Source organism: Xiphophorus hellerii, chromosome 23 (assembly GCF_003331165.1).
Source record: "Xiphophorus hellerii strain 12219 chromosome 23, Xiphophorus_hellerii-4.1, whole genome shotgun sequence".
Classification (NCBI taxonomy): Eukaryota; Metazoa; Chordata; class Actinopteri; order Cyprinodontiformes; family Poeciliidae; genus Xiphophorus; species Xiphophorus hellerii.
In genome coordinates this window covers 20,820,096-20,964,274 of record NC_045694.1, presented here as the reverse complement: position 1 = coordinate 20,964,274, position 144,179 = coordinate 20,820,096, and the positions used below count along the sequence as shown (strand labels likewise).

Below are 144,179 nucleotides of genomic sequence, written 5' to 3'. Positions count from 1 at the left end.
CCTGACCCTTTTATGCATCCAGACAAGGCCTCCCAGACACTCGGAGTGTGTGCTGCCCCGGGGGGCTCCTGTTAGCTCTGATAGATGATGATGATGATGCACTTGGCTTACTACTCGCCCCACAAATGATTCTGCACAGTTACCTCTTATCAACAGCACCTGACTCTTGAGTAGGGCCGTGTAAAAAGAATATTACGAATCTACATTTGCCAAAAGGTCAGTGGTGAAAAGGATTTGGAAAAAAAAGTATTTTTCTTTTTTTAGAAATTATGAGATCATTATGGGTATTTCCAAAACAAATTTTCGTTATCCAGTTTAGTAAAATACAGCTGTTTGTTTTGTTCTAAATTTAATTGATTGAATTCAGTATGAAGACAACTTGACATGAAAACGGAACTTTCAGAAATGGATTAACGTTTCCGCTCTTCGGATATTAAAAACTTTAGCCAAGAAGAGAGAAACGTAGTTGTTGTTGTTTTTTTTTTTTCATTGTATCAAACCCATTTGACTCTGTGGTCCAGCTTTAATGGGATTAATGTTTGACACAACTAACTCGATGTCTGTTGCACTTCTTCAGCTCCATAGTCATATGTTAATAGATTGTAAAGGTAAAGAAAAATAATACATGGTTTTCAATTATTCATTTTGCAAATAAATCCTATTATTGTGTCATGCATTTGCATTTAGTCCCTTTTACTGCACCGACACTAAATAAGTGCATCATGAAGACCAAGGAACATATCAGACTGAAACTGATTAACATTAAGTACATAAGTACATAAGTAAGAGAAGCTCACTATAACTATGGAGGAGCCGCAGAGATCAATAGCTCAGGTGGGAGAATCTTTGGACAGGACAACACAGGAAACATATTGTTTCTAGTGAAACCAAAATCAGACTTTTTAGCCAAGATCCAAATGTTATTTTTTGGCATTAAAGTAACACTACTTGCAGCCGAACATACCATCTCACAAACAGACACAAACACACATAATCTTTGTGTAAAAAATGATTTTGAAATGGATCATTTGCCTTCCACATCATAAATGTGCATTTTATTTCACAAAGACAAAGCCTGTTTGTAATTTAATTTTGATTAACCAGAACAAAAACTTTGTGCATCTAAGCTGAGTCTATACAGATGCAACAAAGAATTGCAAAAGTTTTGGTGCTGATTAAAAACAAGCAACTGCCTGGTGAAACATCCTTCTAATCCTAATTGGTCCATAAAAATGGTACTGAAGGGGCACCCAAGAGAAACAGAGTGGTTTAAAAGGAAAACTGTGGAAGGGTTCACTAAACTGAGAAAAAACACACATTGACAAATTTATTTCTTTAAAGCATTCGCACCGTGAAAAAAACGAGAGGTAGCCTGAATTTGAAAAAAAAAACAAAAACAAAGCAGCGGAGAATGTTACACCTTGTTAGAGCTTCATGCATGATTGACTTTTAAAGCAAACACAATTTAATAGGATGCAACACACTCAAAATCACTTCTGATGGTCACAGTCAGTGGAAACAAGTCATTTCTCTTTTGAACCAAAGTTCAAACAGAGCTGAAAACATACATACATAGCATGCAGTTGAAAATCTGCTTGCTTCTCTGGGTGTAAGCTTATTTGGACCAACAATATAATTGCCTTTAAACTAATCTGCATAAATAGGCACCCAGCGCTGCTTTCAGCATGATTGTATTTACTAGGTGATATTTATGATTGCAAAACTGAGGTGGTCTCGTGCTGTGTTCCAGCTGTGTCAAAAGCTGGAACTTGGATCAAGGAGGGACGTTATTGTCTGTGTTCCAGTGACAGAAAAAAACAGAAAGGAAGTAGCGATTATAGCTAACTAATCATGACTTCCTACCATTACTCTTCCAAGCTAACCAGATTTTTCACTGTTTCATTTAGCATGCAACACTGTTGTGACTTACAGCCTGTGAAAAGTCTTTTATGAAATGCTTGGCAGAGTAACCTAGGCCCAAAAAATATTTATCACCTAAGCAAACACCACCTTCAATGTTCAGTGCAGCCATGTTGGATTTTATGAATCCTCCAACTGTCCAACTTGTAATCCAGAATTAGCGGAAATTCAATTATTCCACATAAGAACTCCAAATTACACCAAGACAGGGATTTAAAACATCTTGTACCAAAAACATTAGCTATAGTACATAGTACTATACTGAATGGCATACTGAACAGGTTCTTGAGTCACTTGTTTTTATTTCTGTGCTATATTGTGTGTGTGAAACATCTGCCTGGTTCTGTAGTAAAAATGTCATTGTGCCTAACATCAATCAAGGTCTCCAAGCAAGTCAATTAGCATGACACCAAGTGTCGTGTGTCAAGTCTAGAGCTGTGCTTATTAAATGAATAAACAAAGAGTCACTGGCAGATTACCAGGCATAGATCATTGCAACTGACAGCTCACTCTCAGCTTTGACTCACGATCTGATAAAAGCTTTCTAAAAACTTCCACCTCGGACAGTTTTACTTCGATCTGAAGAGGAGACGGCGTCAGTTAGCCGATTAGCAGCAACACACAAAAAAGTTCAAACCAATCTTTGTGTCCACTTGCATGGGAAATCTCTTCTTTTCTCACGACTCTCGCTTTCTCTCCCACCTATTTACCCCCTCCCACTCTCACTCTACTCTCCAGCTTTCTTCTCCCCCTCTCTCTCATCTCCCAACGCGGAGCCAGATCTCTTCTGTATTCCTTTTGCTCAGGTCTGCGTGCTGAGACAGACTTATTTAACAAGCTCCTGGTGGGCTGGGCGGTGGATGTGGCAGCTGTGCAGTCGAGGCTGATGTGGCCCTTCCTACTGCAGGAGAGCAAATCCCTTGGAGGGGGTCTCCAGATGGGCTCGGTTTGAGGCAGTTCACCCCTGGTTCTCCTAGATGAACGACATAAGGGATAATACTGCATATCTGAATGCCTAATGAGGACTGAGTGTAATTAATTATGTGGATGCATTTTGATCCGTACTTGCATACCGCACCTGATGCCTTTCCATCTTCAGCCAGTAGATCAAAATTATACTGTGGTCGGCGATAATAGTGCTGGGAGAAACTGCTATAGCATCTCAATTGGAAAAATCTGGACTTGAACTTAGTCTCTCCAAAAGTCTAATTTTTATTTATTTTTTTGGTCATTCAGAGATAAACATGTTGGCGTGTGGAATGGTGTGTGCTTGACCTCAAGGTCACAAACTGTAGTGCCGGTGACGATTCTTTTACAGGATTTTCTGATAGAGAGCAAGTCACATAAAAAAATACTGCCACCACCACACGTTATTATCGATATGTCGTTCTTTTACTGAAATCCTGTGTTCACTCAATACCAAATGTAACCCAGCCTGGCCATTGCCTTCCTGTGCAATTCCACTCAAAAAAATTCTCGCTTCCAGTACAGTCTGGACTTTCTCCTCTTGACTTGGATTGTCTCCTGTAGATTTTTGACCGGACCAAACAGCGAACAGAAGTAGACGTAGTTGTGAACGATTATGTCAATCATCTCTGTGCTGTTTTAGAATTGTAGTCTGCCTGTAGTTTTAGCATTGGCAGTGAAGGAAGTGAACAAAGTCGTTCAGTCCGTGTTGGCCAAGCTTTTGAATATTGAATTAACGTTACTAAGTTGGTGCTTCCCTCTTCACAGTGGAGGATGGTTGCAACTTCCAGTAAGTTTCTAAGCATTGAAATGGTGCAATACATTCTTTATGGGCAAAAGTTAGTGGCTTGGTAAATTTAAAACCTCATCACAGTCCATGCCTCCCAGAAGCAATCATTTCTCAAAAACCTAGGGCCCAGATCATCTGTATGAAGCAAAGTGTAGGTCAAGGGACTGCTTTTTTTTTTCTGTTTTTTTTTACCAGGGTAGGTGTAACAACATATTTCTGGCAAATGTGAGATGGTTCTTTAAGTTCTGTTTGGTCAGGCGTGGCATTGGTATTGCTGCCCTCTCTCTTCCTATTTGTTAAATTGTGAACACTGACCCTAACTGAAGTGAGCAAGGTGGCGAAATAGAAGTCAGCTATCCAGAAAAAAGAGGTTGATTACAGTCGTTTCATGATAGGTTACTTTTTCCAGACAGAGCCAGTTTGGTTGATTTGATTAGCTTTTTCCCTTATTAAACAAAAAAACATTTAAAAAATGTGATTTTACTCAGATTATCTGATTCACAATTCTTTGATGATCTGTTGCAGAAGAAACCTCAAATGGGGATAAATGTATTTTTATGGCACTGTAGATAAAAAAAAAGAGTCCATATTATCTATACAAGTGTCTGACCGTTAACATTGGCCATGAAAGACATTTTGATATATTCTTGCTTCTTCTCTCCTTGTACAAGCTTCTGGTATTCTCCCCACGTGCTGTGTGCTGACACTGCTTTCTTCTGCATCCCATTGATTCAGGAGCCCTGAGTGATAGATTGGTTTAATAAAGCAAGGTGCAGTCCTCCCCAAATAAATGAGCAAATGCAGGATTTATTACCAACATCTGCATTTTAAATGGAAGTAAACAGTTCTTGAGCTGAGAAACATGATCCTTCCCAGAAACATGAAATCTGGGCCAGAGCATTTGGGGATGGACTGAATTGTGCAAGGGGACACTCATTCATGATTATTTTACATGAGCATTCCTCTCATTCCCTTCTCTTTTCTTCTATCATTGTCTCAGATTCTCACGTCTTTCGCTGCTCATCTTTGTCCTTCAGGAAGAACAGACCCGACGTTGGCGTCTCTCGTCTTCAGAGCTCCTTATTCGTCTCACCCTGTTATTCTGATGGAAGTTCTCTCTTTTGAAGTTGCAGAGCAGTCTTGCTTTGAACCAAAGTGCTCATCACTGGTTTGTCATTACACATATTGTCCTTTTTGTAGCAAACAGCAGCACATTAATTTGTCCTTTCCTTTTCTTGCCATGCCAGTGCCACAGGCTGCTTAGTGCTGTTGATTTATCCGTGCACAGTGCCAGCAGAGCTAAATCTCTACTCCCGCTTGGCTGAGAAACAGTGGTGCGCACGGTTTAATTTCAGCTTTGAAAGACTGTCGCGCTGCCGTGATAATGCAGGCCTGTTTGCCAGTGATTGGACTAATTAATAGGCTCACAGATGATCCGCGCCCATCTCTAGCAGTCGCAGCAGTAGAAGGTGGGAAAATAGGCGAGGGGTGAGGGAAGAAACAGAAAGAGAGAGCAAAACCAAAGCTGCTTGACCTGTGAATTTTGGAAGGCCTTTTCTAAAATGATCGCCTTACACGTTTAACATTTCCACATGCATAGATGGATGATGGAGAAAGTACAAGCACAGATGACTTGCATATTCCCCAAGCCTGGGTATTTTAACAGTGGCATCTTGGTTGGTAATTACAAGCACATTTAGCAGGGCACATGTAGATTTTTACTGTTTGCTACTCACTCTTCTCTGGAAATCTGATATCCTGCATTGTTTGCAAAGAACTACAGCAGCGCTCTGTCTCCATCTCTTTGTCTGTGCAGATGACCCACTAAAGCAAGGAATGTTAGGATGATAGCCATCCCTTTGAGCAATTACTAACTGAGCAGCGACTAAATGAAAAAAAAATTGTGTTTGCCACAAATCCATTAGTCAACTATGTGCCTCACAATGGGGGGAGTGCTGTTTGTCTGCAGACTGTTGACAATGATTTATGGCTATATAGTACAGCAACTGGGCAATTTGTCCCTAAACCTTAACTGTGTAATCTGGACTGAGTCTCAAGCCAGATTGTAAACTTATGGGCCTGAGCTTAATTGTCGCAAGTGTTGTTTTCACATTCCGGTTCAAACAGCAACTGGGATGTTGGAATTGATTTAAATGAGTCATATAGATATGATTTCCTTTTATCTATCTGTCTATCTATCTAGAGAGAAAGAGAGAGACTTCAACCTGCTCTTCGAAGCTCCTCCAAATTAAATTCTTGACTGGATTTTCATGAATCCTTAAAAAGTTCATGTAAGGGAGGCTCTTGGCTTGGAATATTTTCCTCTATGTAAGATGGATCTGTATAATGTATGAGTTTCACTTTCTGAAATGAGTGACAAAAACAGTGAACTTTTTAACAACATGAGATGAGAATTATTTGGAGTGTCTTTGTATGCCAAATTCTGACCCTACCATCTGAATATCCCATCGGAAATCGATGCTCATAGGACCAGGCACAAATTTCCTTATCTGGTCATTTTTGGTGACCAGAGGTTGAGGTTGTGAACATTGCCACCGCAGATTCTTCTTATTTGACAAGAGTGACACCAGGTGGTCTACTACTGCGGTAGCCCACTGCGGATTCTTCAGATGGAAGCATTTTGTGGATTCTGAGATTGTATTCTGCGAATGACCATTAAGAGATTATGTTGGCTGTCCACTAATTCAAACCAATCTGACTATTCTCTGGACCTATGTTATCAGCAAGACATTTTATTTAAACAACTACCGCTCACTGCACTTGATATTTTACTTACATTCTTCGTAAAATTGAGAGATGACTGGTTAATGAATTTCTAGTTTGAATTTCGCAGACCAATTCCTAGCACCAGCCACCATGTAATGTTCAAGGCCACTAAAATTCCCTTTTCTTCCTTACTTGTTGTGAATTGGCACTATATAAATAAGTTTTTTTTTCAAACAGGCATGTTCAGACTTCAGTGCTAATAAATTATCCTTGTTCTCTGTTCACTGTTGTTTGCTTCAGATGAAACATGAAGTTCTTGAAATATTTTTCATTGCATTTCTGTAGTTTCTGTTTAAGATTACTTTTTGATTGAACATGCCATCTGATTTGATGTGGTTTATAAGCTGTAGCTCAAGGGCATGCATCTTTTTTGTTTACTTCATAAATAGTTTGGAAACAATTTCTGAGATATTGTCCAGGTGACCCAATTGGCACCAGCGGTATTTGTAGATTTAAGACCTTTGTTCTGGACTATCCTTGTCTGACGTGTCTCTCTTTGTCTCTGTTTGTATATGTGGAGCTTTGACTATTTATAAAGTGACTTTTAAAAATTATTTCTGTGCTTGCTGCGTTTCTTTTATCGTAATTACAAAAACACATAAGTGTTTTACATAAAATACTCCTCAGCTTGGTAAGTCTAACAACTGTTTTCATGTTTGCAGATCCTAAATGAAAGACTATGTGTGACAGTCTGTGAATGCAAAGCATGTTGATTTCATCAGCTTTGGAAATTATTTTCAGGTGTTGGGAGGGAGGAGACTCTCCAGAACATTAATTTTGGGTGAGCAATTATTTTGGACTGTTTCTTTTTTTTCCCTTCCCATAATTTAGAAACAAAAATTTCCATAAGATGTAAAATTAAAATATCAGATTTTTTGGGGATTATTGATTACTTTTTTTCCAGAGATTGTTTAGATTTACAAATAGGTCGCAAGAAACTGCATTATTTATTTTCTCCCCAAATCCCAATATTTATGCAAACCAATGTTTCACAATATATAATTTAGATTTTCAACACATTACAGAATCAATTGTTGTGCTCAAAGAGGTTCAAAGCAGGTTCCAACATTCCATGGAGACGTATGGTATGAGTAAGTTATTTAAGTCAATATTGTATAAGTATAGATTTAAGTAGAGGAAGAAGTCTACCAAAACAGTTATTGGTCCATTTAGAAGCAAACACATTATGTGTCCAATCTTTCCTCATTGATTGCTATGGCAACCGAGCTAAGCAGCATAAACTTTCTCTGTGTGTTTACTGCATTAAAAGAACCCACAAGACGTTTCCCATTTAAAGAAACTACTCAACCTTTGTTCTGTAATAGCAAGCTGCTGAATATAACTTCTGAGCTTTACCTAAAAATGTATGCTGGCAAACAAGGCGCTAAAACAAACAGCCCACTTCTTTTTGTTCATTATCTTTCTAATGTCGTTTTAAAAATAAAACCGACCACATAGGGAACAAATATCTAACTATGTGCCTAGTGCCTGAAGCCAAATATCACACTTTATTAGCTGTGAAAAAAAAAACAAAAAAACATTGTAATTTAAAGTACAGGGACATTGTCCAGATGATGAAATTATCACTTTAAATGGTGCCAGAAATATCACTGACATTTTGCAAGAAAAAAAGGTACTTAAATGTAATCCAAATAATCTCTGTGGGAAGAAGTGCCAGGTCCATGTTACTGTCAAGGGGAGTATATTTTATTGCTTTTCATGTGAGATTAATGGGTCATATTTGGTTTTGGGGACCCAATTGCAGAGACCAGGACGTGGTGAATAAAGTTAATAGCAGAAGACAGGAAACGTCTGGTGTAGCTGTAGCTGAACCAGTGAGTATTTATACGGTGGAGTTTGATTACTAAATGCTACACAGGTTTGTAAACTGCAGAGGAACAACAAGAGAAACTAGGAAGCTGATTCACTGAAGGAAAGAAGCAATACTAGTTAGCCACTGGACCATAAGATGCTACAAACAGACCAGCATTACCAAACCAAACTCAAAATCCTTCAGATCTCGAAAAAAATAAATAAATATACAACACTGCCTGAAGTTCATTCCCATCATTACTTCTCTGGTGTATCTGGGATCAACATCATTGTGTATTCCAGAGCTGCTGGTTTCGAGTTGCTTGGGGGAGTTTGAGAGCACAGCGCAAGTTAGCAAGCTGTTGGAGCACTGCTGTAAATGATTCATGTTGTACAAGCCGGCACGTTCGTGTCAGCATGGATTTTAAAGCAGCAGCTGAATGATGTCCTTTAGCTCAAGGTCTGGAGTCCCTGAGTGGATATTACACCTCAGGTTGGTCTTATTAATGAGGAGGAAGTGATTTTCCTCAGCCTCTGGAATGTTGTTCACATATGTTTCAGGAGAGTTTAGATGAAATGTGTCATTAGAGGGCCATTAGTCCAGGGTTGATCAAGCCACTGCAAAGCTGATGGTAATTTGCTCAGGGACAATCTGTGCTGGCCCCGTTCCACCCACTGGGACTGTGTAGGTGCATTGGCAGTTAAAAAAAAACAAACAAACACACCTCTTGTTCAACTTCATGCTCTTACTCCTCGCTTCGCCGGCTTATTCCATCACCTTCCTATTTGTTTATCCTTTTTTTCTCACCACGCGTCTCCCTGCGCGAGCTCGTATTTTAACCCAGTCAAATCTCGAGCAGATGAAGTGGCAGGATAAGGTCGCAGCGTATGTACAGATTCTCATCGAGGCTTAATGAATACCATTAATTCAGCCGGGGGAATTGTTGGGATGGTCATGGCCTTTGTCCAGTCATGATTAAGCGATGCTATCAGTTATCAATCGTAAAGAGCTTTTGAAGCTGTGGGAGGGGAAGTGCTGGCTTTTGAAATAATAGCATCTTGGTCTCATGATTGAGGGAAGGCCAGACACCTATCTGTCTCAGCCCATTTATATGTGATAGGCTGGAAGTGGGAGGGAGCAGAGGTCTGTCTCAGTACCTCACTGCTTCCCATTGTTTTGGTGAAAATATCGACACCCAGGCATGTTTGTTTTGAGAATATCATGCCGATATTTGAGAATATTTTATGCAAGATGTCACACTGTGTATCTACTGTATATCAACAATGCATGCATAATATAGTTAAGTCCAAAGCTATTCATATCGCCGGCAGATTCAGATTTAAAATCATTCTCATTCAGCCATGAAGTTTGTTTTTGATAGCAAATGAGACAAGTATCTCTCATAAGATAATAACAAAAACAAAAGACTAAATCAGTTCTGAAAAACAAGTATTTTCACTCAAATGTTGTTATGACTAGCATGTCAAACATTATTTACATCCTCATTTATCGATGGAAATAAATCCTTACTTGTATAGCAGAACTCAAACTCTCCTTAAAGTTGCTGGTCAGCTATTTGTATGTTTCACCGGGTATTTTGATAAGCTTTGTACTTAAAAGAATCAAACACACGCATGTCTGAATTGTCTGTTCATCTTCCTTCTCCCAAGTACCAAAACTTGACTGACTTTCCACTCATGATTTTCTCTTTCTTGTCACCTCAGCAGTGTCGTCCATTCCCTGATGCACTTATTGCGAATGCGGCATCTGTTGGGTCGTTGCCCTGCGGATTTAAATAATTCACACAAAGCACAGTATCCATTCAGTTTTTATGAGCCCCCCGTGGCAGTTCAAGGCAGTTCAGTCTGTTTATATCCCCATCTCCCTTGTGTGCCATCATCTCGGTCTTTCTTAATTCGGCATTTGGTTGCAGTCCGACAAAATCCATCTCTACATTGATCTCTCTTTTTTTTTTTAAATTAACAAGCATCGATACTGATACAAGGTTGAGCCTTTTAAGAGCTGCTGTCTTTTTATCAGCTTTATGCACATTACTACTGGCACCTTTTTTTCTGCATGTGGTTCAAGATTAGAATAACAAAGGCATATTCATGGCTGGCTCATGTAATCAGGGACACACAATTCATCAGACAACCAACAGAAACAGGACAGCTGAGCAGCACTGCAACGAGCCTGGAGTAATGCACCCATCTCATCTCTCTCATAACGTTATTAAAAGTTTAGGCCTGGAGGCCATGAAGGTTTAGCAGAGGATTATTATTTCAAGCTCTCTGGAAAATAAATCAATCTTTTATCAAAGTCCACAGTCCCCACGAACTGCCTAATCAAATTGAACAGTGTTCTAGGCAAGTATCCTGCTACTCCTCTATTAAACCGAGCTGTAGCTGAGGGAGATGGCTCAAAAATAGCCTCCCTCATAAGACACGGTTGTTATGTGCAGACAATTGAAAAATCCTATAAATCTGTAAAACACTTTTCCTGAAGCGCTCCGCCTTTGAAGTTTCTCTTCTCGTAATAACGAGAAGAGAAGCCTGAGTGAAAAAAATGCCTTGCGTTGAGGGAAACGTCCGCACCGTGTAAGGTATTTAAGCATTTTACCCCACGTAGCACCTAAGCCTCCGTGTTTCATATTTTGATGCAAATTTGTTGGGCAAACCCATTTCTTTTGTTCATGAATTCGTGCGATGTAATTTCTCTCCTCCTGCAGTTGCGCCTCTCGCTCAGACTGGTGCCGCTGTCCACTACCTGTGATTGGATGTGGCTGTCTTGCAGCCTTGGCACTTTTATTGAACTGATCCCTGTTGAATAGCCTCCCTGTCAGCGGGAGAAGCCGATGAAGTGTCTTTGCCTTTATGGTCAATGCTGGAAACGACAGTCAGTTTGGAAATAAGCTGATGAGTTCACTTGAAACAGCAATTTCCCTGAATTTAGATGAGACAGCGTTTACATGACATGCACCCTTCTTTCATTTTTTCCTCTTGATGTTGCCAGTAGTTTCACTTTAAATGATGTGAAAGGTTTCGCTTTAGGACAATGAATGCGAAGTGGAACTCTTGGACTGTTTTCGATTTTACTTTTGTTTCAGAAGGGTATCACGACTTTGGGAGAATACATTATCCTAAAAAATAGATTTTACATCACGTGCTTCGTTCAGCGACATGAAATGCATAGATCTAAGCACTTTTTAGACAAAATTTTTGCATTGAGGTATGCAACTAAGTAAGTTTCCATGCATGATTGTATTTGCAATCATACTTCCAAGCTGATTACATGGGATGTTAGAGGGAAGGTAGGAAAACTAGAGATTTGTCTGTAGTGAAAAAGATTTTTCACTAAAGGAAAACTTTTAAAACTTTTACTCAATGCAAAAACAACTTAAGACTCTACTGACCTTACATACCACATTAACTGCTAAAGTTTCTGACAAGACATTCAGAAAATGACTGAGCCATTATGGCTTGTTTGAAAGAGTTGACAGTACAAAAAAAAAGAAAAAAAACTATTGTCTCTGCAACAAATATGAGAGCATGATTTAGGTTTGCAAAGCTGCAGCTAAATGAACAACATGATCTACACAACAATAGACAGATGTGATCAAAGTAGAGATGATTGGCTATAATGCAAAGTGACATGTTGGTTCAAATTTAATCATAGCGTAATCAAGAATACTTCATTCCAGCTGTCAGGTACGTTGGATCAGGGTTGATCATTTGGTCTTGTTGTGCCTTCTAAGTAAGCAGTTAATTCTTCTGTTCACCTCCAGTATCCCAATAATGGATTATGAACAGGACAATGATCCTGAACACAGAAACAAAACGGACTAGATCACAACTCAACTTGACTGAAAGTGTTGCAGCAGAGAAAAAGCCCCACAAATATCTATGAAATGAAGTAAAAACTCTAAATTCATCCAAAACAACAAAATAAACTCTTAAAGTTATGCAAAAAAAATTATTCAACTTATTGTCACAATATTTGTTTAGTAGTCATAAATCTGTTTCTTTAAGATTAGGACTCAGCAATACTTGAGCAAAAATGTTGGGAGAAAATACAAATAAAAAGCATTACTCTTTGTTGATGTGGAATTATTTTAATAGTAATTAGCATCAGTGTTTATTTAGAGGATAATATTTATTCAAAAGGCTACTGAAATTCATACAAACTTCAACTTTCAACGTTGAAGTCATCGAAATCTATGTGCATTTCTGATCTGTGCGCTCAATTAAGGTGGCTACTGTGCTCACAACTTTGGTTTGCACACACAAAGCATGACTACACCTCATATATGTCTTGTCACTGTAACTTTGCACGTGTAATTAAAAAGATTTGTAGAGAAACAGCCAGGCTTGTAAATAAGTCTGAATGAATAACGTGCATTTTGTGATGCGTCCTAACCACATATGTGGACTACACACATGAAGTGTTCTGGAGGAGCAGCAGTGGCAGGAACATCACTTCCTGTTCAAAGACCCAGACTGTGTCACTCATCGACTGTACCCTTGCTTCTACTTCTACCGTAATGAGTATGCTGCATCCACTGTCTGTCTCATATAGGTTTGTTTTCTTTTTTTTCACCCATCCTTTTGTTTAGAAGGTACATTTTATTTATCAGCTCAAGGGCTTGTCAAATTTAAAAAGCCGTGCTTTTATGCTACTGTCATTTGTGAATAGAGACTTCAAACAAGCAACGCATTACATCCTCTCTTCTTCTACCTTTCATATTTGCTTACAAATGTGCAAGTGAGGTGGTTTTCTCTTTAGATGTCTCTGTGAATGAAGAAAATTACGTCTCCCACTCTCTCTCTCTCTCTCTCCCTTGTACTGTCTTGGCCTGCCCCTCTTTTGATTTCATTGCCAGAGTAGCACCAGCGTAGCATTTTAAAACAGGGATGAGAAGGAGTCTCAGAAACGTAGAGCTGTGAATGAGCGATTTACAAACAAGCATAACTCTGATACACAGCCTACACAAAATCAGAAAAAATAAAGTAGTTACCTTCAACAATGATACATTTAGTTCATTGCTTAGACACAGAAGTTTAAGATTTTAACATTTTTAAAGAATCACTCTTCAAATGCCGAGTAATTAATTTTTTTCAAATACATATGTTTTTCAGGGAGTTAAAACTGTGTCCACTATACATGTATCTGAGCTCTTAAAATAGAACAGTATGAACTTTAAATAAAGGTTTATTTAATTATATTGTATGGTGAAGACATGCACAGTTAAGATTGGTATGGCTCATTGTTAAGGCCTGATTTAAAAAAAAAAATCCACACACACAATGTTCACAACTTACACATACGCGTTCACGCTGCGTTTCAAATATCTCTCCGCTTTGAAGAACTACATTTTGAGTCTTAATACTTCTCCTTGGGTGCAGGATAGACATAACTAAGTAATTACATTAGTGAAACAAGTTTTCATCAACAATATCAGATTTATTTGTCTGCATCTGTTCACAGTCATGGTGTTTGCAATTAATACAAGATGAATGCCATCCTCACTTGACTATCATGACCACATCCCAGGCTAACAAATGTGCCCCACCACAACCATGTTGATCCCTAAAATATTAGCATTTCCTTTCTGTCACAACCAGATTTTCTTTCCCTTTCTGAAGAGCAAACAAATTTGTGTTGTGAAACTACGTCATCGGTGAGACTTTCGGGAAAATGGTCTTCTAGATCTCTTCCCTCAACATTTACTTTCCAGTCTCTAAGAAAATGAGCCAAGTTTCCATCAAGGTCATTGTCTTGGAATTTCCAAACATTTCTGCTTGCCTGAGTGTGGCCTGGTACAATCTGCACATCTTCCATAGCTTTATGAAGGAGTTTTGGAGAATGTGGACAATATCCACATCTTCCACACCTTGACTATTGCTCAATAAAAACTTAAATATTACAAAGCTTGAAGAATTAAGTCAAGCATGAACTGAATTATCCTACACTTATTGAATAAAAGACAACGTGTGTGATTTCTGAAAACTGTATCCTAGGAAGACAATGGAGAGACGCAGTTTTCCTCCTCGTCTTGCTCCTGTGAACCCAATTTCATTTATTACAATTACCAATATAAAGTGAACCTGTGGATTGCCATTTAAAGGCTCCTAAACATTCTGATAAACCAAACTTAGCTACGAAAAAGCTTCAGTTTGTTTATACAAAATAATTATCTATGGACGCCAATAACTGTAGTACCAGAGATTTTTTTTTAAAACATTTCTTAGCATGATATTTTTACACACATACTTACTAGGAGTACCAATAATTATGGAGGGTGCTGTAAATGACTCTTATATGCTTGATAACTGTACTGTGTTTGTGTTTGCTTTAGTGATGCAATTTTTCTCATGTAAAATAACATTTACATTATTAGGCAATTTTATTACTGTAATGTCACGGTAGTGGTGCTTCCATTCACCTGTCACTTTGCTGCTGGAACAACTAAATATGTCCCCTAAGGAACAAGAAAGGAGATCACTATTATGTTCTGATATTAAAGCATATGCAGCATCACTGCAAAGCATTTCGACCATCTTGTTTATTTTTTTATGTCAACTGTTGAACAAGAAAGTTTCATGAAATGGTACAAGGATTTAACAGCCACATGCTGATACCTGAATATCTGAGTTATTGTGTTAAAGAACATTAGTCTGTTATCAGTCGATCCTGAAAACTAGACGGGAAAAGAGCTGAAATGACCTTAACACATTCCTACAGTATGTTCTGGAGATTTAGTGTATACTAGAGAGACAAGGACTGTGTTTTATAGAGTCATAATATTTCAATCTCATTTTCATCTCTTTACCTTCACCAGTCAGTCTTCTATCGATGTAGATCTACAGATCTATAGATATAGATTCTGCAAGCATGCTAAAGACTTGATTCGTGCACCAAATGTGTTGCGAGAATTAAGTTATGACTCTGTAGTTCATGTTGGTGAAATAATAGTGTTCTTTTTCTTAGACTCCAAAAGTTAGAGGTCCAAAGTTTACCTAAAGACTGCGTGGAGTTAGCATAATCTGCCTTCGTCTGCCTTTGTTTGCGCTTCTTACACCACATATGTGTAAATGTATGTTTTGGTTTTTTTTTTTCATCTCTGTCTGTGATCCTCTGGTGATCTCCCCAAGCTGTTCCTTACATCTCTCTCCTCGACAGCTGGGACTGGCTGTGTCCTCTGTGTCCCTGAACAGAATGAATTCGGTATGAGGAAAAGGATTCATTTAAAGTGATGATGTTTGATCAGTGCTTTAGCCTCGGCTTGGCTGGAAAAAAAGAAAAAAAAAATCATTCAAAGTACTGAGCAATTACTTTGTCGCAGCAGGAAAAGTGCTAAAAATACATACATTTTTAAAAAGGTCTGTTTTTTTTTTTTTTTACTTGCTTTCCGAAACTATGTGATATGCCTGGATTATTTTTAAAATTACACTTTCTTCATTTTTTAAAAGTAAAACTCCGTGAAACTGAAAATTGCCCCGGGGCGAGTGAATGTGACTTGGAAAGTTTTACCCTGAAATGATGCTGACAGTGAAATGCATGACATCAGTTTAACGAACGGTGTTAAAGTCCCCAGAGACCGAGGCCCAGCTGTTCAAGTTTTTAAGGTTCTAAATTGTTAACTTGCTTTCACTCACACAGAGGAGACTTGCAGTGCAAAGGCCACATACCTCATGGAAGATAAAAGCTGCCTAGCATCATTTTAGTCTCCATACATCATACCACCATCTTAGCTCTGCCCAGTGAGGGCAAGGACACCAGGGGGAAATTGACATATTCAGCACAAAAGCAAAATGATGCACAATAATCCAACAAGAACCTTATAGCTGTGTTGTAAAAAATCTCTAATTAGAGAAGATCTGTGGTTCTTAAAATGAAGACCACCTCTTCAGTAAATACTACATTTTCCAAGAACCAGCATATGGTGAAATATTTTATAACATTGCAACGACACTTTTTCAGTTTGTGAAGTGATAAAAACAGAACAAAATCTGGTAAATCCTTGGCAGCACACAATTACTATGCAATTCTATTATGAACAAAATTAGCAGTGAACTTCAAAGAAATGTATTCTGGAAAGCTTTAGGTTTCTCTCCAACCTCGATCTCAAAATCCTAGATGGCTACCTTGTATATTCTATTTAAAACATTTACCCACATTATACAGTCTTCACTACTGTAGACAGCAGCAGTGTCTAATATGAGTAACATTGGCAGCACAAATTGTTTCTGTTTTCTGCGTTGAACCAAAAGCTGCTACCACACAAATTATTTGAAAGTTGTTGGAGCTTTGAATGCTGTTGGCCAAACTTCAACGCTATCAGCACAGTAGAAAAACTCAGGAACAGCTTCCTTTTAAAAATACAAACCTTAAACAACATTGGAAGCTACTGAACTTAAAGCACAAATTTTTCTTTCTAGGGTTATAATAATTTATAATCCTGGAATATAACCGATGACAGATGATCATTTCACTTGTAAATAATTACCAAAGTCTGCAATAAGACATTTTTCAGACAAAGCTACACACTGGCCAAAATTGGAAGAAGTTTTATGATATAGATTTTCATTTTTTAGGATATTTTCAAAACTTCTGCCACAAGATCTTATTGTACTTCTTTTTGGATACATGTTCTAAAGTGTGTAATGTTGAGTTATAGGCTGCATTGGTCTGATATCTTCTGCTGTCTATTGCAGATGGCAAAATCCTTAGGCTCACTGTGGCAGCCATGTTGTGTCATTGCCTTTGTCTACCAGAGTTCAGTTTAGTTTGGAGAGATGAACCCAAGATTTCCCAAAATAAAATTCTACTGTCCTGATATAATCATTGATATAATCATGAGCTCATTTCAGCTGTCATAGAATATTTATTTTATTTCTAAGATATTGTTTTTCCAGAAAAGGAAACGTGGTTTTCATTACTATACACCCACTTCACCACCAAATCTGCATCAATGCCCCACTGGTATGTAACTGTGGTCCTAGAGAGCTAAGATCTGGCAACTTTTAGGTGTAACCCTGCTCCAACAAACCTGAATCAAAGAGCTTAATTCCCTCATCAGCATGTCATTCAGTTCTGCAGAGAGAAGCTGAATCATCTAAATGCCGCAGCATGCAGCGCGCCACCGCCAAGTACCCCAATAAGCTGGATTGATTTGTCATTTGTGCTTCCTTTGTTGAGTAAACCCAACGATTGACGCTCATTAAAGTGAACTAACCTAGATTATTCTAATTTCTCAACAGAAGTAGACCGTGTTTGGTTTGTATGCAAACGCTCTAATTTAACATTTTTCATAATGTTTAAATGTATTTTGTATGCATTTCATTGTATGCTTTTTCTCTTGTCGGTTAGTAAGTGAGATTTGCTTGTTTGGTTCGGAAAAGGACAATCTGTTTGTAATGTTCTAGATCTTGTACAGTACATCATCTTGCACTAAAATCTGAATAAACAAAATTAAAAGAAAAGAAAAAGCCACAGGATGCAGCTCTGGGGAGCTGGACTTCGGCACGCCTCTGTCAGCTGTCTATTGAGCTCTGATGTGTTGTGGTGCCTTTTTGTGTTCTATTTGAATGTTGTTTACCATTTTAGCTAAAAGCATATTCTGCTAGGAAAGGCTTCAATATATCAAACTAATTCTTCAGGGTAAGATTATCATAATATTTAAGACATTTTGGGGAAGCTTATGGATATTACATCGTGTGACTCACAGATGAAACAAGTTAGGAAGTGTCATTTCAAAGGGATCATCTGTTTATTGATGTAAAAAATGAGAATGTTATTTTCTCACTGTTTAGTAACACTCGAGTAGAGAAAAACAAGAGACGTAGAAAATACTTCAGTTGAGTCTATATACAGAGTTGAACTTTCATCGCCGGCCAATTAGTGTTTTGTTAAAAGAAGAACCGCAGTGGACTCATGTTTCCTTCTGTTATGATCATAATAACATACAAAAAATATTATATTATGATGATAGGATTACACATTGGACTTTAAATGCTAACACTGGAGAAAAATGACCAGCAGTATTTAAACAAGTAGACATTAAGACAATAGATTACTTTTCAGAAATGCAACAACTCACTGCAGCGCGGGAGCCGATGACTGATGATCATTTCACTTGTAAATAATAACCGAAGTCTGCAATATATCTGGGTCAGTTTGAAATCTTGTTGAAAGCTTGTGTTTGTGCCGTCAGCTGTTTGCCAAAAAATGTTTCTGTAAAAGCAGCCCTAAGCTGTAATGAACAAGTGCAATGTCCAGATGTGCTGTCACACCAAGCTACTTGTCAGCTCTACTGGAGCTATTAACAAGGCTCTGCAGGCCACAGGCCACTCCCTGTTTTTTTTTTTTGTTTTGTTTTTTTTATCTCTCTTATCCAACACTGCAAATCTTCTCAATGCCTCTCTCTCTTTCTGCCCCCCACATGCACAGTGAAAGTAGAAAACTACACACATGAACAATCAAAGCTGGAGTAAATCAATTCAATGCGCTCCAAAGCTCACACACATTTGTCCAGAAGTTACACTTACCCCCAGAACAGAGAAATTCATCAAAGGAGGGATTTAGCATGATGCTAACAGCGCGCTGCAGGACTATGCGCTTGCAGCTTTCCTGTAGTACCTGCAGATTTTTCATCCATGTTACCTGATCCATGCTGCGACCTCCACGGTGTGTTTGAGGAAAGATTCACCTGGCTGAACCCCTGAGGAGAAGATTGATACTCTGCCTCATTTCTTTTTGAACAACCAGCCCGGTGGTGTTCTGCCGCTGCTTTTTTTTTTTCCTGAAAATGTGAAGCAAACCATGTGAAACTTGTATTGGTTCCTAAATTGTAGGCTTAAGAGGTGCCGTTTTGCAGCCTTAATTTCGCTAGAGAAGAGATTAGGAAGCTATTTTATACTAATATGTTAGATACCGTGAACTACAAAACAACAACAACAACAACAAAAACATCGGCAGCAAGAATTAAGGTAATGATTCACCAAAATAAGGCCAATTGCACAGAAAATTTCACCATGACTACTATAATTGTGACATCATCTTCAGAAAGCTTTTCAACACCATTAATCTTTTATTATGCTGGTGTTTGCATCAAGAAAGGTCTATATTTTATTCTGGATAGTAGCAAATACTGGCAACTGGACGTGTCAACATGATCCTGTCCTAAAGAAAGACAAAAAAAAAAACAGTCAAAACTTGACAAAACCAAAAACATTAACAATTTATCAGGTGCATCGCTGAGTCGAGGACTTAAATAATACAGAGACAGTTCTCCAAATGTGGTTCTGAACAAAACAATGAATCTTTTCAAGTCTAAAACAAGACTTGATGCCTGAGAGCCATTGGAGATTGGCGGACTGAGTCAGCAACCTTTCATCTAAGTAATATAGCACTCCTTATCTTCATCATCCACTGTACCACAGACCGTAAATGCCTGTCCATCAGTTGCAACTAACTGAACTATTGCTGGCTTTGATAATGTCTTATTAAATAACATTTTACGTAGATTTTCCAAGCACCAACACAAGAGTAAACGTCGGTTGTACATGAATAGATGAGGAGGATACTGTTTCTCCACAGAGCTTCACCAATCAATAATGCACCACAGCTGCAGGTTATTTTATGGTTTGTGCAATGGATCCAACATCTGTTGTAAAATCTCCCTTTATGTAACTTTTGATTCTGATACTTAATGTAAGTTATGGACTATGACTTCAGGTATCATCCTGATGAAAACAATGCCCAGGGCATGTTGTGAGATTATGGAAAACTCAGAAGGAAGAACGTTTTGTCATGGGTCCCTACTCTCCTGATTCCATGGGAGACTTTTGAAGCCTAGATGTGAACAAAGGGTTTCAACCAACTTTGTTTTTACCCAGTCAACATGACTTTCAACACGCTTAAGAATAAAAGAAAATGCAAAGAAATTATAAAGAAGTAGAAATGGTTCAAGTGTAAATGGTACAGCTATTGATCGTTTTCTTTTTGGACAGTAAAAAAAAATTTAATCCAAGTAGCTTAGCCTAATTATGCTTTATTCATGTCTTTATTGGGACCAGAAGCAGATATATTTGTCAAACTTTCTGTGCAGAAGAATACGCAGAGATATTAAATTAACAATTAGACACGTACTTCATATGCAATTAATTTTCTACTGTGGTATAAATATAAGTGATCCTGGACACACCGGTGAGTAAATTAGCAATTGTGCATCCTACACACAGATACACAGAGATGAATGAAAATTGAGACTTTTGTGCTGTGACAAAACAGTGTTCACTTTGTCATCAGTTTGTTGCCCTGAGTGATTTGAGATTAAAATATGATAAAATTTTGATTGGACCATAATTGTGTTTGTGAAGTAATCACTCTGACTAGTGTAATCAGTTGGCACCCGTTCTCTGAGGATTAATTGTTACTATTTTAGTGTACAAATGGGTTAATTTACATGGCTGCAATTTCTGCTTTAAGTTGGTGATCTGGTTAATATGGAACTTGATTGTTAAGGTGCTTTCTGTTTTTCCTTTTGCTTCATTTCCCCCCCCTTGTATTTCATAGTTACTTTGCCTTTTAGCCATGCTCGGCTAAAAGGCCGAGTTAATATGTACCTAATATTTTTTGTTTTGTGTTTTGCCATTTCTCCACTCGACTCGCTCAGTTTTTGCTCCCCTTCAGCTGTAACACATTCAGTTAATTAGTCTCACCTGTTCCCACCCTGGTAATCATTGTTCTAGTATTAACACTCTCTGTCTCCTTGCTGAGTTCTCCTGTTCCCCTCCATGTCTCTCACTGGGTTTTCCCCAGTTGTCTTCTCCTCTCTGATGCTGTTAGGTTTTTTTTTTGTGTGTATTTTGCTTTCACTTCTCATTAAGTCACTTCTAATATATTTCTGCCTGCCTCTTTGTGCATGGCTTCTTTTTAAAACACAGCTCATGGCAAACAGATGTAAAAACCAGAATATCGTCAAAAGGCTCAATGTTTTTTCTTACTTCAAGCCTTTACTTCTTTCTCTCTTGATGAATATTTGCCTAAAACATAATGAAAACACAAAATTCAGTGACTCGAAAATTGAGAATATTGCAAAAGATCAATAATAATAAAAAGATATTTTAAAGAGCAACATGAGACTTTTCTAAAATATAATTTCTATCAGCATCTTTACAAAAAATTGTCAGCAGAAGGAAGCATGAAGTGCTGAAGATGTGTGTTCACTGGACTTCAGAAACCGCAGCGAACCAACACCAGCAGATGCTATGGCACAACAAATCATCGCCGTGGAAACTTCCCACTGGACTTAGAGCAATGTGGATTTTGTGCCTATTTGCTTTTCCTCCAAACTCTAACTTAACTTTCATCTTAAAAAAAGGATGTTAAGCCAGTGAGCAACCATCAGTTCTTTTTCTCCTTAGCCACGGTAAGATGCTTCTGACATCGTCTGTGATTTAGGCCTGGATTTACACAAGGAATGCAATGTTTCCATCCCATGAATAAGACTCAGGTACATGGTGGCTCTTGATGTGCTGCCTCACTACACTCTACGTGAAGCTCACCCAAATTCTTGAATTGGATTTTGCTTGACAGTCCTCTCAGGGTTGTGATTGCTGGTGTACTTTTTTTTTGTCACAATACTTTTTCCTCTCATTCAACTTTTTATGGATATGTTAAAACATTATCTCATTTTTTTTTTTTTTTTTAGACATTTAATGGTTTCGAGACAGAATCATCAAAATGAGCATTTACTATGAAATTTCTAGTGTACACACAATCATTTTTTTTCACTTCAAAACTGTCTGACTAGAAACTTTGAAAACATGTAGTTAAATTTTTGGCATGTGTCATAATGTTTAGGTTTTAATGTTTTATGAACTAGAACTTTATTATAAACAGGTAAAATACTTTTTAATGTTCACCGTCTATAGGACTCCTCATTTCATCTCAAAATTCTGTATCCTGAATTTTGAGCTACCTTAGGTTAAGGTGGGCATGAATATTTTTCCATCCTTTACAGTTTGTGGCCACATGTGTTTTTTGTTCCAGATAAAACAAAGCACTACTGGAGGCCCCCAGTATGTGGCCCTTCTGTAAGCTTAGGCAGCCTTTGTCTGCCTCGTCTGACCCGCTCGCTTTGTTGTTGTTTCTGATGTCAACAGTGCATGTCTTCTACCCTGCGGCACACACTCTTTATTAGTCGCAGACCATGAGTGTCAAATGCACAGAACTCCAATGAGGGCGGCTGTCGTGTTAAATGCTGAAGCAGACACAACTGTTGCCAGTAATCACAACTTTGTGCAGAGTTGCATTATGAGTCCTAACTGCTCACATTCAATCAAGCACTTTCTGGATTTCTTATTGCTGTTTGCGCGGACTCTAAGTCACAACAGAATTCCTTCATTGTCTGCAGACGAGGTTTTTTTTTTTGCATACACTAGAATCATATTTGCAGTCAAATTGCAAACACTTTTATGCAAAGCAGAGCATTTGAAATTTCTCGTGTGCTGCGGCTGGTGTAAATCACTCAGCGCGGTTTCTCTTCTAATATTCCTTTAATGTCATTTGCCAGTGCTGCCCCAGAGGCTTCACGCATGATCTATACATGTTGTCTTTCGCTACATCTCTGCCGACTACAAATTCAATTAAAGGAAAGTTCTTCAGGAGCCTTAATGAAATCCAATGAGAGATTGTCGACGCTAAGAACAAAGTGCCGAAGCAGTGGCAGTCTGTTGAAAGGCTGAGCACTATTTATTCCGGTGAATTTGAACTATTTTCCTAAATAATAGAGCATACGCTTGGAAGGCTGTTAAATGTCAGCAGAGGCTGTCGAGTGCAGGTCTCTTCAGGTGCCCTTGAAAATAGCTGGAGAGCTAAAGTGGAGAAAGGAGGAAAATGGAACAAGTGAGTTGGAATGTGATTTATTTATTGTGTCCTTCAGAGGAGAGAGGAGGTGAACGGATGCAGTCAGCAGCAAAGTGAGGAACAATGAAGGAGGATTTTTCTGCAGAGGTAATCAAATTATACTTCCCAGGTCAGGTCCTTCTGCAGCCTTTTGTCTTCTCCTTCCTTTTACGCAGAGAAATATCTGACCCTCTTCTCACTTGTGAGTGAACCCAAGTTAGATCAGATTGTTTCACTGCCACAGGCCAACAGAGGCAGCAGCCAGACACTGGTTTCACAGTTCAAAGTGTGTTACGATTAGCTGTCCTCTAGTCAGAGGGAAACATGCTCTCGTGATTAGTTTATCTTTTACCCCTCACCTGTGTAACTTTCTAGATCAGACACCTTATCCAAATATCTGCTTTCCCCTTGCTTTAACCTCTTTCTTCTAGGATACTATCTGCTGAAGTTGTCGCCGTCATTGACAGGTGAGCAAACTAATTCTGGAGAAAAGTCTCATGAGCCTCGTGTGCTGCTGCACCATTCTTGAACACCCCCACATTGTCTTATTCCTAGCTGGTAGCAATCCAGGCACAGCAAAGGGGGGGAAAAATACATAAAGGAAAGGGAAAGCAGTGAAGCAAATGAAAGAACAAAAAAAGCAATATCCTTTCCTTCTTTGTCAGTAATGGCTTGCTTGAATTGTAATGTTTCATACAGCCCAGGCTGGTTCTACAGGAAGTGAATAAATCCTTCATCACAGCAACAGCTTCCAAAATGAAAAATAAGAACAAAACCAACATTGTTTTTGTCATGTTTGGTGGATTTGTTATTTGAGCTTTGGCAGATCAGATCTCTGTAAGGAGGCTTTCATTTCACCTGCGATGCAGACCCTGAAACCACCGACAGTCAGTAAAAACCTTCAGATGTAGTTCAGGTCAACCATATACAAGACTCCAAAAATGGGAAGCTTATGAAACAACTACAAACCTACCAAGATATGGCTGTTCAGCTAAACAGAAAGACCAGGTAAGGAGAGAATTAATCAGAAAAATGGCTCATAAATTGGCCAGTAGTCACTGCAGAGATCCACAACCCGGGTTGTGAGAATCTGCTGACAAGACAGCTAATAGTTGCAGCCTACACAAGTCCAGTGTTTATGGAAGAATGTCCAACAGTCATCCTGGTAAGAAAGAAAAAAGTAGCTAGAGTGTACCACAGGGCATGTAGAGGTCACTGCAAAGATTTTGAAAAAGGTGTTCTGGTCTGTTGGGAACCAAACTGAACTATTTTGCTACAACTGCATGGAGAAAAACTAACACTGGACATCACCCTGAACACCATGCCCATGGTAAGAAATGCCAGCGGCAGCATCTTGTTGTGGGAATACATCTCTCCAGGACTAATGGGAAGATAAATAAAGTTAAATTTATGGGAATAGTGGAAGAAAACCTGGCTGCGAAACATTTGAGACTGGCATGGAAGTTCACTGTCAAGCAGAAGAATTTAGATCGCAGCTTATTTATGTGGCAGACTGTTCCGAAAACAGAGAATCTCAAACAAGAACGGAAAAACTGAAGTTTACTGCGCCACCATCCAGTCTGACGAAGCTTTCATTATTTTATGATATATAATGGACAAATGTTTAAGTTTGTATTTGTGGAAAGCTGGTAGAGCTATACTCCAAAAGACTTGTTGGTTAGGATATACATATCACTTTAGGTGTATCTAAGGAAATGGGACTGAAAACAAATGTGCAATATACTTGTGATCTTTATTTTTAAAAGCAATTGAAAACCTTATATAACTTTTAATGCAAACTCCACAATGTGTTTGTCATTTTGTAATGATCTATCTCAATTGCTTCAAACACAAGTCCTCAAACACCCCCATTCAGCATTTTTAAGTTCTTTCCTATCTGCCACATGCCTGACTTAAATAACTGGGTGATTGACAGGATTAAACAGCACCAGATGGCTTGCAGAGGAGGTCATGCAATCATTTGGATCAGGTGTGCTGGAACAGAGACACGTCTATAAAATGTAGGACAAGGGGGTTGGGAGCCACTGATGCATCACATAAAATCCCAGTTAAATACATGTCTACGGTGGTACTGTGACAAAATAAGAACAGGTTTGATGGGTGTGAAGGTTTTTGGAAGACACTATTGTTCAAAATATACCCTGCAACAAAAACCTATAGAGCAGGCGGTATGCTTCCATAAAATTTTGGGGGTTATAATACATTATTGATTATGTCACAAAGGCTTTCGTGAAGAGTGAGGAGGGAAGAAAGAGCACGTCAGATGAAGCTGTCAATGTAGCCCTCAATCAGCGGATACAAGACAAGATACCAGGATTAAAGCGGATAGTGCTTACTATTGATCCAATACGCACACTTTTACTGACTAACAGCTCAATATCGTACCACTACAGCCAAACCTCATCCTTTTATGTGCTCATCCGCTCGAGCACTGCTTAGGCTATCGATGCACCGACAGAGGTTGCAGTGTGGTTAACCTGATGCGAGAACCTCTACTACAACACTGTCTATAAATCCACATGTTTTAACATTAGAACATTTTATTCAAGAGAAGGAAATAAGCACAAAGACACAAGGACCTTTCTGTACATTTTATTTACAAAAATGTATTAAAATTCTTTGTACAGCACCTCCTTCGATGAGGTTCAGCAATTTATGCATGCATCTTTTGTAACCACTACGACGCTTGGTGATTTCATTTGTTTGTCTTGTTTTTTTTTATCTGGTTATTTCTGCAGGAGGTGACACCTACTAAAAATCAAAACAAATTCAAACAAGTTTTTTTTTGTTTTTTTTTTAAAGAATCAGGACTTTATTTCTAGCATTAAACCTAGGATCAGTTTGTGCGTAGCAGGGCTCATCAAGCATCACTGATTTTCACATGCAGTTCTTTAGAAAAAAAAAAAAAAATAATGTAAGAAGGGAAAACCCAATCTGTCATAAAGTTAATAAGTAATTCTCATTTGTCTAAATATACACATCTCTCCTGCTTACTCTTTATTTGTCTTCACATTGTATCTTTTTTAATATAAAACTATCTGCCCATAGCTTTAGGTAATTAGATAAATATCCTCCTAAATCCTATGGAATCACAGTCTTTATGAAAGAACACAATTGATTACAGCAGTATGGAAATGTGCTAAGCTCCAGGAGATGCCCCAGTGTCATCTTATAAAAAGTCTATTTTTTTGTTGTATTTATATATTTTTCATTTACTAAGTAAAATCACTAAACACTTTAATTTTCATGGAAGAAAATCATTTTTGAAAGCAAACCACAGCTCATTGGAAAATGTGCAATTTGACATAAAATCCAAGAAATCAAAAAAATACAGAAAAAAACTTTACTGCAAGCCTTTAATCGGACTACAGTTAATTCACAACTGAAGTACCCATATGTTTGGTTTTACTTTGATGTAAAGAAGACTTGAATTAATCTAGGTTTCAGGGAAAGACTTTTCAGAGCATCAAAACCTCCTTGGTATTTTACAAATCATATATATCCCAAACGCATTTTCTTTAGCCAGACTACATAATCATTGTCATACAAAACACACTCTTGGCAGTATTGGAAGTGGGAATCAGGTCCTGCTTCATGTCATCTTCTTCCTTCCTTCCGGAGTCCCATCAGACTTTCCCGAAGACAACGTTGGCAGCAGCACCAGAGTTCTAAGTACAAACAACACGCATCTTTGTTTCGAGCTTGACAAGCACTTCGCTCCAATGCAACAGATCTTTCCTCTTCAAGTTCATGGTCATTCGAAGGGATTCACAGCAGCATAAAAAGCTATTATCTAAGAACCAGTGTCCTACAGTGCACTGAGTAGATCTAGTAAAATAAATTTAGCACATTGAACCAGTGGAAATCTGGCAGCAGAAGGATGATGAGTAATTTGATCATATTGATTACAAGAAAACCAATTGTCATGTATTATACATTGTCTTTCTGGCACTTCAAAATGTGCTTAAGAGTTGTAAATGATGGCTTTATTCTCTCCTTTCTATATATATATACTGTGTATATATATATACATATATACAGTATATATATATATATATGTATATATATATATATATACTGTGTATATATATATACATATATACAGTATATATGTATATATATATATAATGTGTGTTTTAACTTAGCATCATTCTTCTGTTTCGTATGAGTTTCAAGCAAAAAAGCATTATCATTGTGATCGAGTTGCATTGTTTAGACTCAGAGTTCCATAAGGCACTGAGAGGCGGAGGAAACCTCATCGGCTTTTCCCATGACCTGTCAAGTCGTGTCGTCAATGCAGATTATCATGTCATGAAGCACAAACCCCTGTGGTCCTGTGCCTTTCACAGATGTTTAGTCACAGTTGTAGATGACGGCTCAAATGTTTCGTAAACCTGTGTCAACGAACAGAGCAGAGGCAAAGATGGGAGGAGTTTAGAATGCTACGGAGACACGAACATCAGCAGAAGTTTGTGAAGAAATGTTGCACCTTAACACCTTGAAGTCTTTGTTTGACCTTCTATAGCACATGAAAGTTTGCTGTGACAAAAATAACAACAATCGCCTGCGAATATTTTTTGACAATTTGGACTTCAGAAGACGTGATCAACGTGCTTCCTGACAACTGTCCTGCTATATTCCAAACACATTGACTGACAGCCTCAGCAACAGAAGCAAAAATCTGTTCTGCGCCTGCCATCAAATTTGGGCCATTTGATGTAAATGATGTGTTCTGTTTTACAGCAAACTTCTTGCCTAATCAGATAAAAGAACACAGCGTGAAAATAAATCATTGCAGATGTCTTGGGTACATATAATGCAAATGTTTTTCTCCTCTGGACCAAAACAGAGTATCTGAGGATTCCATTTCTCACAGTAATACGATGATAGGAAAAATGTGTTCTTTTGGCATTTGAAACATTTGACATGTCACGAACTGCTTTTAATGAGAACGCCCATGCAATCAATGTAATCAAAAACAAAGCACATGTAATTTTGTATTTCTTAGTGGACTGTTACTTATAGACATTTCCTGGTATCCAGTGATACTTTATAGTGGCTTTTAGCTGGAAGTCTTAATAGCATTTTTTTTTTACATTAGAAACTTCTTAAAAAGTCCCCAGTATGCTTCATGTGATGTGGTTTCTGTCTCTGCTAAGAGAAGGGTTTCAAAAAGCTGTGCTCAACATGATTAGCATTTATATTAGCATTTGGAAGAACGGCTGGGTGCAACGTGTCGGGAGGGGTTCACAATCATAGAATTACGGCTGCAGATTGACTTGGCCTTACAAGGCAGTTTAGTGGTTTTCAGTTCATTTTATTTGCATTCAAGTTGTGCAACTTCACAGCTTTAGTTTGTTCTGGTCTATTCCAACGCTTCCAGGTATTTTCTATCAAATTGAACAAGTTAACAGCTGACTGGTGAGCCTAGTTTCAGCCATGCTTGGCAGACAGCATTTTAACCATAACAGACTTAATCATTAACAAAAGTATTCACAGTTTTAAGGATTCTAAAAACCTACTGATAATGAGAATACAGCTGATCAATAGCTATTTATATTGAAAGACCATAATTGGACTTGTTCACAAAACAGTTAAACATCAACAAGCTCCAGATTTCAAACATTATAATACACCAGGTCAAGTAATTATCAGCATCTGAAAATTTCAATTTTAACAAAAGTAGAGCAACATGTTATTTTACAGACTGAGCAATTTAATGTAATTTTTTCCACGCCAACATTGAATGATGACTCTTCAAACTTCAGTGTTAGAAAATGTCAAGAGACTTTTACAGACTCACTTATACAGTGGCAAACAGTCATTGAATTCAGGTGTGCTGGATCATGGATGCATCTAAAAGTTTCCAGGGTCAGTCCTGGGGGTCACCTCTGATAGCAATGCAGGAGCCTGACAGCTGAGGGCTGTGGCAGTGGCATCCTCTGTCTACATGTCTCATGAAACATCACCCTGTGACAGTCTTTCAACAAGACAATACCAGTCCACAGCAGCATGAGTGTCTACAGACAGAATGGGTTATGCCGAGGGGCTCCTGTGGCCAGCCAAGTTCTGCAGTCTCGTGTAATCTGATAAAAGTGTGGAATCAGTTTAGATATCAACTCTACTGACCCGGGGGCAGAGGAAGAGGACTCACAACAACTGAATTCGGACCCAAAGGGCTGCAACACTTTACAGGATTGGGTCTGTCAGTCTGTCCATACTGCTGACTGACTTATCTATCTGATGTAATACTATGATAATGGCAGAACATTCATCTTCCATTTAACGTGTGGTTTTATTTATTGCCACCACTCCATCCTGTTTCTCAACTGCTTTCCAGTTTGTGCAGCAGTTTGTATTTTTTTTTGTCTGTGGAAATAATTGGGTTTTGTCCAACATGACAACCATGAACAATTTCACTGGCAGCATTCACAGAGCTGAATAATTCACTCTGACTGCTATGGGGGGAAAAAAACAAAAACTAAATGATTCATCTCTTCTGATGCACAGGGGACTCTGTGGAAGGTAAAGAGAGCCAACATACCTCTAGATCTTAACGCTCTCGGTTCCGTACACGTTGTAGCCTTCTCTGTATGTGGCAAAGTTCTGGGTGTTGGTCGGGGGAGCCGGCTTAAAATTCTGGGTATTCTTGGCCAATTTTAGCCGTTTGGTTTCTTGTCGTGATTTATAACAGAACTCTATGAGAGCCACCATCATAGCCAGCCCCAGCCCTCCAACCAGAATATAGAAGACTCCTGCCACATTGCTTAGGCTGAGAGCACTTGTCTTGTCCTGGGGGAAAGTGAATACCAGATTTAAGAGTTTTGCAGTGGAACAAAGTCAGCAGAACAAAATGTAATTCTGAAACTATGCCTTAAACTACTCAAAGCTATCAACAACTTTGGTATCAGCAGCTAAGCAACAAAATCCTATATAATCAGAAGCCAAGACTATTGCTTTTTGCTGAAAATATTCCCTAACATTAGCAAAAAAATTGATAAGGAACCTAATTATTGCTAAAAGGAGCCAGTGTGTTTTACTCTGCTGGTGAATGTAGAGCTTTTTCTGTTGTGAGCTACTTGTACGTAAAATGGCTTCTGCACTTAACCATAAAAGGAAGCCGGTCAGTATCGCATAGGTCGATAGCTCTTAAAAAAAAAAATCCCTGTCTTTTTAATTCTCTGAGACATGTACGTATAACTCTCATGGTACCAATGTCATACAGTACAGTCAAGTTGATAGCATATAAATGATAGCTCAGTTAAAAGTAAAAAAAAAAAAAAAAACAATCTACTGTACGTGAAACCATTTTGCTGCTGTTTGCCAACCAAATGTATTTACGAAAAATTTGTTTATTAGAGTTTTACTATTTGCAGTTTAACCTTATGAGCATGGAGCTATATAAGACCTTATATTACCATGTTATTTGTGTGGATCTCAGAGGGTTAAATATCAGGTTTATTACATTCTTCGACTTGTTGTAATGCTCAAGCAAAGCATGTAAGTCTCCTCTGTGAGTCACCACAAAATTTGGAGGACGCCCTGTGGCGCTCCCGCTGCTCAGAGAGGTTGAATTTGTGTAACTCATCACAATAAGAGGGTTTTGCTTGTTCATCACACCACAGGAGGCCGCAGAATCTAACAGACACATCTCGATGCAAAGTAGTAAGAACGCAAACAAATCAATTTTTCATTAACAGTTTGGTAAATAGAAACAGCAGCATAATGGTCGAAGTATCATGAATGTCAAGAATGGAAATGAGCAAAAAGAAACAGCATTTATCAACATGTGTTAACTGCTGTCATTCTGAATCTAAAAAAAAGGCACTTGTTTAGTTTCCCCTTAATGTTATCATTACAGTTTTTATAAGAGTGTCATGTGTTGTACTGCTAAAAAGTGTCTAATTAAAAATTTCATAAAAGAAAAAAATATATATTTGGGGATGCAGTGCCTAAAGCCACATAGAAACTGGGTTACAGTGTGTGGCAGAAATGGCAAAGTACTCTAAAAAAAGAAAGGTGTGTGTGGCAAATAAACAAAATGCATACTTCAAATGTGAAAGTTTTAGTCTTGCATATGAACAGTACGTCAAAATGCAATTTGGAATCAGTACAAAAGACCTGCAGCGACTGACCTTACTTCCAGAGTCCTTGGTTCCACATTCACCCTTATCGTACCACCATTTGTTTTTCAGCTTGTCTAAGATGCCTTGTTCACTGAGTTTCAATACTGCAAGGTTTACAGGAGTTCTTCACGTGGGAAATAACATAAATAACATTATATTATGTTATTTTATGTTATTCAACTTTTAAACTACTACATACTTTACAAAGCGATAAAGCAGGACACCTGGCTGTAGTCAACATCACAAAGAGCAGGCATTCTACCTATCACCTGTATAACCCCTAGTGTAAAGCCAGGACCTACCTAATCGCTTCGAGTAATCGGCAGATGCTGCTAACACGGCGACGAGCAGGTACTGAAAGTACGATCTGCAAGTCTGTCACCATCAACCAGAGAAATTCATGGGCAGGGAGAACCAGAGGCTATCAGCTGCAGGTCATTCTGTCAGGAGCTTTGTCTTTACTAAGCGGAAAAATACGATTCAGACCTTACGCTTTTCAACAAAATGCTTTTATCTTGGTGTATACTGACAAGAATAAATTCTGGAAGTAAATGGGGCCCAAAATTTTAAGCGGAATTATGCAGTATGAGGTTTGCTGCCATTTATCACGGAGAAAACCTTTATGTTTTGACAGATTAGTAACAGACGATGGCTGCAGGACGAAGCTCAAGAGTAGTGGCATATTTGTCTCATGTTTGCCTGCAGCTGCATAACCAAGTGTATTATTTGCCTAGACTGGAATCTAAATGATCAGATGTAAGAAAGAAGAATAAAAAAATCTAATCTAGATAAAAGCACACATCTAGGAGCCACTTCATGATTTTTTTGTCATTTTTAGTTCAGCTAAATTTTTCATCAGATGTAAAAGTTCAATTAGAAGCAAAAAACATAGAACATTGATAAATGAGTGACCTGACTACTACCTCAAAACAATGTGCTCCCCTCATCCCCAGAAGGGATCCATGTGACAGCTAATGCACTGAAAGAAGATCACACCACTGTATATCCTTCATAGCCAATCTGGAGAAAGAGTGTGAAGACCAAACCATTGTCTTGACTTGGAAAGACATTGATTAACAATGCAATTACCCAGCAACATGCTCTGTGTCTGAAAGTCAATCTGGGCTGCGGTGTGTTGGGCCTGAGGGTGAGGGGGAACTCGGTGTGTGTGTGTGCGTGGACGTGTGAGTGGGTGTGCATGCTGCTGGGTGAAAACAAATCCGTGCATCTCTTCATGTCTGCTAACGGGACTTCATAGCAGTCCCAGACCAGTTGATTGGATGCTCCAAACACATCGCTCCAGGCTAGTTTAGTCTACCTTTCCAATCTTCCCTGAGGAGAAATCATGAAACAGACAGATCGTACATTTCTTGGACTTCTATAGCGCATTAGAGAAGAGTGATGGAAACTGCTGTATGTGGCAGAGGGGCTTCTTGAAACAAGTGACCTAAAAAGTTAGCAGTTGCTTGATAAAATAAAAAAGTGTAAAGGACAAAGATTACATTGAGGAGTGTTCTTGTAAAGATGAGACTGCCAAGCAGAGACATTGAAAAATTCAGCTATGGTCAGACATTTACATACTTGTATCAGTATAAGTATGGAAAAGTAATTTTGGTCTTTTATTGAAGCATTCTGTTTTTGCAAGCTGGAATGATGATATAAAAAAACCCCCCAAAAAAACCTTAAATTTAAAGTTTGAATTTAAATTGGATTTTGTCAGAACCCAACAATCATTCACACTTTGGACTACTGGTTGGCGCACTGGAAAACAGGTTGGGGAGATCTGGTGGTCTGAGGGGTCACAGTTGGAAAGGATTCAAACCACAGGTAGCTTTCATTAAAAAACAACAACAAAAACAAACAAAACAAAAAAAAGCAAAAGTGTGGTCTTTAATTAGAGTTCTCACGTTTGCCTGTAATGCTTAGTCCCCTCAAGACACCGCTGTTCCCCTTGCTTTATGGTCTGCCTCTGTCTGGCAGCCATTTTCCATTTGAGAAAAACTGGTTCCTCTTAACCTGAGCTGTTAATGTGAAGCAGCTGTCTACCTAAGTACAGCAAAGCCGCTTTTACCAAATCCCCAAAACCGCACTTATGTTGACTTTTATAAAGTAGTATTGTTGACAAGCTCTTTTCTATAAGTAAATGTGACTTTATCAGCTATTATAACTTAATGTGCACTGTGAAATCAGATGGTGATCAAAATAAGATGAACCTAGGCCAAAAACTCAGTTATCTTTTTCCCAATCAGTGAAAACACCAAACATTTGTGTGTGTATGGTGTGTTCGCTGACAACAACACTCTTTTGTGTGGTATACTGTTACTGACTCAAGCCTGAAAGTAACTATTTTCAATAGTTGTAGGTTGTTGTAGGCTGTGTGAAAGCACAGGAAAATTGAACAAGCTATAGTAAATTTGGTCAGTTTTATCCTTTTTTTAGCTTTCAAGAACTCTATAATAGAACATTTTGGATTTCAAAAAGTGTAGTATTTAAAAAATTTCAGATTAATACATTTTAATTTTAATACACAGAGTGCAATTTTTTGTAATATTAACTACATTAACTGTGTAAATTGCGAACAGAGAATGCTAAAGTCAGGTTAAAATGTCAGCCCTGCAATTAATTTGTCTTCGAAAATAGTAAAGCCGATTTTGAAATTATTAACCGCAATGATATTTTTTTACAATGCAGTTCTTAAAGAGAAACCAGAATCAGGTAAAAGTGTTATTGACATGCCAAAGCTTTACAAAAACCACAGAACATAAATTGGCCAGAAAATTCTGATCAATGCATCTCTATTACTCCCCAATACTGATAGAATTGCCCTTTACATCAGGGTGAATGAACACATTTAATCCTGTCACAACTATAGAGCAGCCACATTCACCTCCAGAAGCCTCAGAGGCCGTGTACTTCTCAGAATTTTAACTCTACAAGTGATGTTTTTCAGCTAGTTAAGGCAAAAGCTCCTTAGCTTCCAAATAAGCCATTACACCATCTGGTGAGCCTAAACTATCATCTGCCTCAGTGCAGCAGGTTGGTTGGTTTGGTCTGGATCAGGATGGATTTCGGTTGCGTTCTTTGCCAACAGCTTTGCCGATTACTCTGAACTATGGTACCCGATTGTGGTGACATCGAGGCTGACCTTGGAGTCACCTCCCCCGCTGCCGCACTCTCCCTTGTCGTACCACCATTTGTTTTTCAATTTGTCCAAGAGGCCTTGCTCATTCAGTTTTAAAACTGCCAGGTTAACAGCATTTCTTGAAACGATAAAACATAACTTGTAAGAAAATGCACAGGTCCGTGAGAAATCTAATGCAAAGTGATAATGATAATAAGTCATATTAGGAAGCAATGGTAGAGAAACTACCAGTGTCAAAGAAGGGGTTTATGCACAGACTACTGTTAATCAGAATGGTCTAGGAAAAGGACAAATTGTTTAAGAATTTAAAGAATATGGAGAGATAAAAAAGGCTCATATAAGGCAGAGACAGTGTTAAATCTTGGAAAAAGGTGGCATGAAGGGTTACGTAGTTTAGAACTGAAGTGTGCGGGATGGGGACACTTGTCATTGAGAAGAAAAGGTAACAACAACAAACATCATGCAATTAACATTCGTCACACGTGACAGCGCAGCTTTTAAAGGCTAAATTGAAAAACCATTGAACTGTTAAATTAAAAGTGACAACACAACAGTCAGGTAGGACAGCACACGGGACAGAAGGAGAGATTGAAGGAGAGAAAAAAAACAGCAGTAAGAAAGACATAAATATGAAATGATTGTTAACGTTTACCTTTTCATCTGGATTAAACTGGATTTTTTTTTCTAACATAAAACAGCAATTCTATGCAGAAAAAAACATCAAATAACCTTTGAATCCAAGTACAGTTAAGGGCATTACTACCGTTACCTCTGCTTCCATACAAAACAAGAAGAGAAGAGAATGACAACAGGGGGACATCAGGGTAGGTGGAATACTATAACAACATGGGGGATATTGTTATAATATTCCACCCACCTTAATGCTGAGCCTTTGGGCGTCGCCACACCGTAGCCTTTGGAGTCGAGGTTCCCTCCCACTTTCATGGTGTCGCACGGCTTCCGCTGCTCGATGTACTCGTTCATCGTGGACTCAAGGAGAAAGGCAAACTTGCCCTTTGACTTTCGCACTCGGGCGACGCCATCTGGCGTGGTCTTCACAAACACATTGGGCTCTGCGGATTTCATGTAAGACCACATCTTCTCGTACACCGCTATTTTGGATCGCTGTGCGGAGGAGAAAAGGAGAAAGACTTTCAGAAGCTTCAACAACTCGCATCCAGGGGATGGATTTTGCTGGATTTTCGTGCTTAGTGATCACTTGATTTAAAGAGGCGCTGCTGCGAAGTAGTCATAGACATCTAGGAAAGCTTGTGCGATATCTTTGAATACTTCCAGAAAATACGACCATGATGAACGGTTACATGATCATGAGGTACAAAAATGTACAAAATCCATCTTCTCTCTGCAGACCTAACGCACTGAAAATATGTAACATCCCAAAGTCCCTGCATGTATATGAGCATCACACATCAATATCATTCCACTGTAAAGTTGTGCAAAAAAAATTGTATTTATTACCTGGTTCTAAAAATACTTTAATAAATAATTCAACAGGCAGTAAACAGCAAGTAATGATCTTTTTATTTAAAAACCTGCACAATTCCAGCGTAATATTCTTGATGGAGATTCAGCCTCAGTGAGTGAAATAAGGTTTTGTTTATAGTTCATCTTCAACTTGTAGAGCTTATTACACTCACACAGCAACATGGTTAATGAAATATCTTGAGTGTGACTCAGAGGCGTCGCGCAGAGGAAGCTGGGGAAGTGAACAACAAAGCGCCCGTGACAAAGTGACAGAGACGAGTGCTTCTCCAGCGCCGCAGGTCAGGCTTAGTGAGACTGTGAAATCGGGGAGAGTTGGACGCTATCTATAATAAGCATCAATTAAAATATTCAGTGCTGCTGGACTGACTTTGGCACCGCAATGTCACACATCTTGTTGTGATCATTGTCCACGCAGAGATGAGCTGTGGTTCAAAAACTGTCCCATGAAGACATAAAGTAAAGACGCACTTTGTTTGAATGTAGTAAAATAAAATGAAAACAATCTAAGGAAGCAGAATTAACTAGAAATTTGCTTTTGTGCATGCATTTGTTTTTATTTTATTATTAACATTTAAAAATAAATTGTTGAATGAAACAAAAAAAAAACAATGATTTTGCTTTTTTTATTCATTTAGTTTTACAACATGAATCTGCACAGGATTAACTTTTATTGAACTTATTTACCTTCAGTAGGTTGGTTTAACTGGTTTTATTATTTTTTTTCTAACACAACCATTTTATCTCATTTGACAAGATTTTTTGCTGTTGTTGAATTGTTTCTAACATATAAACAATATTATGCTACATATAAACCAACATGCCATTTTTTATTATTTGCACTACTGCAATGATATTTCACAGGGATGAGTAAGGTTTTGTGATTTGTAAGTTTTCAATGTTTTTTTTTTTCTCTTTTCATCTTATACATCTTTTTAATAAAATTGTTACTTCAGTAGTGCTTACTTATTCACTCAGTGTGGTTGGAGCGGAACTATCTAAACATGGTATGGATTTATGCACTGACAATAAAAGGAGCACGAAAGAAGAGGATCAGTGCTGTTATTCTAGCCAACATTAGTAGGCAAAATGTAAATAAAAAAAACAGTCACATCACAGACTACTGGTAAGTGATTTTGTCCCTTCTGTGTACTACACTGAATCTGTATGTATTCCAATACTGAATACTCTAGGTGGCTAGTTGGTGCTATGCGAGCAAAGTATGACATTAATATGAAGCAAACAACTTTAGGAATCAACCACATTGAAATAGAAATGTAGAGATATGTTTTTATAACTCAGAGGTTCAAATCTGTAACACTCGGTCCTAAAACTTTTGACGCAATGACTGTCTTCATCCCAGGTTGCTATGGCATCAGCTGTCAATAGCATACATCATGGCTTGTTGTTTGTGGGAGTCTCGCTGAAATCAGTAGTGCTGAAACCCATGCATCTTGAACTCTTGCTCTGACTGGTATTTATTATATTCTTCTTCATCTGAGTTGCATTCACCAGGGGTAAATTCTAACAGGCGAGATGAAAAGGCTTCTGAAGCTACACTGGAATCTGTTAAAAGCTGCTTTTCTGCCAGAGTATTTACTAATGCCAGCTGATAACTGCAAACCTCACAGCTGTCAATTGTAGACGTCTAATGCCAATTCTTACTGCCTCGAGTGACGTCACTGATCTGAATCAAATAAAGTGGAAATTTTTTTTAAGGTGACCATCTTAATATGATTATGTTTTTATTATTTATTTTTGTGTAATTTACTTAAAGTGAACTTTTCTCCCCAGCCATATTTTTCTTACTGTTTCACAGCTGATATTAAAGAAAAAATAAGCCAATGGAGAGTAACTTTTGTGTTGCAAGTTAAATTCCCAGATAAATTCAGATTAAAGTACTGCTTTGTTTTCTTTTCTTTTTATCAGTGTGTCCAGTTTCCTTTACATGATTGTTTCATTGTGATGAAAAGGCCACATTTTCTGTTCATTCAACAAGTTTTTATAGTGTTGGGACCAAAAACGTAGAGCTTTAGTCTAGAACAATGTCTTTGTTTGCTATCATGCAAAAGTGTTACTCACGTTTTCATGCATCTGAAGGAATTATTTACCATTTTTCCTCCAAACAGCCACAAGCCATGTTTTTAAGAGTTAGTCAATTCATTGTAATTATTTAAATTATATTTTGGATAACCCCTAAACAATGAAATATTGATTATATAATCTTATTAAATAATGATTAAAGTTATAATAATGACTTGATCCATGAACCGAGAAATTGGTTTATGGACCAATGCTTTGGTTTATCTGATTATCAGCCTTCTGACTGGATTTTACAATTAGCTACAGGGGAAAAATAAAATCAAGAGTAGGCTGCTTACAGGGTCTTGGATGTGTTGTGCATTATGCAGAAGAATAAAATACATCATAGATTTTAAAATATGCTTTATTTTACTAGTTTAAGAACTTGGTAATATTATTTTCCTCCTAGAAATGTTAGTAAATAGGCAAAAATCATTGCTTTTTGTTTTAACATAACAGCAGATCATCAATTGCATTGCTCTTCCTGTCCAAATATGCTGATTATTATAGAGGGATCTCTGCCTTGAATTAGTAGGAGTCTGTCTAACGGTAGAGTATCCATCTCTAATGCATTCCCATTATTAAACAAAAGCATTAACCTTGACCGAATGAAAGTGCTTTCCTGGCTTTATGTAATCATATAGTTTGTTTGCAGGCATCTGTCGCTGCACATCGGGCCATGGGTGAGGCTAAGATGAGGCAGCGACATTACACAAATATAAAAATCTGTTTGATGAATGTTCCCCCGTTGAAATGAACAAAACCCGATGCTTGGGTTATATCAGTTCTGCTTTAATACAAACACAACAAACAAGGGGAGCGGCACTCAGGGAGAACTGCTATTTTTTTTTATTTTTCTGTTCAACAGTTATAATTTAGTGTGTGACACCATGAAAATAAGACTCGTTTGGAGGGCATTTCCCAGAAGACATGAGGCTCATCCTCTCAGCGGTGGGAAAGCTCCTTGTGCATCGGAGAAAAGAATAGATCTCAACATTGATCAATGACGACAGAATGTGCTGCTGCGGTGCCTTATGAAGTCAATTTATCAATATCAGAGAGGTTTTGCAAAGTACGACTGAAACCCAAATAGGCCGATTCACTGGAACTAAAAATCCCAGCTGAGATGCTTCCAGCAGAGAAACGGGGAGAGAAAACGAGATTCGAGGAGAGAGCTCAGCAGGGAAAGAGAACTATTTGATTGTTGACTGCTGGCACATTAATGTGCACACAGACAGCCTCGCAAACACATTCACATTTAGGGCTGACTAATACGAACAAACATCACTCATCTCTTTTTAAGCGTTATCATTCATGTTCTTTGGTGGGCATGAGAAATTCAATTAGAGAGCAATTACCAAAGTCCATAAGCAATTAAGAGACGATTTAAGGAGCTATTAAATGCTGTTGGAAACACGGTTTTATATGTGCGGCCATTCTATACATCATATAATGATCCTGTTAATTTATGGCTGCTTCACAAATCTTTGCGTCGTTTAAAATGTAAATTCATGTTTCAAAAAATAAAAATAAAAAAGACATGATTCCAAGCTGTGCTATTTGCATGCATATTATTCTCCTCTTCTCTGTGCCTCTAAAAGTCATTCTGAAGCAATCACTGTGTTGCTGGCTTCGTAACAGAGTACCTAAATAGCCAGTCCTCCTACCTCAGCGACACGGTTACATCATCTGTGTAGGTGTTCAACCAGCAAATCAACCAGAAACAATGAGCTTCCTGCCGTCTTGCAATGTAATGTTTTCAAAGCCTCTGACCTGAGTCGAGAAAACAGACATCACTTGCCTCGGGAAAAGGCAGACTTATGGTGAAAGCAGTGATCCTTATTAGCTCTGTTTTACAAAAATCTGATACTGTAAACTCTCTTAGATTGGATAAGTGCTAAACATGAGATATAATACGTGGACCACACTCCTGAATGCAAATAAAGTCTAGATACAGTATTACAAAGGCTTGTTAAAGGGATAGTTCAGGATTTTTTTAAGTAAGGTTATGATAACATTAGAAATAGAAAGGGATCAGTATCTCCGAGGACCAAGAAGAAAAATAAATGTTGAGGAAGGAAGGAAAGAACAAAGGAAGAATATTATTTACATAATGGGAAAGAAACTGAAGTATGGAAAAGACATTTTCCATAACAAGAACAGAGAAAAAACATGAATTCAATCACATTACATGTAATTGCCTGAATCACACCTAAAGCAATGTGAAACACAATACAATATTTATTGTGTATTATTATTATTAATTTACTCGAGCCTCACTTGTTACACCTTTCTTTTCTGTTATAAAACAACAATAAGTTCAGTGACTCTAGTGCTGAAATAATGAAATTTAATGTTGTTGGTGTTGTTGTAGTACTATGTTTTTTTTTCTTCTACCATCACTCATTCAGAGCTCAACATACTAATATATGGAATAAAGGTTCTAGTTTTTAGCCACTGCTCAAAACTGCATAAGGAGTTGAATACTGTCCTCCTGTACTTAAAAAGGTTACTCTGCAGAAATATATTTAAGGTCTTCATAGAAAGTGCTTACACGTCTGAATGAAGTCCTTTGAATTATCTCTGCTTTTCTGACAGAAAAGGACAGAAAGACAGGAAAGAAGACTGCCGCTGCAGTTCTGTATTTTAAAGGATCATTGTCAAATTCAGCAGAGAGATGCGTTTCTTTTTCTTTAAGAACCTCCAATGATGTCATTAAAACGTCTCTAAAGAGACAAGTGATTAAACTCCAAAGTCAAATAAATTGACCTCTCCGTTTTAAATGACCACTTAATCTATATCGATTTTGAGTTATGCAGCATTTCCAGCCCTCTGCCCACTGGCCTCCAAACTGCAGCCTGTTTTTTACTCTCCCTCTGGCACTGCAGGACTGCTTTCATTACAGCCTCCCCCACGTATGCTCCACTGCTTGTGCATTTAAAGGCCATCGCCGAGGACCTCTGCTACATTTCGTTCAACTCAACTTCCCTTCCATTTTGTTCATCGACATCGCCGCTTCCCTTCAATATCCTGTACACCAGGACTACCTGTATCTCAAGTAGGAAGAGATGAAAGTTGAGGCTCTGGGGGTGTATTTTGTCACTGAAGTGCCACATGCTTCACCCTGAATACCAATTACTTGTCTTTGATGCTCGGTGCTGGACTCCAATAGCTCCTCTACTGAGCCCGCTGCTGCTCATCTTAACTTCGGCAAATCCTCGGAGGACTGTACTTTTCCTCAGAGGTTACGCCTATCTTGCAGCATGCACGTTTGTCGGGTTTCTTTTTCATGCAAACAGCCTCTGATCTCAGTGAGAACCTCCCCTTTACTTAACGCTATTCTAAAACACAAAGTGACAAGAGTTCTGGGAGTTGTGCTGTATATGATGCCAGGGCAAATCAGGGTTTGCTTATACAAAATGGCCTTGCTGTCTCTTCGCCATGCAACCCTGCTCTAATGCAGGTCTGCTAAGCACAAAGAGCTGCTTATTAAACATTGTATCAGACCATCCTGAGACAACAGTGTGTGTTACAATAGCTGAGACGTGAAATTGATTTTCATGCTTTGCAGAACGTATTGGTGCCTGCACCTTAGCTGTTGTGTCCCCTAATCTCCAGCACACCTGCAGATCACTAAGATGCATGATAGTTTGTCATTGAAGCTTTGGTTAATAGGCAATCTTTTGAGGGGAGCAGCAAACAAAGGCCCCCCCCCCTTATTTCCCATGCAATTATAATTCTTTTATCTTTTGCTGCTAAATGAGGTGCAAAAAGGGACATTGGAATTGCATTTGATCATCTAACCCATGTCTTTACAGGTAATTAAACAACCAAGTCAACTTGTTTTTATCGTCAAAGATTGTCTGATCCAGTCTTCACTGTATTGTGCATTTCAGAAATGCATTGAGACATTTGGATGGAGTTTATTGACTCTCCCAGTAAGAATGTGTAAAAACCCTTAAAATAAATTGACCTTTTGTTGCAGGAACATAATGTTAGGTGAAAAACATTTGAGAAATTCAAATTATAATTCATGCTGTACAACTTTAGGTTTATCATAGTGTTTAGGATTAGTCATCCATTATTTTCTGTTTCCCTGTGGTGTAATTATGAGGGGACACAGAGGTCTATTTCTTTCAGCCACATTAATCTGCAACCATAAACAGTCAGGAACAGAGTAATGGACAAGCAAACAAGTTGTCTGACAGGCACGCCTGAAAAAAAAAAAATCCTTCTTACATATGAAAATATGTTAAGTTTGCTGAACTCTTGGTACTTTAGCTGGAGTCCACAGCACTTTACACTGTATTCAGTCATTCACCCATTCGCGCACACCCCCACACGCAGTGGTTACACTGAAGTTACATGGAAGTAATAGTTCACTATTATAAGCTGCAAAAATACCAAGCCTCTTGAGGTCACAATGACTCCATAACAATCTTTAGATGACAGCTACATCTCAGGAATGCCAGAAAAATATTATTCCACAAATGTCAATGTTTGGAGTCTCCAACTGTACGCTTTACTCTCATGAGGCTGAGAGTAAAGCCTCATGATACCAAACACTCCAAGTCAGTTTGGCAAAAAAACAAAGAGTAAGTATATGGGAAAAGCACCTCATGCACACTGTTGACTATAGTGGAGGATTTGTGATGCTGGGATTCTGTTTTCTGTCTGAGGTCTAAAATTACATAGTCTGAGTGCATGAGATCATGAACTACTTGAAAAGCAATGAGACTGCAAATAAATTTTTGACTGACTGCTCAAAAACTGACAACACATGTCATTGGGTCTTTTTACCTTGCTTTTTGCAAGACAAACTTTAAATCATGTGGTCGGATCAACATTAATATGATACAAAGTAACTGTGAAATGACAATATCTTAAAGTATTGGGGTGATCTGAACAGATGAGTGCATAAAGCAGCACTAGGAAAAGGCATGTCAATGAAAGCTCTCTCTCTACGCAGGGAAATTACTTTTCTATTGGCAAAACGGGGCTGCACAAAGCTTCAACCACAGGGATGCCAATAACTGTGTCACAGATATATATACACTTTTCCCATTTGTACCTGATAAGGAGGGTAAATATACAATCAATGGTGCACCTCCCTATCGTTTTCGAATCACTGAAAACACTAATTGACAAACTTAAATTAATTTATGCATTGCAGTGCAGCTGTAGCGCTCAAGTAAAGTGACCATCTCAAGGTAAAACAACAGACAGGCTAACGACTGGGGAGAGAAATGCTTCCAGGGAAGCATGGTAGTCTGGGGGAAAGGAGCCAAGAGCTATTAGATAGCCACTGCCAAATGCCTAGAGTAATGGAGGCTTCCACTGGGCACATCAATGGGCTCCCAGGCCAGAATTTGGGCTTTCTGGAATATCTGCTACAATACCCGGAGTTTGTAAAAACATCCAAAGCATTCCCAGATGATGGGACTAACCGCAAGGAGTGTTACGGTTCTAGTCAGGTAGAAAATACTTTTACAAATAGTCAATTTGACTGGAGCTAAAAAGTGCTTTCATCTTAAACCAGGGAGAAGAAAAGAAAAATGTAACCAAAAACTTGTGAATTCATGCAATATTCATGCCTCTACGTCGTTTTTTTGTGCCACTGAAAGCAAATTCTTTAGATCATAGAAGTTGTTTCACTTGTCAGGAAAGCTTTGGAAAATAAACCAGGTGAAAGCATAAAAAATTGGAGACTAGTGGTGTCAGACGTGATGACATGTATCTGATTTGAAAAAGTGGGCTTGATTTTAAATTTCCAGCTGGCTGATGCCGTATGGGTCTAATTAGCACCGAATGTATTTTCTGAAGAAACAGATCTGAAACAGAACCTGAACTTCTATTAATCAGTGAGTTTTCTTCCTTGTCAGCCTTCTGCAGCTTTAATTAAAAAGTCCTCTGGAATAGAACTTCACACATGTCATTTCCTATTTGAAGATTTGGGGATGTATAACTAGGACACTCGTTAGACAGAATACAGAAGAATGGGACTCCCCAGCCACATCCCGCATTGCTCTGTGACACAGCATACCTTTCAGGGAGTCTCCATCGTCAACTGCTGCTACTGTGCGCCGTACAGGCTTACACCTGTGCAGCATTTTTGATAAAAAGCAGATCAGTGACAAGTTTTGTCAAATATTCTGTGAAGAATAAATTTACTGTCAGTCCTAATATGTTTCCTTAAATACAAAGCATTATCTGCACTGACTTCAATCTTTTATGCCTTGCTCATGAGGGGTTACAGACTTTAATCCAAAGAATTTTAAATATCAAGCCCTGCAGACAGTTCCTCATTCTTTTGTTGACTGAAAGAACATGGATTTATTTCTGGATTTTGTAGTTGTGATTCAAAATTCGATTCAGACTTTCTCTAAAAAGTGTGCAGCTGGTAAACATATGTAATGTTTCTCTCCTGGTAATGAGTAATGACGGGGCATAAGATAAAAGCCTGTCATATTGCCTTTTTGTCATCACAGTTAGAGCAACGTTTCAAGAATTTGTTTTCAGGAATGCTATTGTGAACACGCCATGAGCAAAGACATCTATGGTTCTCAAAGCAAAAGATTGATTGTCCAGACAACACGTAGCTTTGGTTAGCTCTTGCACAGTGAGCATGTGATTAGTTCTAAGAGGCTCAAATACTCACACCTCAGATTGTAAGTAATTTATAACTTAATTGCTGAGCTAGTCTCTCACGCCGGCAGACATATTGCTGATTCCTTCTGAAATGTCTTTTCGACCGCTCTGCTTGACCTGCGGGGGCTCTTCCACATCACACCTAATTTGCCAGCCATGGCTACCTTGCTAATTATAACTCATGAACTGACCCTTCAGAGTTTGAGTCTTATGTGGGTGCTTTGATTAGCCTCCTGTTTTTATCACCTCTGAGCCTTCAGTGTTGTTATCATGCTTTCTGCTGACAGCCTCGGAAGGCCTCAAGGTTGCGCACTGCAGCGCATGCTGCATAAATTTGACATTCCTCTCCAATGAGTTCAAGAATTGATACTTCATCAACATGACTTATTTGGGTGAATTTTTCACAGGTGAGGAGTTCTTCTCTGAAAGCACAAAAAGGAAGAGCTGCGAGGAGTTGTCTATCAAGGACATAGAGAAGGTTTATGATTTAATATTTAGGGCTCTACATGATTTACCACTTCAGCTGAAAATGCAGCTACGAGTCAGCTGGTGCATTGCGCAAAAAACCTGTTTTCTGACTCCACTCACCCTGAAAAACTCTTTTGTCGAGCCTGAGTCCAGAGTGCCGTACGCAATCTCTGTCTGCTTTGCTAGATCCTCTGCACTCTCTATAGGTGACACCATTCTCTCCACAGTCAAGAAGGCAGCCAGGTTGGCAGTGTAGGAGGAGATGATGATGAGGGTGAAGAACCACCAAACACCACCAACAATACGCCCTGAAAGAGACCTGACAGAGGGACGGTGTATGACGGGGGAAACAAAAAATGCAATTAGAGCGACATGTGGTGCCTGTCGAGCTGCTAACATCTACCAGTTGTGTTCAGTGTATAGATGATTGGATCAGTCATTAGAATTTCCTGGTAACTCGTAAAACTGAGATGAAAACGCATTAGGGAGTTAGAAAAGCACACTTCCAAAGAAAATAGTAAAACATCTTTGAATGTTTTTGGCTCTCAAGTCTGTGTCAAAGATTACTCCAGAGCTTCAAGTGGCAATCTGTGAGACAGTGTGCAGTTAGGAAAAACATGCAGAATTCTGGTCAGAAGTTAACATGTGTATCACCATTAGCATAAATGTCAGCTACACTCAGTCAATAAATTAGAATATTAATGAAAAATCCATGTATTTCAGTAATTTAGTGCACAATTACACAAAGGTATTTTGAAACTTTTTTCTTAGTTATGATCATTCCTGGCTTACCGCTAATAAAAACACAAGATGTGTGAAAATTTAAAACAAGAATTTGAAGAACTAATTTGTTAATTTTTTCATATCAACATGGGGCTAAACTCATACATGCACTTAAGTACATGCATAGACCCTCACTAATATTAAGTGAGGCTGTCTTAGGTTGGAGAGAAGCTACTTGGAGGTAGTCAACCATAAATCCAAGCTCTCAAAACTCAAGCTGGGTTTGAAAAACAAAAGGTGGCATGGATTGAGTTTATATGGAGCGTCTCACATAAAATACACCAGACGTCCCCCATTATAGAGGGTAAAACATATCAATGGTGTGCAACACCTTTTTAGTATTCTCCTTTTATCAGGTGCCACCACTTATAAAGGAACTACCCTTGGCTGAAGTCCACTGATCTGTTTTGTTTTGGCACACTTCACAATGAATCGTCCAGTGTGTGTATTGACACGGTGCCTAGCTATGCTTTTCAGTTTGATTGCACTTTAAATCCCACAGACAGCTGCAAACACTATGTTGCACTGGCGGGGAGGACTAATACTTGCATATTGTAAGATGGCCAATTCAGAGCTGTTACTACCTTGGTGTGCAGAACAAAAAAAAATGGCAGTGTCAGGTTGACCGCACTCCAAACAAATGGAGAGAGCAAACACTTTACTGAAAGAGGTGAAGAATGTTTGGAAGAGTTGAAGAGAATTTCCCAAATGTAGGAACATTTTACCATTTGTCATGGAGGTGTCAAGCAGATGGACTTTTTCCCTGTGAGTGGCACTAGTGTTTCCAATAAAGTGAATGGAATAATAATAAAGGAGGACCATCTCAAAATCATTACAGTACATTTCCCAATAAATTAAAGGCTAGAAACTTCGACACTAGTGTGGGCGGTTCAAAAAACATTTAGTTTTTTTTTGTTTCTTCTACCAGCAACAAATGTTCTCTTCATACAACATTTGTGCTATGCATGCAAACCTCTGACCACAATCCAGATAAAATTACACTTTTATTTGTACTCTATCCCTTAACTAGGTGTCTACTGAAATTCACCCACCTTGGAGAGATGTCGCAGCCCTGCTGCATGAAGGCGCCCAGTGAGAACCACAGAGAGTTGAAGATGCCAAAGTCATTGGGAGGATCGGGGGGAGTCTGGGGGTCTTTGGTCTCATCCTGCTCCTCAAGGTTCCACTCATACGGGCTGAACCGACTGACCAGGAACAGTACCACGCTCACACCAATGTAGGCAAACACTATACACATCCAGATCTCATAGGCCAGCGGGTCCAGGAAGGAGAAAACGCCAGGCTTGGATTTTTGTGGCTTCTTTATCATAATGGAGATGCCCAAGCTCATAAAGGGCTTGGAAAAGTCTATCACCTCCTCTCGAACCAGAGTAATGGTGAGAGGCGCAACGGCTATATCTGCCCTCTGGAAATAGGGACATGCACAGGGAACATGTTAGGGAAATAGGTCATTGTATGTGTGAACGACTGCAGCTGTTTAAAATCTCAGTTTACATATGACTTTTAAGAAAAAAATTCTGTTTTAACGAGAGCTGTAAAAAAAAAAAAAGGTGAATCACATAGGAAAGCAAAAACATTGCTGGAAATGTAGGCAAGGTCTAAAATGAGAAGCAAAAATTTACACAGAAATATTGTTCTATTTAGAGGTAGAAAAGAGAAAAAGCTGAGAGAGAGAGGCAGCTTGGAAATGACCCATTGAGACAGAAGGGTATTTGAGCAATGTTTGACTAAATGAGGCAGAAAGTGGAAGAAAAATTTCAGATATATAGAAACAAAACACCAAATTGAATTTTTGCACGGAAGTAGCACAGAAAAAAACTGTGCATGTGTTTAATTAGACATTTTTATCTGCAGAATGCAAAATCATTGCTGCACATAGACATCTGAAAGCACTGGCAGTGTCTTCCACTTGGTTTCCCAAACATAGCTTATTCTGGCGCTGTATTTTTTTTTCTCCAAGCTGTTTCTCTTTATCTCCTTCTCCCTTTGCTCTGCTACTTCAATCACATTACGCTATCAAAACAAATCCAATGAAGGTGGTGCTGCCCTTTTTTTTCAGAAATCACAACAGCTTTCTCTGTAAAAGCAGAAGAAAATAATTAATCATGTCAGACAATGTTAGTGCATACTGTGTGTGTGTGATTAATTAAATAATGCTCCTCTTCAAAGAAGCAAGTGTGGGAAAAGACAATAGCGTCCATTGTTACATTGTGCTGCGTTTGCCTTTTCATGTCAAAAAATGAGAAAACATCGAACTGAAGGAGCACAAGGCGGAGAGTGTTTGCTTTTTATGAGGTCGAAGCAAGGAGCGACACAAATAGAGCCAATAAACACGACTGTTTTCTTTACCCTGTCAAAGCAACACTAAGACGTGGGCTATAACCATTTAATTCCTGTGCTGTGTTCAATCAACGGCCAGGCAAACAAAACAATAAAGAGGAGCCTCGGGCCAAACCTTTTAAAGACAACTAAAATCAAATTAATTTACTGGTCAAAAGGTCAGAATGTACAAAACTATTAGAACCAGCCCACCTGCTGTAAAGGCGCAGGGCTGGAAAGACTTGACTGCAATGTGTTTGGAATCAGTTTCCCACCACTTTCATCTGCAGAGAGTGGACTTTTCCTATTTGAAAGATTATTTGGCACATGAAACTGTGCAATCTCTCCAGCTGATAGTAAGGATATTGAACAAGCGAGGAGGTCTGACTCTCATGCATTTTGTATTTGGCCTCTGCTCAATTATTGAGGCCTCAAAAAAAGGTGACTGGGAGGGGTTGGGATAATTTGGGAAATTCTTAAGGTGTTGCAAGTGCCCATGCTGACTCTCGTCAGATGTATAACACACCGTGACCCCCGTCCTTAATGCAAAAGGTTGTGAAGCGCAGCGCCATATGGATCTTGTTGCTTCAAACCGCAAACCATCATTTAGCTGTTGATTCTGAAGCAGATTACTCAGCTGTGAATCTGGCATAATTCATCAAACACGTGAAACATTGAACATAATTACACAGTCACTTCAAAGACATACAATCTTTCATTCATCAAAGTGATTACAGTGTGTTTGCCATATGGACTCATTGTTTTCATGTACCTACCTCTGTTTCGACTGAGGGAGAGAAAGGGAGAGAGACAGTTTCTAAACTAAGCAAGAAGGATTAATTGCAATGAACAGCACTGAGAAATGATTTCATTTTCTCCGTCTCAAGATGATCACCAACTCCCCAATGCTTCAGGCTGCATTTGACAAATTCACTCACAGCTGAGCTTCAAGGGACATCATGGGACTTTGAACTGGGGCAAGAGCTGATGAGTTCACCGCGGGTTTGGTGATCACCTTAAGACAGAAAAATGAGATCTCCTCTCATGTTGAAGTTCCTTGCAAACTGTCATGTAATCAGCAGAATCGAGACTCCCAGTACTCACCCCATAGACCAGTTCACCCACCATCCCGTTCCACGTCTTGGTCTCAGGGTCTCGGGCTCCATACTTGCCGTCCATTACTATTGACAGTTTGTACTTAATTCCAACATGTTTGGCAATCTCAGATGCTAAATCGACGCAGTAGCCTTCATATCTGTCATTCCCCTCCAGATGCATATAATTTTTCTTGTACATCACATAAGGAGCTTCCTGTTGATTCAAACATATGCTGGTTTATTCACTCCTATGCCCTTGTACACGTATAAAAAATACAGAAATATGCAAACATGCGTTCAAATACATGCACATACACCGAACACGTACACACGCAAACAAAAGATACACACACAAGTATTTTTGACATTGGATCTGTTTAACTTAAAAGATTTTCTTTATCCCTGACCTCCTAACCTCTAACTCCATAATCCATGAGTAATTCTTAATCCAGCTTTTTCCTCAAACTTCCCCTGTTGTTCAGGGTTAAGGTTGTTCTCATAATTAGGATGTTAAATACTAGTATATCCTCACTCAGTGGCCACTTTATTAGGTATCCCTGTTCAAATGCTTGGCAATACAAATAGCAACTTGGCTAATTACATCACAGCAAGTCCATACATTTAAGGCATCTTGATGTGGTAAAGATGAGGAACATGGTCTGGTGTTGGTGCCCGACAGCCTGGTCTGTAACTCAGAAATGGCTGATGCCATAATTTAGAGGAGAATGGGTAGACTGGATCAAGATAATAGAAAGGCAACAACATCTCAAGAAGCCACTTGTTGCAACTATCTGCGATCTTGGAGATGATTGGTGTCAGCAACATGAAAAACACCTTGTGTCACCACTGACAGCTAACAACAGAAAACTGCGGCTGCAGTGAACACAGGCTCAAAGGACTGAGACACTGACATGTGGCAAAGTCCGATGCATTTCAATTGAAGCTGTAAAATTTAAAGGATACAATTTGGTATAAACAACATAAAAGCATGGGTCCCTTATATTACAGGTTAGACTGAAAGTGACAGTGTAATGATTTGGGCGATATATATAATGCCACACCCAATTTGATCTTTGTGGCTGACAATTTTTATCTCTTTATATCTGTATTGTACCAGTTTTCCTATGCCTATTTCCAACAGCATAATGCACGATGTCCCAAACCTCAAATCATTATGCTAAAACGACAGTTGTAGTTTAGAGCTTTTGGTATTAATACCAGTGAGTTTTTAAGACAATGTATATTTCCAAAGTTTTCACATAAATATGCTGAGTGTGACCTCTGCAACAATCTTTGCTATAACTGATCGGGGACCAAGAATCAAGTGGAGGACAAAATAATAATGGAAATATAAATATTTTAGTCTTTGATATTTAGGTTCTTGTCATTTTTGTTCTGTTTTTTGTCTTAAGAGTTGTTGTGTTGGGTGTTTCATAAAACACATTATTTGAAATCTCAACTTTGTTTGTGGAAAAATGTCACCAAATGGTTCTTACTGTGCTCAAACATGGAATAACGGATCCTGACCTCATGGCATGTGTGAAACTAGCCATAGTATGTTTCACATTTTTAATTCATGGGAAATTGCTCTCTGTCCTTGTAATGTTTTCCTTGAAACGTGACCACAGATGCACACCAAGCACAACCACACACACAGTCCATATATTACTAGCAGCTACAAACATGTCCATGCAGTCGTGCATAAACAAATGATGGCCTGCTAATGCACAAATATGCAGTGATAAAAGCAGAATGATCACACGGTTCGGCTGCTCTTATCAAGGCTTGACAGCCAGCAGACACCAAGCCAAACCGATCTGTAGTAAACTGTATTTTAATCTGCAAGTCAAACTCAGTGACTTTTTGTACGTGTAAAAAAATATACATTTGTAAATTTTACCAGCCACATTATTCTTATAATCAGGTTGGGTCACTGGTAGGCAAGGCATGGGTCAGCTCAGTGGAAAATGGGGATGAGAACAGGGGTGGGGAATGGGTTTCACAAGTAAATGCCAGTGACAGTAGAGGGATCAGAGAGTGCCTCTGCTAACTCAGCAAGCACACTGCACCAATGCACAGTTTGTTTTATTCAATAAATGAAAAAAAAACATTTTGTTACATAATTAGTAATTATTAAATAAATAATTAAATAAAAAACACTTAATGGATTAATAAAACTATGATCCTATTATAAGTAAGCAAACAAGCTAATAAATAAAAAAAAAAAAATCAACCGGTTGCTATTTGTCATTTAGAATCAAGCAACAAAAAAATTCTTTATAACAACAATAATTAAAAGAAGACCAGGAGCGTGCCAGTTGTTTCACTCCATTTTTAAAAAGACTTGTGCAGCTCATCCTTCCTCTAACTGAGCACATCGTCATTACAGAACAACAGGGCTGCTCAGGAGAGGCGGCATTGTCATTACAGCCACACACAATTAGAGTGCAAGTGGGAGAGCAATGATTTGTTTGTTCTGTGCTGAATGTATCCCATCACACTGGATCCACAGAGTATTTTCTACTCAGGCAGTCTGTTTTTCCTTCTCTGGAGATGTTCAGTTGTTTCCTCTCACTTCTGTGTGATTCTCATTCATTTACATATATATATATATATTTTAAGATAATTACTGCTTTTCAGAAAATTTTTCTCCATCATCTCAAAATGTTTTGTGTTGCAATAAAATGTGTCTGATATGAGTCATCCAGTAAGCCTGAAATATTTGGTTGAATTAAATTAGCTTAAGAATGTGCTCCATTTCTCTTAATGTGGCTTACTAAAGTGCTTAGGGTTAGTATATACTTCAACACAGAACACATGGAGGAGCAATACAAAATAGATTGAAGAAGTGATAACTGGGAAAACCGCCATACCAACTTATCCTTCTCCAATGCTGTTTATTTTGCTTTGCCCAGCTTGTGAAACCATTGCAGCATCATTCTCTCGTCATTCTGCAGTCAGTCTGTCCCAAGTGTCATTGAACATTTACTTGAAAAGGACAGACGGGTCTACTTACGTATGCGTTTTATGTTTTGCTTTGTTTTTTGTAACTGATGGAGTCAACTATAATCACTTACACCATTTATTGTGACGTCACTGCTACGACAGGCCACTAAAACATGGGAAACCAAAATGCTTTGACACCCACACGGATACAGTTGAAACACTCCCCCCGCCCCCGAAACCGCCACCTTCGCTGATCTGGGGCCGACTGTTTCAACATGTAGTGAGTGGGTGGAAAGCAACACAAAAAAGATGTGGTTCTACCCGTCCAGGACAGAATGTATCACTCATTGGAATCAACACCATGACCTCGAGTGGCAGAATACGTGAAACACTTAAAACTGCGTGGAAAGTGTACCATAATAGTAGTGACCACAATGGTTCGGTTTTCCTCTGAGATGTTGACCTGAGGATCCATAATATTTACAAATCCTGTGTACTCGTTCCAGCAACCAATCTGCAAAGAGAAATCAGCCGTAAGCGATACATTACAATACACTGATGAGAACACCAATGAGAACATGGACAGTGCCTTTCAAAAGTATTAATTCCCCAAAGTCTGTATGTCACTCTAACCAAACTATAAACATGGGGAAACATGGTGGAGGTAGCATTATGCTGTGGAAATACCTTTCCTAAGGAAGTACAGGGAAGCTTGTTTATGTATTTGGAAGATGTTTTTTTTATCCCAAGTGACTTACAAACATGGATGTTTCAATGCAGTTAATATAAAAGCTAAGATACTCAGAGGGTAGATCACTAGTCAGTTTGTGTCAGAGATGTCAGGAGCGTCAATATAGTGCACAAAGAAACTAGAAGTGATTCAACTGTTCAAGCTTCATCCAAGTTTGATCACTGATAGTCCAGAAATTAGAGCTTGCCTTCTTTTGAGTGCAAATATGCCACTGACCCTTTGGAATGAGCACATATTAAACCCATAAAGAGCCATTTTCAGGCACATTTGGTGTGTTCACCCCGTCTTACCAGAGTATCCTTCTAGCTAAGGTACATGAAGCTTGAGATGCTAAAGACATTTTAGAGCTCCCAAATTCCAAAACATAACTTTCACTACTGCCACAGTCCAACACAATGGATCAATGATGCAAAAAAGAAAAGGTGAGAGTTTTATTTGTCTATCACATTAGGTCCCAATGTAACATATTGCTATGCTTTTTGTGAGATGACAAAATTTGAAAAGATTCAGGGGATATGAATACTTCTAAAAGGCACCGTAGAGGGGGTACATATTATTTTGAACTGTGCAGTGATGCAAACTCATTTAAATAACAGCACACATCCCTGAGGCATGCTGCTTCCACCCTGAAGTTCAACTAAAATAGCAGCAAACGAGTGGACTGCTAATTCAGAACAGGCAAACAAGAGCTCCACATTTGTCCAAGAACACAGTGAAGACTTAATATTTCTGAATTCAACATATAGATGAGTGCCAAGATTATAAATTTCAGTTTTTGGTTTTGTTTTTGTGCTGGAACCAAGCAGCTCCTGTGAAATATCCCTTACATATCCTTTACACCTTCAGCTTTGGAGGTTTTTATAGTAAATTATTGATACGCAGGCCGGCTAACTGCATGTACAGTGAATAATTAAGGACACTATTCCAGGGGCTCCACAGTTTCTTTAGCTCGCCTGTTGCAGCCCGTCTGTATTCTGCTGTGCAGATGTTTAAGGCAAATCACTGTCAAGTGTTTGTTTGCGCATCTGAAATAATGGCTGCTTTGGCTCATGATGAAACGTGTTGCATATGTAGTTGCCAGCAGTGTTGCTGGCTGGGAGTTTCCCCTTCACATCTGGTGAGCATTTTTCTGTTCCTCAGATCTTTCACTGAATTCGACAAACAGGTGTACAACAGTGCATTAACTTTCAGCTCCAAGAGGAGGTGCTAGAAAACAGCAAACTTCTAAGACTTGAACTCCAAACTGAGCTTACAGCTGTGAATGTATTTAGTGCATTTGCCAGAATAATAATAAAAAAAAAAGTTCTTAAATGCTTCCTTTTTTTTCACCCCATCCATTTGTCTGACAGTTATATTTCAGAGGTGTTGCTGGTGGGACGGAGCTGCTGGAGCTTGAAGAGCTCCAGAAAGTATGTCCTGATCTCACCCCAAGCAAGTGCAACACATATCAGCTCATACATCACTCGTGGCAGTCACAGCTAAGAACCCTCATCCTCTAGCTGTCACCGGGGTGGCTGAGGCTGCAGGTCCTGACAAAGTGTTGCCCGTCTTGTCTGATCTTCCCTCCCCCACGTTCTCCCACTGACCTCCTTTCTCCCTCTCTCGCTATTCATCTCCCTGCTCTCTCTGCCTCTGTTCGGCCGTGCGGGGATGTTGGTGAGGGCTATGCAAAGCTAATTGAAGTGTGGGCTTTGGACGCCTGCAAGGCAGGCAGCATAATCACACATCATATCAGACTGAGCCTACACTTATCCGGCAAAGGAGAAATTCACAGCTGCCTCTTGGATCTCAGTAGGGTTATGAAATAAAACCAGAGGTCATCATATGGTTCTGGTTATAATGTGAACGCTCCACTGGCAATTACCATTTTGAAGAGGAGCCAGAGGAATTCTTGGATACCTTTTACTGTAATTGGTTATTGGAATGGTAATTACTGTCAGGAGAGAACCAAAATCATATCCGCACTATCCCACGGCAACAGGAACGCCATGCCGTTTTTTACAGCACGGTTTTAGCTGTCAGATTGGAGGCTCGGTGTGATTTGTGGACCTTTTAATGCTTGCTTTTACCTCATCAGTGCTGCTACCTAACAGAAGTTCAGAAAGTAATCAGGATTATTTTTTCTACCCTTAAGATCCACACAGCTGCTAATGAAATCGACTTTTGAAGCCCCAAGACTTGAAAGAACTTTGTAAGATCACAGTTTAGGTTTTAGGCTATGCTTTAGGAAGTCGGATTTCAACATCGTCAGCCTTCGACAGTTTTATGCATGACTAAAGCATGACCGGCTGCATTCATTGTGGTTTGGTACATTACTTTCAGAAAAGTCCATTTGAGATTAATTAGTCCTCTGTTTTGTGAACTTGTTCAGAGAATGGAGAACTTGACTGATCACCTGGTTAATTTGTTTTATTTTTTAGAAATAATTTGGCATTATTTACAAAATTATAATCTTATTGCAATAAAGAAGCTTAAAAAAATTACAAAATAAATTGACAAGACCAGTGACAAGAGTATTTTTTTGCCAACAACTATACCCTTACTTAGTGGCACCTCTTGAAAAAGATACATTAAGATAAAATTCATCATTTAGTGAAGTTACATAAACCCACGCTGGAAATTTTACAAAAAAAAACAAAAAAACATTTAATTTTAGTTCATTTTGTTAATTCCACATTGAAAAATAATAAATGTTTTATAAATAAATGCCTGGAACCACAATTACTGACATCTCAAAATATTCCAAATAAATAATGGTAATCTTAAAGTTTTTTCTTAAAGTTTTTTTGGGGTCAATACTTTTAATTTCCTTTGACGGTCCATGAACTTTAAAGAGTAAATCTCAGCTAAGGTGCCAGTAAGATTTAAAGCTTTTTATGTAAAGTCACATATGAATGGTTTTAGATAAAATGCACAAACAAACTATTTGTACATTGCATTTTCTTATACAGGCCTGCAAGTATACCCATGTTCTGTTTTATATATTTTTTTATTTCTAATAGAGTGTAAAATCCCTCATTGTTATTATTGCAACATTTTAGTTTGACAAAGTTTTCATATTCTAAATAGGTACTGGGGATGCAAAGGTGTAGAGTTTTGCTGCTAAATACAAGCCAACTTAAACATTTTAACTTTAATGTTGGCTAAGGGAAATGATTCCAAGTAGCTCTGACAGCTGCAAAAGGTCTTACCTTCTTTGGCCCATCCTTTTTCATTTCATGTATCTCTATTGTGTAATTGGTCCTGCGGCCATAGTTGTCAAACTGGATATTCCCAGTCATCCCCTGCAGCTGGACCTGACGGAAAAACAGACACTTAGAGCTAGGGAAAAGTGGGAGGCTTGCATCACTTTGCAGATATAGCTGGCAATGCATTAAGGTGCCCGTGTCCATTTTGCAACTGGAGCGCACTCAGTCCGTTAATCAAATGATGAACTGGATACGCTTTAATAAAAGATGTAGTTTTATGGTAATGAGGGCCTGGATTTGAGTGAGCTCTGCACAGAGATATCTGGAGGCAGAGAGCGGAGAATAGCTCTGCACTCTCTCCCCTTCTCTCTGTCACTTTCCATCTTTATCATGCTAACCCTGCATCACTACTTCTCCCAGGCCCGCTTTTTTTTCTCTGTTTGGTCTCAGCCTACCACTCCCTCCCATATTCCTTCCTTACCGTTTTCAGAGCTCTCTCGATGTCTATGCCCTGGCTCCAGGGTACGGCGGGATTTGCCAGACAGTCTCCTGCGCTGCCTCGACGAGAGACGTCTACACGTTGGCGCCTCAGGTACCTGAATGCCTCGGCTATCACTAGGATGGCGTCGTGGGTCAGAGCAGAGGTGTACTGTCCAAAAAGAGAGTGATAAACACAAACAAGAGAACATACGATGCTGAAAAAAATGTGCTGTGAAAACAAAAAGACTTTTTATTCTTTGGGAGACTGTTAAATTGAGAGAAGTCAGATGAAAAAGAGGCAGTTTGTGTGCTTCAAAGCATTTTGGTGTCTGCCGGTCAGGTTTGTGTGGTTTGGAGTGAATGCAAACTTTGACACCTTGCTTATTGGTAGGTTACATGCAACTTAAGCTATCAAGGACTTATCTAAATGTCAGGACCTCATTCAAAACTTTATTGCGGAGTTAGGTGGTGAATAAAGGATAAAAGTTTGATTTTTATCTCCCACGTACTTACCCTGCAACTTCTCCTGACCTTTTCACCACTGAGGGGTTGAGCCACTTATTTGTTGACCACCACACCATGGCGAAATCTAATTAAATGGCATTCCAAATCCATTTCTTCCTTGATCATTGTTTAATTAGATGTAAATTGAAGCTGCAATATAACCTTGGCTTGCACTGCCTATCAATATATTGATTGCTCTGAGAAATGCAAAGCAAAGACGCCACAAAGAGCGAGGGAGGGTAGGCGAGAGGGCAAAAGAATGATAAAGGCAAACAGGATGAGAGAGGAACAGCTGATGGAGATCACTTCAGAAGGAACGACTGGCGTGTTCTGCATGCACAATGTAATAAAGCCCTGCAAAAGCCTGACTACCTTCAGAGGAGCGTTGCGAGCTTCTGGGAATTCTCTTTCATCCAGCTGGTCCCATCGCTGTTTGAACTGCTGCACAATTGGGTTCTCAGGGTTGACGATCTGAAACCCTGAAATGTTGGCTCCTCCAGCAATGACTTTGCCCATACTCACATTCGAAAATCCCTAAAAAATTACACAGGAGTGAAATGGGTCAGTGATGACACTCTTGCAACTTGCTGTTTTTTGAGAAATGTGATTTTTGTTTGTTTATTGGGCAAAAGAACCAAATGTCAAGACAGAAAGTCGGGGCGGTGTTTCGAGCGAGAAACTAATATGTAAATCAAATTATGTAAGGCAATGTTGTCGGAAAAGTATACCAAAGAGATTTTGAAAAGACATCTGGAAAGTTGACACAAGCTTTTTGCTCTATTCGAAAGACAAACGGCCTTCATTATTTTTTTTTTCTCCTGCATCACACAACACATTGCATTCATGACTACAAAAACATTGGGTTGAAGCTGCAATGTACACCTGGTAGCTATGTTGGATCGAGTTTGGATCATGTTCACATAAAAAAATCACTGCAGAGTTATTTTGGTTCCCACTCTAGAGTAATTGTTGTGTTCACATCTACACAAATGAACCACATCAAGGTGGGAAAAGAACCAGAGTTTCAAATACACTAAAATCCTATGATGTTTAAACACCTTCAAAAACATATGAGAAAGCTTTGTATCTTTGGATGTTAGGCAAAAATGTATCTTTATCAATTGTTCAACATTGTAGAAAGGCAGCCATCCAGAGTCTGTGTTGCATCATGTAAGACAAAATATTTTAGCTGGCTGCCATGTTTGCTTTCCAGTATACAACGGGTCCAAATGCACTGCCTTTAAATCGCCTTCTTCACCCAAGAACCATGAAAGTTAGTTCTTTTCATGGTAAAATTGATGTTTTCTTTCTAAGGCCCAACATTGGGAGCTCATGGTGTGTGAGAACATGTGTCTGCCTCCTGCATAATCACATCTTCTACAGCCAGAGAAACAGCACAAAGGGCACCAAGTGAGAGCAAGCCTTCAATTTATAAAAACTCCCCTGCTAATAACAAGCTGAAATTAGCTACTCCTTCCACAGAATGTGGGAAAATAAGGAAAGATGGTTAAAAAGGTTAAGTCATCTTTATCTAATACACCATTAGTATGCTCAGTGACTGTGCAGTGTATTATGACAGCAGGGTTTGGATTTTTAATCATGCATTTGATTTTTTCTTTTTCAGGCTGGAATAATTACAAAATACCACCTCAACACGTTTTCACAACAAGTCTTGGGTGCAGAAACCTGAATTTGTTGTGGATTTCCATTCATAGTGAGAAATGTATACACGTGAACTCCCACTAATGTTTGGATAAATACTCAGTAGCAGATTGCTAAGCTTCTGGCAATTTGCTACACTTAAAATATCTCTTTTTTTTTCACATTTCATCTGGCTATGTGCTGGCTGAAATTGAAGATAAAATGTTTTTGGAGATGGTCCTATTTCATCAATATCCTATCCATTTTTTTTGCAGTGCACCAGTACCACCATCAGCAGCCATCATCACCTTGCTTGACAGATGGCACAGTTTTCTCGAGTTTCAAATCCTCCAAATATAATTCCTGTCATTGACTATGAGAGCAGCAGACTCAGTGGCTTCCCTTAAAGACCTGCTAAAAACACATCTCTCTTTTTTTTCTGTGATTTTTATCTTGGAATGCACTTTGTAAATACAGTTTTACTTACTTACTCGTTGGATTGAAATAACTCTAATCTCTCATTGCAAAGAATTTCCCAGACATCATGTGGATTGTTCTTGTAAGCTGCAAAATTTCAGCTGAAGATTTTGGAGCAGCGGCTCCTCTAAATTTTAGAAAGTGCCAAAAGACATGTCAAAATCTTGCTTAGCTATGGGAGTTTCAGATCCCTGCTCTGTATCTTGCTTCGCTTTACAAAGACAATGGATGACTGTTTGGTTCTAATGATTGAACAATTATTTGTTCCAACATGAAAATAGTCCCAAATCCATATTAAAACTCCTTATTATTAAAGTAGGCTAAAATTAGGCAGTCCTTCTTTTGTGAACCATTCTGATTAACCAGCTAACTTACACTAACTTAGACTTGTATAAATATATATATATTGGTGCTATATATATATGTGTGTGTGTAATCCTATGTCTGGGCTGAATACATGCAAACTTCTGACTAGAACAGCATAAAGAACAAACAAAAAATTTACAGAGCAACGAAAAACATGCAGAGCACCTTTTTTCCCTACTACATACTGCAACCCAACTATGAGTATGCAAATTTTTTTCTATTACATGTAGCAAAAAAAAAAAAAAAAGGTTACTCTCCCTCTCAGGGGAGCAGCATGGTTATTACTCACAAGATTGACCAGAATGTAGTGGTAACCATGGCTGTTCTTCCCCGCGGTCACAACCTGTGGGAGAAAAAAAAAACATCAATACAGCAAACCACCCATGAGATGAGGGAAAGGGGGTCGCGGCTAATGTAAGTGAGTGCAACAATCTCCGTAAATGCAGCGACGACCCGCGAGTGCACCGGATGTCACAGGAGTTTAAACAAAGCAAAGTTCTCTAATGGAACAGGAGAAAGCGGGGAGGCAGGAAGTGTTCATTAAAGAGGAAATGATAATAAGGCAGAAACAAGAACAACGTGAAGCCTCGTTGAATATTCAGCTTGCTTTGAAGTCTTTCACAGCTGATGGAGGAATCTTTTACAGCTGCTGGTCTTAAGGTGGAAATGTGGGAAAAAGTATTTCAAAGAAATTTACAGTGAGGCAATAAGACGTGGATCACACTATGCGTTGAAAATATCACACCTTTGGAGAAGAACAGCATGTTTTAACCTACGCAGCTTGTCTGAAAATAGTAAGCGGTGTTTCACTCTCATTGCAGCCCTAAAAACCATATGCTACCATTTTTCTTACTCCATGTTTTATTTTTATTTTTGTTTTATTTTGGTGCATCTGTAAACCCTCCGGCAAAACCTTATAATAGCCCGGCTTTCTGTGAGCTGCTCCTGGTCAGACTGCCCAGCCAGGGCCTCGTGCCGTCTGTTTTTTCCCAAGTTTTCCGTCTTCTGCCGATTGACTTCTGAGCGAGTGAAGACCACAGAGATGAAGTTTGTATAGATCAAGGTTTTCTTCTTTACAAACACAGCAACACCAGTTTACACCAAAATCAGCATGTTTGCACATGTTTGGCTCAGGCTCTGGTTCTAAAGCAAACTGTCGGTTTATCATGTTTGAGTTTGCGTGTTAAGCCGAGGACACAGGATATTTGTTACAAGGGATAGTTTACAGCACTCCCACAGAATGGGAGCGAGTGATGAAAGGTACCCTTGTTTTCCTGCAGCTCAGGTTTTCGCTCTCATTTCAGCTGCAATTACAACATTTGCCTCAACTCCGATAATCTTAGCAGATTTTGGACATGCTGGTATACAGTAGCGTGAAGCAATTTGAACTTCATCCTTGCTTAGGCATAGCAACCTGAAGGATAAAATAAACCACTTGTCTGCCTCCCTGTAGACACCAGTCAGTTGTTAACAACGGGGAAAAATGTCAGCGGTGCTTTTCAAGAACGGCACATGAGGGAGCACAACCACACAAAACCTCTCACTCAGTCTGTATTGATGGGTCAGCATTCTCTGACAGCTTCCTCATCATTAAGGCTTTGCACCTCCAACGGCGCATGATGTCAGACAGATGGGAACAAACCAAAAGAATGAAACAGAAACAAAGAGGAAATGAACTGATTACAATGCTGAAATAGCAAGGAGTTGGCTTTTAGATCCCATCAGTCTCATTTCTAATGAGTAAGTGACAGAAAATGTCATGGAAATACATTTCTGCAATGCTTTTAACGACTTAGATGGAGCAGTTAATCACATATCTACTTCGTGCAATGTATTTCAAGCACTGCTGCATTTTTGCAGCCAAAGACCAGGGCTCCACACTCCTTTCTGTGTGTGCTAACCTTGACTCTGGCTGTAAGCCTCCTCACACCTGCTCTGGAGCAGAGCATAGAAAGACTTCACCGCTTGCATGCCTGCAGCCCACAGCCAGACTGGCAACAGCTACATAAGGCAACCTTGGGATGAAGTACAGCAAGACACTGATGACAACAGATATACACAGCACCTCCAGCCAGGACACACAACCCTTTACCCTCAACTTATTTTAATAATCAGTCAGCAAGATTTGACTCAGGCTAAAACATACACACTGCACCACTAAACGACTGGTCTATGTTATATAAAATCATTCATTTTAAGTGTTAAAGAACCATTACCAAACAAAAGTGTACAGCAAATAAGCTATATTTATTTCAACATAAAGAAACAGTTGTTTTAGAAGTAAAAAGGACATTTATGTTAAGACACTCTTAAGAGTAATACTAACCAATTGTTTTTAAAGTGGTTCCTGAAGGAAGGTTTAGTATCTTAAGACACATTAACAGTCAGCACCCATTCAGTTTGTATACTGAGGGAGTAATTCTCAGTGAGCGCTCCGGCTAATTCTGCCCGTTCTAAAGTGGATTTCAATTAAAGCGGATTTGCCGATATGGCAAAAATAATGCACTTTTTTTCCCCACAAGCCTTCCGGAACCCCCAGGTCTTTGGTAAAAGCGTTTCTCTAATATGAATCCATTTACTTTGGCTTTATGTTTAAGTTCATAATTATTTATCATGTCCTGTTTTACTTTAAAATAACACTAGCAAACACAGGGAATAGAACACATGATTTAAAGTCTCAGAGAGAAACCCCATGATCCAAAGAACATCTGTGATGTGTTTCTGATTTATTTTAGCAAGTATTACATTAATTATTTGATTTTATCTGTGTTTATTTTTCTTTCTTTTTTTTTTTTTTCCCGTGTCAGGTCTGGCAGTGTGGGACTCAAAATTGTTGTCTGAGTGCCAAGGTGAGGCCCAGCAGATTTAATTTCACAAGCAGAGCATTACAGCAGGTGTAATGCTGGTTTATGAAGCTAATGAAAAAGGATTTAAATAAAACTGATTTGCCCATGCAAGACTGGAGGATAAAATGTTTTAGCAGACCTTCAGTACATCCTAATACGTTCTGATCTACTGTCCTCATATTGCCTAACCCTAATCAAACCTTAAAAATATTGTTTCAAGCAAACCCTGTTTAATGGATTTGTTTTTTTGTTTTTTTTTACAACATATCAGCGTTCAAATGTAGTTGTACTTTTTGCAATAGCTTTTTAATGGAACATTTTGCAATGGAGCTTGATCAAGCTCCATTGCTTGGAGCCTGTCATCAGGGTAAATAAACATAGATGACCAGCGACGCAATGAGAAATTAAAGCTGGTGAAAGAAATTGGATGGTTTTGTGCTTGACTGGCCCTGATCTGTGATTTGAAACTAAAAATCTAATAATTTTTTGATCAGTGATTGAGCTGTGCAAAAATGCAAACAGATCTCCCTAAATACACTCAGAGTTGAAGTTGTTACTGAGGATAGGAGACACAGTTTTCTATTTTCATTGATAATAAGTTGATTAAAAATGAAATCAGACTTTTTGATACATTTAAACAGGTAATGTGACTTTGTCCTATTCCCTTTATAAGAGTTTAAGTTCCTTCTGCCATGGATCAACCTAGATTACAAAACATTAACAGTGTTTTGGAAATGTCACTGTTGACGTAAGAGTTTACTACCTCATCAGAGAATACTGCTGAGGTAAACAAACTTAGATATAGAAGCTAACCATGCTAATCATTCAAGTCATGCCAGTCTGTAATTTAACACACTAGAACAAGTTTAAAATGTCATGACTGTAATTCTTTTTTTTTTTTTATTATTTCACAATGCTGAAACAATGTGTGGTCTGTGGTTAAGACCATTCCATTTATGTGAAGAAAGTCAAACATAAGTATTTGTTAATATGGTTGATGGTCAAAATAGAAAAAAACTGAAATTGCCTAAAATTGATGTTCGCAGGTCAGAGCTTCACAAAATTGGTGAAAGGCCATAAAACTCTCTCATCGGTTCATGTCTGTAGATGTCTATGTACAAAACCATTAACTGATTGGTACTTCAGATCTGAGCTGTTTGAAGATGATTCCAGAAAAAGTCAAACGAATCTCTCCCTTATGCTTTGTGAGATCTGTGTTATGACAGATCTGATTAAAATAAGATATTGGCTCATCATCATTCACAGAATAGGAAAGAGTGCTTTGAATTCTTATGAGATGATTGATCACAATTCTCTAATTTGATTTAAATTATTGAGCTTTTCCTGGAATAATTCCTTTTGCAATCTTTAGCACAATGCAATATTTACTAGAAGCAAAGACGATTTTAAATTAGCTTACACTGGGTCTTTGTGTGTCTTGGTCATTATCTTCCATCATCCTATTACTCTCAGGTGGTCTGTTTTGCTGTGGTCTTTGGAATGCAAACATAAATGCACACCACCACTAACAAAAACAAAATCCTTCTGTTTCCCAGAATGATTTTCCCCTTTTGCACATCGATCCAGCAGCTTTCTCCACCACCTTTTGTTCTGCAGCTTAAGGAGACTTTGCAGAATTTGAGTTTTCTTTAAAGCCTCACGAGGGAAGAAAACTCATCTGACCTTGACTTCACCTTCGTCCAGCCATGAATGGGACCTATAGCCGACAGAAAGAGCCAAATGTAAAACTGCAGCTTCAGATTTTTTAGAAACGTTTCCACAAAGTATGACCTTTCCACCGCAGACTTAGCAGAAACACAGGAAAAGACAGACTGAAATGATTCTCACAACCTTATAAATATCGCTAAGGTGGATGAAGGATGAGTGAATAACAAAGTCATTAGTTTAGGTCACCACTTGATAAATGAAAGGAACCAAAATAAAATAAATTATCAAACTGAAAAGGAACATAAACGTGTTTATTCATAAAACACATTAAGGTTCATGTTCATAAAGTGCAAGATGCAAAAAGATTCAATGAATCCAAACAGTTTTGCGGTCACTGTAAATATTTTTTTGCATACCAACTTAACTGCATGATAGTATTAATAAGCCAATTACCCCAGTCAATTATCTTGTGTTTAGTGTTAGCAGACATTACCCCACCTAGTTTTTGCAGCTGAAGAAGTTGATTTGTTTTCACCTGTTACTTACACACAATTTGTTTGTATTAAAAAAAAAAACTGTTCCATTGCATGTAGCTTTAATCCTAGTGGCATCTTATACAGACAAATAAAATTGTTCTACTTCATATGACTAATCTTTACTGATGAATAAGATAAATAATGATGTCTGATGATGATTGTCATTCCTCAAAGTGGTTGCTAAGTTCAATAAATACAAAGCTCTGACTTGTTTAACAATTAAAGCTCCTCTTTGGTTTGTCATTTGAAGATAATTTAATATGATACACAGGATATGAATGCATAATTCTCTATACAATATTCAGAAAATGTAAGTAGGGTGCATCATGGTATGATCATTGCCAATGTTGGCTAGTTTTGATCTTGGCTCTGCAGGTCTTAACCACTCTGATCCTGCTTTCATTTTAGTAATCTAACAGGATCACTGCTCTAACAGGGCACTCTGATTCAAACCCATTGAATTTAAAGTATGATTTATATTTGCATTTTTAAGTGTCCATAACAAGCCATCCTGACTGCTATTTCATTTTGCTCTGCAGTGAGCTACCAAAGTGAAGCACTCAACACAGTTTGGGACAATAGGCTGAATCTGATCTCCGTAAGCCTTTGATGCAGAAGGACTTTCCTCTCTTCTGTCCCTATTTTTACTTCAAGGCTCTTGCAGAGGTGCTCTTGCTGGAGTACTCTAGCTTAATTTACAGCCGGCTGTGGCTGGGATGTTTTTTTTCCCTGGCTGCAGTGATTTATGCCCCTACAGACAGTGGCAGAAGCGTTGGCCTCCCCCTCATTGTAGAGCGTTTTAGATGCACATGACTTGTATTCAGATAACATCTCGCCATTCCTTGGAGATATAAGAGCAATTTGGGGTGGGACGTGTTGAAGGGAAGAAATCGTTTGACACCGCGGCTCATGTTTGTGTGCCAAAATTTTTAAATTCTAAGATAGCCTATCTCGTTTTTACTGAAAACGATCTGGGTAATTTTTCAAGCCTGATAACATGAAAATAAAGGTTTCCCAGGGTCACAGGCTTTATTAATTTACACTTTGTTCCTGTGCAGTCCTAGAAACATAATAAAATCTCACAGAACGTCTCAGCCTCTCATTCAAATGTTGAGTCAGCGGGTCACTTTCTCTTTAATGATAACACTTTAATCCTATTTAATTCTTTAATCACAGTTTGTAAATTGTCCTCAACAGGGAAGGTTACTGCAAGCGATTTTAAAGCAGTATGTACCAAGCATGAAGGACTCATCCAGAGCACTCCTCAAGAAGACAAAGGGGAGATAAGATAAGTTAAAATCAGAAGTGTTTTTCCAAAAGAGGCATTAGGCCAGAATCTTCCATTTTTCATATTTTCCAGTCAAGATTGCTTTATTAGTCTCCAACAGCAGAAATTTGTGCTGTTAAAAGGGTCAACTAAGACATTTCAGCAGGACGTAGTTGGTCAAAAAAGAAATAGTCTAAAAAAGAAGCAAGAATTGAAACATATTTTGTCATCATGACGTCAAATAATCTGGGTTGTTTATATATCAAACACACAACTGTAAGTCTTAAGTCTAGCTGTATTTTAGAAATGTTAAAACAGTACAAGGGGGACTTTTTGAAGGTGTTCTTGTCCACTTTTAATGAAATGAGTACTTCTACTTGCTCCTATTGTGGATAATGCAAAGAAAGTTATTTTTTATCCAAATGGCTGGAAGATTCAGAATGATCTAATTAATCTGTTTATCACATTTCTAATAATACCTACTTTGTAGGTGAAGGTCAACTTATACTTGGCATGACAGCCAAAATAATGATGCAAAACTTTATGCCTGAAGCAGTTTGATGAGGCTCTGTTTTGTCAAAAAAAAAAAAAAGTCAATGATGCAGATGAACTGAGTAGCAACTTCATGCAAACTTTCACAGTAAAAACTTAAATATATGTAAACTTCTGCAACTCATAAAAGCACAGGATTCAGAATACTGGGTGGATTATGTGTTGCTGTTCCAGAATGTTCCAGAAATATGAATGATGCATTGCAGACAGGAACAAAGCATTTACATATTTCTTTTTTCATTTATTTATCAGAATCCTGTTTTGCATTTTCAACTGTGAACAATTAACATATTTTATAGTGTTTATTTCACTGCAACTAATATCAATGTATTTAAAAAATGTATTTCTAATTTATTTGTATATGTATACTGTCTTTTAGCATATCTCATTGAAGCCTTGGTGACTTTAAAAACAATAATCATGTTACTACATTGTTCATACTCTACTGATGCCCTCCTGTTAACAATCTAATTGACTGCAAAACAACCTGACTCCCCCCCAAAATGCACAACTTGCCAAAGAATGAAAACTCATTTTTCAAGCAACTGAAAAACCTGACAATTAAACGTTTACAGATAGCTGCAAAATGACTTTACAACTTCATGGGCCGTGTTACTGTCAGGATCTGTGTTTTCTGTGTTCATTTAGAGTTTTTTGTGTCCTTGAGTCTCTTCGTTGTCCTGTCCTCCCCTTGATTGTTCCCAGGTGTGTCTCGTTCTGTCATTACCCTCCCATGTATTTAACTCCACCTGTGTTCCTTGTTCCTCGTCGGGTCCTCGTCAATGTCTAGTCTGTTCGTGATCAGTGTGTCCATGTGCCTGCTGCTCGTTGTTTTGGACTGTGAGTTTCATCATTAAATCTTTATTCATCTTACCTGGGCCCGCTGCGTCTGCCTCACCACCAACACCGCACCGCTTCATGACAGTTACAATATATTGAAATGGACATTTTCATCCAGCCAGTAGACTTAAATACATGAAGTTACATGTATTAAAGCAGATTATATTAATTTCAAATATTTCAGCTTATAGCTTCTATTCATACATTTTCAGTGCAGAAACATTTTAACTCTTTGCATAGAAATAAAATGTCTTGTCTTGTGCAAGACAAGGTAGTGTTGCATCTGTAGCACTGCGATTGTGGTGTTTTTGATTTTGTTTCATTCACATCATCACATTCCAGCCCATTCCTTATGACCACACTGAAACTTCTACAGGCAACAGAAGGCTAGACCAACAAATCCCCCAAAGCACCTACTTTCTTTACATTCTCTTTGAAAACCCAGTTCAGTTCTTATTGTCTTTTTTTTTCCTGCATTAAAATACAGCTTTGTGGCTGGCACAGAGCTCATTGTCTGCCTTTCTTTGAACAGCTTGCTCGCCCTGGGCTTGTCCTCAGTTATTATTTTTTCTTCTTTTCTTTAGTTTTTTCTGCCTTTCTTTACAGAAATGACAAGCAGGTTGCTGCTTCTGAACAGGCTCCAACACATCAATCCCTTGAGGAAAGTGGGCCAGCAAGGACCATCTAAACAGATATGAGAAATCTCATACATGCTGCAGACAGATGTGAAAATATAAATGCTCAAACACAGCTGCAAGAGAGCAATCTTTGTGTAACCACTTCTTAATATATACTCAAAAATGATTCTTGTTTACAATCAATCAAGAATGTCACATTCTTGTCACTTAATAATGCCACCGACCTCCAAGATTCAATAAATGGGTTTTGGAAGTTGGGGTAATTTATCTGTAGAACAGTACTGATGGAGAAGTCCTGAAGGTGATAAATCCAAACTGGTTGTTACAGCATAAAATGATAATGGCGCTGGTGTAGCTTTCTGCTCAGCATCCCAAAACACATTTACAGGGCAGCTCACCGAGCTCTTAAAATGTGGCCTGACACAGCAGTATGTAAATATGTGTCTTGGTACGTTGTTACATCATGCCAAACGTAAAAATGGAGCCAGTATAAATAACACACAGGCGGATGTGCTCGGATTTTAAAAGAGGCAATGTTTTGTGTACAGTGAGTCTGATGAGCCCTTCATCATCTTCAGAGCACAAACTAAAATAACTAATTCATTAAGTGATTGGCCCACCAGAAAATCAATGAGCCACAGTTTTAATAATTACTTAATTAGAGTCATTAGATGAAAATACCAGAATGCCAGCTCTGCAACTATATGAAGAAGAAAATTAGCAGAAATAAATACAAGTTCATTTCACAATGAGTTTAACAATACATTATGAATACTTTGTGATAGGGTTCATCAGAGGTTATTAAGAGTGCTTATTTGACCAATCATGCTCCAGTCACAGTTAGGACTTTCCAAGTCCTCACATCTGTTGGTCTACTTAGTTCACTTAGTGTTAATTTTGGAAATATAAATGGAGTTAATTGTCCATGCTTTTTAAGGACAAATGTTTTGTTAAAATTGAGCTCAACCTGACGTCAATTATTTGGTTTCAATCATTAACTTTTTGCCAACTAACACTTTCTTTCTTTCACACTGCTAGGAGTTTGACAACATCACACACTCAGGAACCAACAATGCATTTCTTATTATAAAGGGAAAACATGATCTCTACAACTTCATCCCTGACATGTTTGCTATTTTCCTCATGTTTGCTATTTTCCTTGTGTTTCGTGTTATTATTTTATCACAAATGTTCTCTAACAGAAATATGTATTCTAACTGATACGCACCATTGATTTTACTCACTAAATGGCCTTCTGAAGGCAGATGGTTGCACTGCAAGTTAATTAGAGGCGTCAGAGTAAAGGCAGCTGAACACAAACGGCCATCACCATTTAAACGCTCATTTTCCAAACACGTATACTATGTAGTTCTGTTCTAAAATGTTCTAAAATATAGAACATGCAGCATTCCAATCACTGGATAAACTGTGGCGCTCATTCACAGAGGCTTTTTCTGCTGTGGAACAATTGTATCAATTTTTGCAAGCTCAAACTTGCCTATTCAACATATCCCCACATTCCACAAGCTTCAGCAGCTGGCATAAAGACATTTATTCTGCAGGGGGATTACTTACAATTAAATCATAAAACTAAGCCACTGAGAACATTCTCTTTTCGCTCAGCAGTCGGGCTGCTGAATCTGCACCGCCTTCTGATTCCTTCTCAACGGGCAATGACCTTGACGGAATAAAGCGACAAGTCAGCATTACAGCACACGGACACTGATCCCGGCTGCTCAAACCCTCTCACCCGTCTGCCGCCAATGTATCTGTATCTGTCTGCAATCGCTTCTTAATAGAGCCACAGCAGCAGGTAGAAGCCACAGGTCTCCACATAGCTGACAGTGGGTGCCATTTTTGGTGTGATTTCCCTAATGGGACACAGTTCATTCCTGACTCAGAGTATAATGGTGTGGCCCAATAGGGGGGGGAACTACAGAGAGAAGTCCAGCAGCTTCCCTGAATGCCTGTGACTCATTTATATTGCCAGAGCTGGACGGATTATTCCAATTAGCTCCCCAAAAAAAGGGAGGGAGCCCCCATGCTGAGGCTGTCGCAGAACGAAGGGACAAAACCAAGCACACAGCTGCTTTGAAGGTTAGCTGCTGTAAGAACGTCTCTTTTTATCTCAGTGTGCAAAAACAAACTTTAGAGAGCAAAAATTTGCGATGACAATGGTTGCAAAGAAGAGCAGCGAAAGAGAAAACGATTTCATTATTAATGAGTACACTAACTGAAACAGGAGCGCGTCAAACAGATTATTGCCCGGCATCGTAACGGTTTGCATGATAGAAGCAGTTACACACATTACTGTTAATATGCATCGCATGTGATTTCTAATGAATGTTCTAATTCTGCCTTAAAAGCCTAAGCTTGTTGTTAACACAAACCGGGGGGAAGAAAATCTGTCTGTTCCCAGGATTGTTAGGGGAAGGAAATCTGCAATTCGAGAATTAAATTAGACACAGCAAATTAACACTATCAGCAGTTCTGTTTTTAACGGTGGCTCTGGGATCAAATTAGATTCATAAGAAACAAGTGAAAATAATGGTTGTTGAGGGGATATTGTGAGGTAAACAGAAGCTAATGTCTAAATGAATGCTAACCAGCAGAATCCAATTCTGGAGCTGATTGCCTCATAACCCAGCAGAAGCAAGCAGTGAAGGATGGAGTGAGCCACGCAAATAGAGGAGATGCAAGAAATAATAGCCACTCATCTATTCATGGTAATTGTGTTTCCCTGTACGACAAGAACTGGTGGACCTTTCATTTGCTCCTCCGGCAATTGATGTGATCGGAGAACGAGTGGTGGGTTTCGGGTTTTCAGAGAGGGATTAAGCAGGCTGTATCATCTGTGGTCTCTCCAAATGGCTGCTCACACTGAGACCTCCAGAGTTTAGGCTAGAAGGTGTTTATCAGTCATGCAACACCACCCTGATCTTCGACAGGTAGAATTAGTGTGTCTAATCTGACATTAGTCATGATATTAGGAAGTATCAAAACTTCTACAAAACAGGTGCAGTGATACAGAAAGTCAGCGTGACACTTTCATTATTCTGCTAGCATCTGGTGTTGCTTTCTAACCTTAACTTTGATGGTGTTTGCCTTTTTTATACATGACTACCTTATAAAAACTCCTGCCCTATACTTTAAGATGTGTCAGCTGAAACTCCCCAGAATCAAACAATTAGGTCATAATAAGACTCTGCAGGGCTCGACTGCATGCTGAGGAGTCAGTCAAGCTATTTGATTCAGCTGTGCTGGACCATGAACACATATAAAAGCTGCTGGACACCAGCCCTTCAGGACTTGAGTTTGTGACCACTGCATTAAACCAAAGTAAGTGACTCTACTCCTACTACTAGAAGCACCACAGCTGCCAACAATACTTTTGCATAAAGCATTCCGGTCTACTACAACTCCGTCAGGAACACGTAGAAAATATCCCCAAAGACTGGGATCTGGGATCCATGGGCCTTTTTCTTTTTCATATTTTCCTAGAAGTAGCAGAACAGAACAGGCTTGAGCTGATACAAATGGAGTTAGTAGTGATCTGAAAAAACAAACAAAAAAGGATTTTATCATGAGAAATGTCGGAAATCGGCACGGTCAACTATAAAATCTCAACCGTTTGCAGATAGTGCATGTGGGTCACAAAATACATACAGTACGCCAGAGTATTTGGGAGCTTTAAAATTCAAACAAAGTAGAATCAAGATGAAAGAAGGATTACAACTGTAATCCTTCTTTCATCTTGAAAGAACATATCCTTCAGGATGAACATATCCTTCATGTTCATTCAACACGGAGTGTTTTCTTAATGTAGCTCTAACTGACAAAGAGCAACCCCTTTGTAAAACATTGGACATCAGTAATGTGCAGAGTGTGAGAGGACTATTACCTACTAGAATAAAACTTTCTTTTTAGAATATAGAGTTACTTTACATAAATTAATTTTGTGTTTAACACAAGAGCACAACAAAAGATTTGGGACTCTTGGATCTTTTAAGAAGAATTAGTTGCAGTACTCTGATATTTGCCATATCGGAATATAAATCTAAATTGCAGCACCCACCTGTTCCAATATAGTATCGATACGGTCCACCTCGCAGTCGATCACATAGCGCTTCTCCTGCCTCCTGTCCATCTCTTCAATGACTTGCTTGAACTCTGTTGCGTTCGTTGTGCTGCTGACAGAGCGAGCAGTCACCTGCCAGTTGTTGGCCACTGCTGCCTCCATAATAGCCTGCAGGATGGAAAAACCTGGAGAGGAAGACAGAATGACTCAGTGGATTGAAAGAAAAAAAAAAAACACAGTCGGGGTCAAAGAAATAATTATGCAAGGGCAGCCTGACTTCTGAAATATTCTGGTGGTTAATAGAGGTTAAAAGGCCATCTCATTAAATTAAAGTATTTGGACTTCTGTAGAGCCTAAATATTGTCTATTATTTGGACAATTTGTGTTCAAAATTGTACAGAATTTTATGTGTATGAAAAGGGATTGTATTTCCACATTATTGAAAGATCAGTAAGTGGTTTTATTGCACTTGGCATCTATTAGAAGATGGCATTTAGCTCAGCCACATGTTGACTTTGACGTTGCTGTGAAACACTCGGCTGTGTCCCTTGTCTCCTTAGAGGATTGTGCCTGAGCATTTAAAGATAAAGACAATAAAAGATTCATCCAGGCCAGAGTTAAAGAGAGAGAGATCATTATGCTATGAGAAGAATGGGGAATGAGCCCTTCTAATGATTAATTCACACGTGAAATATTTTCATTTAACAGTGCGCTCAGAAACACTGCGGTCAAATCACACACCACAGAATGAATAATGTAGCCCTAATTCTGGGGCGATGAATTGCATGTAGCACAAGCTGGAATAAAAATGGCTTAACTCATCTCCAGTGTTGAACAAGTGACAATGAACATGAAGGTTATTCATGAAAATCAAACACACTGCTGGTAATTCATTAAAAACCAAGGACAGTGAAATTGCAAATTGAATGTCAAATAAGCCTCTATTCAGTACCTCCGTTCATTTTTCATAGTTTGACATGTGGGTAACTATTACAGAAAGCGGGGAAGAAAAAAAATGTGGCACAGTACCAAATTTCTGGCATGCACATATAGATTTTATATCATGATTTATATAGTTTGATATGAGACGATGCTATGCAGATTTCCTGACACGCTACTGTGGACAAAGTAAACACTTGTCTTTTTTTTACTCCTGTAAGCACTTTCTCTGGCCAAGCAGATCTCCACATTGACAGTGAAAAATGTTAAAGAAAGAACAAATCAAAACAAATAATGTTAAATGTCCTGGTCACGAAGGTTTAGGCTTGGGATTGTTGTAAGTCTAATCCATGGTATGTATCTATGATATCTCACAAACCGCATTGCCACCACGTGACCTTACGCCATGTGGCAGAGTAAAAGGTGGAGGCAGACAGATTGTGTCATCACTAAAGGTAAAGGGTCGTGCTGCCTAGAGACTGAAGGGACTACCAGATTGGCAGGTTTCCAGGCTAAATTGATCAGTGGCTAGCCAGTACTTGTTGCACAACACATTGTTGTGTTTACTGCAGTCCTGGGCAATTAAAAGTCCTGGAGAGTTTGTAGTACAAGTGAAAATCCCATTATTTTGTTTTTTTGCACAAAATGTGGCTTTTATTTTAAAAGGCACCATAGCTTCCTTAATATCATAGATGTGCTGATGTGCCTCATCAAATGAGTGGAATAGCTTTCAAGAAGTTAGCTCTGAAAAATTCATATATGCATAGTTTTTAACAAGGTAAGGATATCTACATACAGTACGTATATAGATATATAGACCTATATATCTATATATATATTTATATAGATCTAAAGATAGATCAATCTATCAATATCTATATATATAGATATAGATAGATCTATCTATCTATATACATATGTGATACTTTTCTATTCATTTATTATTTGTTTAAGATCTAAGTTTAATCAATACTAATATTAGTTGTGTAACAAATTACATCATTACTGATATTAACAATTTCAGAACAAGGTAGTATAAAATATATAAAATTTGATCATTAACATAGAGTTAACAAAGATTAGAGAAAATTTTGTTTTGCAAATGTTTATAAAATCTGAACAATTTCCTCCCAGAACCAAATTAATAATGGATAAAGACAATTCATATGGCAGCAGGTACAGAAAACCAAGGTAGAAATCTATTGTTAATCAATTCATGTTAAATAAATGGGAAAAAAAAATTACTTATTAAATATTTGGTCATTATTTCAGTTTGAGTCGGGCAGAACTTATCTGTTCGTTCCCATAGCAACGATCAGAAGCAGGACCCTCCCCAGAACTACAGTGACCTCACTGATGAGGTCACAGACGACATCATGAACATCACAACAGATCAAAGAAGTTCTGAGGCTTTAACTGCTTGAATCTCAACACATCAGTTAGTATCCAAACGCTTCAGTAAGATTCAGGTTTTGTGTCTAGTGAGGATTTTTGTGTTTCCAAAATGCCATACCCTTTAATTTTGCCACTTGGTTTTGGACTAGGATATCTGGTGACGACAGGGATGAGGAAAGTATTCGACCATTTCTTTCCTGGAAATGACTCAGATGAAAGTACCTCCAAGGATGTTGAGACAGATTTGTTTTGGGACGGGCTTCCATCGGTTCCCAGAGATCAAGCTGACCCGGCTGGGGAAGTTTCTTCTGGGGCGAATCGCAAAGCTCAGGTTTTGATTTCAACGATTTCATGTCCGGCGTGTTCGCCGGGAACATTTAAGGTCTCTGACCTTAAATGTTCCCCATCAGGGTTAACACATAGGAGCAGCTGTGGAGCTCCAGGCAGTAAGACTGTTCCCAAAGACAAAACTGCCCCAGACGTAGCAGGTCACTCTGAGGATGAGGAAAGACTTTGGGACCGGATGTTACTGATTCCCCAAAAGAAAAACTACCCCCAATGGGACAGTTCATCCTCAGAAGAAGAGGAAAAACTTTGGAACCAGATGTTACTGATTCCCCAAAAGAAAAACTACCCCCAATGTGACAGTTCAACCTCAGAAGAAGAGGAAAAACTTTGGGACCAGAGTTTACTGATTCCCCAAAAGAAAAAGAAGAAGAAAAAGAAGAAGAAGACTGTTCACAAACACAAAACTGCCCCAGACGTAGCAGGTCACTGAGGATGAGGAAAGACTTTGGGACCGGATGTCACTGATTCCCCAAAAGAAAAACTGATCTAGATTGTGAGGTTTTCTATGATGAACAAAATGATTATCCTCAGATTCCAGCTGTCATAATGACGTCCTCTGTAGAGGACAACCTCTGTAAAGGTTTCCCAACAGGTTGAGAAATCGTTCTCAGTTTTTAAAGCTTTCTGAACCTGTTCTCAAGAAAACGTGTACAAAAGCGGGATTCATGAGAAGCAAACACATGAAGAGAAACGCCACACTCCACAGAAAATCCCACCTAATGGTTTCTCCTGCCACTAATCTCCAAAACAACAAAGCTGTTTTTTAGAGGAGGAAGAAACATTGAATTTTGTGAATAAACTATCAAAAGTTAACATCCTGTTTGCAGGTTTCTCTCCGGGCGCTCCGGCTTCCTGCCACAATCTAAAGTCATCACTGTTTGGTTAATTAGTTTCTAAATTCTCCTTTGGTGTGAATAAAACATCAGGGCTGCACAGTGGCTCGGTGGGTAACACTGCTGCCTTGCAGTAAGAAAGTTCTGAGTTTGAATCCCAGCCTGGTTCTGTCTAATGGGGTTTTCTGGTTCTCCATGTCCATATGTGGGTTCTCTACGGGCGCTCCGGCTTCCTCCCACAGTCCAAACAGATTTAGTGTGATTTATAATGGATGGATATTAATAATAATAATATTATTATTATTAATATTACTATTACTATATATAAACAGATATATCCATATCTCTATATATATATTAATCTAACTCTATCTCTCTCTCGCTATATATACTGTATATACAGTATTTTTCTGCCGGAAAACTGACCATAAATTTGCAGAATTTACAAAGATCACGTGGATAACAGCAGACAGAAAAAAACAAAAACAATCAAGAATCCTCAACATGCAGGGACGACGGATTACAGAGGCAAAGCGGAAAAGATTTCCACAGTAAAATATCTGTGTAAATTATACCTGAAAAAATTTGACTGACAGCTAAATGTCTTCAAGTGGATCAAATAAACTTAATGAGCATATAAATGTTAAAGATAATGCTTTTTTATAACATTCAACACGATTTATATATTTAAATGAAAGATCAAATTAAAACAAAAAGAAATATATAGAGTTTAATATGATTTTAACATGACCAGCCAAAGTAGCTCGTCTGCTATAATTTCTCAAAACTCATCCGCCTAAAGCTGAAGTGACAGGATGCAGGTTTGAAGAACATGGATGCATTATTCATTGAAGACGTGCTCCGAACTTCACCAATCATCATCCAGCTGAACAGCATCTCAGTCTTCCCAGCAGTAAAAGCTTCTCACGTTAAGAGGCGTCATGCAGATTAACTGGGTCAAAATGGTCTCTGTTGGTTTGGAAATGTTTAAGAAAGCACTGCAAGGTAGAAAATGTCAGTGAGCCATTCAGCATGCTGTAATCACATCGGCTGCATGACATGATAAAAAGATATGAGTTGGTGTTTGTTATGGGTTTACAGGTATCTGATGGTTGTACTTGTGCAGCTCGACAGACAATATTATATATCTCAGAACCTTAAGGAATAAAAGACAAAAAGACTCTCATGGGAATGCAGAGAGGATTTTTGGCTTATTTTATGCAAGTGTCAATGGTAGTGTGCATGAAAAATATATAATGTTCTTTTGTATGAGGTTGGAGGTGCCATAGAAATAAATATAAATAAAACGTCTCCAGTGCGGAGGAATGAAACACCGTTCTGTCAATCAGATTCAAATCATGGAGGCCTTTTATTTTGAAATTGCTGATTTGTACAGCATTTGTCTCCTCGCTGCTGCTGGCAAATGCGGAACTGCTCAGGAACAATTGGATTCATTTAAGATTCACAGAAGATTCCATGCCTGCAGAGTTTTACATTTGTATGGAAATGAAGAGATGGAATCTGCTGGCAGTAAATAGTCTGTCCGGAGAAGGATTATTTCTGCTCTTATTCTTTTTTCCCCAAGTCAGCAGAAAAGTTTGTGTTTTGTGATTTTGACTTAAAAATCTACACAGAACTGAAACATTTTTCATGCAGTTTATTTCTCCATGATACATAATGAATTTCTTCAGTAGCATTAATGCCTATTTGACCATCGTTGCATGGACCTACAGGCTTAAATGCATTTTATTGGAACTTTATATGATAGACCAACACAAAGTACCTCATAATTGTGAGGTGGGTGGATATCCATTATCCATTATTTTCATTGGGTTACATATAAAATTCTAAAAAAAAATATGGCATGAATTTGTATTCAGCCTCCCTGAATCCAAATTTTGTAGAACCGACTTAGATTGAGCCAGAATATTATTTCATTCTTCTAAATAGCTTTGGTAGGCCTCATAAATTATCTTAAGCAAATATGTTTTGATATAAATCTTTCCACTGTTGCTCTAGTGGAATGGTTAGGACCAGGGTCCCGCTCAAAAGTAAAATTTTAGGACGATGGATTGAACAGTGTTCTGGTGTATTTTCTAAGGTTGAGATAATGTTTCAAACACTGACTCTGCTTTAAATTTCTTTCCATCCCTGACCTCTCTGTTGTGTTCATCTTCATGTTTCTGTTCCTCTACTAATTTTCTACCAAACTTATGAAGCCTTTAAAGAACAACCGGACTTATATTGAAATTAAATTGATCCCCTGTGGATTGTAAATTTTCAGTACAAGTTTAACTGCTTTGTGTTAGTCTGTTAAAATCAAAAACACCTAAGGAAAAGTTCACTTGCAATTAAGCATTGCCCATGCTTTTAGAACAGAGTTGAGGCAGTCAGTCACTATTTTTGCAGATGGAGTAATTTTGATCCTCAGCTAGTATAAAATTTCATCCTTCCAAACAACCCTTGTGGGCCTCATAAATGCTCTTGATAGTGGTATTTATTTACAACATGGAGAAAAAAAAGTTGTAAATAAATGCAAGTCTTTGCCAGGAACTCCACAGCTGTGCTGCATCTGAAAATATAACACAGTCAACTACATAAATTATGGAAGACAACAACACAGTTTCCTTATCACCTCCTATAAATCGCTGCACTACAAATGCAACAGCGTGCAGCAGCTTCTGCTGATCAAGCTTCTCAGTACTAATCATAGCATGGAGACAAGAGTATATCTCTATAAATCCATTTTCATTACCTCTCATTGTGATCGCTCTTGCCTTAGGTACAACATTTCTGGGAAAATGTCTTCCATGCGTCTGCTTTTGGTATCTCAAATAGTGACGCAATGTCACAGTGACCTCCTCTCATGTTTCATTTTGGTTGTGATAAAACACACAAGTGTTTCTGCAACATAACGTTGCCAGGATACAGAGCAAAAGTAAAGGTTAACTTTGATGCCTGCGATTGCGTTTAGAAAAGAAAGCACTTGCTCGCACACTGCTGAGGCTGACACATGGATGGGTTAGATGTACATCTAAATGTTCGACAGAGTAAAAGGAGCTTGTAAAACATTGTTTGTATTCAGCTGCAGTATTTATCTTTACAAAAGCGTAAGTTCGGGCTGAGTTGTATAGTCTGCAGTTGGGGTGAATGTATGACTAAGAGCTAATACGGAGGAACCAAGCTGAGAGACAAATGATGTCAGTGCCAGAGGCGTAACTAATGGCAGAGAGACTTTGTTGGACAAAAGTTGGTTTCTGAACATGTAAATGGGCTGTTTTCATGCCTGAACAGGGTGTTAAGTTGCTTTTTAATCTCCAAATGCTCTCTTGGAACAACTGTACAGTTTGTGGAGCAGTGCATAAACAGCTGTATTGGATAAAAACTCAATTATTCCGACATTTTCCTGCTATCAAATCCAGATGGAGCCTAAAGACACCGTGTGTGCTTATAAAAGCAGAGCTGTTGCGAATGAGATGTTGTAGCAGCGCAGCGTAGAGTGGCTGAGTGAGAGCTGCAGCCCTCTCCTTCGTCTCCGAACCAGTTCCTAACAGGATGAGTTTTGAAGCGTCACCCGTGGAGGCTCAGCAGTAATTGAATTGAGTTGCATCTAATCTTATTGCCCAGCTTCTTTGGTTGCCTGACTCTCATTAGGCTTCATTGCTAGACCTCCATCTCGCTTTCTTTCCCCCTCACACTCCTCCACTCATATCTCACAGCCAATCTGCGCTAACTCTGTAATTCAAAGAAATACTCTAATCCCTCTGAATCAAGCACCTTAGCATTAGCTGAAACATGGCTTTCAGCTTCAGAACCACAACAACACTAGTTACTCATTTTGCATTATTGTGTTACTGCTTGCCTTTCAATAATCTTAACACTAAATCTAGTAATCTAATGAAACAGCTAAGAAAATACGGTCATACCCATTTTCATATTCTGTCAATTTACAACCACAAACTTCCATGTATTTTAAGTTTTGGTTTTTTTTAAGTGGTGGAGGAGTTCTCAACTTTTTTCACAATTGCAACATCTAGAATGTGTTGAGTTTTATTACAAGTGAAGTCAGGTATTTACTTAATAAAAAGGCAAAGCATCCATTTTTAAGTCTTTTGCAAAGACTCTCACCGAGATTTTAGTATGGAAATTGAGTAGGCCATTCCAAGTCATTAACAGGCTTTGATTCACAACTTGTATCTGTATGTTCAGGGTTGCTGTTCTGCTAGAAGGTGAACTCTATTCCAGATGTTCTCCCTCAATGTCTCTGCATTTACCTATCAACTCTGGCCATTTTTGCTTTCCCTGCTTAAGCAGACCTGCAGACTGATGCTGCCACTACCATCTCCCATCATGGGGATGGTGTGTTCAGGATTATCTACACAGGGAGCAGTATGTACATCAAAATAGTTCATTTTTTGGTTTCCTATGACCAGAGCATTTTCTTCTATGTTTGCTATGTCATCTGCATGGCTTGTGGAAAACTACCAATTGGACATCTTTTGGTTTTTAGCAAAGGTTTCCATTCTTGTTTTGTCCACAGATTCTCCCATCTTAGTTGGAGATCTCACCATTTGCTTACAACTATTGTAGCTTACATGACAAACTTGGGTGACATTAGAAAGAAATTGGTTCCACTGGATTTTATTTATAGGAATCACAGTATAGGGGTTTATTTATTTTATGTATTTATATATTTCAAACAGACAAAAAGTAAAACCAAGAAAAAAATGTATCATGCCCAACTGCCATGAAATTTTACATGATCTGTTCGAAAAGGAACAGGGAGAAGATACAAGATGTCATACTCAACCAACAAACATTGAAATCGTCAATATGAGACAATATGAGCTGCACTACTTCAGATTTTTTTTTATTTTAAAGACGTTTGAAAACTATGTATATATTTTTCACTTCACAAATTTGCACCATTTTGTGTAATTATTCAAAATGCAGCACAAATCCTATTAAATACAATGAAGTTTGTGGTTGTAACATGCTAAAATGTAAAAAGGTCCAAGGGGTCTAAATACTTTGCAAGGTTCTGTACAAAGAAATGAGCCAATGATACCCTGAGAGTTACTCAAAAAACAAATTGGTTCACAATCAACTGAAAACAGCAGCCCAAACCAAATAGCCTCAACCTATTTATGATAGATAAAAATCTAAGGGGCCAGACATGACAGACGTGCAGCCAACACTAAATGTAGTAGCTCTCTGCTGTAATGTGCCAGTACTCTGGTAAATGGGGGTCTCTGGCAGCCTGAAATGCCCTGTTGAGCACCGTCCCAGGTCTCACATGGAATCAGAAACAACTGAGCTGAAAGCACAGAGATAACATTTTGTAAAAGTAGGGTTGGCCTGATACATAACCGAAGAGAGATGGGGACTCTGCTTTGCAGAGGTAATGCTATTACAATCTCTCCATAAAAGATATATTGCAAAGAAAAAGAAAGAGAAAAACGATCAGGTAGAGATGAACTCTACATGCACCATATGCAAACCATGTACCTCTGCTGGTGTGGCGCCAAATATATGACTTTCTGTGTCTCCTTTTGTCTTGGATTTTGGAAAAGCATTTTCTAAATGTCAAATAAATTATTTCATTCTCAGTTGTTTCGTGGCGACAGAGAGAACATTTATAAACCTGGACTGAAACCAATAGAATCATTATTAACAAACTAACATGTTTGTCTGAATAAATCTTTTTAACATAAACTAAGGTTAAAAGAACTGGGTGACAAGACTGCTTTATTAGGACAACCAAAGTTCAATGTAAAATGAAGCAATTCAATCAAAGCATCAACATGTGCAATTTGAAAGGCGGGAGATTAATCAAAAACATTTGTAAAATGTAAAAAAAATTATTCCTGGTATAATTTCAAAATTAAAGGAAGGCCAGTAAAGTAGCTCAAAAGTCTGCTGCCAAAGCTTTGACATGCCACTTACAGCAGGACTGTAACTAAAACAGCTTCCACCCAGGGTGTTGTTCTAATCAACAAGATAGCAGGTGTAAAATCAAACTAAATCAGCGTGCTGTCTGTTTCTTTTACATGCGCAGGAGAGATGAGAGGAGCACTTTTCCCTGGTGAAAATCCACCCACAGACTTTGGGGAGCTCCTCAATATTTCCCTGGCAATTTTTGTTCCACTTCACTTACTACAAACTATGCCACACTTGTGTACAGTATACATGGATCTTGACAAACAGACAACGTTGTGTATGTGTTTTTTTGGAAGGGACTAATTAGGTTCTGCTCTGAAGTCTTTGCACAGCTGAAGCACAAAGAAAAATGTAAAAGGAGCAAAAGGTTTTTTTTTATTAGTTTGAAATGATTATGGTTTATTGTTTACTGTTTAGGATTATACATACGTTTGTTCTTTCAAAGAAACAAATTGGCCCAGTGGCATACAGTAACATCAAAGCAATCAGCCTTCTCCATGGCTGCTTCAAGAAAAGGCCAGGGCACTTTGTTATAATGAAAAAAGGAAGCTCCCAGTTGTAATTTCATGGCTGCTGAAGCCAACACTGGGCAGGTGGTAAAATAGCTTCATTCCAGGTTCAGTTAAGAGGACACTGGGAAAGCAGAGAGGTTTATTGTCTGCTTATTCTGACAGACGGTGGCTCTCATATCATGTTTTTTTTTGCTCAGTTACAGGTGCTTGACTCACAGTTTTTCAAGAGGTTACTGAATTAGATGGTTGGCTCTGCAGCTTTGACACTGTTTATTGGGCTGTCACTTTGGCAGTGATACCAGTTTATGTGTGCAAAATAAAAAGAGAAGGTGAATGCTGGTGATGCATCGCTTCATCCATATTTCTTTAATACTATTTTTCTAGTGCATTTTATGGCTTCTCTGATGTGCCCTTTCTTGTCAGCGTGTCCAAGCTGATTTATTCTCCTGATGCATGCATAATTTAGTTGTTACGAATTCACCATGAAGGAGAAGTTCACTAAAGCACAAAAGACTTGTGTGGGGGTGCGTGTGTGGGTGCGTGCGTGTGTGTGTGTGTCGCAGCTGGGTGCAGCTGAAGTGCTATTATTGTAGCTGAGATGGGACATGAATGTTGAAGAAACAAAGTGTGTATGATACAGACATGGCTGCAGTAAGCACCTGAAATTCACACTTATTATCTGACTGGGGGCAAAAAGGATAAATCACCTTTTGTGGAGGACAGGGTTGCACTTGCTTGAAAATATTTGTATGAATTATGTCAGGGCAGGAGCAAAATAATTTTTATAACTAGGAAAGCAGAAAATACGCTGTTGATTTGCATTTTTGTGAAAGACATGTTTGAGTTTTAAAATGAAGCGAGGTCAAAACAAAAAAAGCAGAGTCCTTTGATACAAATGAACCCCACCAATTCTGCTACAGGACATTCAGTACTTTGATACCCCTAAATAAAACCTAGCATGCCAAACTGCAGGGAGTACCTTAATTAGTTGATAGAGCTTATCTGTGTCTCACATAAAATCAGTATAAATTCTGGACAAGATTGTTAAAAACCAATAGTGAACAAACAGCATCCTGAGGATCAGGGAACACAGCAGACAGGCCACAGATAGGAATGAGCCAGATACCGGTTTCAAGGTATACCACGATATGAAAAAGTCACAAAGTGTGTGCATCCCTGCAAGTTCAGACGAGTCCCCTGAAAAGCCCCCCACCGCTCTGTTTAGTCCGCTATATGGGAACACTTTGACAACCTTAAGAAGACAGATGGAAACTTGGAGGAAGAAAGTGGGTCTATGTGCACATCAAACATGATGATACATCAAGGGAGCAACACCTATCACTATTTGCTAAATTAAAGGTAAGGTTTAATTTGTCTTGAAATTAACAAGCTACCATTAGCATCAACAATCAGTGAAAGAAATATAAAAGTTTTGCAGTATCACTGTATTATGACTACAATTCTAAAATGTGTTATTTTACACAACAATTCGGACAGATATGGTAAGTTATAAAGAGTTTCAGAATTAGCCTACCACCATAAACTCTGTAGTCACAGTCAACCTTAATTCTCTTTGGAAGCTGTTTTAAATTACAGGTGTGATGCCGAAATTTCATTCCTCTTTAGCGTGCGAGTTCGTACTTGATTGCTTGATATTTGGTACATAACACAATTAAGCTATACTGATCATCTAAACATCTAATAGCATAAATACGTTTCCACTGCTTCCATCTAAGACAAATCAGGTTATACGTGACAACAGTCATCTTTTTATTGACGTAATGTGTCATGTTGGGAGTTTTTATTCTGTTTTAGATTGTGATATGGAGTTTGATGTAATGATTGTATATGTAAATCATATGCACACAGAAAGGAATCACAAGTATGAATGTGTGTATACAAAATGTGTGTCCAGCTAAAGTCCTGCTTAGGTAAAGCTACAGAAGCACTCTGTACTTCCGCCTTTCAATTAAACTTACTCAAATGCACAACCCAACAACTCCAACACATTCATGCAGATAAGGTTATCATACCATAATCATTTCAGACCGGCCCGTGCCTGGTCATGAATAAAGTTGTAGAAAGTTTGGTTTGATAATAAATCAACACTTTGCTTTGAGCATTCCTCAGAGTAACTTTCAATCCATTTAACAAAGTGTAAAGAGTATAGCACAGCTGCATACTGACCAAGACATGACCGTCCACCAAAACTGCCAGGCCAGGAAAGGGGAGCATTGATCAGACAAGCAGCCAAGAGGCCCATCTTATCTCCATTGGAGCTGCAGAGATCTACAGAGATTTTGTTAGCAGTACAACTACGAGTTATGCACTCCACCAATGTTTCATTCATGCAAGAAAACCATAAGTAGTTGCATTTTCCATTGTCACAAACAATGTAGGGGACACAATGAGGAAAGCGCAATGGTCAGATGGGACCAAAATGAAGCTTTCTGGCTTATATGCAAAAGACTCTGAGTACAGGAAAAACTAACACTACACATCACCCTGATCGCATCTTTAATTATGCTGACACACACTGGAGTAGGAATGCCAAACCACATTAATCTAATTAAAGATCCGACTTCATTTGAGTTGGCATCCAAGGCATTCAGGAGATAAGCAGGAGGCATTTATTGTAGGACTCTTTTGAGGAACAAAGGCAACTGTCTCTAGATAGCCAATTAGAGAGGATGCTAAAGGATGGGGAACAAAGTTCACTTCAGATATTTACTCCCCTCTGACCTATATCTGTCCTTCTATTCTCCTCTCTGCTGAACTGTAGCTTGACAGAAAGCATACAGTTTTAAAATCCTCTTTTGTGCAAAGGATCCCAGAAAGTAGACAAAATCAAAGTAGCTACTTGTGGTCACCCTGTTGTTCAAAAGCTCTTCGTTCATCAAAATATTTTTTGACAAATGTGAGACGGTTTTTTTCAGTCCCTTGAAATTTTATTCTTTGCCTTTGTTGAATTGTGAACACTGACCTTTACTGAGGCAAGTGAGGTGTGCTTTTCCTTAAGGTGTTTTAATGTGACATTCTCAAGAAATTATTAATGCACTACTAGACAAATTTTGGCAAGAACTTTCACCACTGTTCTATGATTTCTACTTTTGTGAATAGTGCCTCTTCCCGTGGTTCGCTGAAACAAGACAGTGATGGATGTTGTGGACCTTAATTGTCATCTGATCCTGAACTTATTTAAATTGGGGCAGAACAAGTTGGTCGTAAGAACATTTAGCCTACTTTATCTTGAATGAAAGATTTTTCATTGTTTGTTTTGGGGGTTTTTATATGGCTTGGAAAACTAAGCACATCTTTCCAAAAGATATGGTTAATCCCTGTCAATTTAAAGACTGAAAACTACTTTTTCACACTGGGTCAGGCTTGGTCAAGGTAGTTTGATGTAATGATTATTTTTTTTTTTTTTTTAACTTTAAAAAATGTATTGGATTGCCTATTGTATTTTTTATTTTCTTTTCTTACATATTAGTGTTCTCTTTTTGAGAGCACTAACTTATCGAGGTCTCACTCTATCAAATTATGAACAATGTCAATATTTTGTGAAAGGGATATAACTATTTATGTGATCAGTAGAGATTTGTTTTCTGGTTTCAAGTGTATCCTAACTGTTTCTGCAAATTAGATAAATTGATCAGCAAAAACGGTTCTATGTCAAGCACTAGATATTCTAGTGTTAAGGGAAATTTAATTAGATGCTGTAAAAAACACATCTTAATGAATGTAGAGGTTATTTGGGGAGTTAGAGCTTGAATAAAATCAAACTGCGGTTACATCTTTTATAATACAATCTCACCTTCTCTAATACAGACATACAAGTGGCTTTTTCACTTCACATTTTGTCTTTCCCTGCTTTTATTTCTTGTTCCTGCAAGTAATTCAAATACATTATGTGCATGTTTAAACTGAACATCCAACTGCATTTGAAAAGAATCACTCTCTACTTTTTTATTGTCGTCATTTATTTGCTGTTTTAAACAGCACCGAGTTGTCATTGCTTACATTGTGCAAAACCCAGATTGACTTGTTTGATTTGGGTTTATGCAAAAACTGTTCTCCAGAAGACAATAAAGGAGCTCCTAACATCCCTCAATGCTTCTTATACAATGCAAACACATTCCTCCTGTGCAAAGTTTGAAATGTGAACTTTTTTTTAACTGCTCAACAACTTTATAATGCATGCTTGTAGAATAACTTTGTTGGCCATAATATTTCACACATCAATTTGACAGAAAGCGCTTTTCTACTCCGTAGATATCTACGTTGCCATCTAAGACCATATATTATGAAAATTGATTGTGAAATCCTTATTCTCTACACATCTTGTTGTTTCATGTGAGTTCACTGAAAAATAAAAAAAAGCATGCTCAGAAAATGATTAAAAATTAAATAAGACTTCACATGGCTTTGCTTTGTCCAGATTCTATAATGAGGTCATGACATAGTTGAACTATCACCACTTGAAAGATAAAAGCAAATGATCAAAGCAAGGGGTCATATTAGCTTTCTTCTGTGCAACAGGCAGCTATGTGCTGAATTGTTTTCCTATGAGCTGCATCACATTCAGAGTATTGATTGATGGTGGGAATGATGAAAACAGAGGATACATAGCTCAGCATTATTCTTAATTTGTCTTCAGTGCCTTTGTGTGCCAAGTGATATTTTGAGACAAGCCTAAATCATTTTTATTACAACAGTAAGTGAGAAGGTGGCATCTCCAGGCCATTGCTAAAATAGAAATAGAAAGCCCTCCGGCCCTGTTACTTCCACAGTTTTAAAAAACCCACACTCAAAATATGCTGATAAACATTATTGGCTGGCTTTATCCTGTGGCTTCATTAGTTTGCAACACTACTAACTGTACTGCTTACTACTTTTGCAGAAATAGAAGGTTTTTTTTGCTTCACTGCAACATATGTTTTTTATATTTTCTAACCAGTAATGAGTATTTAGATCATTATCACCAGAATTCAGAAACACTATCCGATAACTCAGCCAGTGACACTGGATCTTCATTTTTACTGCTTCATTGTTACCAAAGATTCAGGGTTACAGTGCCTTGCAAAGGCAACTAATGTTTTGTTATATTACAACAGCAAATGTCAAAGTGGTTTCAGTGGGATATCTGTAAAATATATCTGAGTCAATACATTGTGCATCCACCTTCTGCTGTATTACGGGGACAAGTGTTTTGGGGATATGTTCATATTTAGTTCTACAATATATGTTAGATATTAATCTATGGACTGGGAGGCTATAAACAAATTGCATATTGAATCTAACATCCTCCCTGACTCTGAATCTAAGCCACTCCACTGCAGCTTTGGGTATATGTTGAGGGTTCATATCTTGTTGGAAGGTGAATCTCTGGCCCAAACTCAAGTCTTTTGCAGCTTTTAAAAGGTTTTCTCTCACGATCCTCCTGTATTGAACTCCCCATATGTTAGCTTTTTACCACAAATGCTAGGCTGTTGCATAGACTATTTCAAGCTCCGTCTTGCCTTTTTAGAAAACAAATCCCCCTTATTGAAGATATAAGGGAGGAGAAATATACAATACATCTTAAAATTGTAACACTTACAAAGATGTTTTAGCAGTTTGTAGTAGAAATATTTCCTAATTCTCATTAGTGTATTTGCTCTTATATCAACAGATGCCACATAAACACTTTTGTGAAGTCTGCTATATTTCTAAGTTACTACAATTTCAAAGTTAATGTCTCTGCTAGTGAGCCAGTGAATACAGTTTGAGTAATGAAAGGAGGAGAACTGTTAAAAGCTCAGATGAAACGTGGCTGTAACATTGAGGCAGAAGTTGCTCTAGTTTTACTGCAACCATGTTAACAATTCCCAGCTAGGTTTAGTGAATGCTCAGAGTGACACAAATATTATCCAAGCAGGGATCCATCTGTTTGAATGTTTCCAGCCATTTGCCCCACATTTTGAAAAAGATTTTTTGCCAATTCAAAATGCCTTTGAAAGGTCTTTTTTAGAAATGGAGGAAAGTTTTCACGAAAGAATATAAGAAAAAATATTTTATATAAAATATAAAAAAATATTTTTTATATTTTTTTTTTATATTTTATATAAAATATAAAAAAATATTTTATATAAAATATAAAATAATATAAAATAATAAAATAAGAATTGTTAGATGTTTTTGCTGCCTGCATAACGAATTCAGTAATTGTACTATGCTGGCCGGAATACACTCATCATGGGCACAAATTATGCATTTGAATGATGATGTTCTTCTTTTAAGGGTTGCACATCACCAAGAAGTCAACATCACACTTGTTCTTTGGTGTAATAATACTTATTTTGACTTCTCTAAACTTACATCTCCTCACCGGGTCAAATTACACGCTTTCATCTTGATTTATTCCAAAACTTTTCACCTGAACACATTTGGTTCGTTCAGATGGACAGTCTGAAATTTCACTTGAGCTTTTAGGTGCAGATTTTTGGTGCAGCACACAAAAAACTGCCTAGCACTGTGAAACTACCCATTTTTCACTAATCTGACGTAGGCAAATTAGGACTTCATTTGATATTTAAAAAAAAAGAGCCCCAAATCAATATGGAGTTGTGCCTATGATGAGTATATACAAACATCCGCCTGGCTTTTTCTCATTGTGAATCTATCCTGAAGACAGATTTCTAAATAATGTTTTTCTTGTGTTGGCCTCATTTCTTGCTTCAGGTCCATGCAACTTGTTTGCCTAGTAAAGACAAAGTTAAATTAAGTGTAATTGTACCAATAAGCAGCTGTTGGATTAGGATTATGAGTATGTGCATGGGGCTGAATGTTAAAGACATCTTTAAGAAGTTAACAAAAGACCCTGTTTTATGGTAAGTAGTAGCTTAGCAAACAGTTAATGAGTTGGATGCAGCTGAGGCAAAGACAACTGTTGTCAAAATGTTCAGTGTAAGAAGCGCTTTAAAACTCAGCACCAGTTCCTTCAAAAATTACTATGAGCTGTGCAATGCTGATATTCACATTAAGTGATCCGGAAAATTCAAATTTGTTTTTGGATGTCAAACAAACAGCACATACTCTGACCCCTTGTGATTTGTACAGCAATTCATCTTTTTCCAAGCACTTTGCTGCCGTCGAGGAAGGAAAGGTTGTGACTGCTGTGCAACAACAATCAGAGTGAACACAAAGACATACACTTGGGGGAGGGAGAAGACATAAGTGAAAGCTAAAAGCACATAAAGGAGAAGAATGGGGGGTGGGGAGGGGAGGAAAGAATGAGGGAGAGTGACTCATAAATCAAGAAAAGGTGAGATTGCTGAATCAGGGTTGATTGTGCCTGGGAGAGACAATAAAGCCTGTAATCATCTGTCTCTGCTGCACAGACCTGGCAATTATCTGCCCATACCTGACCGCAAAAACAGAAAGGGCAGGATCCATCTACCTTCACCCGATCACCCCATATCGCTCCAGTTTCTAAGGGGAAATATGATGATGCACACTGTAAGAGAAGGGCAATAGTGTTCCCCTTCACAGGTGTATCTGTAAAGATAGAGAGTGCGAAGAGTTTTCTTCTGCTTATTCGTTCAGATATTAATCAAAGTAGAGGGTGGTGATAGTTGCTTTGGATCTTTCATCTCCCCCTATCCACATGCATATTAACATACACACATAAGGAAGCCTGTCAATTTATTACCACAGATAAGAGGAGAGTAGTCACTTATTATGACAGTGTAACACTGCCTATGTAAGCTCCATTTGCTTCAGCTGCAGCTCTTCAACTGCGACATCTGCTTTCAAACGGCTTCCGCATATTGGCATTTAGGATACAAATTTCCCATCATTTTTCTCCAATACTTGTGAGCCTGAAGCGTATGGACATCGCTCTCTGACTGAAAGCACAGCACAGAGGGCTAAAAGCATTTTTTGCCTGTCCAATAACAGAGCTAAATGAATAGTGTGGCTGTAATTAATCTTTTCTATTGACTGAATAAAAACCTCTTGGTACTACTCAGCTGTTTTTCCCTCTCTGTATTTTTCTCTCTAATAGGAGAGTTTGGAAAATAATTGCAAAGTTGCTGCCAGTGTTGTGGAAGATCAAATCTTTTATCAAACACAAATTAGAAAGCAAAAAGGAAAATATATTTCAACAGGTGATTAGTGTTGCACATCCCGAGCACAGGGTCATTTGCAATTCTCATTTATTTATTTAATTCGATGCTTGTGTTCAGCACATCGTAAATGTAGCCTCTCATGAAAAGGAAATGTGCTATATTTAGCTTTTATTGTTGCTTTCACCAATGTCCTCTCCGAAGACCTTGTATATGGAAATTATTTTTCTAAACACATCTCCCTTATTTATTTTTTCAAGAAACATTTTTGAAAGAATAAGCAAAAACCAGTTTTTCCTTCAGACAAACAAAGCAAAACTGCCTGGCAATAAAATAAAGTTGTGCAGTCTCACAAAACATTATTTAATTGCCAAAACTGACTGGCAGTAAAATAAAGTCGTGAAGTCTCACATTTTCAGCAGGGCAACGTTCTAACATAAAACCTTCATTTTGTTGTTAAATTATTGTCAGGTATAGTTTGATTCACGATGGCATCTAAAATGTGGCGATTGTATGTTTTACCTGAAGAAAATGTCACCTAAACAGGTAAGAAAGAAACTTTTAAGTAGCCACTAACATTAAGTGGAAATCTTTTTTGCATTTGTATAAAAAATTATATTTATAGGACATTTATCATTTTCTTTTCACTTCACAGTTATGCACTTTGTTGTGTTTGTTTATCACATGAAATATAAATCAAATGAATTGAGGTTTGGTTTTATAATGTAACAAGGTGTACAGAAAAAAAAATCATGTGAAATGACATGTTGACAAGCTACAAGAACTAGTATTGTTGTCAGTGGAATAAAAACCTAGAGTAAGCTAGCTACCGAGTGAAATAACCTGAATAATTTGGAACATAGCATTTTCTCTGAAGCTCAAGCATTACTTATATAAAACTAGAACCACAGAGAGAAACTTAAAGATATGCAATGAGTATTTCACTATGCATTGGAGAAACTTATTTGAAAAATGTTATAGGCAATTTACTATTAAAATACAAGGCTAATTAGCCCACAAGTAAATCACAATAAGTTGTTTTTCAAAGTAATTAATAGAGATAGCCAGAGTTAGAGAAGCACAATATTATAAAAGCTTGCAAAGGTGATGATATCTTTAACTCTGACGGTGACTAAAGCCGTTGTGGTATGTGCCTGTTTTCTTATTTCTCTTTCTCATCTGTGCTTGAGATCTTTACCATTTGGGGGATGATCATTTATGTCCAATGTGAACATATGCAGCAGTGAAACGATGCCCAACTGGCTAAGTCTTACATTAGCATGAAAAATGCAAGTTTGTAAGATTTGGACTATATCAGCCAACAGTCATTGGTGATATAAATATTGCAAACACTGATATTGCAATGACAACATTTTAAATATATGTTGTTAGGCCCAACCAGTGTAGACAACTTCAAGCAGATTATGATCCTAACTCAGATTAGGTTCCGTACTTTGACTGGACCATTCTAACACATGAATATGGTCGGGTCAAAATCAGTCAACAACATTCAACAAGCGGTCAAGTACAGGACATTGGTTCTTGCTCACACCCTTAAAGGTCCACAAGACACACCTAGCTGAGTTCCTGTGAAACCTCTCCCACTACAGTTTACATCATGGTGTTTTGCCATATGTGTGATCTACAGTTAAATAGTAAACACAGCAATCATAGCAGAAAGCAACAACTATTACAAGTTCACAAGTTCAGAAGAAGAGGAAATAGTCATTGACAAGCTGCAGTATCTAATTTTTTCCTCATGTTTTTGAAAAAAAGAACAGAAGGCATCAGTGGGACGTTCTCCTGCTGCACAGGACCAGAACTAAGCGGGCGGAGTTCAGTGTTTTGGACCAACGGTACATACTTCCTCACCGCCTCAGAAAATTGCCATCTTGCTCTCATGCTGAAAAAGCTTCTGGCAATTGAGTAGTCAAGGCTGTTTGGCGCATCAACAAACACGGCCACAAAATTCAGATCATTCACACAATAGTTGTGAATGATCTGCGAAAACTTTGCAAGAAGGGTTGTGACAAGACGGGACAGACGATATGAGACTGAGTACAAAATGATGCGATTTTCATCATGCATCTGCGACCTTGAGAACCAATTTGCTTTATATAATTTAACCCTTAAAACCATTTAAGTTTAAAACACGGACACAGAAAAGTAGAATAATAGACAGGGTTTTTTATCTTGCCCTTTATCTAAGACTTTTGTTTTGTTTTGTTTTAGTTTATCAAATCAAGCCAACATTTGACTGAAAAAACTAGAATTTGTCTTTGTGGATCAAAGTGCACATCTCATCGCTTTGAGTGCGTAGATAATGTCAGCATGAAAAATCTGATCAGAATAATAAATAAAATCATTTGAAAGACTTTACTACAATGTATTGAATTGTCTGCCAGTTTCCCCTTCCTTCAGAGCGAGTCTAATAGGAAAACATGCACCCTTGAAAACAGTTTTCCCCCTGTCACTCCTCTTGCTTTGGCCAGCAGTCAGTGTCCACGATGCCAGGGGAGCTGCACTACCTGATAAGCAAAGGTAGAGGCTCTCTGACACATCTGTCTGCTTGATGAGCCAAGTGTCAAAGCCCCCCAAAGTGCTGGATGAAGTGCATCAATAAACGACTTTAATCCCCTCCTGGGGCCAATGTCCTCCCACTAATAAGGGATCGTTTTACACCGCTGGCTGTAAGCAGAGAGGTAAAAGTGGCTTGGCATGCGCCTCAGCACGCGGATGTGCTCTACGCTGGGAATTGTCTGTACACAGGTAACAGGCTGTAAATCACAGGCGCCTGCTGTTGCTTTAATTGTCGGACTGAATTGGTGTTTGCTTCCTGTTTGTTTCATTCTTGTTTAACCTCTCTCTGTTGCCCCCTTTTGCCATTTTGTTTTTTAAAAGACCATGTCCATTTGTCATCACTAGCTCTCCATCTTTCCAATACTTCCTGCAATTTTGACTTTCAGGCCATTTTCCTCTCATACCACTCCAACTCTATCCCAGAAAGTTTCAGACACTACAGAAAGTAACATAAAATAGTAATAAAAAATAAAAAAAATAAAAAACAGAAGCACAGGGGCTGAGCAGTATTGGTTGTTCTGAAGGACATGTGGGTTGCTTGCATCCGCAGGGGAGAACCAATGAGTGTCCTAGTCAGAGTGACCCTAATTAACCACATATTATCTACAGGCTGTGCAGAGGATTAAGGCCCTTAGCTGTGGACCGTTCAGGCCTGGAGACCCAGGGAAAGAGGACTCTGCATGAAAACCCACTTCATATTCTGCCTCAAACCTGAATTTAGATAAAAGTGGGAATGTGAGACTGGACCTCAAAAGATCCAAGTAAGAAGGCAGAATGCAGAAGAGAAATGTGGCTGGGATTATACAGTTGTATAAAATTTAAACATTTGCCACTGTGTTTTCCATTTTTGCCTTTTATTAAACCTAAATGTTATGTTATGAGGCAAGGATAACCCAAGACAATACAAAAAAGCAATTATTAAAATGACAGTTTTATATATAAAAAATGCAATCATCCTAACGAGCCTAACACCAGGTGAAGAAGTAATCACCTTCTTGTTAACTTGTTTACTGTGGCTAAAAATGTTTATTTTAATTTTTTTTTTTTTTTGGAAAGCTAAGTTGAATTTCACTAAAGCTGCCAGATCTGTAGAATCAACAAAATATTCAAAAATAACATCTATGACAACATAAATAAGGTTTAGTGGTCTTAAAATATTATCTGCTTGTGTTTAGATTTAAAGAGAGAAATAGTTACTGTGATATCATCCTGGAAAGGATTACAAAGTTATTTCTAAGGTTTAGGAAAACTAGTAAACTATACTAAGAGTCATTATCCATAAACAACGGAGGTGAAACTTCAAAGAAGTGGTTGGCTGACCAAAACTATTCCAAAAGCTGATTGATGACTTTTTAAGTGTCATTTAGGAACCCAGAACATCTAAAGCACAACAGACCTCACTTGCTTCAGTTAAGTTCAGTTTTCACAATTCAGCAGTGAAAAAGAGTTTGGGCATAATTGGAACCCATGGGAGACTTCCAGGGCTGCTAACCAAAAAGAACATAAATTCATGCCTGATAATTCTGAAAAATATCTGGACTATCCCTGAAATCTGTGAGAAAATATTCTTTGGACACCTTACAAAAAGTCAGTCTTTTTGGACTTACAAAACAAAACTATAAAATTAATACCACATCAATGATTAAGCTTGGTAGTTGGATGGCCTTGAGCTACTTTGTTTCTGATGGTTGCATCTGATGGTTTGCTGTTGCTGATGAAATTCAGCTTTCATCAAGTTATTTTAAATTGTTGATAAAATTTCTTCATGGTCTTAAACATGTGACAAAAAAGCTAAAAGAATAACTGTATAAAGGATAAATACTTTTTCACAGCACTGGATCTGCTGGTCAGGGCTTTTCTATAACTACTAAATATAGCAACCACAATTCACAATGCACATTCCCAGGAAAACACTGTTTCTGGCACGCTTACAAAGAGGAACAGATATTTTGACTTCGTCTGTCATCTGCTGGAAATCTCCCTCTCCCCCTAGCAAGGTGATGTTTGAACAAATTGAAGTTACGGTAGGAGGAGAGGATCATTTTTCTGTTGAGAGATAATGAGCTCATTTTCCCGCCTGACATTAGAAATCCAAGAAATTAAAACTTTCCTGTGTTGACAGGTTGTCATGTACACAGCATCCACAATGCAAGGCAATCTGGGGACTACACAGAGCCCCCATTGAAGCAACACAATGAACTGCTCCCGCAGGCCGCCGCAGAGTCTGATTTCGGTTGGAAACACTTTAGTAGCAGCTGTGACATACCTCATTTCAGTTGAAAGACGAGCCAATATCAACAACATGATTAAAGAGGAGATTAACTGGCATCAACTGTTGGATGGATCCAAATGCTACAGCTCATAAAAGTGCTATTGCTTTTAGAGAGGTAGAGTATTACAAGGGTGATGCTTTGCAAGTGAATGCATTTCATATTTTCATAATACCAAAATATTCTATTAGAGTTATAACAGTGCAACTCTTCATGAGGCTCCCATGGGGTATTACAGAGCAAATTTAAACTTCCATTATCCTGCTACGCGTTAGCTTTATGGAGTCACTAGAACACAGTTCTCGGCTGTAATCCAGTCCAGCCCGGCTCAAGACTCTTCAACTTACCTCGATCGGTGTCATAGAGGTAAACAAACTTCTGCCACTTGTAGTAGGAGAGCAGGCTGAGCACAGCACCTCTCAGGGTCGGCCGCATCTGGATGACAAACTGCACCTCGTTATCGGTGGGGTAACTGGGCGTGACAAAGGAGGTGTGCAGAGCGCCGCAGAAGGAGGTCAAGGTGTTCATGGACTTCTTGTCGTAGAATCCGAAGATGGCGTACACCCCACGGGAGAACTGGGAGCAAACTGCAGGGACAGAAAAGTGCAAGAGGACATGCGTCAGCATGTTTTCACTTTTGTTAGCTTGAGCTTCATTACTTCAGGGTGTAATCGTTCTTTATGTGGCAAACACACAACAGACTGAAAAAGGGATCATCTGTATGTAAATGCTCTGTGTGCTTGATAACTAGTGAAAAGAATGTAAATAAATAAACACACAAATGCAGATGCTCACAACATTAAGCTGTGACATTTTCCTCATTTTATATTTAATGGCTTTCAAGATGCATGTAACAATCTACAGTGCCTTGAAAAAGGCACTGTAGATGCCTCTTGATCTACAGAGGCATCTTGATTTTTTTAGTCATGCCTGACATCATAACCACAAATTTCAACATGTTATATTGGAAGTTTATGTGACAAACCAATACAAAGTAGTACATAATTGCAAAGCAGAAGGAAAATTATTTTTAACATTTTTGATTAAAAAAAGGAATGTGTTGAACATTTGTAATCCCCTTTACTTTGTGAACTAAGTAGAGATTGCCTGTAGTTCATTCTCAGTAGAACTGTTTTGTGAAAGCCTCAGAGAATGACATTTAATGCAGGCTTATGTGAGAAAACACTGCTTCATTCGTTTTCTAAAAGTGGGAACATGATGGCTTAATAGCTAACCTAAGTTTTACTGTTTTGGCCTCAATTCAAAGTAGTATATGTAGCAAAAAACGAATGTTGTACATAGTGATAAACACTCGGTCCCTATTCAAAAACGGATATGGCTTTGTCATAATGTACGATGCTTTTTTTTTTTTTTTGCTGGCCAGAGTAAACGAGAAAATGGATAGAAATAAAAACAGGGAATTATCACATGAAATCCCTGTACTATAAAATGAAACGTGGCTATGGAAAAATGTGAAACAGAGAGAGTTGAGAATACTTTTTTCCAGAGCATTATAATCCCTACAGAGCGCCGACAAACCTTTTTGTAATTAAACAAGAATCAGTGCTACAGATGATGTCAATATGATGACTAATATCTGATTTTATTTTCATTTTTATTTTATGACATTTTCTAAAGAAGGCATTCATCATTGCACCGCAAGGACTTGAAGAATCTTGGCTGAAAAGACTAAAAACTCACAACGACTGTTTGATGAATAAAACATCACATAAATCAGCCTGGAAATGACAATACTAAATCGTCACTCTAAGAGAATGCAATATAGTTTTGAAGATTAACATTTGTAAGTGAATTCTGTAAGCATAAAAAGATATAAAACTTTAGGTAATTTTATAAAAAAATATATTTCTGAAATGTTTAAATATGCAATGCCATTTCAAGCCCTGATGTATAGAAAACTGAGGTCAAAAAGTAAATATCACTTTAGGTAATGGTAAATCTTAGTCATCTGATGACATCCAAATCAGTGCACTGCATCCAAAAAGATAGCCCGCTTTCCCACAGAATCTGTTGATAAAGGCTGCAGCTTGTATGCTGGGAAAGTGGCAGGCAGCGGATAGAAACGTCACAACATTCAGTGAAAGCTTCCAGCTCCAGCTCGAAGCTCCCAGCAGTTATCTCTCTGCTCCCTCATCCAAAGTGAACAAGTCACTGCGGTATTCACAGCAGCTGTGAGCGCTGCTGCTTCCTGTCCCCGCTTCAGTTGGCTCCCTCCAAAAGAGCTGCGAACGTCAACCCTTTTCACCTCCAGTAGAAAAACACAACGAGTGAACTTTCACTTTCAGCAGTCTTGTAAATAATAGTTGTGGCAGGTTGTGGCAAGTGTTTAATGTAACAAGTGTCATCAAATGCAAAATAGATATTTTTTTTTTTTTAGACAGGCCAAGAGAGTTTGAAAAATAAAATCCTTAGAAAGTTTTAAAAAAACGATGCTTAATTGGGCATTTACTTTCAGAGTGAGCAAAACAAATATTTTATTAGATTTGGTATTGTCTGGAAAAAAACTACACCCCAACAATCCTGGAATTGTACAGCTCAGCAAAATGATCACTTTCTTCGTCAGAAAGAGCTTGTGGCATTTCTTCAGAGACCACAACAAATGGTTTGTGTATTCATCTTGCACTCTAGTGAGACAGCATAAATTGCTAGGCTTGAACAGCTTCCATTAAGTCAGAAGCCATTAAGGTGTAAACTAATATTAAAAGCTACAGGTGTGTTTTGGTTGCCTGCTCTATCATAAACATATTCTGATTGACTCTCCAGTTTTCCTGCTGGGTAATCAAGCATTCTCATCACTCTTAAACACTTTGAATATTACAGTTCAGCAGTTCAGTTGACAAGGGTGGGGGATGGCTTTATCCAATCCTATTTGATGGCTGTTTCAAATGTTTGTTTCTGATTCCCTGATGGATATTCAGTTAGGTTACACAGTGAGATATCGCTTCGACTCCTGCCTTAAATAGGGGGTGTTAGTAACAAACAGTCACAGAGGTGACAGTTCTTATTTTATGCCCTCTAATCAGGCTGAGGTTACTTCTTTATTCTCTCCCCGTGGGGGTTTTGAGCCTTTGTGATTGAATGTGAAACCCCCCTCTGATGTTCAAAGAACAACATGATGGTGCTCAGATATTTGGCTCTTAAGCAGAGTTACTGTGTGAATGAGAGATCTCATCACTGGTGTGATTTGCCTCATCTGCTATTATTCTGTTCCCTTACCATCTACGCTCAGACAAGGACCTCTTCCAAAGTATTCCTGATCTCTGTCTTTCTCTCTCTTTCTCACACAACAAAGCTTCTTGATAAGTGAATCAACAACTGGGCTGCAGCATTGTGGGTAAGGGCTGCAGGGTGAGAGGGACAATCTCCCAAAGTGAATGCGAGCCAGTGAGAGTTGCAGCCCTTGTCGAAACCCGGCTTCCTCTGCACTTCCTCTTAATTTGGGCGAGCACTGACATAAGACCTATCCTACGGGTCTAGATCCAGCAGCTCCTTTATCTCAGCTGAGCTGTCCTGTGCCTTCAGGGTTAACCTTTGAGCAAGCCCAGACGTCGTTACCAAATCATCCTCTGTTGAAACCCTTTGGTAGTTCTCTGAGATGAACTTATTCTAGTGGAAATGTTTAGGGGGCTGCTGTGATTCCAAGAACAATGCCATCTTGAATAATCTGAGCTCAATAAAGATTGTCTCAAGGAGGTGACATTTGCACAGATGCATTCTGCTTTTGTTTTGCAGGTTTACTCCGGTCATTTTCTTTCCAAAAGACATGCCTGCACCCTCTCCTCTTTTTACGCAACCCATACCTAACTGTTGCTGAAGGTAGTAAACAATCATGTCTTCAGAATCTGCTGCTGCACCTCCGCCTTTAGAGTCAGCCTTAATGAACATCAATTGTGCCTGCTTACACAGCACCAGGGGGCTTGTTGTTGTAGCAATGTGTATACGTTGCGCTATAGACCCTTCTAGAGTTATTCTACAACTACATACAATTAACGGGAGCAGTGATATTGATTTTTAGTAGAGCACTTTAAGCTTGGTGCAGAAGGCTCTTGTTTTTTTTTCTCTCTCAATCACTACTGGGCAAGTTCCAGTTAAAAACAAACATAAACAGCCATCTTCAGGGCTTTGCTGTTTGTGCTAACTAACAAACAGGTGCATGGATGGAAATAAAAATAAAAACGCAACCTTCATCCAGCTGAGGCGGCTTGATGTGGGCAATGGCTTTCTGCCCAGAGAAGCACGGCTTGGCAGACAGCCATGACGCAAGAAAAGTTATCCATCTATCATTGGCCCCGGAGCTAGTTTTCAACTGCTTACTCGTATGTCCAGTCGATAGGAATGGGCGCTCCCTATTTAATGCACAGTGCAAGCACTGCTAAGAAGTAATAATGATATTGTTTTGCAATGCAGGTGCCTGATAATGTTGAAGTTAGTGCCTGATTTGAAGCTAATGATTTGCCCCAATGATGATAATAGACTATTTTGATGTTTCTATGGAGTCTAGGGTGCATTTCACCACACCTTGCTCAAAATATTAAACATTTTACCATTTCAGTCATTAACTAAATAGGCTTACACTGAAAATAACTTGAACATGATTTGAGATTTGTGAAGTCTATTTGTAAGAACTAAAGTAACAATTGCAACATATTCCAAATGTACTATTATCATAGTATGCAATGACTGTCTAGATTGCAACATGTGTTAGCAGCTGATCATTAAAGATCTGCCTTTGTCATGTTTTAAAATGCATAAAGTAAAACTATAATTCTCTACTTCATGTTTCGTTATTGTTACCTTTGATGTTTCTACACTGCAGCCTGTGGGTGGGACTCATGTTGACACCCTGGAGTGAATACCACATGTCTGCAGAAAACCATCAATCTTTTCTCATTTGTAGTGACGTTAATCCATTCTTGTCTTTTAAGTGTAGAAACTCATGGAAACAATCAGCAGTACTAAGTTTTGTTAGTCTGATTTACAGCTTTCTTCTGTGACCAATTTGCTAACAGGACCTATTTGCAGCTTTTAGGAGATGCAAGCTGGTTTCTGGTGATGTCCAGAAATTAGACCACACAAGAAGCTGAAAGGTGTTGGATTTTTAATCAGGTTGATGGCTCGGGTTACCTATAAAAAGGGAATTATTCCAGATTTGTCTGTGATAGGCACCACTAGTTTATTTTTATCTCACAAGGAACTGACAGTAAATTGTTTATGTTTTACGTGGGTGTTAACCTGATGGTCTTGTATCTTTAGCACTGTAATTCCTCCAGGCCTGAATTATTACCCAACAGGCTGAGTTAATGTAATGTTAATTTATCTCAGTCCTGACAGAAGGTGTGCAGGTCATGATCTACGCTGCGTAATGCTTTATGGGATTATGGACTTTTGTAGTGGAGGTTATGTCCTTTCTACTCTAGTTAGTTGCTAAAGTAACAAAAAGAGGAAGGTTGCTGTTTATTTAGAGAAACTGAATTTAGAGTTGTTACAGTGACTTTCTATGGCTCTCCTCTCTCTCTCAATCCTGTTGGTTAGTTATGGACCGGATGTGCGGCGAACGCTCTGCAGCGCAACTTAAAAACGACACAAACATGAACAGAGGACTCACTCATCTCCGCTTTCTGTGAACATTACGGTTTCTCATGCAGCCTCAGTGGAGAAAAGAGACGGGGGCAAAAAGTTATGCTTCTTTAAAAGGCAGTACCTCACTCTGCATTTAACTGAATTACTCACCTGAAACAATATCACTGCTGGGTCATAAGGCTACCTGCAGGGTCTGGTGGGGAGTTTCCTAACAGCTGTGCATGACACATTCAGGTACAGCTAGAAAATTAAATTTTATAAATGTCAAACAACCCTAAAGTGGTTCAAATATGTTTTATTGTGAAACATGTTGTATTCTAACATTTCTGTACCGTTTTCTGTTTATATTATTGCATAATCTATCTCCAGACATGCGCAATGTCTGATTAGTATTTTTTCCAAGTAAAAAGTCACAGAATATTTTAATAGCCTCGCATTTCTAATGCAATTACTATGACCTACACCTTTGCCAGATTGTTGTACATAATGAAGATGTATTGCTACCTTAAACTTTTTTTCAGTTTTATCCGATTACATCTGCAAACTGTATTGAGATTTCATAGACCTTCACAAATTCATTCATAATTGTGAAGTGGGACAAAAATGATAACAATAAAAATCCACAAAATGTGGTGTACATTTGTATTGAGCACCATTTACTCTGATGCCAATAAATTCAATTCAGTACAACCAACCATCTTCAGAGATCACAAATGGCGTGCATCTGTAATTTAGTCTTAGTGATGTAGTTGTTCTGAAAAAGCCTCAAAGGTTTATTAGAGAACATTAGCAAAAAAACCAAAAAAACAAGCATCATAAAGACCAAGGACCAAAGCAAATCGGTCCAACAGAAAGTTGTGGAGAAGTTGCCACACTTTTCACATTGTTTGATCTACAAAACATTTTAAAAGCTGTGTATCCTTTTTCTTCTACTTTTCAATTTTGTTGTAATACAATTACAGTGTATTTATGTTGGTTTAGTACAGAAATATCCCAAGGCAATGCAGTAAGTTTTGTAGTTATTACTTGAAAAATATGTGGAATGTTTAATGGTTATGAATACTCTTGCAAGGCAATTTAAATTTTTATACATTTCTTGTTTAGAAAATCAGATATCAAAGTGCTGTAGAAATTAGTGCTACCCTTGAGATTCTTGAAAATGTAATGTTAATTTAATCTTAAAATAATTTTTGATAATCACTAAACGGTTTTGTGCTTCGACAGGTTGCAGATATTGCTCACTCATTTTTAAGTAAAAAGCAAAGCTAGCCATTTTTGTAGACGCAAGTAGCTACGGCATTTTAATTAAAACTCATACAAAACGCTATTCATGATGGTGCGAGAAGTAGCACACAGATAATCTCAATGAATGTATGAGCAGGTAATTTTACTGTGTAATTTTGCAGTATTACTTTCACCAGCAACAGCGATACTGATCTCGATTAAATACTGAAAAATGTGATCTAATCAGCGATTAATCTTCCTTAAGCTGGTGGGCTTAATTTAAAAAAAACTGGTGTACGGAAATAATGATGACCAATTTGCTTTTACTCGGTGCTAGTGGAAAAAGATAAAGTGTTGGCTATTAAAACAGTGAATACTTGTAACAATAAAAAGAACAAGGGTTGCTTTTTATTAAATTAAAACTTTATACCTTTTTGTTGTTACATTCAGTTGCCACATCACTTATTTCCTATTAATATGACTGTATGCAATAAAATAGGAAGTAAGACTGAACTAGAACAGAAACTTCTTTCATTAATACAAAAACAAAACCACTGAGTAAAAAAAAAATAAAGCCGGCTTCATGTAATATCATATTTTAAGCAAATAAAGCCATGGATCAGAATTATTATAGGTCCCTTGATATTCTGAAATGTACACTGTTTATCACTTTGTAACAGAGTTGTCCTCCTATGCTGTACTGACCCTCCTCTCTTCCATCACTTCAGCATCTCTTTCTTGTCTCATCTTCTTTACCCTCTCCTCCCAATTTGACCTCTTATTTTTTCTCTCCTGTCTTTTGGCCATCTGGTCATCCCCCAAAGCACACATCCTCTTCAGGCATGGCAGTCTTTCTCTCCACCTGAGTGCCTCTCACTTTTCTCCCTCTCTCAGATTGTTTCCCCCATAATATCGCTCGGCTCCATCAGTGGAGCGCAGATTCGTGCTGGACTTAGGCAGGGAAAAAAAATTTCGCGGTGTGGTGGAGCAGAGGCGCTGTGCAGAAATGCCCTGGCCTCAGTTTCATCTCTTAGCAATTAAATAGAAATGAAATAAATGTTACGCTCCGGATGGAAATAAAGGCAGCTGAGCTGCTCTCCAACTCTGAAGAAGTTATGTATCAACTAATATGATTCCGGGAGCATCACCTGGAATTTCAATAAGGCTAATTTTATTTAGGTCGGACAACCATGTGCATGCAGACAAAGTCATTACAGGGGTTTGTATTTGACTGAGTGGTAAACAACATCCCTCTCATCTGCTCTTTCTCTTTTCTGTTCTCCTTAATCCTATTTTTTCCCTTCTTTCTCTGCAGCTAAGTGTGGCTCTCCTCCCCCCTCCTCCTGCAGCAGGAAACCATGCATCCCATCTCCAGTTCACTGGTCAAACACACAGTGTGCCGCCCTCATTCCCTTCTATAATCAGGACACTCTGTAGCGTACGGGGATGTTACATTTCCAATGCATCACTTAAGATGGCTGACCTGGTGTGCTAGTTCAGAGGGAAATGTGACATCTTCCAGGCACTCTGGGCTTATTTATAAAACAGATTACGAATTAAATAATGATAATAATTTCAAAAATGTATATACAACTTTTCACAGACTCGTGGTAATTGGGCTTCAATGCTCTCTCTGGCACAAAAGAGGCTTTATTATTGGAGCCAGGAATGGTTAATGTCAATGATGATTGGATGGCATTAACTGTGTTTCTCGCCTGTGTCACAAAATCCATGTTCTCACTTTCCCGCTTTGGCTCAGCTTCTTCCTTTCTCACGTTTCCTCCATTTTCTGCCAATGTCTCAGTCTCTTTCTCCCTCTGGTCTTCCTCACCGCCGGTTTCTCCCACTCTCCCTGCTGCTCCCATCTAACTCGCCTACAACAGGGCCCGCCATTCCTGCTCGGAACTGAAGAAGGAACGCTGTCACAAGGAGATCTCTTGTAAGTGCCCAAGGGGATTGCATCAGCTCTTGTCATACAGAGACATGAAGTGCTTCAAACTGTTAACTCAAATGGCAGACCCAGATTCAAGAAGTACTCAACAGCCGTGATGCGGTGAGATGATAACGGCAAGCTGTTCCTAGTCCTGCTGAATCAACTTTGAATTATCTGATCTGTAAAAATCACACCAGTGCAAAGGCCAGGATAAACGTGGGAATGTTGAGAATAAAGAATAGCTTAGTTTTTATTATCTTGTACCTCTCAGAGACATAACAATGTGTGATTATGATGACACTTATATTTAGCATTGATTGAGTTAAGGTCAAATGAATTATGCCTTTGGATAAATGTCACACAACATTATAATTCAAAAGGTCTGGCAAAGCTGAGTTCTATTTTTGATTGCATAATCCATCGCTTTTACTTGCAAAGTCAAATATGTCCAGAAAGTAGCACAGTATAGATGAACACTGCTGAGCCGATTAAATAAAGTCACACACTATAATAACTTTACACATGGTGGTGGCAGCAACATGCTGTGGGGCAGTTCTGTAAGAAAACATGTTTATAATGCTATGTATTTTAACACTCTTAAGTAAGGTGGAGGACCTGTGATGCTGTGGCCCTGTTTGTCTTTCAAAATCCCTAGAAACCCCTTCTAAATGCATAGTAATAATAGTGACTTTATTATGCTCTGCAGTATTTGTATATTTTATTTTTTATTTCTATATTTTTACCTTTTTTTTTCTAGTTAGACTAACTACTGTAAGTAGAGCCAAATCTACAGCATGCATATAAACACACAATACACAGTCTGATATGCATCTCTGGGTTAACCTTTCCCCAGGTAGAGTTATCAGGTAGGAGGCTGGACTCAAACATTTTATCTAAAATCCCAAAGTGTTGTGTTTAGGTCACTTTCTGATATTTTTTGTTTTGCCTAAATACTGACAATTAATTATTAGAAATCGCTGTTCTTTGGGCTTTTGGGAATAAACATAAAATCAAAGCCAGCAGATGTTTTGCAGGTGATCACATCTAAAATTCACTTTGCTTTTCACAGAAGCTCCGACTCTCTACAAGAAACTCTGGATTTGACATCTGCCCCGTGTTCAAGTTGCCAGGTTGTGAATTCCCAGCGCTCAGTGCCTCATCTGCTGTTTGGGTTGGAAAACAAGCACAAGCAAGTCACTGGTGTATTCACATCTGTGTCTGCATTTTTTATTTTTTTTGCATATATGCGAGTGCTTACCTGGTGACTGTATATTGGACAATAGAGGCTGGCCTGGTAATGTTTTCACGCTGTGGTTTCTTTGCCCAGAAAACATGAAGGATTAGTTACTGTCAAAGTTGAAACAAGCTTACAACGTACTTTGGGCAACTTCTACGTAATTTTGTGTCATTTTTAGCAAAAGTAGCTGGTCATCAAAATAAATAAATAAATAAAATCATATAAATTTGTAAACACCCCAAACGATCTCCTCTTTGTATTACCCTTTATTGGAGGTAATAGTAATCTGACAGCCAGAAAAGCTTTGAGATCAGCTTCTGCTATTGTGTTTCTCTCTAAAGAAAGATTTTTTTAAAACCTGTTTTTCACCTGTTGTTTGGATGAATGAAGAAAACAAAGTTCTTCTAACCATTACATGTAACATGAGAATCAAAAGCAGCACGAGGAGAGACAGAATTAATTATATTATAATCTCATGTTTTCAGGCATGTAGGTCGGCAAAAGTACAGATTTTCAACTTTATCGTCATCATCAATTGTTTATGATAGCACATAATATAATAGCATATGTAGCAGTGAGTATCACAAAAAATGTAGAATAAAAATAAACAAAAACATTCTGTTGGTCCTTCTGCCCAAAGTTTGATTATTGTCTTTCTTTTAAAATTAGCTAAAAAATGAAGAAGAAAAAAAACCATACCAGAAACATCAAGATGCCTATTTAATTGAACTTAAAAACAAGTCTCATCTGGTGTTTTATCACTTTTCCAAAAGAAATTATGTGGAACAAACGCTCCTTTTATTTGAGTCACTGTGGTCCTATAAGCAATCTGTTCAGCAAATGGTTCATGCTTGAATAAAGAAAAAGGCAAACACTTGTACTTTTCTTTTAGATGTATAATAAAATTTTCAGCATTAGGTCTGCCTATTGTGTGCGTGTCAAATCTTTCGTTTTCATTATTAATGCCCCGACACATCAAAAGTTTTCCCACTTTGAGTTGCAAAGAAAGAAAATGTGCCATGAATGTGAAATAGACCTTTGGAATTGAGATACAAAGGTCAGCCTTGTGGTTGTATATCTCAACCACAAGACTTCATTTCCTATTCTCTTTCCTGCTTTGTGCCTCACAGTCCTTCAGCCATCAGCCTCCTTGCCTCTCCATCTGCCATTTTGCCGGTACAGTCAGGTAGAGGCGTCTGCTGAGCAATCCTCAAGGGGCTCGGTGACTCAAGTCCATCTCCTTCAGACAGATATTTTCCCCTCTGTGGTCTTATAGTAATGCCTTTGTATAAAATGGCTAAAAACACTGCATGACATATACAGCAAGTAAAAAAAAAAAAAGAGAGCGAAAAAGATGTTTGAATAAGGATGCACCTCAAACATTTAAAACACCAAACCACTCCAAAAGCAATGTGGTTGATCTGCAGAATAATCAGTTTGATAAGACTCCACTGATACATTCTGCATGCCCCTATTCTCTGCATGCCATCTCTTTGACACATGTAATTAGGACTATCTGTGTGAGGAGATAACAGACCTCACCCCTTTGGCCCTTGGTTTACCTCCGCCATGACACACACCAAGATCCCATCCTATTACAGAGTGCAAATAACCTTTTCTTCAGCAGGCTCATGCAGTCCACTATTTGCTGCAATGCAGAGGGGGAAAAAAAGAGTGCTACTGAACTTGTCTCATCCCTTCAAAGTTGATCACTCTGCTCACCTGTCATCACAGTTTACATTGAGGATGGAGGCTAAACACTGACCTTTCCGGTTTTAGCGGTGTGCATTTTTAAGGGGGATTCAGCAGAGTATGAAACATGTACGGCTTATGATAGTCTGTAATTGGATTTCCTGGAAAAGCTGGTGACAAAGTCCCTCACACGCCACTAATCCTCCCAATCACCACTGCAGGCGTAGAGCGTCCTCTTCCTTCTAGATGAATGTGGAAGAAGTGAAGAGAATGGCCCACGAAGTGAGGAAGAGCACAGAGCTCTGCGGACGAGGGCGAGAGATACGGATAGCAGCACAACTGCTTACGGGCAGATACTTTTGAGTGTCGAAGGAGTCCGGCTAATCACCACCTATGAGGTGGAAGAGAAATGATCAGAGGAAGCAGAGCGCCAAGGTCCACAAGAAAAGGCGAGGCGAAGTTCAGCGTGTCACTCTAAAACAGCAAACATTCAAACTGTTGCTGTCAGAAGTGTTGCTGGCCTCTGCCATCACAGCAGGCGGGGCAGATAAGCTGTGCTGAATCATAAGAGACAGTTCACCTTAAGGCTGCCTTTGAGAGTAAAAAGATGCAAGGGGAAACAAATCTCATCCTCATCAAAGAGATGAAAGCAACAGCTTAACAAGATGACACTGAAATATTTGATTCAACTATAAGACTGTTGATCTGAGCAAAGGTTCATGCTGTCATATTTTCTGTGTAATGTCCTGCACACAGCCGACTTGTTTTGAATCCAGTTCATCCAACAGGAAGAATAGCTGTCAGATAAAAACATTTGAAGCAATGCGACTAAGGAGAAAGAAAGAAGAAAGTAACTGCTGGCAAAATGTCACTAAATTACTTATTTACTGACTTCAATTGTGAATTACAGGATCTAGTAGACGCTAGTGCTATTTGTATATTTTGCTTCAGTCAAAGCTTCTCAATCAGATCAACAGTTAATGGATAACTTTCAACTTTTTGTGTCGCAGCTATGAAGTATGGCTCAAATTCACATCTAAAGCAATGTGTCTACTGCACAATGACATCAAATCAGGAAGAAGTATGTATCAATCCTGCCACTGAGAACATTCACATAAAAAAAAAAGCAAGCTACATGTCACTGAGCGATTTTCAGCCTAAATCCTGGTGACAAGGCTGCATTTTAAAACAGAAACCTTGCAGGACCGGTGTCTCCCCGCCATTTGTCGCTTTGTGATAAATCGCAGAATAAGTCAAAGAGGATGGTAGATGGGACCACATGTTTAACCTTGAAGGCATCACTTAAACATTTCCCTTTTTTCTGTCTCAGCCTCAGCGCAGGCGTGGTTAAGTATGTAGAGTCCGACATCACTTTCCATCTTATTAGTGCCCTCGCTGAGACGGTACGCTGTTCCTGAATGATAATGCTTTAGAAAGGAGGAGAGAGATTGAAATGGAAAACAGAGGACTTACATGGCCCTGTGACAAAGTGACTGAAATATAACCTCTTCACATTTCACCGCCTCTGATGGCAAACTCTTAAAAGTAGATTTTATTCTTGCTTGTTAAGTTTTTCTTAAAATAAATTAGTCAAAGGAAAACCTACATTAAATCCTATACAAACTCAGACATCCAACAGAATAAAATATTGTTGTGTTTTTGTTTGATTAGAGAATAAAATGATGAATTGTAGGTCACTAATGTGAAATAAACCTTACTGCTAATCACCAACTCTTTGAATTCCTAAGATGTAGCTTAAGAGGATTATAGGTGTTTATATATATATATATATATATATATATATATATATATATATCCGCTATCTTCAAACTAAAACATTGTTTTTTCAAAGCAATTTTTTTTTCAAGCTATAATTACAACATTGGTATGTGGAATAATAGTAATGGGGTGTAAGTTGAACTCAGCAGCTCATAGACAAGAGATGCTCTAGAAACAAAGATGTGATTTACATCAATTAGGGGTCAATGGTGAAAAATAAGAGAAAACCCTCTTTAGTCGCGAAATATGTTACTTTTATGGTTTCACCAATCTGTTTAGTTATTTTCACTGACATAGAATAAGTGTTACCCTAATGATATCTTGCCAGGTTTGCCTGTGTATCTTTTGTGGGGATTTAAACATAAGTAACATAACATAACTAAGCCTTGTCAAATAAAGTGGAAATTGGATGTTAATTTGCAGACTGTAAAACTGCACAAGTCATGTGTGCCACCAAGGTTCAAAATTAAATACTTTTTATGCAGTCAGTGTGCCACTAAGAGTTTTGATGCCACCACCATCTCAGCCTATTCAAGGATTTGGAATACAGAGCTGAGTGAAACGTAGATTAAGTTACATTCAGAAGTCAGATTAAAATTTTTTGTAAAGTGACGTTTTAGGCAGGTTTAAATCGCAACTTCTGGTTTTTGAAGCATACATGTTTGCATGTATGGTATCTCATGAAGAGAAATGTAATGCTGGACCATTATTTATTTAAAGTATTATATCTTTATGTGCTTTTATGTGTTGAATGATAGGCAGTTATGAAGTAGTGTCATGAAAAAGTAGGTTTCCTAAAATCAACTTGTAGTCTGGCTTACGAGAACAAACCTTTCCTATTTTCAACACATCTTTCTTGGAATCACATAGTTGTTTTATTTCAGCTTCCTCCCACATGTCTTGTTGGGCATAGGTAATACCTGTAACTCCGAGGTTGTGACCAAAAAAGCTTTATACGTTCAGCCTTTGTACCACCAAGCAACAAAAATCTAGACACATAAAACCTTAAAGGTGAAGGTTGGGTAATCAATGGCAGTGAGGGAATTTGGTAATATTTGACATGTTGAGTGAACATGTTATAACATCATGATAGGATTGTGGGCCTTAAATATCTGTAAACAGAAAGGCTAATGCTTGTAACAGAAATAAACTGTATCAAATTACAGGTGTGTACTTGATATGTCACTTAGGTTGGGATATTTTACATGTATCACATTGCCCTATTACAAATTCAGTCACAAACTAAAAATGTACAAGCAACAACCCGGACATATGTTCGTAATATTTAGGAAATTAATGTACCGGTACTACGTGGGTGTTTTTATTATAAATGAATTATTTTCTATCATGCTACTGATGGAAAGAAATCTGCAAAGGACTATTAAGATGCTATGCAACATAGCTACTGCAAATATTTTGTTTGGATTAGCTTTTTATTTCCAGCCACAGCCGACTAATGACAGGATGCACACAGGACCAAATTTGAAAGTGTGAATCAGCTTCCAAAATGGAGCTTTTACTGAAAATAAATTATGTGTTTTGTCATTTTTGCAGTCGCCTTGTTTTTATCTTGTAAATGGGCTTGTCTAACCCAAGGCTTTGTGTCAACACGTACATGGGCTGACTTGGTTTGCTGAACTATTGGGTTTATATTTAGAAATGCAGCTGTGCACTCAAAGACTGCTGAGATGTGTTAGGATACCAATATAACTGATGACCTTAAGTGACACCACAACAGGCATTTGCAATATACAACCTTTAGGAAGGTAGAAAATGACTTGCCTTCAGAGCACATTATGGACTTTGGATGTAAAAACACACTGGCTGCTAAATAACCGCTTAAATCCTCTCATGGAACAAAAGTGTTCATAACTTGTAAATATTTAATTCAGCTACAAGGAGTCCCAAGGCTAAAAAGCATTACTTAGACACAAAGCCCTAGAAACTGGAAGCCCTGAAATGTTCCCTAACTTTTTATAAACTTTGGCCTCAAGAGAATGATTTCAAATTTAGGCTTATTTATGTATAAAAGACACAAAATCAGTCCCAGTACAGCTCGGAGATGGAAACAGACAGAGAAAATATGACAGCTAGCAGGAAAATTTAAAGTCAATGGAGAATCATAAAAATATATATTATAATGGCAGAGTAGAGTAGATGTTTGAGAAATGTACAAGACTTTGAAGAGTTCTTGAGTGATGATGTTGAACAAGAGTTCTTCAGGCTGTCAGATAGCCCCGAAAACACAATTGGATATCTGACTTATATTTCAGTAGTAAGTTTCATCAGCAGCTAAGCCATGTTGCACAGATTTTTAAGGCATAGTAAAAAAAATTTTTAAAACTCTGTGGCATGAGCATGACAGATCTGAAAATCACCTCCAGCTGCATTCAGTCCTTATTCAGTCAAATTGCCTGAGAGTAAAGCAAGATCTATTTGTGACTTTACAGTATTTACCTGTATTACGAAAAACTGCAAAGATGGACCTGAATGGATTGTAGAGAAACTTATGCAATATTTAAATTTGAATATTATGTTTAGCAGTAGCATCATCAGTATTGTTGTTGCGCAACACCCCCCCCCTCCTTTCTGTCTCTACTGTCTCACTCTCTACTTCCTCTTCTGAGAGGGGAGATGTGCTACCAGCTCTCCTTCTAACGGGTTAATTGAGTTTCCTAAATCTGCTGGGATTTACCCTGTCCAGAACTGAAGTAAACTCTGTTTAAGCTGGTTTCGAGAAACGATTCGCCTGGTTTTCTGACGGCCTACATCCAGGTGTCCCACCCTTCTTCCCCCTGTGAATTAGCCAGACTGAGCAGCCTACAGCCAACTAGTTTCACAGAGCACACCTGTTAACGGTCGCTCGTTCTCTATTTTACAACTTGCATTTCTTATTGAACCAGGTAGGTTTTAGTGACTCGGGTGAGTCCCAAGGATGACGTTTTAAATTTGGGCTACCAGCAACCTAAAAACATTTTAAACTTTTTCCTCTCCAGAATCAAACATCACAGCTATTTTACAACCATCAAAGAACTTTAAGGTGACTCATTAACTGAATGTCCACAACATCTTTTAGATTTTCTTTATGCTAAATATTTTATTAGTAAGGCAGTTTTGCAAGGGTCAGTACAGCTTAATTCAGTAGCAGAAATAATCAAATAAGTAAAATCAATCATCTAGTCTGTCTTTCCCTACTGCTGACACTGAAAACTAAAAAAAAGGGAACCTTTGAGAGAGACGGACGGAGTTTGACGTTTCGAACCCCAGACCTGGCACGACGACGAAGAAGGTGCTGCAGCAGGAGGAAGACGCCGATCGATGAAGGCAGGGATCTCTGTAGGTCTGATGATGAAGAAGGTGCTGCAGCAGGAGGAGGAAGTTGATCAGCGAAGGTCAGGATCTCTGTAGGTCTGATGAGCTTCTTCTCCGCATGGATGGTGAGGTCACACAGGACTTGGTGCTGGCAGGAAGAAAGGCACCAGTTCTTCTTCTTTGTCTTTGCCTTTGTCTTTGTCTTCATCTTTGTCTTTGGGGTCTGAACCCAGCTGATGAGAGAAGTGCGATGTGAAGCCACAGGTTGTGGGCCTGACCGGTTGGTCTCCATGAGAAGGACAGTCTTCGGCTCCGTGGCCCCGGCTCTTCTTCAGCTGCAGAGTTCTTTGTCCATCTCTTGGCTCGAAGCTGCCCGGAGGATCCAACAACAGGTTCCTCTTTTGCACCCACCTTATATAGGGTTTCTGACTGCTCAGACAGATGATCTCACATCCATCACTGTCTTACAGACATTTCCTGATGTCTGTGCTAATGTCTCAGGGTTGCTCAACCTCCTAGGTCCCTTGCCTTTCGCCTTTTACCTAAATAAGGCGTTGATCATCTCTGCTCTCCTGTTAGTTCCCCTTTTTCCCTTAACCGTTCACCTTTCACCTACTATCTACCTACAACATATCAGTGATGTTTAATTGCAGTTACACCTTTTACACCATTTCAAGTTCAATGTCAAAATCACATTTATTTTCTTTAGCTTCTCTGATTTAGCATTCATTTATAATTTTATAACCATAACTTATATCACATTTATTTTCTTCAGCTTCTCTGATTTATCATTCATTTATGATTTTATAACCATAACTTATTAATTATACTTATTATAATCCTAATGTGAGTTATTACAGATGTTTTTCTGAAAAGAAACCAAGAATAATACATGATTCTAATTATTTAATACTAAAATTACAGTTACTTGTTTTTCTTGTAAGTGTTCCCACAAATGTACGTGTAAATATTATTACAAGTAAACCAATATTAATATAAGTATTTTACTTTGAATCTTATCAAATTACTCAAAATGTTTAGATTTAATTCTTTAAACTTTCATGCTTTAAAATAAGAAATAGTCTCAGCTATTTTTATAAATCTGCAGGCTGGAAACTTCCTCTTTTTCCAGGAAACCTGCTTTTCCTGTTTAATGACTCTCTCTGTCTGACTATGATTTCTTATGATTAGATAGAAAAAAGTAGAATTAAAGCAAAGTTTGCATGAGACAAAACAACACACACAACCAGATTTATTTTATTGACACCTAAGTCTACTGCTGGGCCTTGATGTCACTTGAGTGATTCATTTTAAAGATAACTTTATTTATTATTACTGTTAAACTAAAATCTCCAGCATGGGGAAGTGGGATGAGCTCGGATTTTCTTGACACCCCCTCCACGAGGTCAGACCTTTCACATGCTGGGAGTCCATCACCCTCCTGCAGTTCGCCGTCCTCATCCCCTGGAAAGAGAAGAGGTTCGTCCGGGATGTGAAGATGCAGATTCTTCATCCTCAGTTGTCACAGAGGGCTCAGTGTAGTCATCAAAACTCCACTTCTCTTGACACCCCCTCCTTGGAGTTTTGATTTCCCCCATGAGGTGATGAATGTCGAAGAAAACTTGGATCGCTCTGATTCTTCTACAGGAACCTTCGTTGGATGAACTGTCGGTTCTTCAGGATGTGGGATGGTTCTTTAGGGAAGATGGGCTGAGACAGAAGGCCTCAAAAAAAAAAATTCTGGCTGTTCAGCAGAGCAAAGCAAAAAGCATAAGCATCATGACACTTTATCCGTAATCATGATCCTTTTCCATTTTAATCCATCAGGTTGTGACAGGAGTTCTTCTTTAGCATAGTCCAATTTCTTCACGGCCCTCCCAGTCCAAAGCCTTGAAGTTGTTCTTTGAACGGCAACCTTCCTGTAATAGTGGCCAGTCTACTGTAGGATGGCATGGTGCTTGATTCTCTGGCCATCTTCTTGTAATGTTCTGGTTCGCTGTAGCTAAGAACTGGCTTGAGCACTGCTTCCTCATGGACCCCTTTCTTCATCAGTAGTACTGTGTTGAAGTTCAGTACTTGCTTTACAAAATCTCGGGCGTTGAATCTCAGCTTGATCACCGTAGTTGCAGGCCGATCTTGAGCTTTAATCCAAACTCTCTGCCCTGTTTTCAGTGACACTTCGAGCTGCAACTTCCCTTTTTCTTCTCTGAGCAAAAAGGAGAAGTGTCTTCGCCTCCCTGCTTTCTGTGACGTGAACGGAGTTCCTCTGCAGGGGAAGACCTGCTCTTCTAGCAGTTGTCACTGTGTCCATCAGCACCAAGAGGTACTTCTCACCTCTCTTTCCTGTTGTCCCCATTGGCTCTGCTACATCCATGCAGACTGAACCCCATGGGACTGTGCTCTTGATGAACAAACCTTCCATCCGCTGCCCTGGGTGCCCTGCGTATCGACCACATACCTCAAAGTCACACAGCTGCATCGGATGGGCTGAAGGGACATCCAGCAGTCCTGCTTGCTCAGTTCTTCACGGGGGTGTAGCACGCCTGCATATTCGAGGGCCTTATGCACGCACCGTACTACCTGGTCCCCGTACTACTCCAGGACCACCTGTCCTTAGGTGTTCTGTCCCACCTCGACACCGGCAGAGACAATCTTTCTTTGTTGGACATAACAGTCCACTTCATCATTCCCACGCCAATGAGCTCCCTCATGCGTGTGTGCTCTTTGATGCTCAACTTCTATCTCCAACTGCATTTTTAGCTCAGCAATCTTTTTCCACAAGTCTTTGTGTGCCACTGGCTTGCCCTTTGCTGTCTCGAAACCATTTTCTTCCCAAATGGCCAAGTCCTCTCTAAGGGCCTGAGCACAGTAGTAACTATCGGTTACTAACCTGGCACTTTTGATTTTCCTTTTTACCAGCTCCAGCAATCCTTCCAGTACTGCCGTCACTTCTCCGGCTTGAGCACTACCGGGAGCTTTTCCTTTCTGACGACATTTCTCTTTACCGTCCTGCTTCAGAATAAATCCCCAGTATGCCGACTGGTCGGACCCCTTTCTGGATCCATCGGTGTAGATTGTCCATTCCGGTTGTCCTGGCTTCTCAGGTGTTTCTTGTGGTTTTTTCTTACTGGTGGGTTGTGCTGGCCCAATTTCAAGCTCCGGGTCCAGCAGGATGTCTTTAACCATGTCTGCGTCTGTGTGATGATGTCAGCTGCTGGTGTTTGTTCCTCTGTTGCCGGATGTCTTCTCGATGGCTGCAGTGGAGGACGCGGTGTGCTTCCTCATCCATCGTCAGCTGATGATACTTTTCTGTGTTTCTTGTGCATGCTTGCAGGCTGGTCTTTTCTTTTCTTGTCAACATGACATCACGATCCACTCCAGCAAGAGTGAGCCAACTTTTCTTTGTCAGGGGTTGATGTTTCAGTTCCTCATTCTTGGAACCAACTTCCCCACTTGCTTCAGGTCTGAGTCACAGTAGCTGTGCAGAAACTGATGCAGTTCTGTTGAGGTCTCCTCTTTCTCCAAACGATCTGGGCGGCCGGCTTCCTCCGGTTTCTTCCCCAGATTTTCCTCCTCGAAGTGATCATCCATCACTCCGTCTCTCTGTCGGTTCGAGTTGTCTATCCCCCAAAGCCTCTCTTTGCGCTCTCGAGCAGGGATGGGTCTAGACTATGTTGGCTACTAGCTTCACTGTCTGGATCCGGTCATCTATCCTCAGTAGAAGCTTTCCCTCACCTGTATGCCATACAGTTACTGCGAGGGTTGTGACTGACGGCCATATCAGTCACCATTAACTCTATTCCCTAAGAGTTAACAAACCAAGTGAGCTATTCAGATCCTCACATCTGTTTTTACTGACTTGGCAGGGCCCTCCTACTCCGTTAGTCGAGTCCCTGTTCGGGCGCCACTTGTTGTTGCGCAACACCCCCCCCCTCCTTTCTGTCTCTACTGTCTCACTCTCTACTTCCTCTTCTGAGAGGGGAGATGTGCTACCAGCTCTCCTTCTAACGGGTTAATTGAGTTTCCTAAATCTGCCGGGATTTACCCTGTCCAGAACTGAAGTAAACTCTGTTTAAGCTGGTTTCGAGAAACGATTCGCCTGGTTTTCTGACGGCCTACATCCAGGTGTCCCACCCTTCTTCCCCCTGTGAATTAGCCAGACTGAGCAGCCTACAGCCAACTAGTTTCACAGAGCACACCTGTTAACGGTCGCTCGTTCTCTATTTTACAACTTGCATTTCTTATTGAACCAGGTAGGTTTTAGTGACTCGGGTGAGTCCCAAGGATGACGTTTTAAATTTGGGCTACCAGCAACCTAAAAACATTTTAAACTTTTTCCTCTCCAGAATCAAACATCACAGCTATTTTACAACCATCAAAGAACTTTAAGGTGACTCATTAACTGAATGTCCACAACATCTTTTAGATTTTCTTTATGCTAAATATTTTATTAGTAAGGCAGTTTTGCAAGGGTCAGTACAGCTTAATTCAGTAGCAGAAATAATCAAATAAGTAAAATCAATCATCTAGTCTGTCTTTCCCTACTGCTGACACTGAAAACTAAAAAAAAGGGAACCTTTGAGAGAGACGGACGGAGTTTGACGTTTCGAACCCCAGACCTGGCACGACGACGAAGAAGGTGCTGCAGCAGGAGGAAGACGCCGATCGATGAAGGCAGGGATCTCTGTAGGTCTGATGATGAAGAAGGTGCTGCAGCAGGAGGAGGAAGTTGATCAGCGAAGGTCAGGATCTCTGTAGGTCTGATGAGCTTCTTCTCCGCATGGATGGTGAGGTCACACAGGACTTGGTGCTGGCAGGAAGAAAGGCACCAGTTCTTCTTCTTTGTCTTTGCCTTTGTCTTTGTCTTCATCTTTGTCTTTGGGGTCTGAACCCAGCTGATGAGAGAAGTGCGATGTGAAGCCACAGGTTGTGGGCCTGACCGGTTGGTCTCCATGAGAAGGACAGTCTTCGGCTCCGTGGCCCCGGCTCTTCTTCAGCTGCAGAGTTCTTTGTCCATCTCTTGGCTCGAAGCTGCCCGGAGGATCCAACAAAAGGTTCCTCTTTTGCACCCACCTTTTATAGGGTTTCTGACTGCTCAGACAGATGATCTCATATCCATCACTGTCTTACAGACATTTCCTGATGTCTGTGCTAATGTCTCAGGGTTGCTCAACCTCCTAGGTCCCTTGCCTTTCACCTTTTACCTAAATAAGGCGTTGATCATCTCTGCTCTCCTGTTAGTTCCCCTTTTTCCCTTAACCGTTCACCTTTCACCTACTATCTACCTACAACATATCAGTGATGTTTAATTGCAGTTACACCTTTTACACCATTTCAAGTTCAATGTCAAAATCACATTTATTTTCTTTAGCTTCTCTGATTTAGCATTCATTTATAATTTTATAACCATAACTTATATCACATTTATTTTCTTCAGCTTCTCTGATTTATCATTCATTTATGATTTTATAACCATAACTTATTAATTATACTTATTATAATCCTAATGTGAGTTATTACAGATGTTTTTCTGAAAAGAAACCAAGAATAATACATGATTCTAATTATTTAATACTAAAATTACAGTTACTTGTTTTTCTTGTAAGTGTTCCCACAAATGTACGTGTAAATATTATTACAAGTAAACCAATATTAATATAAGTATTTTACTTTGAATCTTATCAAATTACTCAAAATGTTTAGATTTAATTCTTTAAACTTTCATGCTTTAAAATAAGAAATAGTCTCAGCTATTTTTATAAATCTGCAGGCTGGAAACTTCCTCTTTTTCCAGGAAACCTGCTTTTCCTGTTTAATGACTCTCTCTGTCTGACTATGATTTCTTATGATTAGATAGAAAAAAGTAGAATTAAAGCAAAGTTTGCATGAGACAAAACAACACACACAACCAGATTTATTTTATTGACACCTAAGTCTACTGCTGGGCCTTGATGTCACTTGAGTGATTCATTTTAAAGATAACTTTATTTATTATTACTGTTAAACTAAAATCTCCAGCATGGGGAAGTGGGATGAGCTCGGATTTTCTTGACAGTATTTACTTTATTTTTTTTCTTTGAATAATCAACTCTGTGCTAGGTTTAAATGAACAATCTCTACTTACTTCATTATCTGCTTGACAGAAAAAAGTCTTTGTACATAACATAATAAATACATTGAAAAATCAAGGGGATACACCGCAGAAATCCCATTTGGTGGAAGACACTAAAATATTTCAGACCAAATTATATATTTTTTAGAATACTCACTGGAACATTTTGAAAAATGCAGCCTGTAATTTTGAGCATAATTGCTCAATGAACAAAAATATCTCAGGTTAATCTCTTTATCTCGCCGCCATGCTTCTCTCCACCGCTGTTCCCTTCCTTTATAACCATCACTAAGCTACTGAACTTGTGTTGCTTTTCATTATTTTCTAGCCCTGTTAGGATGGCAAAAGCCATTGACGTACAAGAAACAATTTCCACAAAGGCCTTTGGAATGGATCTACTCCAAGTAGTGTTTTTCCCTCACTTGCTGATGCGTATTAAGTCTGTCATGAGTCAGATGAGGTTCTTCTTTCTGATCTGAACTTGTCAAAGGGAATAAAGCTGCTACAGGACAAAGAAAGGCATGGAAAATAAAACTAGGGGAGGGGATGGTTGATTATAGCATGATGGACAACTTCAATATTTTATCACAACAATCATGCATGGACACGCAAACACGGACAGCGGCCTAAGCGCATCCACCCACGGGTTTTATGTAGCCATGTGTAAAAATACAAGAGCCACACCACCGCAGTCTCTTTGAATTAACTTTCAGAGGGAGAAACAGAGGATGGTAATGGTTGAAAAAGCACATCATGTTCACTTAATTTTTTTCTGATGGGGGGCCAGAGAGCACTAAGGACAGGAGAGCAGCAGTAAAAAAAAAAAAAAAAGAAGCAAAGAATCATCTAAAGCAAGGCTGCCCACATGTACATCATCTCAAAACAAATGATGATTCTTCGGTGGCCAAGCAGCAAGACAAGTCGAAACAAAAATGGAGCTTTACAGTCCCCTACAACAGATTCTAAGCATATTACTCATGGCTGTTTGGATATTGTCCTAGTCTTTACAGCATTCATGCAGAATTGATTAAATCCATGCATCCTCCGTGAATCAGTGAGCGATCTCACTGAGCTTGCTGCAGTTACAAACCCGACTACAGTGATTTTGAAGGCTCAGGTTCTGTTCCTCCTCCTCGCCGTAGAATATCTCAGTTTCTCTATCATTAGCAGTTTAAGCCACAGCAACAACAAACCTCTTTGTGACATCGCCGAAGCATTTTTTTTATTTTTATCCTGCTGCAGCCACAGTTGCAGTAATCGCATGAATTCACCCCCATTGCTTTGGATTATGCCTTTTATTATAGAAATAACGTTCAACGTTAACAGTAGAGGCTATTCCTGGCACAACTATCTTATTTGCATCTTTATACCACTGCAAGAAATATGCTAATATTTTTTCCCCTCTTTTTTTTTTCTTCTTTCCCTCTGTGGTAGAGCGCCCAATCGCTAGCTTCACAAGGTTATGATGCTTCAGTGGCCCGGCGACTGTGAACTGTCACAAGCAATCACTTATGATGGAGCCCTTGTTTCTGTACAGACATGCTGCTTTGGCAGGGGCTTAGCCAGCGACTGGCTCTCTCGAAACAGGCCAGAAACGTGCAGATCAATCTGCTCAGCCGGCAGATGGAGAGCTGCAAGCTGGAAGCCCCCGTCGCACTGTGATCCAATATTTACAAGTTGAAGAACTACATCGTGACACTCCCAGTTGGTGCTTTGTATTCATCACAACACAGCCGCTTCAGTTTTGGCTGCCTTTAGCACAGAAAGCACACAGCACAAAAAGGCAAAGAAAATCGATAGGCTGATGATGTATAGGCCAAAAAGATTAGAATGTGTGTTTTGTTTTTTTGTTTTTTGGGGCGGGGGGATGTTTGGAAGAAATAGGAAAAGAAAAAAAAGCTGCCCGACCTTGGTTAGGACAATGTGGTCTGCAGCCTCCCACTGAGGAAGACAATATAAAAATTCCTCTTTTTTTTCTTTAGGGCTCAGTGAAGTCAGAGCAATGCAGTAACCTCTAATGAAGCACAATGTGCATGTGTTATTCTGACTCAAGTAAAGGATTACTGATTCAGTGATTACGGCTATTGTAGTGGAGTTTAGCATGGGGCCAGTGCGACTGGAGAACAGTACATGTTAGTAACTAGCAGATGTGAGATTCGTGGAGGGTGACAATCTCGAGTAAAAGTACCACAGTTTCAAAGTATCACAGTTTTTAAACAAAAAATTAAAACAGTGTTGTATATTATAATCTATTTGCTTTCACCTAAAGAAACAAACAAAAAACAAGTACTCCTTTGGCTGCAAAAATACATTACCACCCTGAGAATAATATCTATAACAGTCATCCATCGTCTACACCCGCTTATCCTTGCAGGGATGCAGGGGGCCTGGTGCCTAACTCCAGTGGTCATCAGGTGAGAGGAGGGGTACATTCTGGACAGGTCACCAGTCCATCACAGGGCAATATCTCTAACATTTAAAAGTTATTTTAATTTTGATATATATAAGCTGGAGAAAAATAATAGAAGACTCATGACATCTTGTTGTTTTCAATGGCTTATTTTTCAGAATATTATACAGCTGAATTTACCTTTCTCGTAAACATGCGCAAAACACAGTAGCCTTCATTCAGGCAGCACACATGCAGTGGAAAACCATGACAGATTGAAAAACATTGTCTGTTCTGATGAGCTTTGGTTCAAACTGCAACATTCAGATGCTAGGATGAGTATTGTTCCTGAACATGTGCAGCGCCTTTACGATAGTGTACATATTTACTTGTGGCTACATACCGTAGGACAATACACTTTGTCACAAACCTCAAATTCTCTTAAACTGGTCTTTTGAACGTGACATTGAATTCCAGCAATCACCACAGTAGCCAGACCCTAATCCAACAGAGCACCTATGGGATCTGGTGGAATGGAAAATTCATATAATATCACAAATGTGCAGCCAAAAACTCTGGGGTAACTTTACATTAAGTCAACATGGATCTCTGAATGTGTCCGACACTTTTCTGGACATGTCCCACTACAAAATGAGGCATTTCTTAAAGGAAAAGAGGACAAATCAAATACTAGCAAAGGTGTAGTTAGTAATGTGACCAGTAAGTATATATCCACATATACAGGGGGAATTGGGGCACAGACAGAAATAATAGTAAGTACAGGCAGTAATGAGTAAAAAAAAAGGGCAAACACACTGACTGGAAAGAGTCAGGTTTTTAAAAAATGCTTGTCTTTCACTCTTTGTACGTTAGTGCCATTTCAAACCTGGAGGCTAAATGACATATTGAAATAAGAAATATTCTCGGTCGCAAGAACACAACCCACTGTGCTTGAGAGGTTTTGCTCAGTGAGAAAGCAAAATGGAAAGCAGCCGTCACACACATTCGGACAGCTGGCGTGAGATGAATAGTTTAAAAAAAGCTGCTTGGCCCTCTGTTCGCTTCACTTTAAATGCACAACAAGTGGCGTTTGTTCCTTATCAGAAGCAGCTTTTTCTTTTCACAGAGAACACCAGCAAACCTGTTTAATTCACTGCAAAGATTTTGTGTCTCTCCAACTGTGTGGCCCCCCACCAGTGTGTGTTGCTGCTTTTTCATATACTCTGCCTGCTGCTTTTCTTCATCACAGGTCTGTGTTGATATCATCTTCAATAAGGGAACATGGACTTATCCTGTCATTGTTGACTTATAGTTCAGAACCCACCTCGTTATTTGAACAGTAGTGTGCAGATGGGCAGAGCAAATATGGGCTGTCATGTTACATCATGTCTGCTGGCAAAAAAGGGAACTTGATGTACACTTGGTGTAACGCCATTGCAACAAAGCTCAAAAATCCAAGATTTTTCAGCATATCATACCTAAGTTTGCTAATTTCAGTTTTTTATGGTAACATCAGGTATTGAAATGAGGCTCAAATGGCTTTGGACACTGTTTGTCCAGAGCTCTTTTTTTTAATTAGCGCAGTGTATTTTTAATTATCTTAAAATGAGCCAATTTATATCGTACAGTGTTTGCCAAACTTATTGGCACCCTGATGTAAATGTGCAAACAGCCTGACTTAAAATTTAGTAAAAATCCAACCTTGCATTTGAGACCAATAGGTGGGAAAACGTCACACATTAAGAAATAATTGCTCCTAGCTTAAACACAATCATTAGTGGTGATTTGTACCACAAAGTCATTGTGGTACAACTGTTGGTATAATTAATAATTCCTTAAAAAATGCAACTGAAACAATTTGTTATTTATTTTAGGGTTTTTTTGTATACATTCTTCTGCTTCTGTTGGATATACATAGAGGCTAAATTCTCTTAGCACCTGGCCAGATGACCCATATTTATGTTTTCACCACAAGGCAGGTAAGACAATCTACAAATTCGGTGGCTCCAAGATGGTTCAGACAGAATCAACAGACCAATCAACAGCAAGGACTGAGTTCATCAAAAACCAACACAACCGGAGTTTTCCACTGACACTTTGAAATGCTTTAGGGTTCTTGATGAGACTAATAATGAGCTGAAGTGAACACCCCTGGGTTTGTTGTAAAACAATGAACAATAATATGGAAAGCACATCCTGTTTTCTGCATGGTGGTGTATCTGTGATGCTGTGGGCCAGGACGTTGTTAATGGCCTCCGCCAGTAAACTTTAATCACTGAACAATATACTTATACAGAAATCAGACTCAAGATTAACCTTCTTCCATGGTAATCCTGAGACTAAGAAATAAAAGGTAAATGGGATGTATGTGATGTATAGCATTTTATCTTTATTATCTAATAATTTTACCACTAGGGTTTTTGTTCAAAGCAATTACTGTACTTCTTAAAATTTTATATTTTTTTCCCCCTTGACTGAATAATTATACTAAAATTGACATTTTAATTGTTCAACATTTTCAAGTGTGACTGTATGCTGTTACAACAAAAGAGGAATTTAGTTTTAGTTTTTCAGAACATCTTTGCCAGTGCTGTTGATAATTTTGCCATGTAACTGTAGTGGAGCAAAAATAAACAGCAATCCAACTTTGATCAATGTCGGGTTCCCAGGACATTTCACATTAATTATTACTTCTTAATCCTGTTTAATCTCACTTGAAATTCTGTGACATTTCATTCAGAAAACTGAGCAGGAAGGGGATCAATGGGGACTACAAGAACTCCTGCTTTACTGGCATGCCTACATAAATCTTTAAAATTAAAAGATATGATGATGTTAACCGATCTTTAAAATCAATAATTTCTCACTATACTGTTTTTCAGTCATACTTGATAGCTGCTGAAAATGGCGAAATGCCCTGAGTTTGTAAGAGATGCACAGAGAATTTGAGCCAAGTACAACAGCAAGAGAGGAATAAATGTTGCACCAAACAACATCTGCCAGTATTGCAGGGTCCAAGACAAATAACTCTCCGACAGCAGCACTTCTCCTTAGGTTGGGTTCAAGAGGATCTTTGATATTCTGATTAAATATTAATTGTGTTGGATCTGCCTGGCAGTGTGTGCTGTGTTTAGTATTTTGAATCTCATTACTGCCTCTGTTATGTGCCTAAAATTAAAAAAATAATAATTTAGAAGAAATGCAGCAGAGGGCATCTCATGGCCAGTAAATTAGGTCAGAAATATTGTTTTCTTTGGAGGCTTGGTCCTTGGGGTATCTCTGTGGAGCTCAAAGAAAAAAAAAACTTTCTCTCATGTGACCATATAAACATGTAAGAACGATTGAAAAACTTATAGCTAATTTTGAATTGGATATTCATTTCCTATTTACCTAAAACTATGTGAGATGTGAGGCTTTGCTATAAATGTAGTTGCAAAGATGCTTATATGCCTGGTTGTTCATCCTGTTTGTCTGTGTTCCCCCGTGGTCAGGGGCGGTCTGGCATACGGGACTACCGGGAATTCTCCGGTGAGCCGATGGGTTAGTGAGCCGGCAGTTTAGCCTGTGGAGAAGCTGTCGAGCTCATGCCGTAGTCACGCACCATGCTCTTGTTTTGTGGTGCCACTATACCTTAAACTATGCCAAATCAAATACCTTCTCTACCTCTCCTCCGCTCCATTCAAGCTCGTCATAGACCAGCTAAGTGTGCGGCAGCGGAGTGGACCTGTAAAACACACGAATGAGTGCTTCAGAGCCAGTCGGCTGACAACGAAGAGAGGAGATCAGAAAAAATCGCTCCATGAAGCCCGGCCTGCAAAAAACAAATTTGTCCCAACTAGTGCCACGTAAATTAAATCTACCTGTTTGTCTCGCGCATCCAGCTCAGAGATGCACAGTGCAGTGGCTCTGGCTCATCATGCAAGGCCACTGCTCTGCATGAATGTTGTAGGGGGGCTTGAGCAGAATGTGATTTAGGGAGACCTCTTAAAGAAACATCATCAATGTTAGTTTCAATTGGCCAAGCTTAAAAGCAGACAGTGATAATTGGTTATTATTTACAGAGATGTAATTGTGAACAAAGTGAGCTCAAGCCAAAAGAAACTGGTAGCACCAGATTGTAGCTATGGTAACATAATTGTCAAAATATATTGTGAATATTCTTTGCACTTTCGCAAAGTAACCTGGCCAATTACATCTTAAATGTACGTGTTTAACTCAAACAATTACATATACAACTTCCGCAACCAAAATTCATGGTTTTGCAAATTTAGCAGAGGTTTTCACAATCTGAATTTGTATCGGAAAAAACATCCTCCACTTATCTGATCTTTTGCTATCTGAACACTGTTGTCAGTGATGTGCTGACATTGTGCTCCTCTCTCAGGCTGTGCAGCTCCCAGAGCTTGTAACCTCGTCCCAGCTCACTACTGTACCACTCATTTGACTGAGACCCATATCAAGCCACCTCTAGAGGCCTCTGAGATCGCCTGGCTTGCTGTCCTCAAAATCGTTCCTTCACTGTGCTGTTCATTACAGACGAATAGTGTGCAATTTGTTTGATCTAATCTGAAAAGATAATATGAAGGTAAAATAAATGATAAAAATTCTTCTTTTGGAAATGAAGTGGCACATTTTAACTGTATTGATTTATTTATTGGGTCATTTATGTATTTCCTCTTTTATTTTTAATTCTGTCAGTTTTGGTCCTCCGTATCTCTAGTGTTTTTTGTTAAAACGACTCGTCATTTCAAAGCTGTTTTATGTCAAATCTCTCCTCAAGTTAAGCTCTTTAATGAAAAACAAAATACGAAAAGGAGTGTAAAGACTTTGAATGTAGATTAAAAGTTACTATTTGCACATAAACCAGAGTAAATTATTTATTTTCATAAAATTGAATTAATAAAATTAATATTTAAGAATAAACTGAAATAAATTTTATTCTATTTTACATTTTAATCAACTACTGTGACTACAATATTTTGGATTTCAAAGGTAATAATCAGAGACTTTCCCTCAAGAAAAATAAATTTGAGCGCTTGAAGTGTGAAGGACATTTGGGAGCATATTGATATATTTAATAGAATTTGATAGTATTTGCAAGAGAGCTTAATGGTGTATGTCTGAGAAATGGAAATCATAGTGGTGTTTGTGAGAGGGCTTGGTTGTCTTTCTGCAAGTGAGTGGTTGTGTTTGTGTGAGAGTACATGTAGGCATGTAAGCGCAATAGTAAGTTTTGCCTCGTGGGGTCTCTCATGCGTCTGCATCATAGCCACACACAAACCTCCATCTGTGCCTCCAACACAGCTGCACTGTGATGGCATGTCCCTGCACAACCCCCCATTGCCTGGAGAAATCTCTCTCTTAAACACAGTCGTGCACTCACGCAAACACACACTCTGAGCAGCTTAAAAGAAAAAAATTATATTCTCCTTCTTTCTCTCACTTACCCCAGTCCCTTTCTCAGCCCTCACACTACTCGGTTTACCTCTTTTCTTTCCCCACGTTTACTCTCATCACACCTTTCAAGCTGAGCTATGCAGCCTCCAAGAACCAACACTGTGGCATTCTTACAATCACCTGAGGAGCCTCTTCAGACGACAGCCTGTCCCTGTCAGTGCTCGCAGGTCATGCGCTGCAAAAACATGCCTCCTTGTCACTTCGTTTACAATCTCTTCCCACAGGACCAAAACAACAGCATCTCCAAAAGCTACACATAACAATGCACGCAAAGATTTGGTAAGCACCCCTATTGTCTGTGCTTCGCAACATATGCCATTTACCACCTGTGCTCTGTCCAAGTGTGAGCTGCCACATCCCCTTCAAGAATCTGTTGGTGTTTCTGGGCAGTATGAGGAGAACCACCTCGCTAAATGGGGCACAAATGTTGAAACAAATCATGACTGCAAGGCCTCTGAATCTAAACAGATCTAAACAGAAATCAGTTCTTAGCTGTAAATCTCTCATCTATATTCAAAAATCTGCTTTGATCGACTTGAAACCTCAATTTGTCCAGAATTCCTCTTCATGACTAACCTGCGTCACGGTGCAAAACATAAATGCCATGTTTTCTTAGTTTTACTTGCCTCAAACTAAACATGACTAACACTCCACTACATCTGACTAACCAGCTGACCAGTCTCAACAGCTGGCGGTTAAAGAGCGGGTCATTTGGGAGACACAAGTTGAAATGTGGAACTGCTGCAGCATGTTCAGCTTTAAAAGGATATAATTCTTTTCCAGCATTAAAGCCCCACCAACATTAGGAATTATTAATTAGCTAAAAATCTGTTGTTAAATGGGTTTCAACATTTTTAATGCAGTACAGCATTTCATGGCGTAAACGTTCACTGGGCTCTCTCCTCTTTTTCCTGGTATTTAATAAATAGGAGTAATTCTAACTGATCTAACACAAAAAATTAAGAGTTTGGCCTGTTTGTAAAGCACATGGAAACATTTTCTTCCAACTATTTTTTTCTCTATGAGCTCACAGTGATGTAAAATCTGTGAAATAGAGGGAAGGGAACTACAACTGATAAATATGTTATGTATTATGTCACATTTTTTGTTTTTGTTGTTTCTGTTCGTTTTCTGTGGAAAAAATAAAACAGCAAAACAAACGTTTCAGTAATGATCTATAGTTATTGTGTTTTTTTTATCTCCATTGCTTTTGAATGTATGAAATTATATTCAAGTAGCTCATATGCAGAGGACTATAAAGTCAAGTTTCACAATTACGTTATTCTCTAGTTTAGGACTAATTAAATATATAATATTTTCTCTGTTTCTACGGACGCTTCACTTGTAGCCAAAAGGGCGAATGGGTGAATGACTGGATGTGGTGTGAAGCGCTTTGGGGTTCTATACAAGTACAGCCTACTTACTATTTCACAATATGAAGCTATTAACAATTGAACAAACTCAACAAACAGTACCAATGTCTCAATCTCACATTTCAGTTTTCTCCTATCAATTTTTAAAAATTATTTTCTTCCTTTCATACGTCTTTATCAAGGGAAATTTTAGCACATGTATTACCTTGGCAACAAATATCAAGCTGGCAGCCAGTTGGCTCACATAAAATGAGGAAAAGCAGCTGACCTGGCAAAGCCCAGAGGTAGTTAAATTTACGTACACCACTATAGCTCATTGATAAACACATATTATATTTTTTTTATATTTGTTTGAAAGCCAGAGCGATAACTTCCTGGTGTCTCTGATGGATCATAGCCAACTAACTACACATGCATTATCTGTTACATTCATTCTGGTTTCTTCAGTTCAATAAAAACCCAAACTGTTGGAATGGGACAGCCTTCGCTAGATCAGCGAGAAAAGGCGGACGGACACAGCAGCCAAGGAAGCATGTGATCTTGCCAGAGTTTAAGGACCTCAAGGATTCAATAAAAGAGGATAGGCAGATGTAAAAAGGCTGGCAAAGGGGACACAGACCATTAGCTTAATGACAGAATGAGGAATGAGGAGCAGTGAGATAAGATTCAAAAGCCAAGGAGTGCAAAATTGTCTTTTAACAAGAATCAAGGTAAGTAATCTCATAAATAGCACAGCAAGAGATGTGCAGAGGATTGATGTTTTTTTGTCTCACGTAAAGGACACAAAGAAGAAGGGTAAACAGGTAAAAATGGATGGCAGTGTCATTAAGTTGGTGAAGCCATGACTATCAGCAACATTAATGCTGTCTGCTCTGCTTTTCCTCAAACGTGGACCCTTTGCTTTGAAGCACTTTTGAGTTCTCTGTGAGCACACCTGACTTGTAGCCTCAGCAGCTATTATAGAGCCCGAGCTGGTAATTACACATTTCACAATTTCTCATGTTACTTCAAAGCAACAACAGTCTTGTCACCAAAGGACACACCATGCCGCTGTGGTACAAAGCAAAGCCTCGGGGATTTTTGAAGCCACGCATTGTTGCTTTAAAAGTCACTAATTTCATTAATAGCACACGGCTTTAAAGTTGCTTAAAAGAAATTGAAACGACAGAAAACCAAGCTTTTATTAAAGGCAAGGATTGTCAAGTTTCATTTTTAGAAGCCAAATACAATTTGTTTGATTTTGAGTGCATTTGAATGTAGTAATGTCTTATGGTTCTTAGAATTAACAACTTAAAAGATGCAAAAATAAATTGTTATTCCGTCAAACATAAATGAAAGGCACCCTTTTCAAAACATTTACAAAGCATGCAGCAGGCGTTTGCTACTGCTGACAAAGGTCTGAGTCATTCACAGGAGCCAAATTATACCAAAGGGACTTTGGATGTGCGGTAAATTAACGTGACAGTTTGCAGAACAAACAAAACAAAAAACACCTGACAAATGTAAAACTCCGAGCACAGGCGGTCCTCTCTCACTAAAAAGTACAGACCCAAAGGTCTGTAAGTCAGCAGATAAGTGATATTTAATAACCTTTATCTATTTTTTGCTCCTCATATTGGTAGAGAAAATGTATAATGCTTGTGGACTATTGTGAGCTCAACATGAGCTTTCTTCAGTTTGCGGTCTCAGCTAACAAGAATGTCAAGGCACCTTCTTGACAAACACCACAGATTGCACAAATTACATCAAAAAGTATAGATTTGTCACTGAATATATTGAGGCCACTTACAGGTAAAGTGAATAACACTGATTACAATTCCATCATGACACCTGTTTCTGAGAGGGATATACATATTATGCCTTCACACATAAATTATGTTGAATGATAGTCTTAATAAGTCCTAATAAGGTTCCACAAGACATAGGATTACATTTATGTGAATGACCATCCTTATGACATTTGAAAGGTTAAAGCATGTATGTAACTTTTAAAAATATATGTTTTTCCAATACTTGTTAAAACTGTCACCATGCTGAGACAGTATAAAATCCTCCTGAGACCCAGAGAAAAAAAAGTTTTTGAATTTTTTTTTTTTTTACACTACATGACTCTGGAGTGAAAAAAACATCTCTACAATTGAAAACATTTCAAAACATGTTTTTATTTATTTTTTAGAGTATGTCCTTTGGAGAGGACATCGGGACTCTCTTGTGGCAAATATGAACACATTTCGAGGCCCAGGATGTCCTCTCTAAGGACCAAGAGGATTTAACACAGTGGCATGTATGGTTTCAGAGTTATGGACAAAAAACCTATGTCCTCCACAGAGGACAAAAATGTATTGCTGGGTCTCAGGAGGATATTAGACAGATAGTTTGTGAAAAGATTGAGCTCCTCCACCTTCTCCCTGAGCTGCTATTGGTGTCTGAAGAAAAGCACCATTCCCGACATAAAAACATCCACTCAGAGCCAGGAGGAAGGTCTTAGCGCAGTCAATCAATGCTGCTCAGAGTGCTAATGACGAAGAAACAACTCAACGTTCCAGAAAATCAGTTTCCCCACAGTCATACAACAATATTCCAGGGAATATTGGGTCCCTAGCCCCAATATTCATGGTAGTGATAAACTAGCTGTAGAATGGCAGAGAGCAAGAGGAGGGTGTGTGTATGAGAGTGATTGACAGCGCTAAGACCCTCCTCCTGGCTCTGATTGGTTATTTCTGACTGAATGGTGTATTTCTGCAGCTAGCACTGGGAACACTGAGAGAATGCAGAGGAGCATAATATTTTCACATATTATCTGTCTTACATTATATTGTCATGACATAATAATAATTGTACAAAAATGTTAAAATATGTTAAAAAACTTTCTTTCTTTTTTTTAAAGTAAAGTTACATACTGCAACCGTAGACACTGATGTTGGATGAGAAGGCCCGCGTTGCAATTTTCCGTCTAATTAATTTCAACAAATGCTGCTGAACACTTTGGAAACATTGTGTTCCCAATGTTTACAAGCAGGACAATTGAACAAGTGTAAGGTTTGAGGCAAGTTTGACAAAGGCTGAAATTTGATGACTGAATGATTGGGTCAAAAGTGATACAAGGAAGCAACAGCAGTAAACTGGGATAGGCTAATTGATGCACAAGAGGAAAAAAGGCTTTTTCACCTGATCCAGTTCAGCAGGCAAGCTGCTGCACCTCAAATGTTGTGATAACGTGTCGACGTGAACAGCACAGTGCAGTTATTTGGGTATAACCACAGACCCAGTCAGGAAGCTCATGCTAGTCATAATGTTATGCTTGATCACCGTACGCCTCGGCCCAGTTTGAGAACATGCTGTGTTTTAATAAAAACTAGATGCAGAAATATTAAATAAATGTGAACATTTTTGAAAAATGCAAATACTTCCGTAACTCACTTTATGAAGTGAGTTGATAAAGTGAGTTTTAATAAGAACATGGCGTATAATTTAAATTAAATTACACCAGACCAATAATATTTGATTTATTTACTAATTTATTGAAAATGGCTGCACATATTGGCTGTCAAATGCACATCCATCAAGAACAACAAATGATTTGGACAGTGTCATGCAGGTTCCCTCCCTACTAACAATAAAATTCAGCTCATTAGCTCCTCGTTTGCGATGCCCAGGCATGTTGGCTGCAGGTCTTGCTTATTTTGGAATAAAGATGGAAATCCGTCCTGTAAATTCAAGCACATCTCTTGCCTGCTCTTTCACAGTTACATTGAGCAGATTCTGAGACCGTTGTAACAAGGTAGTGATTTTGATAGGCTTTTATCGTCTCCTAAGAATTGCACGACAATTAAATGTCTCATAAGTATCCAGCTTTTACGTTATGAAACTGTGGTTACGGCACATCGTACTTTAGTGGCAGCAGTAGATTAATATAGAGAGTCCACAATCGGCACAGATGAATGTCCGCATCAAGAAGACAGCGGAGATTTTTCTAAGAAAAATGGTTACATTTGGAATTAGATTTCCTCTGTGTTCTGAGTGATGGGGGTGCAGCTCTTTTCATTTAGCCCTTCAGCATTTAGAACGTCTGTAGATTTGATTTTCATATCTGACTTCTTTAGGTACAAAAAGGAGGAGCCTGCTGTCTGAAGTTTTGTACAAACTAAGCTTAAATTCCAACCTACATTAAGGACATTTCTTACTGACTTCAACATCTAATGACTAAAAGCAATTTTCTATAATTTGCTCATAATCTACTGCAAGGAAATGTGACTTGTGTGACTCCAATAAATACCATCTACCGATAGGAGGTTTTCTTCCAGCGATCTTTATCGCTCATGTAACATCTGAGTTAACTGGAGCTAGTAAGTGTTTGAAGATAAACCAACGAAAATAACATGCTCCAGAAATAAAATTTGATTAAATTAAATTTTATGTCAGATTCTAAGCATTTTTAGTACAATTTATCGACACAATTCACCAAAAATGCTAACAAAAATAAACTAACATGAATGGCTTAAGTGCATAAGAATGAAATTGTTTGTGTCCAGGCACGAAATGAAAGTGAGAAAGTACAAAGGGGTCAGGTTGACCAAGTGGCCAGTGGTAGACAAACCCCCGAGACGTTTATCACATTCCTTGACCTACTCATGAGCAGCTTCTGCTGTGGGCTGGTCACATTGTCCTGCAGAAGATTTTCTATGCCAGTGCATATGTGTTACAAACCAGTGTTAAAGTTACCAGGGAACCTCAAATCGAGGCTTCGAGGGCCGGTGTCCAGCAGCTTTTAGATGTGTCCCTAATCCAACACACCAAATCAAATGGCTGAATTATCTCCTCAGTATGCAGCCAAGTTGTCCAGAATCCAGTTAATGACCTGATTGTTTGACTTGGGTGTGTTGAAGCGGAGAGACATCTAAAAGCTGCAGAACACAAGAGTTGAAGACCACTGACGTATAACCAAATGGTTGCTGAGTGTCGTTGAGGATTTGCACAGATGTTTCATTCCTATGTGTTTTTCTGGAAACACACCTGAGGGAGTGTTTTCTTTTTTTCCAATCTGAAAAGCAGCAGCAAAATCATAAAACACACCTTGAGGCTCACATCAAGTTATTTTGTTTCAAATGCATATGATTTTCCTACAGCTTAACGTAGTCCTTCAACACTGAGGCGGACTATTAGCGAGGGCAGCTAGAAACAATGCCGTTGCTCCTTCGGGGTGAAAATTCCTTTTGCTAAGACTCTGCTTGCCTCTGTTTTTAATTAGATTCTGATATCAGCCCTTTCTCCTATCCTCCCCTTCCCTCTTCAACATGCGTGAAATTGAACGGCATTATCTATTATTTATTCACCCTCTTTTGCTTATTGTTTCTCGTGGATGCCTTCGTTAAGCCACTTGCTGCTCTGCTGCCTGCGATATGATGCTCTGCTTCAACTGCCTCACTGTTCGGGCCCACCTCCTCTGCAGGTCTGAGTCCAACTCATTTGCTGGCGATGGTTGGGGAGCTATGGATTTTTTTCCCCTTTCACCCAATGACAGCACGGTGAGGTGCTATGAGGGCTGAGTGCTAATGAGCTGACTCTGCAATGCCGGGGAAGACGCTCTCCAACAAAGACGGGGGGGGGGAATCATAGGACAGAGCAGTAGGCGATGCTCCAGCAGACAGGGGAAGTCAAGGGGCCATTATGATCATGCCATGCAGGGGGTTAGAAGGACACAGCTGCTACAGTCAGTCAGATAAAGCTGTGGGCCAACAAAGTTGGCTGTTTCACCAAATGGAGGTCCTTGTTTATGTTTAACGGCAAAGAAAAGTGAAACAAGAGATGACTCTTGTTTTACGTCTCTGCTTTATTCAAAGAGATATCAGTCAAAAGAAAGCTACACAATAATGTTTTTTTTTTCCCTTATCAACTTTTATGGTATGATCATAAACATGCAATAAGGAAAAAACAAGAAAGAATTTCCCAAAAATTAATTTCAAGTTTTCTTACTTCAAATTAAATATATGATAAAATTATTGACATTAAACAGTTTTAAAGAAGTTTTTTTTTTTTTTTGTTTGTTTTTTTTTTTGCAGGTCAGATAACTTTAGCAAGAAGACGACTTGATTAGCAAGTGAGGTGCTCTCTTGTTTTAGAGGGGCAATATGACTAACCATACAGGGCGTCATGGATCAGGAGTGGCATGACAGCTTAAAATAATGAATCTGTTAAAGTTGAGACTCCAATTTGACAGTAAACTAAAGAGCTATTCTACTGTTTTTGAATTAATCTGATCAAGATTTGTGCAAAAATATTGGTCAAACTGCTTACACAACACTGAACAGCGATTATTTAAAACCCAGTTTTTTGAGATTGTGCTGTTTGTAAAGACACAAAAACAGCATTTCCACATTTGAGGAGGCATTAAAGTAACCTCAAATTAAGACAATCACAAAAAAATAAATAAATATATGTCGGTAAAAAAAAAAAAAAAAACTTGAACTGGATTTACACTGATTCTACTGATTGCACTGTTGGGATTCGTGAAACACACGTTTGTGGAAAAACAAAAAAAGGAGATTGTTACTTTTCTTAACATTCCTCTGAACCCAATAATTGTGTACTGTATGTTGAAACTTGAAGGAGGGGCTCGTTCATGCAGGTACTGCCACTGTGACGGAGTGATGTAACATTACAACATGGAATAAGTGTGCAAAATGATGTGACGTATGCTTTGAATATGTTGTGTTTTACAACAATAAACGCAGTCTATACATAGGTTTTCACGGTGAGAAAATAAAGAGTTTGCACAGGGTTGCTATTTCCACTGAGACTTTCTGAATCCAGGAAGAGGTGACAGAAACTTGTCTGCACGCCCGAACTCAGCTGCAATCTCCATAAAGCACCTGAATAATTCCTGCTCGTTCTTGGCGGACCCCAGAAGTGCACCGGCCGCTCTGGACGCGACTGACAAGGAAGCACACTTACATGCATGGGTGACCGAGAAGCTGTTGGACGACTCGAGATTGTCGACGTTGTAGTTGAGGTGGAAGGGCTTCTCGGTGGTGTTTTGGTTGGTGTTGTAGAGTTGGACAGCAAACCTGAACGCGCTGTGCTCCTGCACCGTGGATCGCATGAACAGTCCCCCTTTGGAGAAATTCAAAACCAAGATCAGACAACTCTCACGGTGGCGTGCACAGTTCATCGCCGGCTTTCACCCTCATTCGAGGAACTCGGCGTGAACAAAGAAACTATTTGTAATTTACAGATGAACTCGTGCATTACTGATCGGTGCGCCGGCCTGGAACTCTTCGCAACTGAGAGACGACAAAACGTTGCCTGTCATCAGCTGTAACCATTTCTGGTAGTTTTCAGCAAGAGCTGAAGCTTTATTGTAGTTTTAAAACCAGCCGCTTTAAGAATGCAGCACTGGAAAATCAAGTTAGTCCGGGGACACTGCGGAGAGCTCCGCATTCAGTTCCCAGTATAAAACTGCAATCATGCATTAGGCTATATTACGCAAACAACAATCAGCAGCTCGCCGAAACGAGCGGGACACTTACCGATGTTAATCTGATTCGGAAATCCGGCTGAGGTCTGGTCAAAGAGCCACAGCAAAAAGAAAACCACGCGTTGTGCCATTTTCTCCGACCTGATCTTTTCAACTCCTTAAAAGGCTCTGTCTAAGCAGATTCATATGTTCGGGATGGATGCCGGGAATAAATGGAAATCCAGTGGGTAGATGGTGGTGGCTCACAGTGCACCAATTCATTCATTGAGGTGCAGCCCAGCTGCAGAACATTTTTTCTATTTTTTTTTTTTTTTTGCAACTAAGAAAGAGAGGCAGAGAAAGAGACGGAGAGGGAGGGGTGGTGGGGGAAGATGAAGCTGATCTGAACTCTGATTGGATCCGTCGCGGCAGGCCAGTGTTGGTCAAACTTGATCTGACGTTAAATTTTAAAAAAATAACAATAATTAAATAAATAAATAAAAATAAATAAAAGAATAAAGCCTCAGCTTGCTAGATTACGACACCACAGGAAGAGCGCTGCACTTGTCAATATTAGTCAATATGACCGAGTCAATAAAAAAAACAACAACACCGCAATCTCAGGCTGATTCTGACTTGACTGGCCGCTTCCAGCTGTGACAGCTGCTGCATTGTCAGGCTGCACAGAGAGGCGGCGTTTGCTCCTCCAGGAGGAACATGTGTAGTTGTTTTTACACAGAGCAATTCCTCCAGATTACAAAGTTTGGATCACATTGGAGCTCAGAAAACCACGAAGTTAAAGTAAAATCGGTAAAAGTGATCGAGGCAACGAAAAGTGTCCAATCTACGTTCACACAAGTAAACCAAGCATTCAGAACTTTAGAGGAGAGGCGAGGGAGAGAGCGTGGAGCTGTCCGTGGTGCTGAACGTAGGTCTGAAGGCAAGCGAATATTTTATTAACGTGGATCAAAAATATGTTGAATCAAATCAGAAAAGAGACCGTGACTAAAAGATTATTTTCAAAACAGCACTTTTACCACCTTTAACTTATTCTTACTCTATGTTAAATAAATCACGTATAATAGATGTTATGTATTAAAATCTTCAAAAGCTTCAATGTACCATGTTCCCTTTAGTCTGTGACAGAATATCTGTCGATTTTAAATATTCTGTGACATTTTCAATTTTTTTGCAATAAAGGCAAATAACATGTCTTTACATTTTTGTCATCATACAACTACAATCCCCAAAGTTTTACTTAGGGATCGTAAATGATAGTTTACCTCAGAGTAGTGCATATGTTGTGAAGAAGAGGTAAGGGGTTTTCAATATATTCTCAAAAAAAAAAAGAAGAGAAAATTGATTTGGGCCCCCAGAGTCAATAGAAACCTCATTTTGTTGTGATTACAGCTTTAATTCAATTGGTCATACTAGGATTTAAGAAAAGAACAGAGCCCATCGCTCACAGGTCTGGTAGCTTTATTCAAAATATTGAGAACAGTGCAGTTAAAATAATGGAGCCCAAAAGTTTATTGATAAAGATGCTTGTTTATCACGTTGGCATTTCAATTCTGAATGACACAAGAGGTCATTTATTTGAAACAGTGTTGTTAATCATCTGAGGAAATGGACTAATTCTGTGACTTAGTCATCAGGCAGCAGAGATTTCCTGACCTAGTCAGGGGTCAGAGTTGGTCAGTTTCTATAAATTATTACATCTCTGGGGTTTAATATGCTGTGAGATTACATTGATTTTCTTGTCACATTGATGTCCGTGTGTCAGAATTAAATTATATTGGATGCTTGGATATAGAGACCGAAACTATTATGCCGGTGTCGGTGCAGATGGTGTGGATATTTTCACACCATCACACCACACCACTAGTTCAAGTGGGCACACGACGACACCTTTAAAGGTGACTCAAAATAAAAGTTAATTCAAAAGACAGGGTATGCTGAGTCCTTATCACGACTGAGGGTAATGAAAAAATAAAAAAGGGAGAAAATGATTCCCCACCAAAGGAATCCACAGAGTTGAGATAAGGCCTCAGCATAATTGATTTTAGATTATGGTGATTGCACTGTAATATTGGTAATTAGGGCATTTTTGCCACGCCGCATTATAATTGTTATCAGGGCTCAGTCTCTGCAGGAACTCCATCCTCTCAAAAGTGCAAACATTCACAGGTATTATCTACTACATGACAACAAAATATTATGTTATCTGCATTTTTAGCTTTTTAAAAACACAGAAATGGGTGTGACATAGACAAAGGTTTAACAAAATGACTGAAGATTGTCGTAGGGGAGGTTGCCTTTGTGCCTGAAGATGACGACGATTCGCAGCCTGTAGCTCAGAATCTCACCAGCAAGAATTAATCATTTGCTCCCTCTGATCGCCTCCTAACACAACATGATAAAGTCTTCATCTCTGCCTGTTAGGGGGGACATGAATGAATAAGTTTGAGGCTAGTGCAACATTCACAGAAGAAATGACAGTCCCTGCCTCCATTGCTAATCTAGATGCAACGAGTGCCATTATTTTTAGGCTTGATTCAATGATGATTGCTGGACAATTATTTTGTCATTTTGACATTTGAATCCTACACTTTCTCGTAACCACAGAGTGATCGTGACAAATGTGGGGTATAATAATGGATTTTTGAGGCAGATTCTGTCGTTCTCCTTAGGGGGCTGAGCATATTTGAAAGGTACAGAACTATAAGTGCCTATAATTATATAAAATACATCACATTAGGAAGCCCTAAAAGAAGCTTAGGAGATGGTAGCAGACTTGTTAGTGCTTGTTAGACACATCTATAAATACCTTCTGTTCACTTACATCTATAGTAATGTTTCTACTTGCTAAATGTACGAAGCAACCTTTAACAGGTTTATTTGTGACATTTACAAGCAGGGCCAGCAGAAACTCCACATATTTTCCAAGAGAATGAGGTTTCTTAATGTCATTGTCATGCTAGAAGGTGAAAATTTGCCTGTTTCTTGAGTCTTTTGCCTTTAACTGGTTTTCTTTAAGCAACACCCTGTGCATGCAGCTGAAACAAAGAGACATGTGCACATATGTCGTCACAGTCTGAAGTTAAATTAGAGGAAACTTCTCTTGTTTTAGGTTATCAAGAATTACCAAAATTATTTCTATGCAGATGGCCCTATTAATGTAGCATTTTACTTGCATTCAAAGGGACTCTACTTACTAACGTTTGGAAGGCAGTTGCAGTTAACTTTATTTAGGGGTATCTGACTAAGTTATTCCATACATACAACACATTTTAGAATTTTAATTTGTAAAGAAAAAAAAATATGTTTGAAAGCCATATATCATTTTTCTTCCACTTTACAGGAGTCAACTAATTTATGTTGAACTTCCACAAAGAAAAAAAACCCACATGAAAATAAATTAAAGATTGACAAAACATAAAAAAGTTCCATGGTTAACTATTAAGGGAAATGACTCGTGGGATGCACCTGCATTATTGCCACACCACAAAAAAAGGGATTCTATTTTAAACAGCATCTTTAGGCTTTTATACAAGTAGGCAGTAATGAAGTGCTAACTTTGCATTATAGAAAAAGTGATTTTAAACAAGGTAATTTCCATTTGTCTGAAAAATGTGTTCCAATAACAACCAGAAGAACCAAAGCCTTGAAACATCTTGCAAAGGGCTTGCAAAAAGAAAAAACAAAACAAAAAAAAAACAGGATTATAAGGATTAGTAAAGAAGATTACAAGAATGTCAGATTAGTGGAAACATACGTTATGAAAACAACTGAGACGAGACTTCGTAGGTTTGCTCTCAGTTTCTCTACATATAAAAATGACTGACCAATCAAACAAGCCATGTGATTCACGTTTTTTTGTTTTTGTTTTGTGGGTGGGTATCGGGTGGGCAGTTCAGTTTATTTATTGGGTGTCTCACACTTGCTCCTGTGTCACACATCTTTACAAGGGCATCTGTGTGGGGGAGATGTGCATCTGTAGGACATTTTTTTTATTTTTTTGAATCTCTGCAAGCTTCTCGCTGTCAAGTCAAAAGAAGCAGCTGGCAATTCCATGTGAACTGGAGACATCACATGGCTGTGAACATCCTGCCTAGAACAGTGCTGGGAGGCAGCTCAGTGGGCCCTGCGGTACATGAGCATGTGACCATTAGAAGTGGGAGAAAAAGCTGTTGTTTCGTCCAGGCAAAAATATTTGTGGTTGCAAATTGACAAAATCTCTTTTTTTTTCTTATTGTAATGAGAAAACAAGAGACATAAACAGTTTTTGTCTGTGATCAAAATAAGGCAACATGTAGCTGCATGGCAGACAGGTGAAGCAGGCTTTTTCCACCAAAAACGACTCACTGCGGTACATCTGCTCTAACCCTTTTCGTGTTTAACCACACTTTTGGCAAGTGCTTTGCAAACACCGAACCAGGTGTTTAAGTTAATTTTTTTTCCCATCAAGTGCAGATTACCTCAGAGTTTTGAATTAATAAGCTGAAATGCATGATGACAGTACTGACAGGAGGGATAATTTCCTCTGAAAACGGCTTTTTCATTTCAGTGAAAACTTCTTTCAAGCAAAGCTTTAAGAGCTTAGCATCTGGCAAATTTGATATTTATCAGTTTTGTACTCTTTGATCTACCCACGTCACGTCATATTTCAATTCCCTTTCGCTCACGTAGGACTTGACTCACCTTTCAGTCCCGTTTTTCTCGCCCTTTAGACTACTGCCTCCCATTAATCCTGTCCTGTTGAGGAACTAATTTCAGTAATCATAGAAATTGGTTCCTCTGGTGAAAGACACGTAATGAGAGGGGCTGAATTAGCATTGTAGGAAGGATGCGGTTAAACAAGCATTATGCAGCTCAAACTCAATGATATTTGGAGAGCGCTTCCAAGAGCCCATCAGTCTCAGCCAGATGTTGGAGGCTGATAAGAGAGTCCGCTCTCCAGGAGCTCTTCTTTATTCTGTCAGCGCCTCATTCAGTGAGAGAAACTGTGGGTAGGCAGAGAGGTCTAGGGAGATAGAGACGCACTTAGCATTGTGACAGAGATGCAGCGTTGTAAGGAAACAATGGATCGAGCTGAGCAGAAGATGTAAGAAATTGCAGAATACGAAAGTATTATTTTATTGACAGAGCGACAGGACATTCTGATAGAGAATATGAATTATACACTCCAATTCAAGTGGCTAATATTCACTGTCTGCATGCTAATGAACACACGGCTCGTACGCTTTTGTTGATATAAACTATCATTACCTGGGTTACACAGACCTGATTTTATCAGCTACTGAGATTGACAGGCTTAATCCCAAACCACAGGACTGCAGCAGTAAACTCGCTGGGCAGCAGGAATCGTCACCACGTCACATCAAAGCTCTGACATTGCAGAACAGCTCCCCATCATCCTCCTCCTCCTCCCATCTCAAACACAAATATGTACAAAACGAAACATGTTTAAACACTATTACACATATTTACAATGTTTGTGTCTGTAGAAGATGAATAACCGCCCCCTGTATGTGCAAATAGGCACATGTACTCAGAGGATTGAAGCCTTTATGGAGAACATCAACTTGAAAAATACAATGGGGTCAATGTAGTGTCACCGTTCGACAAATTAAATACAGGCAGAAAACATATCCTACACATAATTCAAGGTGTTTTAATATAGGGTTCCACAAATCTGCTCATTTAAAAAACAATCAAAACATATCTATCGTTATAGAGGAGGCAACTGACTGCTCACTGATTTTAGCAACATCTATATTAAACACTAATGAACCCTATCATTACAATAATGAACTAATTAATAAAGTTAAATGTTTGCCTCGTGGCTAAAACTAATTAGTGTAGTAAACAATCAAATAAGTCATTGAGTAACTTTTGAGACAGTGGCTTATTTGAGTTTTGAACTGCACTCTTCTTGCTTCTTGCAGCAAACGGTTGCGCTGCAGTTCATCTTAACTTGAACATGAACAAAATGACTGTATTGGTATGAACTGCTGAACAAGCACAGACTCAGAACTACAGCATCCATGTTTAAACCGATATCTCTTATTTTGTAGTGTTACAGATAAATCTAAAAACAGAAATATTAAAACAGCTGGTACAGTCATGCCAAAGAACAACTCCTGTGACCGAGTCAACTTAGTACGATAACTGGGACTGAACAATTTGGCTATTGATAATCGAGTGGTGCTCCAACTTGGGCACCACCTACCAGTTTTATTAATAATTGCCTTAAAGCAGTTGCTGTCATTACTCAAAGCCAAATCTTGACTCCTACATCACAACAACACTTTCTAATCATACACACACATATATAGATTACATTAATTAATGTCTTGTGATTAAATTAATACTCTAATTTAACATTATCAGTTTTACATGATTGAGGTAAAACTGAGCGAACTTTATTTGAAAACATATTTTTATATGTTGTTGAAAACTAAAAGGCAAAAAACTACCCTCATAAACATCGATTTAGTTTGTTAGTTTGACCTGATTGGCCAATCAGGTCAAACTTTAGGTCTGTTTATTCATACTAAATTTGGACAGACTTCATCAAAAAGGAAGAATTTAAGCCTAGTAGACAGAAGTCTGCTTCACTGCCAAAAACTGGGAGCTGGTTCAAGGGAAAAGGAGTCTGACAACTAAAAGATGCGTCTCCTTTTTAGAAACTCCAGAAACCACCAGCAAACCTGTCATCTGAGAGCAAAGTTATTACTTTGCTCAAATGAAATATGATCTGTAAAAAGAGATGGATCTTTATTATACAAAACGTTAAATGTAAAGGAGAGACTTTTAAATTGTTTCCTGGATTTAACAGGGCGCCAGTGAGCAGAAGGCTTTTACGTAATTGTTTGGGCTTCCTCATATTCTGGAATTACAATAGTGAAGAGCTAACAAATTATAGATTTTTCCACATTTGTTTAAGCTAAATAAGAACACTGGCAGGCCGATGTTTGTGGTCGTGCAGTGTTTTCTAGGAGTAAAACCTAAAAATTATACATTGCCCTTGGGCATATAGATGTCTGGAGATGGGGCTGAGTCTAAAGGAGGATGTAAAGTATATTTTTCCAACCTACCATATTGCACAAAGCAAAGGGTGAAAGAAAAACCTAAAGTTAAATAGGTTTTTAACTTTAGGTTTAGGCACCAGAATGGCATATAGAAGTAGAAAAAAAAGCACAATATGTTGTTGATTTGGGTCAGATTCCTATGATCCAGTCCTTTCAAAACTAAAAAAAGAGTGGCAAAGGTTGAGCAAGTTACATTTCCAAAGGAAAAGAGTTGAAAACTAAAAACAATTCTTCAGCAGCAACAGAAACGGGGACAATGGCTTCGATTCCTTTCCTGCTATATCTAACAAATAGGAAATCAGCTTTTTCTATTCATTGTGAATGATTAATTGAGAGGTAAACTGGAAAAAAAAGGTAGGGAAAATAACCTGTAATAGTTTGTGATATTTTTAAGTAAGTACAAAAGCGCCTTCTGTGACATGTTACATTAATAGTAATTTCAGCTATTATGCCCATTACTACAAGTCTGCTAATCTGAACAAGAATTAGTTCAATTATCATATTTGTTGATAGCTTTTATTCTAAGAGTAAATGTTGAATATTAGATAATTCAAACCGATGAACTTTAACTTTATTGAGGTTTTGTGTAGGCTAAACAGTGAGCATGAGAACTGCATGCAAATCATAATAATAACCGGAGGCAAAAATATAAAAGCAAGTGAAATATTTATCTTTAAATAACAGATGTACATGTTTTCAGGCACACGATATTAGCTTAATGGCACTCAATCATGTTTCCATTTCCAACAAACAAGAATCCATAAACAGAATTCAAGGTCAAGCTTTTTAAGGAAGCAACCCACTGAAGCTTGAAGCGCATGATAAATGGCAAACATTCTCTAGTCTGTGTTGTACCTCTTGAACGGGAAAATTTAATGAAACATTAATTTACTGAGGTAATTAATATTGCATGTCATTTAATGACTGGGGGAGAGGTGCAGAGGAGAGGAAAGTGGTCAGAAGGAAGTAAATATTTTTTTGTTAATATTCTGCTGCTTCATCTGCACCAAAGCCTCGGCTGTTTGTTGATCCCACACACACTGCAATGCTTCCCTTATTCTATTGTTAGCTGATTCTGCCATACCTGCAATTAAATTTCCAAAGTCGGTGGAGTGTAGCTAATTACTGCCAAGCAAATGGTCCAATTTTTTTTTTTAAATGCAAATAGTGCCTCGGTGTGCTTTAATAGTTTAGGAGGCCATAATACAGGGAACTAGGGGAAGCACACACTGTCAATCAATATGAGATTGGATTAGTAATACAATGTAATGTCAGCTTCTTCTTCGGCACTCATTTGACAGATGAAACTGTAATCAAGCCAATGCACTGCACACAAGGGGACAGGTCAAAATGACATAACTACTTTTTTTGTTTTCATCTGAATAAAAAAATAACCCAACTGTAACTCAAATGCAGCATTTCTCACTGACGATTCAGAAAAGTGCCAAAACTGGGCACAAAAAAAAAAAAAACTGAAGCGCTTTTTAAAAATCACCTCCTCTCCCTGAAAATATGAATTTTAATATAAAATTCCCTCAATTTTGAGACACATTTGACTGTTTTCATGTGGTGTGCTGTCAGCAGCTGTGGTGGGTGGTATTGGAAATAAGAAGCAGTGCTCACTTTGGCATACAAGTGCTGCTATAATTAGAATGTCTGCAAGGCCTATAAACATCACCTGTGGGGCAACAAGGCCTTCAAAACTACCTCTGTGTGGTGTGACTCTGCAGTGGCCGTGCTACAGCTGCAGGCCAGGTCCAAAAAGGTTAAAATGTTTTATGAAAAACAAATTGTAGAAACATACAGCAGCATTTTCTAAATGGTTGAAATTCTTCCTTAAAAAAAAAAAAAAAGCATACAGTGTCTTGCAAAAGTGCCCACACACCTTAAACTTTTCACATTTCTTAAATTGGCATTTAAAACACACACCATTATTTCATGTGGATTTGTTCAATACATATTCAGTTCGAGCCAGTTTTATGCATAGGCCGCATAGGCAGTTGCCTAGCACCTGCTATTGATGGGCTTTTATTATTCAGTTTATTTACTAAAGGTTTCTAAAAAAAAACTGTTAAACCTTCAAAGAAGAGCTGAATTTAAAAAGTGAGATTAAATTACAAAAAGGTGCACTTTTAAACACTAAAGAAAAAATTTAAATCCATTGTTTACAATGGATTTTATGTAGGGTGATCAGACTGAAGAGGTCTGAAAAAAAATGCACACTTAAGATTTTTACTTGTAAAACAAACTGAAATCCATACGTTTTCCTTCACCTTGACAAATTGTGAACCACTTTGACTTGGTCTATCAAACAAAATCATACTGAAATATGTACAAGTTTGTAATTGTAATGAAAGGAAATATGGAAAAACTGAATGGGTATGAATACTTCTGCAAGTCACTGTAACTAATCTGAATACTGAAATG

The 144,179-nt window shown here is 38.6% G+C and overlaps 1 protein-coding gene across 5 annotated transcripts; it reads right to left on the bottom strand.

Annotated features, from left to right (window-relative positions):
- Positions 1–25,783: 25,783 nt before the first annotated feature.
- Positions 25,784–135,228, bottom strand: gria3b (glutamate receptor, ionotropic, AMPA 3b). Of its 5 annotated transcripts, none has more exons than XM_032554436.1 (16): positions 134,732–135,012; positions 134,157–134,315; positions 95,444–95,683; positions 72,172–72,359; positions 60,039–60,092; positions 57,638–57,799; positions 56,763–56,930; positions 56,285–56,389; positions 52,758–52,856; positions 49,404–49,610; positions 47,012–47,385; positions 45,297–45,495; positions 35,353–35,600; positions 34,479–34,593; positions 29,752–29,999; positions 25,784–27,601 (listed from the first exon to the last, which is right to left on the bottom strand). In XM_032554436.1, exons 1-15 carry the CDS (start codon positions 134,808–134,810, stop codon positions 29,754–29,756), a joined length of 2,643 nt encoding a protein of 880 aa, XP_032410327.1. In that variant the 5' UTR covers positions 134,811–135,012; the 3' UTR covers positions 25,784–27,601; positions 29,752–29,753. The 5 variants fall into 5 exon arrangements, with proteins under 5 accessions (XP_032410327.1, XP_032410326.1, XP_032410329.1 ...); XM_032554435.1 differs by lacking the exon at positions 34,479–34,593 and adding an exon at positions 31,343–31,457 and having other exon boundaries at positions 134,732–135,011; XM_032554439.1 differs by lacking the exons at positions 25,784–27,601; positions 29,752–29,999 and adding an exon at positions 31,351–31,457 and having other exon boundaries at positions 134,732–135,209.
- Between the last annotated feature and the right edge of the window lie 8,951 nt (positions 135,229–144,179).

What these genes read in the sequence shown, in the direction of transcription:
- gria3b (XM_032554436.1), bottom strand. Translation starts at nt 134,810, where the DNA reads ATGGCACAACGCGTGGTTTTCTTTTTGCTGTGGCTCTTTGACCAGACC. An exon ending in TCGAGAGAGCTCTGAAAACG is followed by an intron (nt 56,390 to 56,762) that starts GTAAGGAAGGAA and finishes TTTTTCCGTCAG; the next exon opens with GTCCAGCTGCAGGGGATGAC. An exon ending in TGGGTGAACTGGTCTATGGG is followed by an intron (nt 47,386 to 49,403) that starts GTGAGTACTGGG and finishes CCCTATTTCCAG; the next exon opens with AGGGCAGATATAGCCGTTGC.